This window comes from Halichoerus grypus, chromosome 5 (assembly GCF_964656455.1).
Source record: "Halichoerus grypus chromosome 5, mHalGry1.hap1.1, whole genome shotgun sequence".
Classification (NCBI taxonomy): Eukaryota; Metazoa; Chordata; class Mammalia; order Carnivora; family Phocidae; genus Halichoerus; species Halichoerus grypus.
In genome coordinates, this window is record NC_135716.1 from 75,472,696 (window position 1) to 75,616,874 (window position 144,179).

General features: G+C 38.3%; 1 long non-coding RNA gene across 1 annotated transcript; it reads left to right on the forward strand.

Moving 5' to 3' along the window:
- Positions 1–33,396: 33,396 nt before the first annotated feature.
- On the forward strand, positions 33,397–114,096 carry LOC118544495 (uncharacterized). The gene is made up of 4 exons (XR_004921623.2): positions 33,397–33,507; positions 63,226–63,310; positions 112,580–112,666; positions 113,951–114,096. It is a non-coding gene; the product is annotated as an uncharacterized LOC118544495 (long non-coding RNA).
- Positions 114,097–144,179: the final 30,083 nt, after the last annotated feature.

Genomic DNA, 144,179 nt, shown 5'->3' on the forward strand with positions numbered 1-144,179 from the left:
TAGTGCTTATATTTAGGTTGTTGATCCATTTTGAGTTAATTTTTGTATATGGTGTGAGTTAGGGTATGACTTCATTCTTCTGTATGTAGATATCTAGTTGCCACAACACTACTTACTGAAGTGACTATTCTTTACACATTGGATGGCCTGGACACTCTTACCTAAAATCAATTGTCTATAGATGTGTGGGCTTATTTCTGAACTCTTAATTCTATTCCATTAGTCTATATATCTATCCTTATGCCCAAACTACATTGTTCTGTAAATTACTGTAGCTTAGAAGTAAATTTTGAAATTGGAAAGTGTGAGCTCTCCAACTTAGTTCTTTTTCAATATTATTTTGGCTATTTGGGGCTATTTGCAATTCCCTATGCATTTGAGGATCAACTTTTCCATTTCTGCAAAAAAAGTTTATTGGAATTTTGATAGGCTATTTTGGAATTTTTGAATCTGAATATCACTTGGGGGAATACTGGCATCTTATCAATATTAAGTCTTCCAATCCTTGAACATGGGATGTCTTTCCATTTATTGAGTTCGTCTAATTTCACAACTTTTTCTTTTCTGTTTTCACTATACAAATCTTTGACCTCTTTGGTATTTTTTCAGATATCTTATTCTTTTGGATACTGTTATAAATGGAATAATTTCCTAATTTCCTTTTGGATTATTCATTGATGGTATATATAAACTCAACTGATTTTTGAATGTTGATCTTGTATCCTGCATCTTTGTTGAATTTATTTATTAGCTCTAGGGTTGTGTGTATGTGTGTCTGCATGTGTATTCTTTGGGATTTTCTGTATATGAGATCATGCCATCTGTGAAAAGAGACAGTTTTATTTCTTCCTTTCCAACCAATACCTTTATTTTTTTTTATTGCATAATTACTCTGGCTAGAACTTCCAGTAAAGGGGGGCCTGGGTGGCTCAGTCGGTTAAGCATCTGCCTTCGGCTCAGGTCATGATCCCAGGGTCCTGGGATCAAGCCCCGCATCGGGCTCTCTGCTCCGCAGGAGGCCTGCTTCTCCCTCTCCCACTCCCCCTGCTTGTGTTCCCCCTCTCTCTGTGTCTCTCTCTGTCAAATAAATAAATCTTAAAAAAAAAGAACTTCCAGTAAAATATAGTATAGATAGAGTGAAAGCAAGCATCCTTGTCTTGTGGGGGGAAGCTGTCAGTTTTTCACCATTGAATACAATGTTAGCTGTGGGTTTTCATAAATGCCCTTAATCATGTTGAGGAATTTTCCTCCTATTCCTAGTTTTCTGAGTGATTTTTATCATGAAATGATAAACAATTTTCTCAAATGTTTTCAATATCAGTTGAGATGATCATGTCATTAGTTTTCTTTTGTTCTAATTGGTGTATTATATTGATTAATATTCTCAAGTTGAACCACCTTTGCATTCCTGGGATAAAGCCTATTTGGTCACTGTGTATAATCCTTTTAATATACTGTTTAATTCAGTTTGCTAGTATTCTGTTGAGTTTTTCTTCATATTCATAAGAGACATTGGTTGGTAGTTTGTTTTTCTTATGATGTCTTTTCTGGCTTTGGTATCAGGGTTATCCTGGCCTCATAGAATCAGTTAGGAAGTGTTCTTTCCTCTTCTATTTTTAAGTAGTATTTGACAAGGACTGGAATTTATTCTTTAAATGTAGAATTCCCAAGTGAACCATCTAGTCCTAGATTTTTCTTTGTTGTAAGGTTTTTGATGACTGATTTAATCTCTTGTTATAAAGTTTTCAGAATTTCTATTTTTTGTGTGTGTCAGTTTAGGTAATTTGTGTATTTTTTATTTTTTTAAAGATTTTATTTATTCTTTGAGAGAGAGAGAAACAGTGAGACAGTGAGAGAGGGAACACAAACAGCAGGAATGGGAGAGGGAGCAGCAGGCTTCCCACAGAGCAGGAAGCCCAATGCGGGGCCAGATCCCAGGATGCCAGGATCATGACCTGAGCCAAAGGCAAATGCTTAACGACTGAGCCACCCAGGTGCCTTGTGTATTTTTTAAAAAGAATTTGTCCATATCATCTAGATTATCTAATTTGTTGGCTACAATTGTTAATTGTAGTCTCATAATCCTTTATATTTCTGTGGGTTCGTAGTAATGTCCTCATTTTAATTTCTGATTTGAATTATTTTCATTTTGTCCCTATATTCTTAGTCTAACTTAAGGTTTGTCAGTTTTGTTGATATTTTCAAAGAAATGACCATTTGGTATTGTTAACTGTTTTTGTTTATTTTTCTTTTATTCAGTTTTTCATTTATCTCCCTGAATAAACCATTAATGATGGGATAAGCCATATTAGCAAGGAATCATTATTTAAAGGCACAGAAAATTTTCTTGGTAAATTATTTCAAGCAGGTAGGGGAGAAATAATTCCCATTCTCTAAAAACTTTCATAATGTAGATAAAGACAAGAAATGGCTCTTTTATTCTACAAAAATACACAATGTTAATACACAAATAAACACAAGAAATGCCAACATAAGTTATTAGCAATTGCGACTCCAGTGCATATTAAAATCCAAAAGCAAAGCCTTTTATAAAATGGTTAACACAAGACTATAATGTTGATTCAATATAAACAAAACATAGAATCATGTTTATAAATGTTGAGACATGAACTGCAAAAACTTAACATCCGTCTTGAAAAGAAAACAGAAAGTATAGCTTCTTTAACAAAGTCCAGATTAAATGCAAAGCTGAGTCAGTAGAGACCATTAAAATTAGGGTCAAATTAAGGATGCAACCATCCTTAATAACAGCTATCCTCACTGTTATGTAAACATTAGCTTGGAAGTTCTGTTTTCTATAGAAAGACATGGAACAAAAATCAGTATATAAGTATTGGCAAGGAAGAAAACTGATTACTTTGTAGTAAAAAAAAACCCCAGTCAATTGAAAATTAAAAAAAAAAATGAAATGTGAACAAAGTGATTAACACATAAACATCAAATACATTACCATGTGTCAGCAATGACTAATTAGAAAATAAAACAAAAATTGAAATGATACACTTCCAGTGTAGCTACAGTAAAGTACATTGGCATAATCTTAACCACCTCCTAGATTCCTTGGATGTTGTTCTGGTCAGGGTATTTATTCCAGGGGGTCTTTAGGGAAGTAGCAGTGCAACATGGAATCATTGTAAAGTAATACAACTCTTTTAGGAAACAGTGTTGCGGTTTATGTTGAGAGTCATTGACATATTCATGCCCATTTATTATACTAATTTTACCTCTAGAAATTTGCCCTGAGGTAATAACACAAAATCTAGGAGATTTTTTAAATTTTATTTTATTATGTTATGTTAGTCACCATACATCATTAGTTTTTGATGTCGTGATCCACGATTCATTGTTTTTGTATAACACCAATGCTCCATGCAGTATGTGCCCTTCTTAATACCCATCACCAGGCTAACCCACCTCCCCACCCCCCTCCCCTCTAAAACCCTCAGTTTGTTTCTCAGAGTCCATAGTCTTTCATGGTTCATCTCTCCCTCTGATTTCCCCCCCTTCATTTTTCCCTTCCTTCTCCTAATGTTCTCCATGCTATTCCTTATGTTCCACAAATAAGTGAGATCATATGATAATTGACTTTCTCTGCTTGACTTATTTCACTTAGCATAATCTCCTCCAGTCCTATCAGTGTTGATGTAAAAGTTGGGTATTCATCTTTTCTAATGGCTGAGTAATATTCCACGGACCCTCAACTCTATGGTCAAATAATCTTCAACAGAAGAGGAAAAAATATGCAATGGAAAAAAGACAGTCTCTTCAATAAATGGTGCTGGGAAAATTGGACAACCACATGCAGAAGAATGAAACTCGACCATTCTCTAACACCATACACAAAGATAAACTCAAAATGGATGAAAGACCTGAATGTGAGACAGGAATTCATCAAAATCCTAGAGAACATAGGCAGTAACCTCTTTGACATCGGCCACAGCAACTTCTTTCAAGATACATCTCCAAAAGCTAGTGAAACAAAAGCAAAAATGAACTTCTGGGACTTCATCAAGATAAAAAGCTTCTGCACAGCAAAGGAAACACTCAACAAAACAAAGAGGCAACCCACAGAATGGCAGAAGATATTTGCAAATGACACTACAGATAAAGGGCTGGTATCCAAGATCTATAAAGAACTTCTCAAACTCAACACCCAAAAAACCAATAATCAAGTCACAAAATAGGCAGAAGACATGAACAGACACTTCTCTGAAGAAGACATACAAATGGCTAACAGACACATGAAAAAATGTTCATCATCATTAGCCATCAGGGAAATCCAAATCAAAACCATATTGAGATACCACCTTATACCAGTTAGAATGGCAAAAATTGACAAGGCAAGAAAAGTGGAGAAAGGGAAACCCTCTTACACTGTTGCTGGGAATGCAAGTTGGTATAGCCACTTTGGAAAACAGTGTGGAGGTTCCTCAAAAAATTAAAAATAGAGCTACCCTATGACCCAGCAATTGCACTCATGGGTATTTACCCCAAAGACACAGATGTAGTGAAAAGAAGGACCATATGCACCCCAATGTTCATAGCAGCAATCTCCGCAATAGCCAAACTGTGGAAAGAGCCAGGATGCCCTTCAACAGATGAATGGATAAAGAAGATGTGGTCCATATATACAATGGAATATTACTCAGCCATCAGAAAGGATGAATACCCAACTTTTCCATCAACATGGATGGGACTGGAGGAGATTATGCTAAGTGAAATAAGTCAAGCAGAGAAAGTCAATTGTCATATGGCTTCACTTATTTGCAGAACATAAGGAATAGCATGGAGGACATTAGGAGAAGGAAGGGAAAAATGAAAGGGGGAAATAGGAGGGAGAGATGAACCATGAGAGACTATGGACTCTGAGAAACAAACTGAGGGTTTTTTAGAGGGGAGGGGGTTGGGGGGATGGGTGAGCCTGGTGATGGTTATTAAGGAGGGCACGTACTGCATGGAGCACTGGGTGTTATACGAAAACAATGAATCGTGGATCACTACATCAAAAACTAATGATGTATTGTATGGTGACTAAAATAACATAATAAAATAAAGTTAAAAAAACAAAAAAAAATTAATTCCTTGAAAGACATTTTCATGAAAAAGATACTCTGGGTTCACAAAAATATTTCAAAATTGATCCTTCAATACCCTCAATTACTATCTTATTTAGATTATAAAATGTGGAACAGAACATATCACATAGGCTTACACATTTAAAGTGAGCACATAGTTTAGATAAGAGGAAAAAGGATAACTACGGCTCAGCTATCTGTTAAAATTTATGTGTTTTCCTATTTACATAAAACAGAAATGGAAGCACAGGTAATCAAAGCACAATAAACTCGTCTTGAAGGGAGCTTTGCTGGACTACAGGCCAGTGTGCACTAATTATTCATAGTCCTAACTTTTAGGTTAAGCCCTGGGCAGATAATAATGAATCTACTTTGGAAATTCTATCATGAAATGTTTTTCAGTTGAATTTATGCCTTTGAAATAAAAGTTTGGGCATTACAGAAGGGAAAATAAACAGTATACAAGGCATGGGTTTTTTTCCCTAGAGATCATATTTGAACATGTTAGCAATATATAAAAAGTAATACATTCAAAAATCATCTAGCAGCAGAGTATTGAGTTCACGTGCCAGAAATATATCTACCTACTATTAATGAATTATTGAGTCCTATTCAGTCTATAGTCAGAGTAGGAAGCTGTCTATATTATAGCATATTTTGCAGGGCATTTACAACCGTTGTCTAATGATGTTCTTCTTCCAACTGGCTTGAAACATTTCCTATTAGAATTATACTTGAGGTCCAAAAGGTCATAATCAGACCACTTGTCACCTAGAAAAAGGCAGGACAATCTTGGTTGGGGATGGGACTGCAGGACAAAGTTCCTTCCTTCTCTTAGTGTGTAGCACTGATTAGTGCAATGTATTATATGGTTGTCTCCTTTGCCACTTTGCAAGGCATCGAAGATTTTAAGTGACAAAAGAATATACATTTCATTAGTCACTCGATGGGAATGTTCATTTAGAACAAGCCTGGTAGCAGGAGAGAACTGAGATACTGTTGTGTCAGATATACTCACCATGTACAAGAGGCACTCTGTGAATCTTCTTGTTATAGAAGGGCCACCACCATATTTTTCCTTGCCTATTTTCGTATTTCCTCTCATTGTTCCTGGTACCTAGTCCATGCAAAATACTTCTCATCGAAATTTCAAAGTGCTTTACAAATTGCTGCTCTGCTTTGATCTTAATTGCTGAGTGATGATAGTTAAATAAAGACTTGGGAAGAAAGAGAACATTTACTTTTCTCTGAAAAGAAAATACATAAAAATGAAGTTTTACTACAAATGACGGAGGAACTGGATAGATGAACTAACTGCCTGAAAGTGCTATGATTATTTTGTTGAAGTGTGCAGTGTAGTTATTTCCTCTACCTTCTTTTTGCCCTCATCTCTGTCCTTTTTTTCACTTCCTCTTTATCATCACAGAAATCATTCCTTGTGTAAAGATATCTATTTTAGATACAGAAACGATCATATGTTCCTGTATATGAGAAACTTGCTTTTCAAGAATACATCAAGCAAGAATCAGAAAAAGTAACAATAAAACAAAAACAGGGACCTTATGGTAGGATTCTAGTTTTGTCTAACAAACCCGGAGGCACAACTGTGTTCTTGTGGTGGTTGGAAAGAGCCAGGTGATGCCATCACTCCCTGGAACACCTCCATGGTGATGGCAAGAATCCTAGACCCAACAGAAGCATATAGTGGGTCCCTACTCTGTGCCAGGCATTTGGGTGCTTTGCCTACAAGAACTTATTTTAATTCTCAGTAACTGTATGAATTAAGTATTATTGAAAGTCTTATTACTTCTGTTATTCAGGTGAAAAAACTGAGCCTTAAAGAGGGAAAGTAACTACAGAGCCAATAAGGAGTGTAGTTTTGAGGCAAACCCAGATCTGTCTGCCTCCAAAGCCTGAAATGTTACCTTCAGGGAACATGGTTATCTTCCTGGGGCTTTTAAGATCAGTGTTTCTTTGTTTTTGCTTTGGTTCTGGCTATTTCTATGTGGCCTTTCGACTACACAATCTTCAAGTTTCCAGGTAATTTTAATTCCTCTACAGTGCTTTAACGTATATGGCAAAAAAAGCATGTGCCTGGCTTGAGCATGGTATAACTGGAGGTAGCCGCTGGCTTTCATTAACTCTGCTCTCATTTCCATCTGCTGACCTCAGGGGGCTTTCTGTTTTTGGTAGTTTGAGATCCTTGTAGCTGTTGTAGTAGACAGCTGTTTTTTGTTTCCCCAGCATCAATTCTTGTTTCCCTTTTTCGTGACAACCTCAATTTTCCAGCCCAACTACAATTCCAAGACTTGGCTGTGATTGGTGGAAGTCTGCTGGCCATCCAATCTCGCTGGCCACAGGGATTGGTTCATAGATGAGCGCATAATCCAACCAGAATCAAAGAGATATAATATAACATTGGCCTCCGGGAAAGGGGAACTTTCTCATCTTTCAGAGCAGCCGCTGGTAGAGTCTCTCTTGTTCTTGATGGTGCGGCGTGAGGGTGTGAGACTCAAAGCTGCTGTAGCCACTCACAACCAGCAGGAGAGTCGCGGAGCTGCCTGAGGACAAACCAGACATGGGAAGGTATGGCAGAGAGATGGAGAAGTCCAGGGCCATTAGTGATATCGTTTCAGCTGCTGCTGATGTGTAACCTGAAGCAACACATTTGTTTCCAGACTTTTAAAGTATATGAACCAATAAATTATCTGTAAACTAGTATGAATTGGGAGTTTCCGTCACTTGCACCTGATAAAACTGTCTTCTAGATTCTTCTAGAAAGGCATCATCAAAGACACTTTTGTGATTATAGTTACTCATTTGAAAGGACTTCATCATTGTTATTAGTGGAAATGGTAATTAACTGGAATAGTATTTCTGGTTAATTGAAATTTATGACTTTCTTAAGATCAGTTAAAAACCAGTTTTTCTTTCAACAGTTGCTATTGAAAAACATTTTTCCTCTAAGGGATGGCAGACGTGGCATGGGTTTGCAATTATTTAAAGGTTTCAGATTCTGGTTAATTGAGGTTTATTATAAATTGTGATTTCAAATATTCTATTGTTAAGAGCTTCCTGAGGCCACATAATTCAATACTACTTCTTTTGTCTAGATATTCCTTTCTTATCTAGCAGCTGTATTTACTGATACTGATGGTGAATTGCTTAACCTTTTGAAACCATTTTCTGTAATTCTAGGGTGATATTTGCACATGTACTTGGCTTTCTTTATAAATAAACTATACAAAGCTTATTTCAGAATGTTAGTAAATGTGGAAAAGAGAGGAGCTAAAGGCATACTGACATTTTTACTAATTTGGGGGCCATTTAAAAATGGCTTATTCTGCAAACAGACTTCAAACCATTTGCTTATAAACACTGTAACCTAAAAAAAAAAGTGAGCTAAACATTGTTATAATATCTTATTTACTGCCATATAAGGAGTGGTTTTTAGAGATCAATTTTTGCTGACTTTTTTTGAGTTAGACTAGAAGCATTGAAACCCATTGGGGAAAATAGCTTCTATTAAGAGCAACAAGGAAAATACAATGAAGCACAATGTGGTGTAGAAATAATTCAGAGATTCACAGCCAATTAAGATCATTATGGGTTACTTCAAAGATTCAATGGGGTGCCTGAAGAAGAAAAAGCTTTTAAATTTTTATTAGGAATCCTGGGCAGGTCTACTGGGAAGTTTATGATGTTTCCTAGCCTTTTTGGTGGTGGGGGGGAATGGGAGAAAGAATATATCATTTATACTTTTATGGAAGTATTGACAGTGAAATCTGGAGCACCCTAATTCAAAATATCACCTTGAACAATTTGTTTCATTTTTCACCGTGGAGTTTCTTCTCCAGAAAGTAATTGGAAATCATGCAAGTTTTGCTTGTTAGAAAAGAAAAAGATAGATAAGCTGAGAGTCTACGCTATAAGCAACCTCTGCAAAGCCAGTGCCACGTTTGAGCAGACGGAGCACTGAGGAAATCAGCCCTGTTGGCAACAGGGAGAGCTGCCCAGGCAGCTGGTGGTAGAGGAATTAATTCACGGAAGGCTCATCTGCTGCCATGGTACAGATGGGATTATTTGGCTGACTTTCTCCAAGAGGAGGAGAGTGATACCCTTGTAGCATATGTTTGTTTGGTTACCGTGGAAAAGGCAAGACTCTCCTGAAGTAGTTCTTAACAACTGGTAACTACATATCTAGCATCATAAAGGCCACGTTGAAATGAGAAGAAAATGCTATTCAGAACATCTGGAAACTTGACAGTGAGGGACATAAAAGTGATACAGGCCTTGGAAGGAAAGATATGACCCAAAGACCCCAGCTCTGTTACTGAGCTATGTAGCTGGGGGCTAGTTATTTATGAGTCCACCATGATAATTGTGTTGATGAAAGCCTGACATCTGATCTGGTTTAGCCCCTTCATCAGAAATGGGGGTAAGAGTATGGCAAGCAGAGATGAGTGTGTGAAGGCTTAGGAGATTACTCTTTTGTGGACCTCCAGAGGCAGCGCATGGAGGACACAGAAGGGTCCCTGCTGGAAAGGGGAACTTAGGAGTGGGTGGGACCCTGTGGGTTAGGGCCTGATGAGAATTTGGAGAAGTAGGAATATTAACCAGAGGTCAGTGGTGAGTTTCAAATGAACAAATGGCATGCACAAATGTCTTTTTTTTTTTTTTTTAAATAAACTTAATTTTTTTTAGAGTAGATTTACAGAAAGATTGCAAAAAATAGTACAGGGAGTATCCATATAGCCTGCATTTGGTTTCTCCTGTTATTAATATCTTACATTACAATGGTACATTTGTCTTATCCTAATGAACCAATACAATGTTATTAACTGATGAAAGTCCATAGATTATTCAGATTTTGGTGCCATTGCTGCTGGGCTCTCTCAACTGACAGCAAAGAAATGTATGTGTGTATATTACTCTGTATATATACACATATTTACTAATATTTTTGTATATAACCACCTGTACCTATTAAGCTAAACATGAGTTTATATTTGCTATAGACTGAATGATTGTGTCCTGCCCAAATTAATATTTTGAAATCTAATCCCCAATGTGATGGTATGTGGAGGTGGGGCCTTTCAGAGATTATTAGGTCATGAGGATGGGGTCCTCATGGATAAGATTTTTGAACTTATGAAAGAGACCCAGAGAGCTCTCTTGCCCTTTCTGCCATGTGAACACACAGCAAGAAGACAGCCATCTAGGAATCAGGAAGTAGGCTCTCATCAGACTGAATCTGCCAGGGCCTTGATCTTGGAATCCTCAACCTCCAGGACTATGAAAAATAAATCTCTGTTGTTTATAAGTCACTCAGTTTATGGTATTTTGTTATAGTAGCCAGAGTGGACTAAGACAGTACTGATGATTCCACCTCTCATTCATTACCACATGGATCATTCTAGCATCTTCCCATGCTTATCTGTAGCTCCCACTCCAACAGTGAAAAACCTGGTTCACACCATCTACCATTGGCCATTGATTCAACTGGTCCATTCCAGTGGACACGTATAGCAGGATCAGATTTGTCAACCTATATTCCCATGGGATACAACTTTATCAACTAGAGTATGGAGAAAATGGGTGATTTCTTCTGCCTTAAAGTTTACAAACTAATTTCTAAGCCATGGACAATTTTTGTGTTGAAAATAGCTCTCTGCTATGTGGAGAAGAAATTAAGGAGAGTAGAAAAAATCAGTGGAGCAGCTAAGTCCAAGAAGTAATCATGGTTTGGCTTAGGATAAATAAGAACAAATATTTATTAAGTTCTTATTAGCAAGCTCTATATAAAAGTTAGTTATTATCTTTGTGTACCATAAGCTGTTCTAAGTCCTTTATGAACCTTAACTCATTGCATCTTCACAACCACTAGTGAGCTGTACTATACTGACCCATTTCATAGATAAGGAAGCTGAAGCACAAGTTTATAACTTGCTCACTATCACATTGCCAACAAGTGTTGGAGCTAGGATTCACATTCTCACAGTCAGGTTGCAGGTCCTGAGCTCTTAACCAGTTTCAATTATTCCTGTCAGTCAAAATATCCAGACTCTTGACTTTAGGAACGCAGTCAGTCTCTTGTTTACTTTTTGTAAAGTAGTAGTATACTGTTATGTACTATAGAATCATCCTAAATAGGTTAAATCAACATCCTTGACTGAAAAAAAATTACATCAAAACCACAACAGCAAGAAAGAAAGAAGGAAAGGAGGAAAGAAGAAAAGCAAGGAAGGAAGGGAGGGAGGGAGGGAGGAGGGAGGGAGGGAGGGAGGGAGGGAAGGAAGGAAGGAAGGAAGGAAGGAAGGAAGGAAGGAAGGAAGGAAGGAAGGAAGGAACCACTTAAGCCCACAGTGATGGAGAACCACACGCTTCATCGAATGGGAATGCCATGTTGCTGAGCCTTGAGCCTTCTGCCATGTGTGGACTGTAGAGGTAGATGGACATAATCCAACAGCTGTGAGCTCTAATGGCTCCTGCTGGGCTGACAGGGGGGCGGCGTGCAGCTGTAAACTACATTTTGAATTCACGAGAGCCTTTCAGGCACCTGGTTAAGTGGTTCCTAACCAAGAAAAAAATTTTCATGCACATTGTAAATCCTAGCTTTTTAAAATAAGCCATTGATAAAAGATGAAATACAGTTCTAATAAAAATCTACTCAAATGATATGAAAAACAGTCTTTTGTAGGAAGCCTGTGCCTATTTATATTTGTGAATCAGTTATCACATGTCCCTCAAGAAATCAGAACAATCGTTCTGCATGCTGAATTTTACCACCAGGGGCCAAGTTTGCTTTCAGATACTGGTGTGTGCAGTTGAGGGCATATTTTGCCATCCTCACAATCAAATAAAGCGCATCGATTTCCAGGGTCTCCTGGTGCTAATGTCCTCTTATGGTCACATGTGATTTCAAGGAGGATCTGGAACCCTAAGTCTCCCCTGATTTAGAGCAGGGATGGGCCATACTTAACACAAAGCAAGTGGGCGGGGTCACTCCCAACAACGCTGCTTTAAGCAAAGATAACCTGATTTTGATCCTGAGACATAAAGCCAGTGGCCTATGTTTTTAGTAGATTCATCTTTTGTGGTAGATATTGAGTTCACTACCCAGACCCTGAGTTCAGAGGCATCTGAATGTGAAGCCCCAGGGCAGAAATATGTCTTATTTCAGTGTTTTGTACCCTTAGGGCTCAGTATGGCTCTGTTTCATGTTGGGCGTTCAATGAAATGCAGATATCTGTTCAACAACGGACTCACTGACTGACAGAATGAATGGATAGAATAGAAAACTGTTTCCATCTCTAACCATGTACCTCTCTTTCTTTCGTGGCCCATAGGAGAGGAGCTCAGAAAACTAATAATTCTCATGTAGAGCCTCCAAAGAAGTTAACCATCATAGAATCTTAGGCTTGTAGAGAGAGGAAAGCCTTATTTTCCACACTGATTGATGCAACAGAATTCATTTCCCCCAAATCCCTCACTTTATGCAAAAGACATGGGGATTTAGGTGTTTTTCCCTAAGTTACTTCTTGTTTGGGGAGCAATGGTCAAACTGCCCCCTGGGGAAGAGAGCTGAGGTACCACATTGAGCTGGAGCTAGAATCAGTACTGTGGTTGCTCAGGTTAGAGGGCACAGACTGGGTTCTTCAGGGAAGGGGTTATGGCTTATCCATTTCGTGTCCTGAGTCAGTCCTAGTCTAGTGTTCTTTCCACATTGTCAAAGTGAATTTATTTTTATTTTATTTTTTTATTGTTTTTGTGACTCTTGTCTTTTTTTTTTTTTTTAAAGATTTATTTATTTGGGGTAGGGGAGAGGTAAGGGGAGAGAATCTTCAAGCAGACTCCTTGCTGAGCACATGGGGCTTCATCCCAGGACACTGAGATCATGACCTGAGCTGAAATCAAGTCAGATACTTAACCAATTGAGCACTGAGGTGCCCCTTGTGACTCTTGTTTGAAACAAAGTGAATTTAATATAGGTCTGTTCTGTTTTTACTACACTCAGCTGATTAGGTAGGGAAAAGTGTGCTCCCCTTCTCTCCTGTAAAATTACTTACAAACTGTTGCCTTTTGTGTGGCCTCAAGATAGCGCTGAGAAACACAATGCACCTCTATTATTTTCTTATGCTCTATACCCTCTTTGCTTCTCAATATAAGGAAATTAATTTGCACTTGGTGATCTAAGAATTGTGTCATTGGCTTTGGATAAACCTTTCCTAGCTCGTCATTGTGTTATTTTAAAGTGCTGTAATTACTTGGAGTCAGTTGTGGGTAGGCTGTACTGTTTTTTATTTTTTTAAATGTTTTCTTAAGCCTTGGCAGCTGCAGTTGATAAATGGTAAAAACAAACAAAGCCAAAAACTCCCAAACACTGCCTTTCTACCTTTATCTTCAATTTCCAACATCAGTTAACATCTCTCTGATAGCTAAATTCTACAGAGAGCTTAATTTATGTGGGAAAAGGTAGCAGGAACAATTACTTTGCAGATTGTCTTGCCCCCTGACAAATGCAGCTCCAGGCCCATCTGCCCAGGTGGAGGGGTGTTGTGACTAGTTATTATTAGTTTCATTTAGCATCTACTGGATGGTCACTCAATGTGGTCAAGGAGGATAATAAAAAGGTAAGATATTCAATAAGAGGTAAGATATTGAATATTCATCAATGGAATTCCTTCCCCATGTTTTCAACCATACCTCTTCAGATCCTCTTTCTTTTTGGGTGATTTGTTGAGCTGCTTTTTCTGGACCAGAAATGTTAGGACTTCCTGAAGTTCACATTATCTTTCCCTTTCCACCCACTGCCCCATCATAAACATGTTCTGAGTCCAGACCTCTTAGGGGTTTGGGATCCTGTCCATAATCTTGTACCACCCATTGTTCCTTTCTTTTCCTATGCTTTCGGTCACAAGGAACCAAAAACTCCATCCTAAAGAGACTCGAACAACAAGCAGATTGATGATCTACATATTGAGAAATCCCAACGTAGAGTGAATGTAGGCAAGGTTGATTCAGTGACCGTGTAATATCATTGAGGACTGGGGTCCCTTCCATCTTTCCATCCTTCCATCTTCAGGGTCCTCATCTTGTCCTATAAAACGTGTCATTTTCATAGTCCTGTCTACAGGGGGTGTAGTGTAGAGGCTAAGCTTGGCCTTGGGTTCAAATCCTAACTCTGCCACCTAGAGGTTGTACCTTAGTCTCTTCATATGCAAAGTAGAGGAAAATCAAGGAACTAAGCCCACTTGTTTGCTATGAGGAATAAATGCTCTATGAGTTATCATCTTTATAATTAGAGTTTAACTACATAATTCCAGACTTCACACCCCAACCTAGCAATGTACAATGGAGGAAAAAAGGACCACTCTTCCCAGTGTCTTTGTCTAAGGCCATTGTCAGTCTATAGGATACCTTCGGACTAATTAGCAAACGTGTCTTCCCCCTGGAGTAGCTTTGAGAGCTGAGAGTGATTTGTATGCATTAGACAACAGTGCTTCCCACCCACGTGGTGCAGCCCAGTGCCCCACATCTGGGTGATTTGATGCTACTTTTGTGTAAAGACAAAATGTTCTTTCTCTGGGTAGGTGGCATCCTGCATTGTTCATGGCTTGGTGATCAGAACCCATCTGGGCCCAGTCCCAGTTCTCTTGAGAATACCAGGGCAGAACAATGTGAAAGAGATTTGAAGGGCCATGCAGTAATCTTCAAAACCCTCTGAATATGCATTTCTAAATGCTGCTTTCACAAAACAGTAGCTATAATTTATGAATGTCTACTATGCATTAGGCATTGCTCTAGATCTAAATCACATCTAATTTTCACAGTAACCTTGCAAGATATATGTTATTATACCCACTTTGCATATAAGGAAGAGAGCTATCAGTGTGGGCCTGGGGAGGGTGCAGAGATTTGAAGCTTAGGAGACTGAAAGCTGAGGCTAGGATACAGTTATTGAGAAAGGCCAGCTGGCATGATAGAAGTCAGCTCTATTTGTGAACAGAAGGCAGAGTTAACGTAGCCATTAAGTCATAAGCCAAGATGTTTTGTAAGCTTCAGAAACCTCTGTAAAATATTCATAGAATGTTAAGTTGTTATTTTATTAAGGAAACTTTTAGTCTATTGAAATAAGATTTGCTTTATGGTCTGAATAACTAAATTTGTTCCTAATATGTTTTAAAAGAATGTGTGTTTTGCAGTTTTTGAGTGCAGGGTTTTATATAAGCCCATGATACAGTGTGTTTATTTTGGAAAACAAAAACTTCCATGTCCTTATGAATTTTTGTCTGCTTATTCTATTACTGAGAGTGGTGTATTAAATCCACTATGATTTTCTGGCTTATATTTTAACACAGATTCCCAGATTGCAATATCATCACACGTTCTTTGAAAACATGGTAACTTGTGGGTACTGTATTTCTCTGTGTGTATATGCCATGATTTATTAATTACTATTTGGATATTTGGATGATTTCAGTTTTCCCCAAAGTTTTCACATATACTACTGATAATCTAATTTTGTGTATAATCCACATGATTTCTGTTTCAATTATAAGGCTTTAATTTATTCTTGATAAATTTTGTTTTGTTCAAATATCTCGAGTTTGTCCCACATTTAAAATGTGGGGAGAGGGAGAGGGAAAAGATGGTGGAGGAGTAAGGGACCCTATTCCAACTGGTCCCCAGAATTGAGCTGGATATCTACCAGACCACTCTGAACACCCATAAAATCAGCCTGAGATGTAAGAAGATCTGGATCTCTACAAACAGAATATCGCAGGCGGTTGGTTTTGAGGTATGAAGTGGGGAGCCGTGATTTCATGGACACATATCAGAGGATAAACAGCAGCAGGAGGGAGCCTGGCCATGGGGATCCTACACTGCCAGTGAGTGACAGGGGACAGGGCACAGACTCACAGACTGGTAGAGGTGGGAAAAGGACTTTAGGGCAGCCCCCTGGACGGAAACCCAAGGGGCGGGGCTGCACATGTGAACTGGGGGCGGCTGGTGGTTTTAGAAGCACAAAGGGCAGAGACATGCCCTGACCTGGAGGCAAGGACTGGGAGCGCTGCTGAGGGGCGCACAACCCAGGAGTGCCGCTTATAGCAGCACAGACAGAAACAGAGATAGTGTGGCCTGGAGAGCTCACTGAAGCACAGAAGGCGAACTCTCTGCTCTGAGGCAGAGGGTTGGAAATGGTCTCTTTTGCTCTGATTCTCGGAAGAGACGTGGAAAGCCGCCAGGGAAAGCCACCAGAGAACAAAAGCCCCAAAAAACCGGTTCCCACTGAGCCCACCCCCGCCACAGTGGGGCAGGACAACTCTGCCCAAACAGGGTTGCTTGAGTAACAGCGTGGCAGGCCCCTCCCCCAGAAGACAGGCTGGGAAAACAAGAGGCCAGCAAGCCTAAAGTCCCTAGAAAACAGGTGCATCTTGCTTGGGTTGCGGTCAATAATTTGGACTCTATTCATTCCCTCAACCGCCCATCAACAGAGTGACTAGGAGGAGGAACACCCAAAATAGGAAAGACTCAGAGATTATGATTTATGCCGCAGATTTACAAATGGATTCAGATATAACCAAAATGTCAGAGAAGGAATCCAGGCTAGCGATTATAAAGACAATAGCTAGAATGGAGAAATCAATTAATGGCAACATAGAGTCTCTAAGGGCAGAAATGAAAGCTGAATTGGCAGAACTTAAAAATGCTATCAATGAGATGCAATCTAATCTAGATAATCTAACAGCTAGGGTAAGTGAGGCAGAAGAATGAATTAGTGACCTGGAAGACCATTTAATAGATAAAAAGGGAAAAAAGGAGGCCAGGAAAAAAACAATTCAGAATCTGTGAAAATAGAATCAGAGAAATAAGTAACACCATGAAACGTTCCAATGTCAGAATTATTGGAATCCCAGAGGGGGTGGAGAGAGAGAGAGGACTAGAAGATATATTTGAGCAAATCATAGCTGAGAACTTCCCTAATCTGGGGGATGAAACAAACATTCGAGTCCTAGAGGCAGAGAAGACCCCTCCCAAGATCAAGGAAAACAGGCCAACACCCTGGCATGTAATAGTAAAACTCACAAATCTTAGAGCCAAGGAAACCATCTTAAGGGCAGTTAGGGGGAAGAGATTCCTTACGTACAGAGGGAGGAACATCAGAATAACGTCAGACCTATCCACAGAGACCTGGCAAGCCAGAAAGGCCTGGCAAGACATAATCAGGGTACTAAACAAGAAGAACATGCAGCCAAGAGTACTTTATCCAGCAAGGCAGTCATTTAGAATGGATGGAGAGATGCAGAGCTTCCAAGACTGGCAGAAACTGAAAGAATATGTGACCACTAAGCCGGCCCTGCAAGAAATATTAAGGGGGGTTTGATAAAAGGAGAAAGACCCCAAGAGTGATCTACAACAGAAATTTACAGGCACTATCTATAAAAACAAGGTCTTCACAGGCAACACAATGACAATAAATTCATATCTTTCAATAATCACTCTCAAAGTGAACAGCCTAAATGCTCCCATAAAACGGCACAGTGTTGCAGATGGGATAAAAAGACAGGACCCATCCATATGCTGTCTACAGGAGACTCATTTTGAACCTAAAGATACATTCAGACTGAAAGTGAAGGGATGGAGATCCATCTTCCATGCCAGCGGACCTCAAAAGAAAGCTGGGTTAGCAATTTTTATACCAGAAAAATTAGATTTTAAACTAAAGTCTGTAGTTAGAGACACAGAAGGACACTATATCATTCTTAAAGGGTCTATCCAACAAGAGGATCTAACAATTGTAAATATCTATGCCCCCAACATGGGAGCAGCCATCTACATAAGCCAACTGTTAACCAAAATAAAGAGTCATATTGATAACAATACGTTAATTGTAGGAGACCTCAATACTCCACTCTCAGCAATGGACAGATCATCTAAGCAGAAAATCAACAAGGAAACAAGAGCTTTGAATGACACACTGGACCAGATGGACCTCATAGATATATACAGAACATTCCACCCTAAAACAACAGAATACTCATTCTTCTCCAGCGCACATGGAACTTTCTCCAGAATAGACCACATACTGGGTCACAAATCAGGTCTCAACCGATACCAAAAGATTAAGATTATTCCTTGCATATTCTCAGACCATAATGCTTTAAAACTGGAACTCAATCACAAGAAAAAATTTGGCAGAAATTCGAACACTTGGCAGCTAAAGACCACTCTGCTCAAGAATGTTTGGGTCAACCAGGAAATCAAAGAAGAACTTAAACAATTCATGGAAACCAATGAGAAAGAAAACATACTGGTCCAAAACCTATGGGATACTGCAAAGGTGGTCCTAAGGGGGAAATACATAGCCATCCAAGCCTCACTCAAAAAAAAATAGAAAAATCCCAAATTCACCAACTAACTCTACACCTTAAAGAACTAGAGAAAAAGCAACAAACGATGCCTAAGCCATGCATTAGAAGAGAAATAACTAAGATTAGAGCAGAGATCAATGAATTAGAAACCAGAAACACAGTAGATCTGATCAACAAAACTAGAAGCTGGCTCTTTTAAAGAATTAATAAGATCAATAAATCACTGGCCAGACTTATTCAAAAGAAGAGAGAAAGGACCCAAATTAATAAAATTATGAATGAAAGGGGAGAGATCACGACTAACACCAAGGAAATAGAAACAATTATTAGAAATTATTATCAACAACTATATGCCAATAAACTGAGCAATCTGGATGAAATGGACGCCTTCCTGGAAACCTATAAGCTGCCAAGACTGAAACAGGAAGAAATTGACAACCTGAATAGGCCAATCACCAGTAACGAGATGGAAGCAGTGATCAAAAACCTCCCAAAAAACAAGAGTCCAGGGCCTGATGGATTCCCTGGGGAATTCTACCAAACATTCAAAGAAGAAATAATACCTATTCTACTGAAGCTGTTTCAAAAAATAGAAACAGAAGGAAAACTTCCAGACTCATTCTATGAGGCCAGCATTACCTTAATCCCCAAACCAGGCAAAGACTCCATCAAAAAGGAGAATTTCAGACCAATATCCCTGATGAATATGGATTCCAAAATCCTCAACAAAATCCTAGCTAATAGGATCCAACAATATATTAAAAGGATCATCCACCACGACCAAGTGGGATTTATCCCCGGGATGCAAGGGTGGTTCAACATTCGCAAATCAATCAATGTGCTAGAACACATTAATAAGAAGAGAGAGAAGAACCATATGGTCCTCTCAATTGATGCAGAAAAAGCATTTGACAAAATACAGCATCCTTTCCTGATTGAAACTCTTCAGAGTATAGGGATAGAGGGAACATTCCTCAAGCTCATAAAATCCATCTATGAAAAACCCACAGTGAATATCATCCTCAATGGGGAAAAGCTGAGAGCCTTTCCCTTAAGATCAGGAACACATCAAGGATGCCAACTCTCTCCACTATTGTTCAGCATAATACTAGAAGTCCTAGCAACAGCAATCAGACAACAAAAGGAAATAAAATATTCAAATTGGCAAAGAAGAAGTCAAACTCTGTTTTTGCAAATGACATGATACTTTATGTGGAAAATCCAAAAGACTCCACCCCCAAAGTACTAGGACTCATACAGCAATTCAGTAATGTGGCAGGATACAAAATCAATGCACAGAAATCCGTTGCTTTCTTATACAATAACAATGCAACTGTAGAAAGAGAAATTAGAGAAATGATTCCATTTACAATAGCACCAGAAACCATAAGATACCTCGGAATAAACCTAACCGAAGAGGTAAAAGATCTATACTCTAGGAACTATAGACCACTCATGAAAGAAATTAAAGAAGATACAAAAAAAAAAAAAGAAAAGGAAAAACATTCCATGCTCATGGATCAGAAGAATAAGCATTGTTAAAATGTCTATGCTACCCAGAGCAATCTATACCTTCAATGCCATCCCAATCAAAATTCCAATGACATTTTTCAAAGTGCTGGAACAAACAATCCTAAAATTTGTATGGAATCAGGAAAGACCCCAAATTGCCAAGGAAAAGTTGAAAAAGAAAAAGCTGGGGGCATCAGGTTGCCCGATTTCAAGCTATATTACAAAGCAGTGATCACCAAGACAGCATGGTACTGGCACAAAAACAGACATATAGACCAATGGAACAGAATAGAGAGCCCAGATATGGACCCTCAACTCTATGGTCAAATAATCTTCGACAGAGCAGGAAAAAATATGCAATGGAAAAAAGACAGTCTTTTCAATAAATGGTGCTGGGAAAATTGGACAGCCACATGCAGAAGAATGAAACTCGACCATTCTCTAACACCATACACAAAGATAAACTCAAAATGGATGAAAGACCTGAATGTGAGACAGGAATCCATCAAAATCCTAGAGAACATAGGCAGTAACCTCTTTGACATCGGCCACAGCAACTTCTTTCAAGATACATCTCCAAAAGCTAGTGAAACAAAAGCAAAAATGAACTTTTGGGACTTCATCAAGATAAAAAGCTTCTGCACAGCAAAGGAAACAGTCAACAAAACAAAGAGGCATCCCACAGAATGGCAGAAGATATTTGCAAATGACACTACAGATAAAGGGCTGGTATCCAAGATCTATAAAGAACTTCTCAAACTCAACACCCAAAAAACCAATAATCAAGTCACAAAATGGGCAGAAGACATGAACAGACACTTCTCCAAAGAAGACATACAAATGGCTAACAGACACATGAAAAAATGTTCATTATCATTAGCCATCAGGGAAATTCAAATCAAAACCACATTTGAGATACCACCTTACATCAGTTAGAATGGCAAAAATTGACAGGGAAGAAACAACAAATGTTGGAGAGGTTGTGGAGAAAGGGGAACCTTCTCACACTGTTGGTGGGAATGCAAATTGGTACAGCCACTTTGGAAAACCGTGGGGAGGTGCCTCACAAAATGAAAAATAGAGCTACCCTATGACCCAGCAATTGCACTCGTGGGTATTTACCCCAAAGACACAGATGTAGTGAAAAGAAGGGCCATATGCACCCCAATGTTCATAGCAGCAATCTCCGCAATAGCCAAACTGTGGAAAGAGCCAGGATGCCCTTCAACAGATGAATGGATAAAGAAGATGTGGTCCATATATGCAATGGAATATTACTCAGCCATCAGAAAGGATGAATACCCAACTTTTCCATCAACATGGATGGGACTGGAGGAGATTATGCTAAGTGAAATAAGTCAAGCAGAGAAAGTCAATTGTCATATGGTTTCACTTATTTGCGGAACATAAAGAATAGCATGGAGGACATTAGGAGAAGGAAGGGAAAAATGGTGGGGGGCGGCATTGGAGGGAGAGATGAACCATGAGAGACTATGGACTCTGAGAAACAAACAGGGTTTTAGAGGGGAGCGGGGAGGGGGGATTGGTTAGCCCGGTGATGGGTATTAAGGAGGGCACATACTGCATGGAGCACTGGGTGTTATACGAAAACAATGGATTGTGGATCACCACACCAAAAACTAATGATGTATTGTATGGTGACTAACATAACATAATAAAAAAAAATAAGGACACTTATTAAAAATAAAAAAAAATAAAAAAATAAAATGTGGGGACAGAAGAAAGGAATATTATATCCATCTCTTTGCAACTCTTTCAAGGGAGAGTGGTTTGGGGACATATTCCAGAATTTAAGGCCTCTTTTGGGGCCATGCTGCTTTCCTCCTAAACTTCATAACCCTGCCTAATGACAAACCTTCCTGAAAGTAACACAGACACACACACACACACACACACACACACACACACACACACACACAGAGCCAACCCATCTTGAGAGTAGCAGAAACAAATTTATAAAATATATGTCTCTATATTATAAGTACATTTATAATATATACAAAGTATTTATAAGTATAAACAAATTTATAAAATATATGTCTATATATTATAAGTACATTTATAACATATGAAAAGTATTTATTAGAAGTATTATACAAAATATATAAGTATCTTTAGGGTAAAATGACATTCAAGTAGGTGGTTCCAAGGACAGAAAGCATATAACAGTTTGTAAATCTAACCAAGTTTCGGTCCAAGCTATTTCCCAGCCTGATATTCCAAGAATGCCCCATTAGTTTTTTAGTTCAAATGGAAACTATTCTCAATCAAAACTGACCAAGAAATTTACATCTTCTGATCTTCAGGATCTCCACCTCTACTAAAACTGCTGACCTTTTTTCTAAAGTCATTCTCCACTCTACCTAGAGCCTCTGGTCTTATTTTTCTCTTCAACTCATGACCGTGTTGCTTTTCTTCTGGAGAAAGCAGAGTCATGTCTTGCTTTCTCCTAAAGAGCAAACTGCTCACACACCTCAACAGAGGGAGTGAACAGGTTGCCAGGACAATGCCATATAGTTTATATGCCACAACAAAAAAAGAATGATCTAGATCGGCAATAAGAAGATGTGCATGATAAATGTTGGGGCAGGAAATATGTGGGTACAAGATAATATGAAATTCTTAGGAACGAAGATAAATTGTTTTGTAATGTTCCATTTTAGACTCCCTTGGAATGAGGGACTCAGCAGCAGCAGCGCCCCCTCTTGGGCAGAGATGGAAGAGTCACAGAGGAGCCCAGACTCCCCAGGGCAGGTGCAAGGATGGTTAGCCTCTCCACAGGCGCATTCTCTACCAGGACTACCACATTTTATTTTTGTGAGGGTTAAAGAAGATAAAATATAAAATGACTATCATTGTGTCTAGTACATATAAAGCACTGGAAAATAAAGTAAGATGGTTCGTGGCATGTAGGAAATTCTCCTGAGAAACTACATTATTTTATTTTTGTAAAAATTATGGAACTGGTTTGGTTTTCCCTGGCTGTCCTGCAAGAGCCACGACATGTTAAAAAAAAAAAAAGGTACAGGAAGATTGACAGGGTTGGAGAAAGCAACTGTGTCTTTAATAGCTCTTTACATTTGAGAGAAAAGGAAAGAGCTAGGTGCACAGCTTGCAGAGTGAAGAAGCATGCTTTTTGTCACCAGTGGGTCTTAGGCTTCCAAGGCCCTGCGCATTTGTCCCAGAGCCCTCGGCTGGTTCTGTACCAGCTGCTCCCCCCAGGCCATGTCTTTCCCTCCTTCACACAGAAGGCGCCCTTGGGGGACTTTTGGGCAGATTTTTCTTCCTCCTGTGGCTTCCTCAGGGCCACATTTTTATCTTTGAAAATTACTTTAATTTATGCATGGCACCAAAGGACAGGGATTGTCTCCAAGCAGGCACTTCAAAATGCAAAACACATCCTCATCCATCTCTAGAGGCCCAAAGCCCTTGACAGGAGGTGGCCATGATCAGGTTGTGGTTGCTGTCTGCAGAGCCTGGTCATGAAGACGGACGGGCTGGGCTCTGTTGAAACATTCTATACCTGCCGCTATCCTTAAAGACTTACTTCCCATGTGCCCAGTGGGAACTGGAGGGTCTTGCCATTATCTGAAAGGATGACAAAGGATTTAGCTTAAAAAATGCATATTTTATTTTTCAGTGCTTCATAAGCACTTGACACAATAATAGCAGTAATTTATATTTTGGGGTGCCTGGGTGGCTCAGTAGATTAAGGACCACTTGACACAATAATAGCAATAATTTATATTTTGGGGTGCCTGGGTGGCTCAGTAGATTAAGGACCAGACTCTTGATTTTGGCTGAAGTCATGATCTCAGGGTCATGAGATGGAGCCCGCTGCCGGCTCCATGCTCAGCATAGAGTCTGCTTGGGTTTCTCTCCCTTCCCCTTTGCCTGTCCCCTTGCTTGTGATCTCTCTCTCTCTCTCTCAAATAAATAAATAAATAAACAAAAAACAAATAAAATCTTAAAAAAATATTTTATATTTTATCTGCTTTAATTTTCACCAAAAATCCTATGTGAAAGTGCCCGTATTCTGAAATCAGAAAGGGCATCTGTGGCGGGGCTAACCGCCCTCTCCCCTGCTCTGGGAGCGTGGACTCCCCGTGGTTATTCCATCTCTGCCCAAAAGGAGGCGCTGCTGAGAAAGGAGGTCTCACTGCCCATGGTCACACAGTGTACATGGAGGAAGTGGCTGACGTCCTAGGAGATGAGGAGGCCGGCCTGGCCAGCCTGTTCTTTTTCCCTCCCGGCGTCTTCCCTCCTCCCCTTCCTTCCCTCCTCCCTCCTTCTTTCCCTTGTCTACTCAAAAATATATTTGATTAGCTTGGCATTCTAAGTTTTACTAACTAAAAGCAGCCCTCATTAGAACTAGCTGAGTTCTTCTCCTACATCTTGTGTTCCTGGACTGCATCCTTTACTGTTCCACATCTTCATTATCTCTGGGAAATTCCCTTTAAAAACAATGTCCAACAGGCAAATGTTGTGGCATCTAATGTCGTACAATTCTTATTTCTTTTCTTTTCATTTTCTCCCTTCTCTCTTCTTTCTTGCGTTCTCTTTTCCAAAGTTCCATCACCTTATTTAGATGTCCCTTCCAGTTTTACCTGGTGGGTGTGCTCTAGTTGTTTTTCCAGAGGGAGGGTGACAGATGGCGGGAGGGAGGTGTGTAACTGAGTCTGTGTGGGTGTGCTGACCTGAGGAATGCGCTGTGAGGTATGAATGGGTGTAGATCCATGCGGAGAAGCCCCCCCACGAAGTGGCCTGATTTCCTTCAGATGAAGCATATTCGGTCACCAGGGCAGTCCTTAGAATTCCAAAGAGCAAGATTGGTCACATTCTTAGATCTCCAGATTGTTCGGTGTAACTCTTTGGCCTTCTTTGGCTGCTCTCTCTAATCCTGCATTGCTTGCCCTTCAACTGCCAAGAGTAAGAGATAGGAAACCAGGGGAATTTGGGAAGCTGAAAAGTTTTTTTTTTTTTTTTTAATCTTCTAATTTGGTCAGGGTTGAAGAATGAGTGGGAAAATCTTTTGAGCATTTGTTTGCTTCACAAACAATCCTCCTCTCAATTGTTGGGACTCAGGAGGGTGGCTATCCCGGTTTCATTCTGGAGTTCCGGTGGCACTGTTTCAAAGGCTGGGGATTTGTCTGGTTTTTAAAAATATAAATACATATATTTATTTTATATGTTTTTATATTTTATATATTGTATATAGTACATATATGTACATTAAATATATATATTTACTTATAAATATATACACTATATATGTATCTATAATATATATGCTAAATATATATATTTAATGTACATACATATGTGCTATATATAGTTACACTGTATATTATATATTAATGTTATGAATTATTTTAAAAAGTGTTCTATTGGTGGGGAGGATACTATAAAACATATCTCAGCAGTCTTTTTATGACACTTAAACCATCTGATGAAAATAAAAAGTTTACTAATGTTTCTTGATTGATAAAATATCAACATTACAAATGGAGATTAGTTGCGTGGCTATTATAAACAAATTAGGAGCCATAAATTAACTGGATACTTTCCTCACACTATTAAATCTTCCACTGAATCTTTCTACAATCTCTTCATATTTAGCAAATGTCATTACCTGATACAAACCTTTGCTGAGATTGTTATTGTTGTTGTTGTTAGCTTTACAGTAATAATATGGATGAGCTATATGATACATTTCAGCAGGAAAAAACAAGTTAATCAGGTTCTTAGTGATGACCTCAAAGCAGAAAATTGTTTCAGTGAAGAATCCTAATGGAATTTTTTTCCTGTAGAATGTACTGGAAGAAATCACCTGGAAATGACCACCAGAGTGATGCTCAGTTTGGGCTTCCATCTGATTCAAATCTAATTGATAACTAGACATCAATTTCACTACCTGAAGGAAGTATAGAACATATAGTCTTTAAAAAATTTAAATTCTACATGTCTTATGCCCATTTCTTGATGGGATTTTTTTTGTTTTTTGGGTGTCAAGTTTGATAAGTTCTTTATAGATTTTGAATACTAGCCTTTTATCTTATAAGACATTTGCAAATACCTTCTCCCATTCCATAGGTTGCCTTTCAGTTTTGTTGACTGTTTCTTTTGTTGTGCAAAGGTTTTTATCTAGATGAAGTCCCAATAGTTCATTTTTGCTTTTATTTCCCTTGCCTTTGGAGATGTGTCTAGCAAGAAGTTGCTGGAGCCGAGGTCACAGAGATTGCTGTCTGTGTTCTCCTCTAGGATTTTGATGGATTCCTGTCTCACATTTTGAGTTTATTTTTGTATATGGTGTAAGGAAATGGTCCAGTTTCATTCTTCTGCATGTGGCTGTCTGGTTTTCCCAACACCATTTGTTGAAGAGACTGTCTTTTTTTCCATTGGATATTCATTCTTTCCTGCTTTGTCGAAGATTAGTTGACCATAGAGTTGAGGGTCCATTTCTGGAGTCTCTATTCTATTCCATTGATCTATGTTTGGTTTTGTGCCAGTACCATACTGACATTTCTCCAAAGAAGACATACAAATGGCTAACAGACACATGAAAAAATGCTCAACATCACTGGGCATCAGGAAAATACAAATCAAAACCACAATGAGATACCCCCTCACACCAGTCAGATTAACAACTCAGAAAACAACAAATGTTGGCAGGATGCAGAGAAAGGGGAATCTTCTTACACTGTTTGTGGGAATGTAAACTGATGCAGCCACTCTGAAAAACAGTTTGGAGCTTCCTCAAAAAGTTAAAAATAGAGCTCCCATGTGACCCAGCAATTGCACCACTAGGTATTTACCCAAAGAATAAAAACATTGTGAATTGAAGGGACACATGCACCCCAATGTTTATGGCAACAATGTCCACAATAGCCAAACTATGGAAAGAGCTGAGATGTCCATCAACAGATGAATGGATAAAGAAAATGTGTTATATATATATGCCATGGAATATTATGCAGCCATCAAAAAGAATGAAATCTTGCCATTTGCAATGACATGGATGGGACTAGAGGGTATTATGCTAAGTGATATAAGACAGAGAAAGACAAATAACATATGATTTCACTCATATGTGGAATTTAAGAAACAAGACATGAACATAGGGGAAGGGAAGGAAAAATAAAACAAAATGAAAATTGAGAGGGAGGCAAACCATAAGAGACACCGAACTCTAGGAAACAAACTGGGGGTTGCTGGAGGGGAGGTGGGTCGGGGGAAGGGATAATTGGGTGATGGACATTGAGGAGGACACTTGATGGAATAAGCACTGGGTGTTATATGCAACTGATGAATCACTGAATTCTATATCTGAAACTAATAAAAAATTTAAATTGTAAAATATATCATAATAAAAAAGAGCATGTAAACTAAAATAAAGCAAATATCCAAGGGCCCACGACCCAGGGTAGAAAGAGCACAGTCCTTAAACATTTCCTCTGGGCTCCTCTTCATTGTTTTCCCATCTCATCCCCCAGCAAGTTGACTCCTATGTCTGGCTTTAACCACTCCCTTACTTAAAAAAAATGGTTTTAACACCAATTCATGTATCTCCAAGCAATATCTTATCACTTTGAAAAAAATTGAGTAATAATTACTTACCTAGCATTGTAATCGAGAGGCAATTTGGCCAGGAGCAGATGACAGTTGGGAGGAAAAAATTACTATGGCCAGCATGTGGGACCCAGAGGACCTTTTCTCCAAGAATGACTAAGAGTTTCTGTCCAGGAAGCCTGCAGGTGAGGTGGTCAGTCCTGGAAGTCCTCGCATCTTGCAGGTGGAGCATCATGCTGGTTTTGGCGTGGGCTGGGAACTGAACACAGGGCAGAACTGGGGTAGGAGGAGTGCTGCTTTTCAAGGTTCTGCTTCTAAGCTCCCTGTGGCCTCTCTCTACCTCTCTGGTGCTATCAGATCAGAGCCTTTGGTGAGGTAAAAGGAGCATATGCTGTAATGTGTACTCTGGTGTGCTATCCCTCGACAGGTGTGTCTCTCCGGTAAGCCCCATGGACTCTCCATCTGACATAAGCTCTCATTCTCGGACATTCTCCTCCATCCTCCAAGGGATTGACTTGACCTTCTCCTGTAGTGGGTGTCCTGTTTCCTTTATCCCGTGTCTTTCTTTCCCTTGGATTTCACTCCCATTTTGCTGAAGCACATTCTGTAGTGGTTTTTTAAGAAAAGGTCCAAAGGTGAAATATTTTTTGAGGTCTTGCAGGTTTGAAAAATGTCTCTATTCAATCTTTAAACTTATTGATAGTTTGGATATGGACTTATAGGTTAGAAATCATTTTCCTTCAGTGTCTCGATGGGTTGCTCCTTGTTTTCGGGTTTGTTGATGAGAAATCCAAAGTCTTTTAACTCCTCATTCTTTCTATATAAATTGTTCTTCCAACCACTGCTGGAAGATTATAGAATTTTCTCCTTGGTTCCAATATTCTGAGATTTCATAATGGCATTTCCTGTTATTTGTTTACTTTATCTATTTTGCTGGATATTTGATGAACCCTTTCAGTAATAGGAACCTTTCTTGAATTATTTTAGTGATGATTTCTTTTCATGTATAGTCTCTGTTCTCTCTTTCTGAAATGCCTGTTGTTTGGATATTGGACCTCCTGATATGGTCCTCTGGTTTTTCACTTGGTTTTTCTTTCAATTTCCCATCTCTTTGTCCTCCTTTTTGGGAGAATACTTTGACTTTGTCCTCTAGCTCTTCTGCTGTGTTGTTATTTTGTGCTCTTACTTGTCAAGTGCTTTCCATATGATTCTTATTGTTCTCTGAATATTTCTTTTTATAATATTCTGTTTTTGTTTCATGATTGCAGTATCTTATTTTGTATCTCTGATGAATTAATAATTTTTTATTGATATTTTCTTTCCTTTGCAGAATCTCTATTATATCCATTTGCTTTTCTTTGCTTGTTTTTAGTTCTACTTTCTATGTAATGAGTTCTTCTCATGAACCTGTTAGCTTTTGCTTGTCTGTTCATGATTAAAAGGGAATTAAAAAGCCTATCAAAGCTTAGACCCTATGGCGATGACTTATTGATTTTGAATTTATTACAGGGTAATCTGTGTGGGCCATTTGTTACATCTTTCCTGGTAAGAATCTGTAGAAAGGATTCTTTAACTCTCGTGTCTCGAAGCTAAAGAACTGGCTTCTAGCATCATAGGAACTGAAAAGGGAACAGGACTAGGCATTTTAAATTTGGCTTTCAATACATATATGATAATTTAATCTCCTTGTTTTCCTTATAGGACTAGTCCCTTTTACTTGTGAGGCATTTCAGATATTCCTGGTTTAACTCTTTCCAGGAAATATAGCTCTAAACTTTTGTTGGTAGGGTTAGGTTTGTTATTCAAAGGGGCACTAAATAGGAAATGTGATCCAGGGGCTAATGGCTTATCCAAGAGCTCTTACCCACTTTCCTTATTTTATGCACCTCTCCCCCACCTTGTCCCTAGTTTTGCTTCCTGTCTTTCTGTATCTTTTAAAGATTCTGATGTATAAATTGGATTAGATCTTAGCTTTCTCTTCTGGAGGCTTTGTGTTCAGTGCTCTTTGGCTGCCAAGCCAATTATCATGCATCCATCTGTTGCTGTTCGCTCTTCCTGTGTTCTTTTAACCTTCAGTGAGCATATCTTAATTTGTGTGTGTATGCAGTTTTACAGAGTTTTCAGGAGAAGCAAAATTGTGTGCATATGTTCAATTAACTATCTTTTTTTAAAAGATTTTATTTATTTATTTGTCAGAGAGAGAGAGAGAGGCCCAAGCAGGGGAGCTGCAAGCAGAGGGAGAGGGAGAAGCAGGCTCTGTGCTGAGCAGGGAGCCCAATGTAGGGCTTGGTCCCAGGACCCTGGGATCATGACCTGAGCCAAAGGCAGACGCCTAACTGACTGAGCCACTCAGGCACCCCTCAATTAACTATCTTAACACAGAAACTGGCCTGCAGTTTTTACAGTACAATTCATTTTATTTATATTCTATAAAAACCATAGAGTTTAGAGTAGAAAAAATTTTTTAACTTTATATACTCTAATGCCCTCATTTTATGTATGAAAACATTGTCTTCAACAAGTAAATAGCTTGTCTAAAACCACATGGATAGTTTGTGTTAGGGCTCAGATGTAGAGAAAAAAAATCAAGCTCCAATTTCTAGATTGTCCCAATGTCTGAAGCTGCTAAAGTATCAAAATTTAGCTTCTTCTATAGATTTCCTAAGCATAGTATGTAAAAGGTGATATGCAGATCATGAGTTGTAGAGACTGAAACTTTGTCCTATAGGAAATTATGGTATTTGCCAGACCACAGTGATGTAAGCAGATAATGGGACCTCTCCAAAATTAAACAATTATTGGGTATAATCCAGGAACAGATAATTAATTTGGATTATGAAAACACAGAAGTAAGTCTACATCTAAGCCAATGACTAAAGAATCAACGTGCAGGAAAAATAAGTCCTATGTTTTTAAAATGTTGGCAAACCATGGTATGTGCAGAGAGTATCTCCATCTGTTCTTTTGTTGTTCCTCTGAATTTTCGGACCTCCCTTCCCTATCCTCCAGGGCCTCAACGTCCCTTTGTTTTCCAAAGCTCTTGGAGTCCTAATTTGCTGGGTTTCCTTTACCTGCTGTGTGTTCTCCCACCCACCTACCTTTCATTTCATTAACAAAGCAAAACAAAACAAAACAAAACACTTTAATTGTGCTGACATATGTCTCAAAACAGCCTTTCTGCATGATCGACTAACTCTTCTTTGAAAATCTTTTGTTATAATTCTCAGTGACTGAAGGATGGGGCATTGTAATAAGCATGAGGGGAATAGGAGTCTTGTTGCTGTCTGTCATGAGTTATGTGACTTGGCTGAGCCATGACAGGTCTCTCCCTTTCCTGATTTGCAAAGTGATCCTTGCAGCAGGATTCCTCAATTATTTTAAAGAAATAATTATTGGTTATGTAGAATTCATGATCAATGGATGGATTTCTAAGTTGACATTTCACTCTGTTGTGGAAGGATGTTGGGATTTAGGGCCACAGGAGGGGAACTACAAAACCCCACCATGTAGGTAATTATCTTTTCTCCAAAAATGGAGACCATCCAAAAATTTGAGGTGCAAGGGAACCGGTGTGATTTTGTGGCTGTGAAAACCCATGAGATACAATTTTAATCTTCATATATTGGTGACAGATGTTTATTTCGCAGTTGTACAACTGATGATCTAAAATTTAGGCCTTCACTTGTTTTCTCTTGAATTAAGGATCTAAAAATATAAATGGAAAATAAATGTAATTGAACTCTGTCTTCCAAAGGGAAATGACATTTATACTGTTATAACCTTGATAAATATATATATTACTTCCCAACCAATGGATGATAAATCAATGATTTAACTGTCTTTTATGGTGACTGCTTTGGACTTTATAGCCATTTGGTTTTGAGTTAGCCTAGTAGTACATCATCCTGAGAAGGAATCACATAATTTAAAAAGAGGAACTAAAAAATTTACCATATTGGTCGGGTTTGATATCTGCATTATGAATGTTATGCTTTTATGCTTGTTTGTCTTTTTTTGATGTGGGAGGGGTGGCTGGGAGTTTTATTGATGCCTTGCTTTTTTTAACTTTTAAAATATTAGTTTTGAGTTATTATTGAATTGTTATTAAAAATAATTTATCATAAACATCAAAGTGAGTGAAAAGAGACTTTAGAAGTCATTAAAAAATAAGCTTATGTCCTGAGCCGCTTCAAGTAATTATTCTTCCTTGCTCATTCAGCTGTCTTCTGTTTCTGCTTCCCACAGCCTGAGCCCACCACCTCCAGGTGAGCTCTTAAATGTGGCCCTTGATTTTGCAAGGCTGAGGCTCAGGCAACAGTCCTGGGGGGCTTCAAAAGCACAGAGCTCTCAACCCCATAAAGAAATACTCAGATGGTGGCTTTCAACAGGGTGAAAAGAAGGAAATGAGATGTGTTCCCCTATATATCTGCTAAATTGGAAGCCCAGTATGTTTTTTTAATGGAAGCATAGTTGATATCAAATATTACATTAGTTTCAGATGTACAACATAGTGAGTCCACTATTACGTGCATTGGGAAAAGTTCACCACAATGAGTAGTTACCATCTGTCACTGTACAGTTATTACAATTAATTGACTATGTTCCCTATGCTGTACTTTTCATCCCCCTTATTTATTTTATAACTGGAAGTCTGTAGCGCTTCTTCCCCTTCATGTATTTCACCTGTCCCCCGCCCCCTTTCCTGTATTTGTTTTGAAGACTTTTGTGAATTGTTGGTTTTTGAGTTAATGGTGTCCAGATGACACTGGGCTAGGTTCCTGCCCCTGGAAATAGCCTTATTCACTCCACGTGTGGTTCACACCAGGAACGTCTTCATCGTTCTCACAGGTAGTAGTGATGCCGTTCACTGTTATTTTCTTGCCATGCTCATCGTCTTTGCTAATGAAACCAGAAGAAGGCAGACAGGATATTCAAAGACCAAGGAAAACAGTGACCTTCTTCCCACCCACAAACAAAATTTGAGGAAATGAGGATGACTTTAACAGAGACCCTTTACCTTGCTGTGTCTCCTGATGCAGATAAATGATTAAATTTCAAGAAGACAAAATGTGAAATGGAGAAATAAATTTGACTAAATTGGCATTTTATTTATTTATTTATTTTGTAAATGACAATGAGTTTGATACTAAACCATGGTTTTATTACACGGTTCTCATACAGAAGTTCTTTATATTCTGTCAGGCTTGGATAATTTCCAATAAAATAGGTCTTCCCCATTTGTTATTTAACTTCACTTTGTTTCTTAAATTGGCTTCAAAAATGCCAATTCCCAAGGACAACAGCATTTGCCAGTTTCTCTTTGGTGCTTTAGTTTTACAGTTATCAGCCATAGCTTCCAGATATTTTTCTCCTGTGAATATCAGTGATACTTGTTTAATCAGATTTACATTGTTTCTCTTTTATTATTGGCATTTCTATATAATTGGATGATTGTGGGCTTAACAGTAGGAAAGAAAAGAAAACTTCTTTAGTGTTAACATCAATCCCTGCAGAGTAGGAGCATTATTCTACTGAAAACATGTATGGATGCCCTTAGCAAGGGATTTGCGCTTTAGAAGATGTGACAAGTAAAGCAATACCCTTACTCATATGGTTTCAGATTGATGAGACAAACACACATACCTTACAATGAGAAAAGTACAAAGTGTACAAGAGATGTGGCAAAAATCGATCTGCAGGTCCACAGTGTGATGACATTTTCTACAGGAATTTACGCCCACAGAATATGGGCCACTTCTATGGCCGTTGTATAAATCTCCCGTGACTGCTGCCTATGGTTTCTCTTTCTGCTTTCTGGTTGCAGATTACAATGAAGCCCCAGGAGACAGACCTTCCTAAGGTGGAAGGAGCCCAGGTCCCTGCATGGAAGAGAGCCACCTCGTCCAGGACTAAAGTCCTGCCAGGAATGTTTGGTGAGCAAGAAGCACACTTACTGTTCCGTGAGACTTTGAAGTTATGAGGTCTATATTGTTCACACAGTTTAAGCTAACTGTAATAAGCCGAGTCCATGAAGCTGACAGGAGAGAAGTAGAAGAACAACAGCAAACATCTACATGGCTGTTGTTTAAGTGCTTTTGTTTAGCTATCATTATCGCTACTAGTAGCCATCATTTTAATAATGAGTGAGGTGAAGCTTACAGATTAAAAAGAGACATTCCATGCAATATAGTTATTTGGGAGGACTGCCCAACTGAAAATTCTGCCTATCAAATGATCTGTAAGGAAGAGCCATGCATGTCCTTAAATCTAGAGTGACACAATTGAGAGTAAGATGGATTCAAGTATATGAAAACAATGAATCATGGATCACTACATCAAAAACTAATGATGTATTGTACGGTGACTAACATAACATAATAAAATAAAATTTAAAAAAGATGGATTCAAAGCTCGGAGAAGTATACATTTTAAAAAATTCAATGCAAATATAGTCAGATGAAATTAAATAAACTTTACTACACTCAGTGAAAAACTTGTCCAGAGAACTTAAGTAGGCAGAATTTAAGATGCTTTAAGTGCCACATTCTTGCCTTTTTTTTTTTTTTTTAAATCCTGTATCCCAACCTCCAGGAAGTCCTGAACATTAGATACTAAAATTAAAAAAAAATGCAGATTACCACAGATCTCTTCAAGGGCAAGTTACAAATAGTAAGGGGAAATAAGGGCAAGTTCAACAGCTTGAGGGTCCACTGAGGCATTACTATAAATATATGTTACCATATATCTTCAGGAAACTCTTAAAGATGTAGTGTTGCAGATCAGCTAATCTAGGGCTTGGCAAACTTTTTCGACAAAGGTCCAGATAACAAATACTTTAGGGTTTGTCAGTCATGGGGCAAAATGAAAGATACTATGTAATTTGCCATCCTTTAATAATGTAAACACCATTCTTTCTTTGTGAGCAGTACAAAAGTAGGTAGTGGGTTTGTCCCACAAACCTCTGAGCTAACAATTCTGGAGAAATATATGCATATTGAGTGTGGAGGGGTGTGTGCACACACACGTGCCCATGAGACTTATGAGTCATTTACAAAGGGTACCAATACCTTGGTTTAAAACTCCAGCCAGATGAAAAGCACTTCATTGGTTAATATGGAACCACAGAAGAAGATGATGCAGCCGGAGCTCATACAGCACCAACAGAACTAGATGAAGGAATCATGCCTGGTTATTGATGGGTACACTTTTCCTGGAGGGTGTAGGAATGTTTATGTTGTGCTAATAAAATAATTTTCTTAACTGACTTCTCATTTTAGTGACCCATAGGTATAGTTCGTAGGTTGAAAATGACTAAAACATAGTTGAATTGAATTAGCAAACATCTACAAGCACCTCCCTGCACAGCTTGCGCAGCCTCGGATTCCCCACGTGGGCCTGGATTCCTAAGACCTCCCAACATGGCAGGAGAGAGTTGGATGCAATCGAGCTCTCATCTTGGAAAAATGGCTGCTGTGGACAGGAAAATGAGGCTGCAAATTGGGAAAGCCAAGTGCTCGGGGGGTCCCCATGTCATTGTTTTTCAAAATATTTCATAGAACAAGTAATATTCACATTATAGAAAATTTTTTATAGAAAAAATCCTTTCCAATTCAACTCTCATAATCACGATTAGTATTTTGATGTGCTTCCTTCCTTAATATGTTCTTATACATATTTTTAAGCGTCTGTAATCTCATAATACGTACAAATCCGAATCTTGCTTTTTCTCACCTGATTATATAAACAATAATTTTACATGTTAGTACAAAATCTTCAAATGTTTTCAGTATAAAAAATAATATATATTGATTAAATAAAATTGGGTAAGAAAAAAGTAAGAGAATGATCTCTCTTGTGTCCATCACTCAAACATAATCAGAATATTCTACTTCATGCACTCGGTATGACATTATAACAATTCTTCTATGCTGTTATCTAAGCTTTAAACACTAACTTTGATTGGTAATTATGAAACAAACACAAATCTCTGCACATTACTGAAGAATACAGAAAAGCACAAGGACAAAACAAAATGCCTTATAATCCTACCAATGTGAGATAAATAGTGGTAAACCGATACATTTGCAGTATATTTGTCTACTAATATATCTAAGTATGTGTACATAGATAATTGTTTTTATAATGGGAGCATATCATACACATCCTTTTATGGACTGATTTTTTTTTTTAACTTCGTGCTATATCTGTGTTGGTTAATTTTATATGTTAATTTGGGTAGGGTATGACGGCCAGTTGTTAGGTCAAACACTCAATATTGTTGTGAAGATATTTTGTAGAAGTGATTAAATTTACCATTGGTTGACTAAGTAGCTTACACTTGATAATGTTGGGGGATCTCATCCAGTTAGTTGAAGGCATTAAGAACAAAAACTGAAGTTTCTGGCCGGCCAGCCAGTCTTACAAACTTCAGTCTTAAGACTGCAACATTAACTTTTACCTGAGCTTCCAGACTGTTGTCCTGTTCTATAAATTTTGGACTTGCCAGGTCTCACAGTTGCATAAGTCGATCCTTAAAAGAAATCTCTCTCTCTCTCTATGTATGTATATATGTCCTACTAGTTCTATTGCTCTGGAAACCCTGACTGATACAATATCACTGATATTTTCCCATGTCAATATTCTCCTACAAGATTTTAATTGTTTTCTAATATTTAATTAAATGGTAATCATCATATTAGTAAGTAGAAACATAATGTTCAGTTGAATGAATGTTACCTAATTTTTGTATCCATTTATCCACTGTTAGAAACTTGGATTGCTAACCATTTTTTTCTTGTGGTAAAATACATCGAACATAAAATTTACCATTTTGACCCTTTGAAAGTAAATGATTCAGTGGCATCGTTTACACTCATAATGTTGAGCAACCATCGCCACTATCTATATCCAAAACGTTTTTTATCATCCCAAAGAGAAACTCTGTAACCATTAAGCAATATTTCTCCATTGCTCTACCCTTCCCACTGGTAACCTTTAATTTACTTTCTGTCTCTATTAATTTGTTTATTCTAGGTTTTATTTTTTTCTCTAGATATTTTATACTAGTAGAATCATACAATATTTATCCTATTGATTGGCTTATTTCACTCAGCATAATGTCCTCAGAGTTCATCCAGGTCATAGCATATATCAGAACTCCATTCCTTTTTATGGATGAATAGTATTGCATTGGATGTATAGACCACGTTTTGTTTATCCATCTACTGATGGACACTTGGATTGTTTCCTCTTTTTGGCTATTGTGAGTAATACTGTAATGAACATTGGTGTACACATATGTTTTGAGTCCTTCTTTCCATTTCTTTTAGATATATGCCTAGTAGTGGAATTTCTGGGTAGATAGTAATTCTATGTTAAGCTTTTTGAGGAACTGCCAAACTGTTTTCTACAGTGCTGCATAATTTTACATTTCTACCAGCAATGTACAAGTGTTGCAATTTCTCCAAATTCACATCCTGCCAATACTCGTTATTTTCATTTCCTTCTTCTCCCTTTCCTTCTTCTTTTTGATTATGGCCAACCTAGTGGATCTTCCATATAATTCTTTTATAATACTTTTTACTTCTGTAAAGTCAATAGTTATATCTCCAATTTCATTTCTGATTGCAGTTATTTTCATTTTCTTCTTTTTATCAGTCTAGGTAAAGGTTTGTCAATTTTGTTGATTTTTTTCAAAGAACCAACTTTTGGTTTTATTGATTCTATTGTGCTCTATTCTTTATTTGTTTTTAGCCCTATTGTTTATTTCCTTCTGTTAGCTTTGTGTTCAGTTTGATCTTCTTTTTCTAGTCCCTTGTGGTGTAAAGTGAGGTTATTGAGTTGGGATATTTATTCTTTTTTAACATAGGCATTGCAGTTAGAAATCTCCCTCTGATCACTGCCTTACTGCATCCTATGAGTTTAGGTAAGTTGTGTTTTCATTCTCATTCATCTCTAAGTACTTTCTCATTTCTTTTTGACTTACTGTCTGTTCAGCAGTGTTTGTTTAATTTTGACATATTTATAAATATTTCTCTTTTCCTTCTGTTATTGATTTATTCTAGTGTGGTTAGAAAAGATACTTTTTACAATTTTAATCTTTTAAATGTATTGAGAATTGTTTTGTGACCTAACATTGTCTACCCTAGAAAATGTTCTATGTGCACTTGAGAAGAATGTGTATTCTTCTATTGTTCAGTGAAGTGTTCTATGTATCTGTTAGGTCTAGTTGGTTTATAACACTGTCCAAGTTCTCTACTTTATTATTGATTTTCTGTCTAGATGTTCTATCCATTATTGAAAGTGATGTATTGACTTCTTCAAATACTATTGCAGAATTGTTTCTTTCTCTCTTCAATTCTGGCAACACTTGCTTCATATAATTTGGGACTCTTGTTTGGTGCATGTATGTTTATAATTGTTATATCTTCTTGAATGGAAACTTTTATCAGTATATAATATCCTTTTTTGTCTCTTGTAACAGTTTTTTAAAAATATTTTATTTATTTATTTGACAGAGAGAGACACAGTGAGAGAGGGAACACAAGGAGGGGGAGTGGGAGAGGGAGAAGCGGGCTTCCCACAGAGCAGGGAGTCTGATGTGGGGCTCAATCTCAGGATCCTGGGATCCTGACCTGAGCCAAAGGCAGACGCTTAATGACTGAGCCACCCAGGCATCCCTCTTGTAACAGTTTTTGATTGATAGTCTCTTTTGTCTGATACTAGTATAGCCTAGCCATGTTTTGAACATGTTGAGTATTTATTTGTTATTAAGGGGGGCTGTTCTGAAAAAAAGATACTTGTCCAGTCATACTTTAATCTAGAGACAAAACACATCTCAGAACAAATCAATTCAAAATTTGCATTGGTTGTGCCCTAGAAAAGGTCACTTAGTTGGTTCATGTTTTGTTTTATGTTGGACATAAAAACATTGTTTTTGCATCTTGCCAAATTCACTGAAATTATGTAGTAAACTCAATCTAATGCTTTCATGGCTTTATTTTGGAAAATCCTAATTTACTCACCCCTCAAAACCTCAGATCAATTTCTGCCTCTTTCCTCTCCCTCGTTTTTAAAAATCTAAGTGTTGTATGTTCCTTGTAGTGTCTTATGCGTCCATCTCTTTCTTTCTAGGGTCATTGCCACAGGAACAATTTAATTTTTATAAAGAGAGGGGTGCCTGGGTGGTGCAGTTGGCTAAGTGCCTGACTCTTGATTTTGGCTCAGGTTGTGATCTCAGGGTCCTGAGATTGAGCCCTGTGTTGGGCTCTGTGCTTCGTGTGGAGTCTGCTTGATATTCTCCCTCTTCCTGCCCCTCCCCCTTGTGCTCTCTCTCTCTAAAATAAATAAATAAATCTAAAAATTTTCATAAAGAGAGCTTATATAATTAAAAAGATTTACCTAACTAGTATTTCTAATTTCATTAATAAAAGTCCTTGTACCGGATTATCTCATTTTTGTTTATCTGAAAATTCCTTTATTAACTTTTATTATTAAAACATAGCATTTTATGGGTACCCATACCTTGGGTACACATTTCTAGAGTGACAGGGTTTAGACACCCCACCCCCACTTCATATACAGATTACTCACTGGTTTCAGACTACTATTGTTGCTCCACAGATTCTAAGTTGAGTTGTGTTTGAATTGCTGTTAATCCACTCACTGATTTTTAAATTTTCATCATCTTTAACTTCTACAAGTTCTATTTAGATGTTTTCCAAATCTGCCTGTTTATTTTTGATAGTCTATTGTACCTCTCTGGTTTTGTGATATTTTTGAAACCTTTCATTCATAGTTGTTTTACAAACTTGTATCAGATGATTCCATGACTAAAGCTTCTGGAAACTACATTTGTTCTTTGTTATTTCTTTGGACTGATAGGGTGGATGAGCTTCTCTGTGCCTGGCGATCTTTTTTCTTGATCTCATAACTGACTAATTTTCATTGTGCAAACACTGGGGCTTAAAGCTGAGAATGTTTTCTTCTAGAAAGGAGTCACACCTACTTCTATCAGACTGGCCATGCCCAGCTCCCTTCCAGTTTCCTCAACTATTTATGAATTTCCATGACTTCCAATTGTAGTCCATGAGTTCCATGACTAATCATATTTAGTTCTTTCATCTTGCTCGGGCTCTGTCGTCCTACCTTAATATCTATATGAATATCTGCTTTTAAGGGGATCCTACCTGTCATATAGACTCCTGCCTTCACTTTCAGTTCAAGATTTTCCTATGATAGAAACAAATGTTATGTACACCTCAGATCCTCTTGACAGCCTTCTCTTTCCCAAGGTGCTGTCCAGCCCTCTGGTTGAGCTGTGATCATGTTCTGCCTATGCTGGTTGCAGAACCAGTCTGAAGCCTAGGACCACAAGACAGCTGTCCCATGAGGTGTGGAATTTAGCATCTAGAGGAGCCACTGGAGGGGACAGATGACTCAACCCAAAGGGACAATTAGTTCTTCATTTGATAAATGTTGAGCATGGAAAAACTGGAGATGAAAGGGAGCAAGGAAGAGAAACTTGCCCTCTTTCCTCTTTCCTCTTGCCTGAGGATCATTCCAAGGTACATTTTTTCTTTCCAGCCTTCCCAAGGAAGTCTTATGTGCTGAATGGATGCACTAAGCATCTCAGTGTGTCCCCTCACAGATGGTGAGGAGTGGTAATTGGTGGGCAGTGCATCAGACTGCATCACTTCACATTTCTCCTTACTCTGGTAGATTATTTGAAAAGATGGTTTTAATGTCTCTTCTCCTCTTTGTGCCCATGTATTTTTGCAATGTAACCTTGATAATCTTCCCATGAAGAGGGGAAGTCCCTGCCTTTTGAGTCTGCAGTGGCCATGTGACCTGTGTTGACCAACAGAAAGTGATGTTGTGCTTAACCTGGAGAACTTGTGGCTTTTGCTCTTTTGAAAAAATGCCCTCTAAAGATGACCATGTAAAAAAATCTGTAATGAACAGGAATCTGTGACAAGAGAAGCCTGGCCATCCCCGCAGTTCTAGACAAACACAATGAGAGCCCAAACATGTAAACGATACTCTGATAGGTCATCTAGGCTAAGCCAGGCCATTTGCTGGCTGCAGTCTCACAAGCAGGTGAGGCCAACTGAGGAACTGCCAGCCAGCCAACAAATCCATGGGAAATGATACACCGTAATTGTTTTAAGTTGTTAAGTTTGGAAGTGTTTGTTACATAGTCATATATTTATAAAACACATAAATTGGTACCATGACTTGGGTGCTATGAAGAAAAATTAAAAACAAGTATCATTGGTCTTGAGACTAGGTAGTGGGCAATGCTGGAAAAGTGGTGAAGAGGCTGTTAGAACCATTGGTGGAGGCTGAAACATGTGTGAGAAAATTCTTTTGTTGAGACTGGGAAAAGGGTGACTTGTGTTAGGTAGTAATGGACTAACTGGCAAATATGTCACCTGTACTAACTAGGAAGACAAGAAATGTCCCTAATGAGCTTGTGTCTCTGGTTAAGGAGATCTCTTGATAGAATGTTGAAAATGCCAGTTGGGTACTATCTTTGTATGATAACATGTAAAATGCTAGAGAAATGCTATAAATAGAATTTTTCAATTTCCAAGCAAAATTTTGAGAAAATATAGAAGATGCAGTACTTTCTGGGTTGGAAGATAAAGCTGTTTCTCATTTACCATTTCTCCAGTCTCTCCAACTGTCACAAGGATTTTAGAAATAAGAAGTAACCTCAGGGTAAAGGCTAAGTCAAGGTTGTGGTTATAAGATCCTTTGTACCTTGGAAAGATTTAAGGTCATGCCAAAACCTCTTAAAAGACAAAAGCTTCTAAAAATCTTTTTTTAAAAAAATATTTTATTTATTTATTTGACAGAGAGAGATAGTGAGAGCAGGAACACAAGCAGGGGGAGTGGGAGAGGGAGAAGAAGGCTTCCTGCTGAGAAGGGAGCCCAATGTGGGGCTCGATCCCAGGACCCTGGGATCACGACCTGAGCTAAAGGCAGATGCTTAATGACTGAGCCACCCAGGTGCCCCAGGGCTTTTAAAAATCTTAAGGGTATTATCCTACAGCAATCTCACAGACCCCAAACTGAAAGAGATCTGTCTCAAAAAGAATTATGTTTATGAAATTTAGGGCATAGAGTGAACCCCACGGTTTTAAGAGTCATATGAGTAATGGCCCGATTGAACTAAAGAGGTGAAAGTTCAAAATGAAAAGAGGTTTTTGGAATCCCAAATTTTTTGGCAAGGGAGAACACTAGAAAGCAACTTGGCTGCAAACATGGTCCATTTCCTATTAAAAAAGAAAGATACCGCAGATAGTAGAGCTAAGAGCAGAGAATAAGAGAGGATTAGAGATGAGAAAACCACCCTCATGGAGCAGAAACAGACTCAACTCTTCCTCCTCCTTTGCCAGGATTGGGGGACTCGACAACATGTCTGACTGGATTTGGAATTGCTACAGAGAAGTTATTGCATTGTATTCTAATTTTCCTTTTGCATAGGGTGTCTGTTTGGGTTTTCCTGCCCCATCTCACCATTTTTTTTTTAAATTTTATTATATTATGTTAGTCACTGTACATTACATCATTAGTTTTTGATGTAGTGTTCCATGATTCATTGTTTGTGAATAACACCCAGTGCTCCATTGAATACATGCCCTCCTTAATACCCATCACCGGGCTAACCCATCCCCCCACCCCTCTCCCCTCTAAACCCCTCAGTTTGTTTCTCAGAGTCCATAGTCTGTCATGGTTCATCTCCCCCTCCGATTCCCCCCTCTTCATTTTTCCCTCCCCACTATCTTCTTTTTTTTTTTTTTTTTTAAACATACAATGTAGTATTTGTTTCAGAGGTACAGGTCTGTGATTCCACAGTCTTGCACAATTCACAGCGCTCACCATAGACATACCCTCCCCGATGTTTATCACCCAACCACCCCATCTCTCCGACCCCCCACCACTCCTGCAACCCTCAGTTTGTTTCCTGAGATTAAGAATTCCTCATATCCGTGAGATCATATGATACTAGTCTTTCTCTGACTGACTTATTTCATTCAGCATAATACCCTCTAGTTCCATTCATGTCGTTGCAAATGGCAAGATTTCGTGTTTTTTGATGGCTGCATAACATTCCATTGTATATATACACCACATCTTCTTTATCCATTCATCTGTCAATGAACATCTTGGCTCTTTCCAAAGTTTGGCTATTGTGGACATTGTTGCTATAAACTTTGGGGTGCACATACCCCTTAGGATCACTACGTTTGTATCTTTCAGGTAAAAACCCAGTAGTGCAATTGCTGGGTCATAGGGTAGTGCTTTTTTCAACTTTTTGAGGAACCTCCATACTGTTTTCCAGAGTGGCTGCACCACCTTGCATTCCAACCAACAATGTAGGAGGGTTCCGCTTTCTCCACATCTTCACAACATCTGTTGTTTCCTGAATTGTTAATTTTAACCATTCTGACTGGTGTGAGGTGGTATCACATTGAGGTTTTGATTTGGATTTCCCTGATGCTGAGCGATGTTGAGCACTTTTTCATGTGTCTGTTGGCCATTTGGATGTCTTCTTTGCAGAAATGTCTGTTCATGTCTTCTGCCCATTTCTTGATTGGATTCTTGGTTCTTTGGGTGTTGAGTTTGATAAGTTCTTTATAGATTTTGGATACTAGCCCTTTATCTGAAATGTCATTTGCAAATATCTTCTCCTATTCGGTCGGTTGTCTTTTGGTTTTGTTGTGCAAAAAGCTTTTTATCTTGATGAAGTCCCAATAGTTCATTTTTGTCCTTGCTTCCCTTGCCTCTGGCGATGTTTCTAGGAAGAAGTTGCCACGGCTGAGGTCGAAGAGGTTGCTGCCTGTGTTCTCCTCTAGGATTTTGATGGATTCCTGTCTCACATTTAGGTCTTTCATCCATTTTGAGTCTATTTTTGTGTGTGGTGTAAGGAAATGGTCCAGTTTCATTCTTCTGCATGTGGCTGTCCAATTTTCCCAACACCATTTGTTGAAGAGACTGTCTTTTTTCCACTAGACATTCTTTCCTACTTTGTCAAAGATTAGTTGACCATAGAATTGAGGGTCCATTTCTGGGCTCTTTATTCTGTTATATTGGTCTATGTGTCTGTTTTTGTGCCAGTACCATACTGTCTTGATGATTACAGCTTTGTAACAGAGCTTGAAGTCTGGAATTGTGATGCCACCAGCTTTGCTTTTCTTTTTCATTATTCTTCTGGATATTCGGGGTCTTTTCTGGTTCCACACAAATTTTAGGATTATTTGTTCCATTCCTTTGAAAAAAGTGGATGGTATTTTGATAGGGACTGCATTGAATGTGTAGATTGCTCTAGGTAGCATGGACATCTTCACAATATTTGTTCTTCCAATCCATGAGCATGGAACGTTTTTCCATTTCTTTGTGTCTTCCTCAATTTCTTTAATGAGTATTTTATAGTTTTCTGAGTACAGATTCTTTGCCTCTTTGGTTAGATTTATTCCTAGGTATCTTATGGTTTGGGGTGCAATTGTAAATGGGATCCACTCCTTAATTTCTCTTTCTTCTGTCTTGTTGGTGTACAGAAATGCCACTGATTTCTGTGCATTGATTTTATATCCTGCCACTTTACTGAATTCCAGTATGAGTTCTATCAGTTTTGGGGTGGAGTCTTTTGGTTTTCCACATAAAGTATCATATCATCTGCAAAGAGTGAGAGTTTGACTTCTTCTTTGCCAATTCGGATGTCTTTTATTTCATTTTGTTGTCTGAAGGCTGACACTAGGACTTCTAATACTATGTTAAACAGCAGTGGTGATAGTGGACATCCCTGCCGTGACCTTAGGGGAAAAGCTCAGTTTTCCCCCGTTGAGAATGATATTTGCTGTGGGTGTTTCATAGATGGCTTTTATGATATTGAGGTATGTACCCTCTATCCCTACACTCTGATGAGTTTTAATCAAGAAAGGATGCTGTACTTTGTCAAAAGCTTTTTCTGCATCTATTGAGAGGCTCATATGGTTCTTGTTCTTTCTTTTATTAATGTAATGTATTGATTGATTTGCAGATGTTGAACAAAACTTGCAGCCCAGGGACAAATCCCACTTGGTCGTGGTGAATAATCCTTTCAATGTACTGTTGGATCCTATTGGCTAGTATTTTGGTGAGAATTTTTGCATCCATGTTCATCAGGGATATTGGTCTGTAATTCTCCTTTTTGATGGGGTCTCTGTCTGGTTTCGGGATCAAGGTAATGGTGGCCTCATAAAACAGCTTAAAAATTTTCCTTCCATTTCTACTCTTTGGGACAGTTTCAGAAGAATAGGTATTAATTCTTCATGAAGTGTTTGGTAGAATTCCCCTGGGAAGCCATCTGGCCCTGGGCTCTTGTCTGTTGGGAGATTTTTAATTACTGCTTCAATTTCCTTAGTGGTTATGGGTCTGTTCAGGTTTTCTATTTCCTCCTGGTTCAGTTTTTGGTAGTTGATACATCTCTAGGAATGCATCCATTTCTTCCAGATTATCTAATTTGCTGGCATAGAGTTGCTCATAATATGTTGTATAATTGTTTGTATTTCTTTGGTGTTGGTTGTGATCTCTCCTCTTTCATTCATGACTTTATTTATTTGGGTCCTTTCTCTTTTCTTTTTGATAAGTCTGGCCAGGGGTTTATCAATCTTATTAATTCTTCTAAAGAACCAGCTCTTAGTTCTACTGTTCTTTTGGTTTCTACTTCATTGATTTCTGCTCTGATCTTTATTATTTCTCTTCTCCTGCTGGGTTTAGGCTTTATTTGCTGTTCTTTCTCCAGCTCCTTTAGGTGTAGGGTTAGGTTGTGTATTTGAGACCTTTCTTGTTTCTTGAGAAAGGCTTGTATTGCTATATACTTTCTTCTTAGGACCACTTTTGCTGCATCCCAAAGATTTTGAACAGTTGTGTTTTCATTTTCATTTGTTTCCATGAATTTTTTAAATTCTTCTTTAATTTCCTGGTTGACCCATTCATTCTTTAGCAGGATGTTCTTTAGCCTCCATGTATTTGAGTTCTTTCTGACTTTCCTCCTGTGATTGAGTTCTGGTTTCAAAGCATTGTGGTCTGAAAATATGCAGGGAATGATCCCAATCTTTTGGTACTGGTTGAGACCTGATCTGTGACCTAAGATGTGATCTGTTCTGGAGGATGTTTCATGGGCACTAGAGAAGAATGTGTACTCTGTTGTTTTGGGATCGAATGTTCTGAATATATCTGTGAAGTCCATCTGGTCCAGTGTGTCATTTAAAGTCTTTATTCTCCTGTTGATCTTTTGCTTAGATGATCTGTCCATTTCAGTGAGGGGGGGGTGTTAAAATCCCCTACTATTTTTGTATTGTTGTCGATGTGTTTCTTTGATTTTGTTATTAATTGGCTTATATAATTGGTTGCTCCCATGTTATGGGCATAGATATTTACAGTTGTTAGATCTTCTTGTAGGATAGACCCTTTAACTATGATATAGTGTCCTTCCTCATGTCTTATTATAGTCTTTGGTTTAAAATCTAATTTGTCTGATATAAGGATTGCCACCCCAGCTTTCTTTTGATGTCCTTAGGATTGGGATAAGTGGTTTTCCACACCCTCACTTTCAATCTGGAGGTGTCTTTGGGTCTAAAATGAGTCTCTTGCATGAAGCATATGGATAGGTCTTGTTTTTTTAATCCAGTCTGATAGCCTGTGTCTTTTTATTGGGGCATTTAGCCCATTTACATTCAGGGTAACCATTGAAAGATAGGAATTTAGTGCCATTGTATTGCCTGTAAGGTGACTGTTCCTGTGTATTGTCTGTGTTCCTTTCTGGTCTATGTTACTTTTAGGCTCCCTCTTTGCTTAGAAGACCCCTTTCAATATTTCTCATAGGGCTGGTTTTGTGTTTGCAAGTTCTTTTAGTTTTTGTTTGTCCTGGAAGGTTTTTACCTCTCCTTCTATTTTCAATGACAGCCTACCTGGATATAGAATTCTTGGTTGCATATTTTTCTCATTTAGTGCTCTGAATATATCATGCCAGTCCTTTCTGGCCTGCCAGGTCTCTGTGGATAGGTCTGTTGCCAATCTAATGTTTCTACCATTGTAGGTTACAGACCTCTTGTCCTGAGCTGCTTTCAGGATTTTCTCTTTGTCTCTGAGACTTGTAAGTTTTACTATTAGATGTTGGGGTGTTGACCTATTTTTGTTGATTTTTGACGTGGGTTCTCTGTGCCTCCTGGATTTTGATGCCTGTTTCCTTCCCCAAGTTCGGGAAGTTCTCTGCTATAAGTTGCTCTAATATACTTTCTGCCCCTCTCTCTCTTTCTTCTTCTCCTGGGATCCCAATTTTCTAATATTGTTTCACCTTATGGTATCACTTATCTCTTGAATTCTGCCCTCATGATCCAATAGTAGTTTATCTCTCTTTTTCTCAGCTTCTTTATTTTCCATCATTTGGTCTTCTGTATCACTAATTCTCTCTTCTGCCTCATTTATCCTAGCAGTTAGAGCCTCCATTTTTGAGTGCACCTCATTAATAGCCTTTTTTTATTTCGACTTGGTTAGATTTTAGTTCCTTTATTTCTCCAGAAAGGGTTTCTCTAGTATCTTCCATGCTTTTTTCAAGCCCAGCTAGTATCTTTAAAATCGTCATTCTGAACTCTAGTCCCAACATCTTACTAATATCGTATTTGTTAGGTCCCTGGCAGTCTGTACTGCCTCTTGTTCTTTTTTTTGAGGTGATTTTTTCCATCTTGTCATTTTGTCCAGAGGAGAATAGATGAATGAGAGAACAAAATGCTAACAGGTAACAATGGCCCTAGAAAAATATACATGAAACAAATCAGAAGAGACCTGTAACCGGGGGGAAAAGAAAGGGAAAGAAAGAAAAAAAATATGAGCAAATATGATCAGGCTGGTGAATAGATCAGTGCTACACACTAGATTTTGGGAGTATTTTGGTCTGTTAGAAGAAATTGCCTCCCAAAATTTTAAAGAAAGAAAAACTTATATATGTACAAAAATATAGGTAAATACAATGAAGGGATGGAATATGAATGTAAAGATGAAAATTATAAACGATTTTATAAAAGGAATTGATAAGATAAGAAGTTGGTTGGAAACAGAAGAGAAATTAAAAAAAATAAAAGGGAGAGAATGTGATCAAGCAGGAGACTAGAACAAAGCCATACATTAGAGATTTAGGGTATATTTTGGTCTATTAGAAGAAACTGTATCCCAAAATTTTAAAGGGAGAATAACTTATATATATACAAAAAATAAGGTTAACTACAATGAAGGGATAGAATATGACTCTAAAAATGAAAAATAAAAAAGATTTTAAAAAAAGGGATTGATAAGATATTGGTTGAAAAAGGGAAAAAGAAAAATTAAAAAAAAGAAAAAGAAAAAAAGGAAAAATTAAATATTACCTTTGAAAGACTAAAGAATCATGGGAAAAAAAAGCCATGAATTCTATGTGATGTATTCCCCTAGTGCTGGAGTTCTGCAGTTCTCATTGATCGGTAAACTTGGTCTTGGCTGGCTGTTCTTGCTTATCTTCTGGGGGAGGGGCCTGTTGCCATGGTTCTCAAATGTCTTTGCTGGAGGCGGAATTGCCCCGCCCTTGCTGGGGCTGGTCTAAGTAATCTGTTCGGGTTTGTTCTCAAGAGCTTTTGTTCCCTGCAAGCTTTCGGTACAGCTTTGGAGGATGAGAAAGAAAATGGTGGCCTCCCAGTCTCTGCCCCAGAGAAGCCAAGAACTCAGGGCCGCACTCCTCACTGAGCCCCCAGAGAAAAGCAGTCAATCACTCCTGTCTCCCCAGTCTTCAGCAGCCCTCTGTGCTCAACTGGCCTGTGACCAAGCATTTCTATCTCTGGCACCTGACCCCATTTGGAGTCTCCAAACCCAGCAGATTCCTGCGGTGCACTCTCATGCCACTCCTCCCAGAAGAGGATGAGGAGCTTCCCTGGATCTGTCGCTTGTTGGGTCCCTGCTGGAAGAGTAGTGGCCCAACTGTGCCATGGATCATGGTTTATGGCAACCCCGAGCTGAGAGCCCACTCCTCGGCTCCATCTTTGTAGCCGGCTTCCCTGCTCCTATACCTGGGAGCTCTGCGGCACTCAGGCACCCCCGGTCCTTCTGTGACCCTGCGGGTCCTGAGACCACACTGTCTCAGTGAGGGTTCCACCCCCACTTAGCCACTGGAGTAACATCCCTCAGTGGAACTGGCTTCTAAAATTCTGATTTTGTGCTCCGCTGTTCTATCACTTGCCGGTAGTTGGTGATGGAGGCTCCCTCCCCCCACAGTCTGTCTTCCCGTATATTGCCTCGGATTCACTTCTCCACATGTCCTACTTTCCAGAAAGTGGTCGCTTTGAGTTGCTGCTAATCTTTTCTTCGATCTCCTGTTGAGTTTGTAGGTGTTCAGAATAGTTTGATCCCTATCTAGCTGAATTCCTGGGACCAAACAAAATTTAGTTCTCCTACTCCTCTGCCATCTTGCTCCTCCCCCCTCCCCATCTCACCATTTTAGGTTTTGCTTGTGGATGGCAGGAAACTTTTCTTTTTTTTTTTTAAATTTATTTGTCAAAGAGAGAGAGAGAGAGCACAAGCTGGGGGAGCAGCAAGCAGAGGGAGAAGCAGGCTCCCCGCTGAGCAAGGAGCCCGATGCGGGACTCGATCCCAGGACTCTGAGATCATGACCTGGGCTGAAGGCAGATGCTTAACCCACTGAGCCATCCAGGTGTCCTGGCAAGAAACTTTTCTTAAATCCTCAGTCTCTTGGATTACAGTGGGCCACATCTAAGGAGCTACTCCAGGGCTCCAGGGATCCTCTCATCTGCCTTTGTCCATGATGCAGGACAGGGATTGTGGATGGTCTGTGGTCATGATCATCAGATGAGACTTTAAGGGTCTTGGGAAGGGGTGTTTACTCATCAGGAGAAGAATGAATTACTGTGGCCCGAGGGCAGGCTAGGGCAGATAGTCTGTGACGGTGGTCACCATAACTCTCTCATCCCTATTGGTGCCTCTCTGCAACATGACTTCACCATACCTTACATCAGTAGGTAGAGTCTAGTTCTTGGAGAAGGCACTGTGACCTGTCATGACCCTAGATTATGGCAGCAGTGACATGGCACAAGTTCCAGGGCCTAAGCCTCAGGAGACCTTACAGCTTCTCTCTCACTCTCTTGAAATGCTGCCTCAGATCACCTTATAAAGATTCCCAGCAGGAAGGAGCATGTGGAATGTGTGGCCAGTCCTCCAGAAACGTATGTGACTGAGACTCAGACAAAACATCCAGACCCCATCACACTTGTGGAAAGACAGGAGAAACAATGCCAACCAAACAAGAGTGCAGAGAAATACTCACTGGTTTTAAGCAACAAAGTTTTGATGTTGTGAAGCCATAGGTAATCAATACAGTCATTGGTTTTTCAGGTTCTCCATAACTTTATTGTAAATTATATCAAAGTTAGATAAAGTATAAAGGTAAGTAGAAAGCTGATGAATTTTGTTTCTTCATATGGTAGTTAATAATCTCAAAGCCTTGAAATTTGCTATCTTTTACATCTTATTAGGAGAATTAGAAATCTTGAAGGAAAATCTTCTTGGGAAAGAGGCAAGGTTCATGCAGAGGTGTCTGGTATTGGTAATAGTGCAAAATCAGATCTGTCCACGGTGGAATCATATCAGACCCAGGACACATTCTCAGGCAAAGTCATATGCCCCCCACCTTGGGCAAGCAGAGATGACTAGAGGACTCTCATATTTTTGAAATAAAAAGATGAGCAACATCTAATTTAACTAGAAAAAGGAACACAGTTTCTGCACATTTTGTTTCACGAAGTTTTCACAAAAGACAGTAATCTTTGTCTATAATACTGAATTCTCAAGGATTAGTACATGGTACTTAGTGAAAATTCATTAGTGAAGTTTTAGCTAGTCGTGGCCTTGGTCAGATGGAACCAAATCCATGATACTCTGGATCAGAAACTCAGATACTATGGGCAAATCCAAAATGACCGCTTTCAAAGATTCATTTTGATTTTTTCCATGTGGTGCTGATGAAAAATTATCACAAAAGATAAAGCAGTTATATTCAACTAATGAATCATTGAACATTTTATGAAAAAATAATACCTTAGCTAATTGAATTTATTTATTTTTTATTTTTTAAAATATTTTATTTATTTATTTGACAGAGAGAGACACAGTGAGAGAGGGAACACAAGCAGGGAGAGTGGGAGAGGGAGAAGCAGGCTTCCCGCTGAGCAGGGAGCCCGATGCGGGGCTCGACCCCAGGACCCTGTGATCATGACCTGAGCCGAAGGCAGACGCTTAACGACTGAGCCACCCAGGTGCCCTGACTAATTGAATTTAAATAAAAAAAAGATAAAGCAGGTTGGAGGGGCTGGTGAATAACCAGAAACATAATGTGAAGTTTTCTCATACTTTTACTTGGTCCAACCAAACATCCACTATAAACACAAACAGGGAATCCTTCTTCTTATCTTCTGGTTGTTTCAGGTTTTCAAAAGTTGTCACAGATGTATTAGAAGGCTCTCCAAAAATCAAGTAATATTTCCATAGGCCCAGTAGCACTAGAGCTTTCCATAAGTGGAAATCCAAAGGCATTGACATAAAACACTGGATCTTCAAACCACCCTTCTGCTAAGATAAAGCCTCTATATAAAATATAATATATTATAATTTCCCACATGTCATAGCAAGATGGCCTCGGCAGCTCCAGACCCTACATCTGTTCAGGTGAAAGCCTCTGTATAAAACCACTATGAACTGAGGTTTATGGAGACTGAGCTGTACTGTTCCATAGGGTCTTCAGGAAAAAAAAAAATTCCCTCTTTTACCTGGGTTGTCATTCCAAAAACTATTGCCCTTCCAACTTTGATTGTACTAACGAATAAGGTTGTTCTTATTTTAGCTGGGATTTGCTTCTGCTTTCATTGGGATAAGAACGTAACCCCTGGAGGAATCAGGAATTCAGGGCTGTGGATTCTCTGTTGCAAAATGGTGTGTGGTATACAGTTGGTGCTTCCTAATAAAATACCTGTGTTTTAGTTGTTGTTTCAGCGTCTGTTTTGGGGGCCAAATCTACAAAATTCATTGACTTCCCTAGCATTCTTTTTTTTTTTTTTTTACTTCCTATTTGCCCAGCAATGCAATACAACATTTGTTTTACACAGGATGTAGTTGCTTGTAGGGGAAAAACTTCCTCCCTAGAGTGTGAAAACAAGCACGCTCTGCCCTCTTTAGTCTGGACTTTCTCTCTGCCATTGTATCTTGCCAATATGTAATACGTAATATGCCAATGTCAGATTAATATTTCCAGGGATTTACTTAATGTTCATCTATCCACTCTGTGTTCCTAGAAGGCACCATGGAAGCATGTTGTCATTCACTCATTGTCATTATTGGGTACCTTGGATGTGCACTCCCAGGATGGGGATGGACACAGGGGCTTACAGTCCCACAGGGGACACATGATTACCTGCAGTGATAAGTGACGGGTGCCTCCATTTGAAGTCTTTTTTCTGTTTCTGCATGCAGGAAAGCCCATATGGCCTTAAAGCTCAATAATGTTCCCTGATCCTCTCAGACCAAATTGATTTCCCAGAACTTAGGTGCACTTACTCTTGTACCACTCATCATATGCCACCTTAAGTTTCTATTTATTTTTCTTCCATCTTGTGAATAAATACATTAACTCCTTGAGGATTGAGAGCATATCTAGCAGTTTCCTTATACTTATCAGAAACTGAGAAATAAATATTAGTAAATCTAGAAATTTCCTTTTAACTATATTGATTTATATAGGAGTAAGCTTGTAGGGTAATACAACTGTGAGGTAGTCTTGTTTTAAGCACAGATTAATTTGAGTGTTCAGATTATGTCACCAGTGTTTAGATTCTGTGTCTTCGTTTTTGGGCTCAGCTTCCTCTGGTTTGACTCCATTTCTCTATTTTCACATGTCATAGCAAAATGGCCTTGGCAGCTCCAGACTCTACATCTGTTCAGGTAAAAGCCAGCATGATAAAATATTTTTACTACCTGACACAGAGCTGAAAAACATCCTAGGAGTTCCTGGACCAGCAGCAGAACCAAATCTGTTTGGCTCATATAAATAAAGGAGAGAAATTGTGTTTCATCAGAACTAGGATGACCAAGCGTCCTGGTTTGTAGGGGACCATCCTGGTGTTAGCACTGCACAGATCTGTGTTCTAGGAAATCCCCAGTCTTAAACAAACTCACACAGTTGGTCACCCAACCAGAAGCAAAATAAAGATGTTGTTCCCTGAGGCAGGGTGAATGGAAGCTGGGTGGCCGATGAACAACAGATGTCCCCCATGTTGAAGAGGGTAGAACAGCTTTTTAATAAGTTCCAACATCTGTCTTAGTCTGATTTATATTCATTTCACTAGGGTTGGAATTGTAAGAGTTCTACTCTGGATGTGCTAGCCTCATTTATTCTTTCATAAGCATTTATGGGCACCTGCTTATGGTTGAGATCAGTTCAGTTCTTGCAATATGCTGGAATTAGGCTTCAATGACCATAATATATTATGCTCAGAACTTGGAGCTTCACACTGAGGGGAAAAATCAGTGGAAGATCTCCCAGGGTCCCGTGGGAGTGATTTGTATTGTGTGACTGGCAGCCCATCTTGGAATATCATCTGGGAGAGAGAGGCTGGTGGTTATTCCTAGTGCCTGGAACTGACCTCTTTTATATATTCACCAATGCAATATTTATTTGGCATACAATAGGTTCAAAATAGTGTTAATAACTAATAGCATCTCTGTTTTGTCATGTGCCAGGCCTGCTTGAGCAGTATGCACTTGGTATGCACTGTGCATTCCCAATGGCTAGAAATCATATCAGGAATAGAGCAAACACAAAATAATTATGGCAAATGAATCTGTGAATTTGGGATTTCTCAACTTTTCTCCAGAAGTCCTAGGAATGTATCTATAATTTGATCATGGTCTAACTTTTCAACAGCTAGGCTTTCTTCTCCAAGTTTCTCAATATTAAAAATTAAGTGTTTTAAAAGAAAATCAGCAAATATATGTAAGATCATTTGAACATCTTAAACAAAGTTGAATTTTCACTGAACTGTGTCCAATTTTCTAAGAAGGGGCTGATGTATTATAGATACCAACTTTCCATCCCTCACCAGCTAGTACCAGTGGCTACCGCAAGAGTCATCAGTACTCAATGTGGTGACTACACATGGGCCAGGCTCAGCAGGTAGTTGTCGAATGAATGCCTGAACCAACTGACTGATGGATAGGCTCACAAACAAGAGTCAGGCTGCATCTGTGGACTAATAATACATCTCTGTTTCTTACTCATTACTTTAGAGATAGGTCTCAGATAGCCCAAGGGTTAGGCTTGCAGAGGAAGAATTAGCCTGAAAATTGAAGTTCAATTCACCCGGTCTCCCAGTAAATACTAAGACATGTTCAAGTTATTTGTACATAATGGACTGTCAGAGTCTCTAGAGCAGTCGGGCTGGGGAAGGGAATAAGGGGAGGTGGATGGGTATATAATCCTGCCCCCACAAGAAGGGCAAAGGTAAGTGGGGAGCTCTTCACCTTCCATGGGAACCCCAGACTACAAGCGTATGACCATCCATAGCTTTATTTCTCAAGGGAATTCTGAGGTTCCTGGGGATGTGACTTTCCATGGCTTGCATGACTCGCTGCCTCCTGCTCTGTTTAACTTTCCGAGTCTTCACATTTATATCCTCTCACTTTGTTGATGCCTTTCAATCATTCATATCACAGACCCATTGTGACTACATGTAGGGAAAATGTGCTTTCAGAAACATTTCCTCACTTGATTTGAACGTAAATGCAAATCTGTGGAGTAGGAAAAGAATTTCCAGGAAAATAAGGAATGAGGTTAGTCAGTTTGTAAGTTAAAGTCAGAAACAGGACCCAATGTTGCTCAGCTTCCAAATTGTTTGGCAAATTGCCACGATAGCGGGACTGCCCCTTCTCGTTGATTCTTCAGGATATCACGAGGAAGTTGGATTGGACCTCCCCTGCCCCCGGATGCTCTCTGGGGTGGGCAATCTCTCCTTGTCCATTTTGCAAGACTATATTGTTCTTTAGTTTCCTACAAGGGCTGAAAGCCCTTCTAAAAAGCTCTTTGACACCTTCCTTACTTTACAGATTACGTCTGAGGGAATTATTGAACTGCCGTCAGTATTAGCCTTCATGGGAGAGGCTGCAACATGGGACATGTTAAAGGCTCTCTGGTGGTGGGAGAGAGGACCTCCACTGTCACACTCACAGCCCCTGGCACAGGTCCTGGCATGCACAGGGAGGGGCCCACTGGACGCTTGCTTACAGACTTCACACATCAGTCTTGTGCACAGTGTGTTTAGGGGTAAACTTCTTCCCCTCTGTCTTCACATTTCCACCTAGAAGGAAGTTTTCATTCCTGTCCTGGGTGTGAGTGTCAGAGTGCAGTGGGTGGTTTTGGAGTAAATGCATTTAGTTGCTCTCCCACATTACCCACTTACTCGTCCCTTCAGGAAGAGGAGTAGACAATTTGACATTGCAAAGGACCTGCTGTTGGTTAGGCCAGGGTGTGTGTGTGTGTGTGTGTGTGTGTGTGTGTAGGTGGTATATGGAAAAGGCATGGTCTCTTTCGCTGGCTTCTTCTTGAGTGTGTGTGTGTGCCTTTGCGTGTGGTGAAGCTGGCCTCTCCTGCAAGTTCCTGGTCCTCCACTGAGTTGTCCTCACCAAGCCATGGCCTCCCCAGAGGACTGAGCCTGCTCTTTGCAGGTGCTGGGCTGCTCCTCAGTGGCTGCACCTCTGCCCTGAAGCCTAGGGTGCACAGGACTTGAAGCAGAAGAGACTGGAAGCTTCAGGCCTCTGTTCTGCCATTCAAACAAGCTTTATCGGGAAATTCTGCCATTTCAACCATTGTTGACTAAGTTAAGACTATAAATTCCTATGTGGCTTCTGTCTACTCCATACTAGGTAGAAAGTGGGAGTCTGGAAATCACAGGAGGGTTAGGGTTAGCATTAAGGGTGAGGGATTGGCAATCCAATCTTACACCAGTTTGCATTTCTGTGAACTTGCCTTCTCCATTTTTCACGCCCAGCCTGGAACCCTTGGTTACAGGCAGTCTCTCTAGTACAGAGAATTCGTTTCTTCACTAGTAAGAGATACTGTTTTTTATTCTTCAAACTCCTGCCTCATCAGGTTCCACCAGCCTTCCCGTTGGAGTACAACGAACCCGCATCTCCAACTCACATATGTCACCACGTAGGACATCAGGGATCTTGGGGAGGCCATAGCTGCACAGGGCTGTCGCCTGCCTTCCTGGGTGGTAGCAGCCATGGGTAGTCACTGTCCCTTGGGGAGAGCAGCTGCCGAGCATCTCTGCTGAGCCATGACCTACAGTGGTAAGCAAAGCCAGCTGAGCAGTTTTATTGGGAGTGAGGAGGCTCCTTCACTCAGGGAAATTGCAGGCACCTGGTATTTTCACTCGTCAATTGATTAATTATACATCAACTATTGGGTGCCCTCTGTGTGTTGGATAATAACATGAATACCAATTTGAGTTTATTCTGTAATAAACATTTTGCAAATATTATTTCATTTCACCTGCACAACAAACCTGTGAGGGATACATTTTGGTCACCATCTTGCAGAGGAGGAGGAGGAGCACTGGATGATTGAATAACTTTTCCAGTGTCACAAAGTAAGTGTCAGAACAGAAATTTGAATCCAGGCAGTCTATCCAGGCTCAGACCTCTTAATGCCTTTGCTCTGCTGTTTCCAGATGATGAGGGTGGGCGGGGGAGGAATAGAGAACAGTTCGAAGACGACTGACACAGGATCCCTGAGCTCCAGGAGCTCAGAGACTAGGGCAGAAGATAAATTGCAGGACAACAAGCACAACTTGAGTATAAGTTCATACAAAGGGTTATGAAATAACAGAAAGGCAAAAGTGTTATCTGGAAAATTGTTTGTTCTTGAACAGACATGAGTCTTCCAATGGACACAACCAAGTCCTTGCCTTCTACAAATTTGTGCTTACAGGTAACCAAAAGTACTTCCCGAGCATCTATTTTATGCTCTCAATTAGCCAGGTATTGAATCTGCTCACAAAAGACAGAGATTTAGCTCTAACTTCCAGCTCAGCACTCTCTAGTGGGGAGACTAATGAAGGTCATTCCAGCTTAGAAAGTTCCTGACAGGGGCGCTTGGGTGGCTCAGTCGTTAGGCATCTGCCTTCAGCTCAGGTCATGATCCCAGGGTCCTGGTATTGAGCCCTGCATCGGGCTCCCTGCTCAGCGGGAAGCCTGCTTCTCCTTCTCCCACTCCCCCTGCTTGTGTTCCCTCCCTCGCTGTGTCTCTCTCTCTGTCAAATAAATAAAAAGAAAAAAAAGGAAGAAAGAAAGTTCAGAAGTTTTAGAAATTGCAGCTGCAGTGCTGGCCAGCTTCTCCCTGGGTCTTCCCAGGGTGCCCAGGGTCATGCAACAGGGGATTGGGGATAAGGCAGGAGCTCTGAGAGTCATCTTTCCTGGGCACAGTGGGCTTCCCCTTCCCCCCCAAACAGCACCCTCAGAAAGTGGGAAGCAGTGCTTATTTGAGGCACGACAGGCTTTCAAGGACTGCAGTCTGAGAGCAGGGCAGGAGAGCTAAGAGAATTCTTTCCAAAACACCCTGGGATCAGGAAGACTATTAACAGTTTAAAGCAGGAATAATGATAATATATATTGTGTATTTTACAGCACATATAAAAAAGATATGGGATAATAAAAGCACTATAGGCAAGAGGGGGATAAATGAAATTATACACTTGTAAATTTTTTACATTCCTCATAAAATAATATAATGTTATTTAAAAAATGAACTATGGTAACTTAAAGATATATATTCTTATCTTTAAAGCTATGCTGCCTCCTACACTAGGCACTAGCCACAGGTAGCTATTTATATTTTAATTAATTAAGATGAAATTAAATAGAAATTTCAATTTCTTAACTAGCCATACAAAAACGAATCATAATAACACTGGTCTAGCTATCTTCATATCACACAAAGTAGATTTCAAGACGGAAGCTTTGGGGCGCCTGGGTGGCTCAGTCGTTAAGCGTCTGCCTTCGGCTCAGGTCATGATCCCAGGGTCCTGGGATCGAGCCCCGCATCGGGCTCCCTGCTCAGCAGGAAGCCTGCTTCTCCCTCTCCCACTCCCCCTGCTTGTGATCCTGCTCTCACTGTGTCTCTCTCTGTCAAATAAATAAATAAAATCTTTAAAAAAAAAAAAAAAGATGGAAGCTTTACTAGAAATAAAAATAGGACATGGCATAATGTCACAAAGATGGATTTATTAAGAAGACGGAAACATCCTGAATGTGCATGCATCTAATAATAGATCTTCTATATATATGAAGCAAAATTTGGAAGAACTAGAAAAAGAAAATGACAGACCTATAATCATAACTATAAATTTTAATGCCCCTCTGTCAGTAATTTAGAGAAGTTCACAAAAGATTAGTAAGCACACAGAATATTTAAGTAATTTGAATAACATTATTAACCAACCTGACCTAACTGGCATTGATAGAACCATAAAACCAACACTGTGAGATGTTCTCTCTCTTCAAGGGCACATAAAATCCTGGCAAAACTGGATGATGGATTATAGGCTATGCCATAACCCAGGTCTTGATAAAGAGAAATATCAAAAGATTGACATTATACAGCACTGCAATGGTATTTAGAAATCAGTAGCAAAGACCTATCTGGAGAATTCTTAAATATTTGGGAACTTAACAATGTATTGCTAAATGATCCTTATATCAAAGAGGAAATCACACAGGAAATTAGGAAATATTTTCAAAGAAATGATAATGGAAACCTAAATCCCCAGGTACTGGGGATTAAGGAGTGCACCTGTCAGTGATGAGCACAGGTGATGTATGGAAGTGTTGAATCACTATATTTGTACACCTGAAACTAATATCACACTGTATGTTAACTATACTGGAATTAAAACAAAATAAAAACTTGGAAAATGCAAAACAAAAGCCCTAATATATCAAAATTTGTGGGATACAACTGAAAAACTACTTAGAGGAAATATAAAGCTTTCATTGTTCATTTTAGAAAAGAAGGTATGTATAAAATTAATTTCCTAAGCTTCCATATTCCAAAGATAGTGCTAGAACAAGAAATTATACCTTAAATATGTAGAAAACAGGAAACGAACACAAAAGCTGAAACCGGTGAAATTAAAAATAAACAATAAAAAAAGAGCAAATGCAAGTTTGTTAAAAGATTAATGGAAGTGGTAAACTAGCGAGACTAATCAAGACAAAAAGACTGGGAACACAAGTTACCAACATCAATAATGAAAAAGTGTATCATTAAAAAATGTAATTAATAACTTTATGCCGATAATTTCATCGACTTTGATAAAATGGATACATTCCTTGAAAAACATAACTTACCCAGAGACTTCTGAAGAAATAGAAAATATAAATAGCTCAAATTTATGGAAGAAATTAAATTTGTATTGAAACCCTATCCACAAAGAAAATTCCAGGCTCAGGTAACTTCACTGGTGTGTTCTATCAAGAAAGAATGATATTTGCACATTTAAACTTCTGACTCTTAAAAGTTAATTGGGAATAAGCTCTTAAATGTTGCAGTCAGAGAATTTTAGAACTGAAGAGGACTTTGAAGAATAAACTGAGCAATTAAAAAAAAAAGAAATAACACGAATCCTATATACACTCTTTCAGAAAATAAAGGAGAAGGAAAAAACCTGCAAATTTGTTTTATGAGGCATGTCCTGGATATGCCAACCTGACAAATGTTCAATGAAAATTTACATAACAATTTCCTTCATGAACGTAGATATAATATTAGTGAATCAAATCCGGCAATACACAGAAAAGATAATATATTATGACAAGTGGGATTTATCTCAGGAATGTAAGATTGATTTAATACATGAACATTAAGTGTAATTCACCACTTACCATCCATGTGAATATTTCAGTAGAGTCAGAAAAAGTAGCTGAAGAAATTTAACATCTCTTCAGGAGAAAAACTCTCAGCAAACCAGAAATGGAAAGGAATGTCTTCAATCTTATATGAGGCAGCTGTGAAAAACTCACACCTAACTTCCTACTTAATAGTGAAATATTAAATTACTTCTCCGCAAGATTGGAACCATGGCAAAGATGTCTGCTCTTGTTGTTTTTATTCAACTGAGAGTCCTAGTCAATGTAACAAGGAAGAGAAATGTCACAAAAGTTTGAAAAAGTCAACATCATTTTGTATGTAGAAAACACTATAAAGTGAATTTAGAAACTTCACAGAGTAAAAGGTCACAAAGATAAAAACAGTTGCATTTTATAGACTAGCAATGAATTTTTATAGACTAGCAGATTGAACTTAACATTCATTTTACAAAAGAATAAAAAATCAAATATTAGGAATACATCTAATGAAAGAAGTGTGAGACCTTTATTCTTAAAATTGTAAAACATTGCCAAAAGAAAGTAAAGGTTTAAACAAGTAAGAAGATATACAACTGTATTTATGATTGGAAGGTTCAATATTATTAATATGTCCATGCTTCCCAATTGACATAAATTCAAACCAATCACAATAAAATCACAGCAGACATTTATGAGGAAATCGGCAAGCACATGCTTACATTTTTTATGGAAATACAAAGGGTCTAAAGCAGCCAAAATAATTCTAAAAAAGAAGAAACTTGAAGGACTTTTACTACATGATTTCAAAATTTACCTTGAAGCTACAATAATTAGGAGTGTGTGGTATTGGCATAGGGATGCACATACAGTTCAACAGAACAGAGTAGAAAGCCTACAAGCAGACCCAATGTATAGTCCTTGATTTTTAGTCAATCCATTTGAATTCAATTCAAATGATGCTGGAAAAACTGGAAATCCTTATAGAAAAAATATGAACCTTGGCCTCTATCCATATGGAAATATTAATTTGAGATATATCATAGACCCAAATACACAACCCAAACAAATCTAAAACCTGGATATAAAGCCAGATAAGGTTGCTAGAATAGAACATAGGTAGATGATTGATTTCTCAAGCAGGACACCTAAAACAGTAACTATAAGCAAGGTAGATTGATTTCTCAAGCAGGACACCTAAAACGCTAACCATAAGCAAAAATTGATAGACTGGGCCAACAAAATTTTTTTCTAATAAAAATACACTATTAAGAAAATAAATATGTAATTTTCAAAAGATATATCTGAGAAGAAACTCACATCCAGCATATATAAAGATTTCTATACTCTAAAAGAAAAAAGATGAACAACTCAATTTAAAAAAATAGGCAAAAGATTGGAACAGATACTTCACAAAAGAAAATATATGAATGTCCAACAAAGGCATGGAAAAGTGCTCAGCATAATTAGTTATCAGGGAATTGTAAATTAAAACCATGATGAGATACAATTCCATACCAGCTAGACTGGCTAAATTCAAAAAGATTGATGCCACCTAGTTGTTGACTCAGTGGAGTAGTGGGTATTCTCAGACATTGCTGGTGGAATGTAAAACGGCTCAAAGACTTTAGAAAACTGTTGTGACATTTTTGTATGAAATTAAACATAATCTATGGTATGACCCAGCAATTTTACTAATAAGTATTTGCTCATTCATGTGTACAAAATACTTGTTGAGGTAATGCTCACAGCAGCCGTATTTATAATATTCTCAAGATGGAAACAAACCAAATATCTATTAGTAGAATAATAGGCAAATTGAGGTGTAGTTATATAATGGAACAGTACTCATCAATAAAGCCTGAAAGCTACTGACACAAGCATAACATTTTGGTACAGATAATACTTACTGATGGCAGGATATGAGGACAAAGGTTCCCTTGTACTATTCTTAGGCAAAATGTGAATTGTTACAACAATTTTTTTTGTTTTTTATTTTTATTTTATTATTATTTAAAAGAATTTTATTCAAATTCCAGTTAGTTAACATACAGTGTTATATTAGTTTCAAGGGCAAAATATAGTGATTCAACACTTCCATACATCACCCAGTGCTCATCACGAATGCATTCTTTAATCCCTATCACCTATTTCACCCATCCCCCCCTACACATCTCCCCTCTGGTGACCATCAGTTCGTTCTCTACAGTTAAGAGTCTGTTTCTTGGTTTGTCTGTCTTTCTTTTCCCCCCCTTTGCTTGTTTTGTTTCTTAAATACCACAAAAGAGTGAAATCATATAGTATTTGTCTTTCTTTGGCTTATTTTGCTTAACATTATACTCTCTAGCTCCATCCATTTCAATGCAAATGGCAAGATTCCATTCTTTTATATGGCTGAATAATATTCCATTGTATATATACATCATATCTTCTTTATCCATTCTTCAGTTGATGGATACTTGGGCTCTCTCCATAATTTGGCTATTGTAGTTAATACTATTATAAAGGTATCAACATATATTAATAAACATATACATACTTCAGAAATTCAATTCTAATGAATATATCCAATCAAAATAAAGACATCAGCATATAAGAATACATAGTCAAGATATTTGTTGCATTTTGTTTATAGTAGCAAAAGAACATAAAGAAACCATGTCCATCAATAGGAGAAAGGTTGTATGAAACAGAATCTCTTCAATTCATGGAATTTTGCGTTTTCTTTGAAAATAATGACTTCAAACTTGATAATCTGATTTGGATAAAATTGAAGACAGGGTTGATGTGGCTAAATGGGAAATGCAATATGCAGAGAAGGATGAATAATGTGATTTCACTTTTATGAAAAAGAACACAACCTTTATGTGTCTGAATATAACTATATAATCAAAGAGAAAATTTGGAAAGATGCATTTTGGGTTAATAATAGGAGCTGTACTGGGGATGGTGGTGATGCAGTCAGTGGTGAAGGAAAGAAGAGGGAGAAAAGAAAAAAGAGTGATCTAACCAAACAAAATGTAAGATCCCATGTGCGCCTTCAGGTAAGTTCTTCCCCCACTCTCCTCACTTCATTCCAGCTGGGGGGCCTCTTAGCTGATTTCCTGATAGACCAAATATGCTCCTGCCTCCCAGTCCTTGCACTTGCCACTCACACTTTCTGGAACCCACTCCCTTCAGGATTCTGTGCATGTCTTACCCTCCCTTCTCGCCCCTCTCTGCTCAATGCTACCTGTCCTGGAGGCCTTCTTTGGCTACTGTCTATATAGTGCAATGCATGTCACCCCAACACTCAAGGATTCTCTTTACCCTGCTTTGTTATTCTCCATTGAACTGATTACCATCTGACATATTCTGTTCTTATGCATTTGTTTGTGTTCTCGCTGTCTCTTTTGGCAAGAATGTCAGCTTTGCGGAGTAGGAGCCATTTTCTCCTTTTATGTAACTCTGGGAACAAAAATAGTGCCCAGTGAAGATCAGTCACTTACTGCACACTTGCTGAATTAATGAATTATGTCTGTGAGTGAGTGACATATACATATGTGAGAAAATCGAGCAGTCTGTCTACATATAAATGAGAATTCTCCTCTTAATGCTTAACTTGGAAAATCAGTTACTGCTTCTCTCAAGGGAGAAAGCAAGTTCCTCACATGAATTAAAATGTATTTTTACAGTTGAAGTTGACTTGATTTTTACATTTGACCAAGAAGGAGCATCAGAACAGTGAATTGGGATCCCTCTTCTGCTGGGACTTAGCAGGTAATCCATTTTGGTCTTTATCTGTGGCTAATCTATGAACATTGTTGTAAAGTGTTGCCAAAATCTATTTGTGAAAGTACTTTGTGTTATCGAGGTGCCTTTCCTCCAGATTTCAAGTTATTCAGGCTAATAAATGCCACTACCTTTATTTTAAAAAAAATTCTGGGTGCACACTTGGTGTCTGCCACGTACACTGAAAGCCAACTGTCATTTACAAATTGAGCAGATACCTTTCTTTAACATCCGAGCCTGTTTTTACAAGATGATTGGTGGAAAAGCTGTTCACACAGTTGGATGACATGGGATTAGGTCATTGTGCTTCAGTTTTGGCTTTCAACCAGCTTTGTAATGCTTTCCGCATGGTTCTGTGCACATGTGGATGCTTTGCAAAGTGCTTCTAGGTGTTTTTGACCTAGATTTGTTGGTTTCTGTTGTTTGTATAATAGCTTGGAAATGAACAGGCATTATGTGGTCTGTGGCCTTTTAAGACCTAGACATTTTGGACTCTGCCACTAAACAGGAAGTGAAAACCTGTAGTTAATTATCTCATTACTTAATCAGATTAAAAATACATATTTAAAACTTGCTGTGATGACTAGAACTGTTCATATATATATCACATTTATATCATAGATATATCACATTTTTTAAATTCATTCATCCATTGATGGACACTTAGGTTGTTTCAATGTCTTGGCTATTGTAAATAATGCTGCAATAAACATGGAGATGCAATCTTTTCATGATAGTGATTTCATTTCCTTCAGATAAATAAATATACAGAAGTGGAATGGCTGGACCATATGGTAGCTCTATTTTTAATTTTGTGAGCCTCCATAGTGTTTTCCATAGTGGCTGCACCAATTTACATTCCCACCACAGTGTACAAGGGTTCCATTTTCCCCATATCTTCGCCAACATTTATTTTTGGTGTTTTTGATACTACCCATTCTAACAGTTGTGAGGTGATATCCCATTGTTAACACATCTTTAGAACATAGACATGGCCTCTGTGATGGAGTTTATGGTTAAGGGGCAAAGGCGTCTGGGTCTTACTGGGCAACCTCTTTCCCCTTAGAGTAAGGAGAGTCACTAAGAAGCAGTTTTGTTTTTTTTTTTAATTTTTTTATTGTTATGTTAATCACCATACATTACATCATTAGTTTTAGATGTAGTGTTCCATGATTCATTGTTTGTGCATAACACCCAGTGCTCCATGCAGAACGTGCCCTCTTTAATACCCATCACCAGGCTAACCCATCCTCCCACCCCCCTCCCCTCTAGAACCCTCAGTTTGTTTTTCAGAGTCCATCATCTCTCATAGTTCGTCTCCCCCTCGGATTTCCCCCCCTTCATTCTTCCCCTCCTGCTATCTTCTTCTTCTTTTTTTTTTCTTAACATATATTGCATTATTTGTTTCAGAGGTACAGATCTGAGATTCAACAGTCTTGCACAATCCACAGCGCTTACCAGAGCACATACCCTCCCCAGTGTCTATCACCCAGTCACCCCATCCCTCCCACCCCACCCCCTACTCCAGCAACCCTCAGTTTGTTTCCTGAGATTAAGAATCCTCATATCAGTGAGGTCATATGATACATGTCTTTCTCTTTTTGACTTATTTCGCTCAGCATAATACCCTCCAGTTCTATCCACATCGTTGCAAATGGCAAGAACTAAGAAGCAGTTTTATAAATAAAGGACCATATTTGCTTATTTGTCAAAGACTTGAGCCTCAAAAATCTTAAATTGCAGTTTTAAAAGTGCAAACTTCCATTTTAGTGTATCTCATGTGTATTTTGTTGTTAAACCTTCTTACTGATGCCTCAGAAGAAAGAATGGCAGTGGTCAGTACATATACATGGATTTCCATTCAACTTCAAAATCTTTGTCCTATCAATAATGTTAGTCCTGTGAAAGCAAGTAGGATGCTTGATTAGTTTTAGGAAGGAAAGGGAGTGGTGGGCAGGTCAACAGCACTGATTACTATTTTAATTATTCCTGCAAACAGCATTTATTCCTAGTGAGTCCATGCACAAATTGCTGCATCTGTCAGGCAGAGATAATAATTATTTAAAATATATTAATCTGCAAGATACAGTTCCAAAATTTCCTAGAAACTCTAAAGGATGTCTCAGATGCCGTTTTTTCAGCCAGTAAAATGATGGGGCATCTGTGGCTAAAATGTTGTCTCCATGTACCATTTTATCTTTTGCCATTATTTTCAAGTGTAAAATTGCATCTTGTGTTGACTGTGAAATTGGAATGCCCTCCTTTTGAAGGCCAAGCCTGATAATTGAAAGGAATGATTGCAGAAGTTAATAGGGCCATTTATAAAGGAACGGTGATTACAATTTTTTAAAATGTGCATAACTGAATTAAATGGAAGATAGGAAGTAAGATAGACCAAGGTTGCCAGATCGGCCTGGCTGAATAGCATTGCTCATGGAGATTTGGCATTCTTAGCTGAAGTCAAGGACTTTGATCTCAGGGTCAATTAGTTTTCAGCTTTTCAGCGGTGACAAGTTACAATCTGACCCAGGTCAGCTGTCTGGAAAATTCATGTCCCTTAATTATAAAAGGGCTTAGTAGAATGAATATATTAGCACAAATTTTTCTTTGTCCCTGGAAGCACAACTTAGAGCACTAGCAGCCTGGTGGTAGTAGTGCTGTGTGTGCACCCAGAGGCCAGTGTTCACACACACACACACACACACAGCACACACACACACACACACACACACACACAGTCCCACATCAAAGAACAATTAACAGACCGTTAAAGGGCCTATTTACTCTCCCATTGCTAATGTTATTCATATTTAATAAATGTGAGCAATACACATCATGGTACAAAGCTAGGGGCTGACATGGAATCTCTGATATAAAATACCTTGAATCTTGAAGCGTAACTGTGGACATTCAAGCACATTCTTACATACAATCAGTACTAGCAGTAGACAAGCAAGCTGCCTCTGTAAAAACTGTTTTATTTATTTTTATTTATTTGTTTTTAATTTTTTTATTGGAGTATAGTTGACACAAAATGTTACATTAGTTTCAGGTGTACAACAGAGTGATTCAACAACTCTATACGTCATGCTGTTCTGACCGCAAATGTAGTTACCATCTGTCATCGTACAACGCTATTACCAATACCATTGACTATATTCCTTGTGCTGTATCTATTATTCCCAGGACTTATCCATTCCATAAGTGGAAGCCTGTATCTCCCACTCCTCTTCATTCATTTTGCCCAGCCTCCCATTCTCTTCCCTCTGGCAACCATCAGTTTGTTCTCTGTATTTATAGGTCTGATTCTGCTTGTAAAAAATTTTAAATGGGAGTTTTCAGCCACAGTTAATTCTTATTTTTTCCCTATGCTGTGAGTATGAACTCACTCTGATTATTAAGGGGTTATGAGGGGGCATCAACCATTTCCATACAGAAAATAATAAAGTTAGGCTATCTCTATGCCCATGAAAAAGTGTCCTACAGGAAGCCCTTGCTGTCCATCTAGGTCACTGTGGGTGTGCCCTTGATTTGTCTGAAGCACAGTCATGCTGGCAATGCTGCGGTCTACATCAATGGCAAAGATGATCTCAGGGATAATCCAACCTTCGGGCAAATTATTCATTGGTTGCAATAGATAAGCTTCAGAGTTGTGAGGGTATAAAAGTCTCATGATTCTTGTACCAAAGAATATACTCTGTGTACTGAACAGCAATTATTTTGATGCATAAGATGAAAAACGATAAGCATCCTGAGAGAGGTGTATACAGTGCTATGGGCATTCAGAAAACGGTGTGGTTATTAACAACACTTGTAAGTGGTGCTATGCTATTAATACACAGGACTTGATCTAATACTTTATACTTTTCAAAGCGTGTTCGAATACATTATCAACTGTTTTCCTAAACCCACATGTTGGCAGACTAAGGCACCCACAGCAATCATCGTGTAGTCAGTGAGAAAGGTGAGTACAGGACTAACATTCGCGTGATGGAGCCATCTTCCACAGCTAGTTCGAGACGGAGCTAAAGCAAGTAGCAAGAAGACAGTCCTATTTCTAACCCTCTGATATTTCTAACATACCAAAGTCAGGAGTGAAAAGGACAAAAAGCTTTTCATTCTCCTTTTCTTAACCAAGTGTTTGAAACAACTTAGCTCCAGATAATGCATTTAGAGAACAGAGCATGGTGTCTGGAAGAGAGTCCTGGCTTGAGTGCCAGAATATCTGAAATTTGCCATATCGATTCACATTATGACACAAGGTCAAGCATTTAATTATTTTTGTGCTTCATTTTTTTAACCTGGAAAATGAGCATAATTATGTTTTCTTCCTTTCAATGATAGAGATAACATGAGGCTGAATGAGTAACTCTATTATCTCTTCATAACATTGATATAGAAGAGGAAGAACGTAATTTGCCTCTAGTCTAGAAGCTGATTAAGCCACATCTTATCTTTACTGTTTGCAGTTAATAGAGGAGACACCTGATTTGATCTGTGCTATATTAGAATCATATCCTTGTGAGGTGCTTCAGAAGGAAGGGTGTTAGGGCCCGTGTTGTAAATGTGCCCTCTTATTTTTTGGGGGGAGGACAAGAGTAAGGGAAGATTATGTCATGACCATACTCTAAATTTAAGTCAGTTTTATTTCCTGCCATATATTTGGATACCTTATAACTTGTAAAATGCTTCTTTGAATTTTCACATGTAAAACTAAGAGGGATAAAATATAATGACCTGGTAATAAACTGGTCCTTTCACTTTCTATTGAAGCCCAATAGCATTTTAGCAAATGTTGCTATCAACTCTTTCTGGGGGGCTTCCTACACTGAGTATATTTAGGTACTCTTTATGTTTCAGATAGAGGTTCATTCACTAAGTGATATGACCTGGTCCAACAGAACTTTAAAAAGGTACGTGTAGTTTTATCTTTTCTGTGGATTGTTTCTGCAAATACCAATCAATTAGGCAACTTTAATCTGCCTCACTTAGCAACGTTGCCATTGAATGGAAAATTAGAACGGAGCTTTCAGCAATCAATTTATCAATATCCTATGAATAGCCATAGAGTATTATCCATTTGACACACACTTGCTCATTGTTACAAAATCTACAACTGGTGTATGTTGGCAGGATTGGTTTAATCCCTTGAACCCACAGATGGAAATTTTGGTTCCAAGATTCTTTCCTGTTTCACCAAGAAGTAAACAAAATTTCCAAAGATACTTTAATGCAGAAAATAGTTTAATTCTGATGAAAAAAAAAAGTTTAGTTTTTTTTTCCTAGGCACTATTTTTGATCACAAAACCATATAAAATGAAGATAAAAACATATAAAAAGCAAATAATCATGCATATAAAATATTTATTCTTAGTATTATTTAAATGTGTCTTGTAATCTTTTTCCTTTTGCAACTTTCCTATCTAGTCAGAGTGTCATACTTTTATTGTATAATTATACTGCAACTTGATGTGTCTTCTGTGGACATTTAATGCTATCCAGATTTAATACTTCATAATTCTTCTTGACAGGACTTTAAGCACGATTATCATTATCTTTATTTCTATAATGCTATCTCACATCCCCAAACACTGTCCTAGTTTCACCATGGTTCTTTCTAATATCAATGAGTCCTTTCAGATTTGAGTCTCACTTCCCAAATACCTGTAATGAGTGGTTCGGTCACTGTGATAAATGCTTCATGTGCATTGAACCCTTACACAAACTCTGTGATGTTGGTAATATTATCTCATTTTGATAGGTGGAAAAACAGGATATGAAGAATTTATGTCATTCTCCCATACTCATATGTATAGTAAGCAGCAAGATTTAGACAAATTAAAATAGACTTAAAGTACAATTTTTTAAAAAAATTTAATGGAACAATAAAAAGTCTGACAACCCAATTAAAAGCTGGGAAAAAATTTAAATAGACATTTCCCCTCCAAAAAAGATATACAAATGGCCAATAAGCACATGAAAAGATGCTCAGCATCATTAGTCATTAGGGAGATGCAGATAAAAATCATGAGATACTACTGTCTACTCAGTAGAATGACTGGAAATAAACAGCCACTAATAAGTCTGTAATCAACCAGTGTTGGTGAGGATGTAGAGAAATAGGAACCCTTATATATTGCTGGTGGGAATGTAAAATGGTACAGCCCCTGTGGAAATGAGTTTGATAATTTTCCAAAAGTTAAATATAGAATTACCGTATGACCCAGCAGTTCCACTCCTGAATACATACCCAAGAGAATTGAATGCTTATGTCCACACAAGAACTTATACATGAATGGTAGCACTGTTCATAATAACCAAAAAGGGGGAAACAATCCAAATGTTCCTCAGTTGATGAGTGGATAAACAAAATGTGCTATATCCAAGCAATGGAATGTTGCTATTATTATATTGACTATTATTATTAAGTAATAAAAAGAAACAAAATACTAATACATACTACAACATGGGTGGACCTTGAAACCGTTATGCTCAGTAGAAAAAGGACCACATACTGTATAATTACATTTAAATAAAATGTTCAGAATAGGGAAATGATTCACAGAGATAGTAGATTAGTGGTTGTGGGGGACAAGGGTGTTAGAGAGGAAACAGCATGAATTTTTGGGGTGATGAAATGTTTTAGAATTGATTGTGGTGATGGTTGCACAATTTTGTGCATACACTAAAAGCCATTGAATTGTATAATTTAAAGGGATGAGTTTGATGGTATGTGACTCATATCTTAATAAAAATATTTTAAAAATGAATAGGAGACCCTCAATCATATCATATGAGCAAAACTTGAAGTGTTTGGAGTACCTTTAGCCTAGGATAGTGAAGATTAAATATCTTCCATTATTTGAAGATTATTTTTGGCTTAGTGTCACTCTGTGAATTTGGCAGTATTGCAGCTTCTCCTTTTGTACTAGTAGGGTGACCATAAACTAGCTGTTCCAGAGAGTTCCAATTCCAAGTGGGAAAAGTTAGGGTTCTTAAGAACTTTGGAGTACCAGGCAATCCTGGGCTGCAGGTCTTTGTGCCAACTGCTGAACCCTTGCCTGGAATTACCCACATAAGGTCCTTGACCTAGCATTCTAGAACAGGAGGGGAGATCTGGAGTCTCCAATGAAGTGGATTTGAATCCAGGATCCACCTCTATAAGATCTATGATTTTAGGCAAGTTATGTGACTTTCCTGACCCATCATGTTTTTATTTATTAAAAAAAAAAGAGAGAGTAATAATATCCACTTAGTTTTTGGGGATTTTTATGAGACAGTAGTTGTGAAAATGACTAATGCAGTATCTTATTTAATTATATAATTAAATAATACACTTACTCCATAAGTGTTATACACTTATTCCATAATTCTATTATATAATATATAACACTATATTATATAATATTATTATATAATTATACAATAACATTGTATAATTGTATATAGTCATAGATAAAAGATTATATAATAATGATATATTATGTATATTTGATACTTATTAGATATGATAGCTTCTTTCTTCCTCAATTCTGTCCCTTCTTTTATGTAGCAGATTTTTTCTCCCTCAACTTAATATTTTGAATAATTTTCAAACTTAAAAAGTTAAAATACCAGCAATGAACACCTGCATACCCTTCATTTAGAAATGCAAGTTGTTACAATTTGCCATATTTATTTTATCTATTTCAGTATGTCTGTACATATGTACTTTTATCTCCTGAACTATCTGAAATAAACTACAGATAACATGCTGCTTCATCTCATGCTTTAGCAAAAACATTCTCATGACACCAATTTCACACTTAGGCAATTTACCATTGATTCTATAATATTATTTAATATGCCAACCATACTAGCATTCTCTAAATTGTTCCAAGATGTCATTTCATGGTTTTTTTTTTTTTTTTTTTTTTTTGTCAGTATTCTTATTTAATAACAGGATCCAAGTAAAGTAAATGCACTACATTTTGGCACCATGTCTCTTTGGTCTCCTTTCCTCTTCTTAGTTGACATTCTTCTGGAAAAAAAAAACTCCTCTCCCCTCCCTTTGTCATGATCATTTTGAACCTATGAATTCTCGCCCTTTCTCCCTCTCTTTTTATTTATTTATTTATTTATTTATTTATTTATTTATTTAAGATTTTGTTTATTTATTTGACAGAGAGAGAAGGCAAGCACAAGCAGGGGGAGGGGCAGAGGTAGAGGGAGAAGCAGACTCCCCAATGAGCAGGGAGCCCGATGAGAGGTGGGACTCAATCCCAGGACCCTGAGATCATGACCTGAGCCACACAGGCGTCCCCTCTCCCTCTCTCTTTAAATAATCATTTTATTTTGGATAATTTTACATTTACAGAAAAGTTGTAAAAACAATACAGAAAGTTCCCATATATCTCACCCAATTGCCCCATTGCTAACATCCTACATTATCAATGTCCATTTGTCAAAGAACTTGCCAGGGGTATGTTACTGTTAACTAAATCTATGGATTTTTAAAAATTTCAATGTGTGATAATCCCCTACCCTCCTTTTTCTTTTTGATGCTCAAATTGCCCAAAATTTGGCCAATTAGGGTTCATGTAGGTCAGCTCCTATGTCATTTTTACATGTCACCACTGGTCTTTGAACACTTGTTAGCTTTCTGTTGCAATGAAATATTCCAGACTCACTGTGTCCTTTCTCTGCCCAGATCTGGAATCAGTCATTTCTTTATAAATGTATGCAGTCAAACCTACAAATCATCTGTTTTTAAATTTGTTTCTGGATTTTGGGTCAAAATTGGAAAAATTTCCCCATAATTGGCTTATGAAGGAACGTCTCCATGTTTTCTTCTGATATTAATGTGGTTCATGTTTATTGTGACCATTTGAAATTTATTCTGCTGTGAGCTGTGGACCCAATGTTATCTTTTGAAAGACAATCCAGGTGTACTGGTACTACTTGTTGAAAGGGCCACTTTTTCATAAGTGAATTGAGATTCTACTTTTTATCGTGTTTACATGTCCTTGTGACTATTTCTGCATTTTCTATTCTATTCATTGGCCGTTTTGTTCCTTCATGTGCCAACACCACACTTTTAATTATAGGAGATATATATTTTATTATTTGCTCTTCATTACATTCCTTTATGGGGGTTTCCTAGCTATTCTTGCATGTTTATTTTCAGTGAAGTTGGGGTTTAACTTGACCGGCTCCAGAACAACTTTGTTGGTATTTGTACTGATATTATGTTGAATTTAAATATTAACTCAGGGTAATTTGGCAGCTTTATGAAGTTGATGCAGCCAATCCAAGAACAGGGATATCATTGCATTTGCTCAAGCCTATTCTTGGTCTTTCAAGAGTGTTTTAAAAATTCACTTCTATGGATTTTGCAAATTTCTTGTTAAGTTTATTCCTAAATATTTTATCTTTTTATAGCTATTGTGGGTGGGAGTTTTCTTAACCATTATATACTTCAGGAGGCTTTGATTTGTATCTATGAAAGTTATTATTTTAAAATAATTTGTATGTTTATATTTTATGTTAATTGAAAGTCTTATACCAAACTAAATTCTTTTAATATCTGTGTTATTTTTAACATTGATGCTCTTGAAATTTTCAGATATACTCTCCTATTGTCTGACAATATAGTTTTGCCTCCTTTTCCCCAATTTTTATGCCTTTAATTTTTCTTTTTCTGATTGCATTGACTAATGCCTTTAAATAATGATAAATAATAGAGGATACAGTGGGTGTCCTTGCTATATTCCTGAGCGTAGTGGGGAAAGTGTATCTCCATTAAATAAGAAACTTGGTTCTTGGTATATATTTTTGTCACGTGAAGCAGGTGTCCATTCATATTTTACTGATTTTAAAAGGAACAGACGTTCAATTCTGCTGAAGGTCTTTCCTGTATCTTTGAAGGTTACCATATGATATGATCTTTTTTTCTCTATTAATATGGTAAGTAATAATAAGGGTATTTTTAATATTGAGTTATCCTTGCAATCTTATAAATCTCATTTAGATGATGATATTAAATGAATTGTGGTCCCCAAAGATGTTCAGACTCCTATTTCCTGAACCTGTGAATAGGTTACCTTCCATGGCAACAGAGACTTTTCAGACATGATTAGGTTAAAGGTCTTGCGATGGGGAGAGATTATCCTGGATTATCCACGTGAGCCCAGTGTAATGCCAGGATGTTTATAAGAGAGAGGCTAGAAGATCAGAAGCAGAGAGAAAGGATGTAAGTGTGGAAGCTGAGGTCAGATGAGAGAAGATGCTCAGCTATGGCTGTGAAGATGGAGGAAGGACCCTGAGCTAAGGAATATGGGCAGCCTCTGGAAGCTGGAAAAGCAAGGACCCAGATTGTTCCCTTGAGCCTCAAGAAGGAACACAGCCTGCTGACACTATGATTCTGGCCCAGGGATACCCATTTCACACTATGACCTCCAGAAGTGTGAGATAATAAATTTTTGTTGTTCTAAGCTACTGAATTGTAGCAATTTGTTAGAGCAGGAATAGGAAATGCATACAAGTCATGATGTATTTTTTTTTTGTAATATGCTATGGAATGCTATTTGCTGATATTTCATTTGGAATCTTTATATTCTTCAGTGAAATTGGTTTGTAGTTTGTTTTATTTGGCCTAGGTGACAAGTTAGGTGTTGAAGTTATATTTACTTTTAGAAAAATAACTTGAAAGTTTTTCCTTGTTTTATATAGTACAATTTTAGTAGCAGTGGAACTAGCTGGTCCTTGAAGATTTGGTTGATATCCCCTGAAACAGTGTGGGCTTTATGCCTTTTTGTATTATTTGTATTCTGCAGGTTTTTAACCTCTCTGCTGGGCTCTCTCAATTACCACTTGAATGATTCAGTCCTGCCTCTTACAGTGAAAACAATGTTTTCCCTAGTGCAGGGGGCTCCACAGAAAACACAATGGTAGATTTTGTTGGTTCACCATTCAGAATGGTCTGATCTAGGTAGCCATCTTCCAGTAAATGTTTTTTTCTATTGTTCTCTGGTTCTTTGAATTCCTTTCCTGGACTCCAACACCCCAGTAAAAGGAATTTCCACTCCCTGCTCCTATTTTTCAAGACTGCTTACTTCTTTCTTATGAAGCCCTTCAATTGACTTAATGCCCCTACAAACGTCATTTTATGCCTGATTTCTAATTGCTTGCATTGGATTCCTCTTTAATCTCTGCTGCTCTATTGTTTGCTGCTTGGATCTTCACCTTGCCCCTGAACGCCCTTTGTTTGGAGAAGTGTCTTTGGTCTTAGAGTCAGGTGTTTTACCTCATTAATCGATCTGATTTCAGGCATGAAATTGGAATTTGTACTCATATTCCCATGTGTGTACCTCGAGGATAACTCATTTTAACTTCATGTCCATTTCTAGCCTCTGAGCAACACTGAGAACTTGCTTTATCCTGAGATTCCAAAGATTCCAAGACATCTGATGCCACAGAAGTGTTAATCCTGACAGAACCCTTTGTAGTTCAATGGCTGTGTACTTTGCTTTGCACACTGTAATTAATTTTATAAATTTTATTTCTGATTGATTACTTTCTTCAAAAAGTTTAATCTGAATATAACATGCTATTCTAATATGCTGAAATAACTACAATTTTATTTGAAGTCTTGTATCTCTTTGTAGTCATAGATTTCTGTCCATCGATCTGTTAATTATACTCTCTTGCATAACTATTATCAATCTATTTCATTATTATGTTGGATCAGTTCAATGGCCACTTCTTCATAAGTAATTGGAAGTTATTAATATCTATATATGTGAATTGTGTGGTGGTTGACCATATTTTTTTAAAAATTTTAATTCCAGTGTAGTTAACCTAACAATGTTATATTAGTTTCAGGTGTACAATATAGTGATTCAACAATTTCATATATTATTCAGTACTCATCAAGATAAGTGTACTCTTAATCCCCTTCACCTATTTCACCAATCCTTCCCACTACCCTTTCCTTTGGTAGCCATCTGTTCGTTCTCTACAGTTAAGAGTCTGTTTTATGGTTTGTGTCCCCCTTTTTCCCTTTGTTCAATTGGGTTTTTTTTCTTAAATTCCACATATGAGTGAGATCATATGGTATTTGTCTCTCTCTGACTGACTTATTTCACTTAACATTATACACTCTAGCTCCATCCATGTTGTTGCAAATGGCAAGATTTCATTCTTCTATATTGCTGAATAATATATATACCACCTCTTCTTTATTCATCCATCTATCAATAGACACTTGGGCTGCTTCCTAATTTGGCTATTATAGATAATGCTGCAATAAACATAGGGTTCAGTTGATTCAAAACTACTTTGAACAATTCTCAATTTTACTAATAAGTACTAAATTTGGGGGGTTATATGAGTAAAATTTTTCAGAAAATGCATTTGATTAAATGTCTTTCAATTTCCAGCTTATGGAGGTGAAAACATAACATTTTTGCCATAATGTTCGATCAAAGTTATAGAATAATTTATTCATTCTATATCAAATACTTATTGAGTGCCTACCACACACCCAAATTCTGTTCTATGTGGTTGGGTCATACCAGTGAACAAACTATTTTTCCTCTCATGGAGCTAACATTCCACTAGCAGAGAGAAAGGTAAAAAATGGCAAGTGTAATACACTAAATAAATTATATGTGTCCCTTTAGAAAGTGATAAGAATTATGGAATAAAACAAAAAATACAGGGGTATGGAGACTGGGGGTGCTGTGGATAGAACGAGACCAGGCTGCAGTTTTGGGAAGAGTGGACCCTGGGGGCCTCACTGAGGAGGTAAACTATGAAGACTTGAGAGAGATAAGGAGGCTGGGTATTCAGATATCTGGAGGAATAATACTCAAGAGTTAAGAGCCAGTGAAAATGCCCTAAGGCTGGATTTGTCTGACTTGTTCTAGGAGTAGCAAGGAGGCAGTGTGGTTGAATTGAAATGATTCAGAGGACAGTAATAGTTGAGGTCAGAGAGGTGATGGTAGACTTGACACTGTAGGGCTTTGTAGATAATCATGAAAACTCTATCTTGTATTCTAATGGAAATTGGGAGATTTTGAGCAGAGGAGCAATGTGATATGACATACTGTAAAGGGATTTTTCTGGGTGCTGTTTAGGGGAGATGGTGTAAAAGTAGATAGTAGTAATGGTATCATTCTATATGCGTACACAAAAAAACTACTGAATTGTGCACTTTAAGTGGGGGAATTTTATGCAACATGTATTATAAAACGGTTCAAAAACAATCTTAGGATAGAATAGAGAAGGCCATGTATGTTTGACTGTGAAAATTTCGAGGAAGATAGGAGACTATGTGATTTGCTTAGTTCAGCTGCCAACACATTATAGGTCATTAATCTGTGATTTCCAACTCTATTCTTTTAATTCTTCTGGGCAAATGGATTGCCATAAATAAATATCAGCAACAGCTGCCTTTCACTGAGCACCCTTTATGTGCCAGGTACTCTACTGCACACTTCACTTACTAAATTATCACAAGAGTTCCAATGACACAGACATTATTAATTCATTCTTGTAACCAATATTTGTAAAGCACTGTGTATGCAACTTTCCTGGGGCTTCAAAATACAGTTATAAATAGGACAGACCAGTCCCAGGCTCTAGTATTATTTGTTTAGGATCACATAGCTAATGCAGATTAGAAACTGGACTCCACTGTTCATTCTTCCCTTCACACAGGCTCTGGAGCTGGCCGTTTAGATAAGATGTAGTGATCCATTCTGTTTTAAAGATGAAATGGAGGCCAAAGAAAAGAGAGAGTAAAAATAGAATGGAAAGAGGGAGAGATTTATAAAGTTTCTTATTGGATATTAAAACACTGATTATCATTTAATTTGGTGTCCCCAAATCTACAATGTAGGTAGGACAGTTCAAGCTATAAGTTTCAGTGGGGGCTTGTGTTATTTAATGTGACTATTTCGACTGATATATGGTGTCCAATGGTAGCCATTTTAATACTATTAAATACTATTAATACTTTTAAATGCTCTATGGACATGGCTTTTTTAGATCTAAGGCCTTCCAGATCTCTGCACAAAGTAATAATTTAATAATAATTTAATAATTTCACTCAGAAAATATAATGAAATAATTTTTACATTACATAAGTGAAACATGAGCTTGGCATTTTAATCAATACGTTTTCTTATTGTGTAGATGTTGGCATGACATGGCTAATTTTTCAAATTGAATTATTTGCCTTTTCTTCTTGTACTTATTCTAATTATTAATGGTGTTTGAAAAGTTTATTCTATGTGATATAGACATAGACTGGGTTTTAACTTCTAATGTGCGGTTAAACAACTTAATAGGGTAGGCAAACATGCCAACCAAATTGAGCATCAAAGGATGCTGGAAAGGTACATATAGTAATGTATCCATAGAACTTTAAAGCAATGGGAAAATGATAGAATTTATTAAAAAGAAGAGGGCACAGTTTCCTTTGTTTTAAACACCCAGTGATTTTTTTTAAACTTACTTTTTGACCCAGAATCATAAGATCAAAATAGACTATGAAATGATGTTAGTGTCACTGTTACTATAGCTTCTTTTTTTTTTTTTTTAAGATTCCACTTATTTATTTGAGAGAGAGAGAGACAGCATGAGCCAGAGAGAGAGAGAGAGCACAAGTAGGGGGAGACAGAGGGGCAGAGGGAGAGGGAGAGGCAGATACCCCACCAAGAAAGGAGCCCAATGCGGAATCATGACCGAGCTGAAGGCAGACGCCTAAATGACTGAGCCACCCAGGTGCCCCTGCTACTATAGCTTTTTTTCCTTAATGGGGAAATATAATACACTCTCCAGGGTATGAAATGAATCCACAGCATATTAGAATTTTAATTTAGAGATTTTTTGTCTTTACTGTACTATATATTCCAATATATCATATACCATATATCAATATATCATATACCAATATATATAGTCATCCAGTGAGATTTGGGGCCAGTATTTATTGGTAGTCAAGGTGAATTGAACAGTTCATATACATTTTTCTCACTGACTCTTCCAAACTTCCCCAGGAAGTTTATTACAGTCTTTCTCTAGATGAGGGACTACAACTCAGAGAGGTTGGGAAGGTTGTCCAAAGTCACACAGCCAGGAAGCAGCAGATAGAGCCAAGATTTGGGCATGACCTGTCTAATTCCCAGCCTACATTGTCCCAGGACGCTGTGTTTCTGCTCATTGTGTTGACCACTTGCCCTTCCTTTTCATTTGAACAGTCCCCTTTTCTTCACCAAACATGGAGCTTGGCACATTGATTGTGCCATTTTCTTGCTATTTTTGCACAAATATGTGTCATAATTTGTGAAAAGGGTAGATTAACAAAATATTAAAGTGAATAATTAGAGAAACTTGAGAATGACATTTAAACAATTTTTCCCTTCTTGTACTATGCAGAAATCTTTTCTAAAATAGTTTTTATAAAGGAATTACCTTCAACTTCCAGCTACAAGGCCATATTGAAGGCATTATCTGTCTCCTCTCCCCCACCAGCTACACTGCAGAGGAAGTACCTGGAGGGAGGAGGTGAGATCTGTGAGGAGATTGGATGAGGATCAGTGAAAGAGCTCACTATGCTTCTGGAAGAAGCAAAGTAGGTGTGAGAGGTAACAGCTGAATCAGGATGCAGGGAACCAGTCTGGAGCACTGGTCAGGCGTGGAGAGAGTGAATGGATATGGTGATGAGGTGGAGGTTGCCGGCAGGGGCATTCACTGGAAATCTGCTCCAATTATCTTGTCTTTTCTCTACTCTCACGTGCAGATTATGGATAGCCAAGCATTTATCTCTCAGGCAAAATAGCTGAAGGCTTTTATTTAGGAAATTGAAAGGCTTCAGGGAAAATGCCAAACCCTTGCATTAGAAACTCTCCAGCAAAATGATAGCCATTTTCTCAAATATGCAAAAGCAGATCCTGCTCGACAACAAGCCCCACTTGTGTGCATGGAGCTCACAAATTACACTTTTTAGGGCCTTCCACTTGAACATGAATAGGTACCCTAGAATGACCAGATGTGTGAAGCAAATCTCCTGCACAAAATCCTTTCTAGCATTTACATAGCTCTGACTGATAGTTACTGTTAGAGTCCTTTTCATACATTCACCCATTCAGCTCTTACAACAACCCCATGAAGTGAGGGCCATTATTCCATCTTTAAATATGGGGAAACTCCTCTGTAACTGGTCTATGAATAATTTGGAATGCAAATGCAAATAATTTTCTTAAAGGTAGAACAAGAATACAAAAATAGAGAGTATCTCAGAGAAAAAAGGGCTAGAGACATAATCCAGAAGATTTTATATCTCATAAGAGAGGGAGGAGAAGAAATGAGAGTATAAAAAGTCAACACAATGAATTAGTAAATAACTGATACATACATACATAATAAGACATACATAATCTCACTACTTTATAATTTCACAGCACCTATAGTTAAAAAAAATCTACTCCAAATTCCAGAGACCAAAATACATACATATACACTCATGGACATACACATACCCCAACAAGCCAGCATGGTGAGCAATAGCACTCTTGAAGAAATGGAGGTAAGAGAGACATCAGCTTTCTGAGCAGCACTGTTGGATGCTAAGCACACTGTGGGGCAAAGTTCCGAAGGGAAATTATCATTGATCTAGAATTCTTTTCTGGCTAGTTCTAGCTAAATTGTCTATAAAATTTGAATATAGAATAAGATATTTTCAGAAATGCAAGGATTCAGACCTTTTACTTTTTTTCTTATTTCTTAGGCATCTACTTCAGGATGTATGTGCCATAAACCAAAAGGCGAACTGAGATAGAATAAGGCCGTGGGTCTAGAAACCATGCACCAACACTGGAAATAAGCAGACTCAGAAACATTAAGAGATATGGAGATATCATATGAGAAGGAAAAAAGTTAAAAGTATTAAAAATGATTGCCTTTGAAGAATATATGTGACTCATGTGTTTGTCACTTGTAACCATGTTCATACATGTCTCTGACAAATTTGTTTTTGTGTTATTATTAGCAAAATTGCCATCTCTAAATTCAAAAGTCCACAATAGGCTTTCTTCAGCAGGTTACCAAAATTAGGAACCATGAAGATTTTGTAAGTTTGTTCTTTAAAGATTTTACCAGCATTCTGAAAATGGAACAAATTTAAAAGATAGGTATCAAGCCAAGAATAATCATCTGACATATATGTATATGACTGACATAAAGTTAATATTTTTATTATTTATTTATTTATTTTTTAAGATTTTATTTATTTGATAGAGAGAGACACAGTGAGAGAGGAAACACAAGCAGGGGGAGTGGGAAAGGGAGAAGCAGGCCTCCCACAAAGCAGGAAGCCCGATGCGGGGCTCTATCCCAGGACCCTGGGATCATGACCTGAGCCGAAGGCAGACGCTTAATGATTGGGCCACCCAGGTGCCCCAATATTTTTATTATTTAAAGGCTTCTTTTAAATCAATCTAACAAAATTAAACTTCCCACAGAAAAAGGAGTTAAGGACAAAAAAGAGGCCATTACAGAAGTTGTACTGTTCAATCTTCTGGAGAAGAAAATATTGGCTTACCCAAACTGGCACAGATTAGAAAAGAATGCATTGAAAATATGAGAAAACGGTCACTGTCGTACTCCTGATGGAGGTACAAATTGTACAACCTTTCTGGGTTGCCATATGGATGGAAGCCCCTTAACATCCTTTGATGCATCAGTTCTGTTCTCTAGATTTATTCTAAGAAAATAATTGGACAAGTTCAAAAGGCTGTGTGTACAAGTGTGTTCACTGCAGATTTTTTCTAATATTGAAAAATTTAAAATAATTATGCAATAAAATGCAATTGGTGAGAGAGACCCTGCTATACCCGTGCCATTCATTTTTTAAATTAATTAATTTTTAAAATTTCAATTCAATTTAATTAACATATAGTGTGTATTGTTAGTTTCAGAGGTAGAATTTAGTGATTCATCAGTTGCATATAACACCCAGTGCTCATTCCATCAAGTGCCCTCCTTAATGCCCATCACCCAGTTACCCCATCCCTCACCCCCCTCCCCTCCAGCAACCCTCAGTTTGTTTCCTATGATTAAGAGTCTCTTATGGTTTGTCTCCCTCTCTGATTTCATCTTATTTTATTTTTCCTTCCCTTCCCCTATGTTCATCTGTTTTGTTTCTTAAATTCCACATGAGTGAAATCATGATATTTGTCTTTCTCTGATTAACTTATTTTGCTTAGCATAATACCCTCTAGTTCTATCCACATCATTGCAAATGGCAAAGATTTCATTCTTTTGATGGCTGAATAATACTCCATTGTATATATATCCCACATCTTCTTTATCCATTCATCAGTCATTGGACCCATGCCATTCAATCTGTGGTCATGGAAGTGCTGAGGAGGATCCATATTAATGAACATGGACTGGGCGCTCCCTGAGCCTTAAGTGAAAGCGTGGTTAGAGGGGTCCCCACCCACAAACGCCTGTCTATTCTACCTCTGGTCTCAGGGTCTCTTGGGCCCCCACACCAGGCCACCATATAGTAGAACTGGGTTGCCACCTTATAGAACTACTTTCTCCATGTTTGTCCTCCTAAGATTTAGGCCCTAGAAATCACCACACAGCAGTCAGAATCAGTTTTTAAAACACACACGTGACACTATCACTCCCTTGCCTAAACATTTCAGTTCTTCTTTTTAGTGTTGGTAGGCTCAAGTCTAAAATCCTCCACGTGACTAGAAGGCTCCTACATGACCCGGACCTGTTCTCTAGGTTCATCACTGACCCTTCTTACCTTTGTCCTTTTTGCTCCAGCCAAACCAGCATCCTTTTGGATCACCAAATATTTCCTGAAGGAATTGAGGTCTTTAAATATTTTCTTGTACCATTTACCACATTTGTGACTTAGTATTTCACAATGGATTGTTTACTGCATATCTCTCCATGAAAAGAGAGGTAACGTTTATTTTCCTTCCCACTGTACACAGAAGACTAGCACAATGCCTGGCTGCAGAAGCACACACAATAAGTATTTGTTGAATGAACACATGGATGGATTGATGAACCAGTGAATAAATGAGCATACATGGATAAAGGGATGCATAAATTGCTCTACATATGTACATCTGTGTGTATGCTTGAGCATGTGTATGCACTTACATTTCAATGGAAAAAGTTCTAGATGAATCCACTTCAACACATTGATTATCATCTCTGAGTGGTATCATTTGGGTATTTTTTATTTACTTAAATTTAAATTTTCTTAACATTTTTTGGATAAATTAATAAGGTCCCTAATAATAACATTATTTTGCCATTGCTTTCAGTGCAGCTAGTTCCTCAAGAAAAAAAAATCAACAAAATTATACAGCCAGAATAAAATATGGGGAAATACAGCCAAATGGATAAGTGTAAGCATAGACATTAACCTGCTAGGCATATAATTGAGGCAAATTAGTTAACCATGCTGAACTGCAGTTACTTTTACTGTGAAATGGGGGTAATAATGCTGGCTTTGAAGAATTGTTATAAGGTGCAAATAATGTATGTTCAATGCCTGGCTCATAGCAGGTGCTCAGTGAGTTTATTATTATTGAAACAATCTACATAAAGAATTTTAGAAAAACCCAAGTAAGTGATTATATTACCTTCAAATGCTTTTATTGGAGGAAGAATGAAAATATCCATAAAATTTAATAATATTCACTTTGAATACTAGAGACCCTTAAGTTTAAAATAATAAGTTTAGAAAAAAACATGGTAAATTTAAACTACTTGTAAATCATCAAAAAGTCTTTAGAATTAGCAACAATTCTTCACCCTGTTTTCTTCTCCAGAGAAAAAAATAATCTCAAACTCTCAATTTTTAAGCATTTGACTGCCTAGCTCAAGCATAAGTTTTGCATCTTTAGTCTTGCTCTGCTTTTTGCTTGCTTTAATACACATCCTTGTAAAAGAGGAAAAGGGGAGAGGCAAGTTATAATCTATTTGTGTTAAATGTTAATGAAATTTCTATGAATACCACATGCTCATTAGGGAAGATTGTTTAAAATCTTTATATATTCATGAGCTGTTCTTTTTCTTTTCCATTTACATCGTTTTTTTAAATTTTTTATTGTTACGTTAATCACCATACATTACATCATTAGTTTTTGATGTAGTGTTCCATGATTCATTGTTTGTGCATAACACCCAGTGCTCCATGCAGAATGTGCCCTCTTTAATACCCTTCACCAGGCTAACCCATCCCCCCCCCCTAGATAACCCTCAGTTTGTTTTTCAGAGTCCATCGTCTCTCATGGTTCGTCTCCCCCTCGGATTTGCCCCCCATCATTCTTCCCCTCCTGCTATCTTCTTCTTTTTTTTTTCTTAACATATCTTGCATTATTTGTTTCAGAGGTACAGACCTGTGATTCAACAGTCTTGCACAATTCACAGCGCTCACCATAGCACATACCCTCCCCAGTGTCTATCACCCAGCCACCCCATCCCTCCCACCCCACCCCCACTCCAGCAACCCTTAGTTTGATTCCTGAGATTAAGAATTCCTCATATCAGTGAGGTCATATGATACGTCTTTCTCTGATTGACTTATTTCGCTCAGTATAACACCCTCCAGTTCCATCCACGTCGTTGCAAATGGCAAGATCTCATTCCTTTTGATGGCTGCATAATATTCCATTGTGTATGTGTGTGTGTGTATATATATATATATATACCACATCTTCTTTATCCATTCATCTGTCGATGGACATCTTGGCTCTTTCCACAGTTTGGCTATTGTGGACATTGCTGTTTAAACATTGGGGTGCACGTACCCCTTCGGATCCCTACATTTGTATCTTTGGGGTAAATACCCAGTAGTGCAATTGCTGGATCGTATGGTAGCTCTATTTTCAACTTTTTGAGAAACCTCCATACTGTTTTCCAGAGTGGCTGCACCAGCTTGCATTCCCACCAACAGAGTAGGAGGGTTCCCCTTTCTCTGCATCCCTGCCAACATCTGTCGTTTCCTGACTTGTTAATTTTAGCCATTCTGACTGGTGTGAGGTGGTATCTCATTGAGGTTTTGATTTGGATTTCCCTGATGCCAAGGGATGTTGAGCACTTTTTCATGTGTCTGTTGGCCATTTGGATGTCTTCTTTGGAAAAATGTCTGTTCATGTTTTCTGCCCATTTCTTGATTGGATTCTTGGTTCTTTGGGTGTTGAGTTTGATAAGTTCTTTATAGATTTTGGATACTAGCCCTTTATCTGATATGTCATTTGCAAATATCTTCTCCTATTCTGTCGGTTGTCTTTTGGTTTTGTTGACTGTTTCTTTTGCTGGGCAAAAGCTTTTTATCTTGATGAAGTCCCAATAGTTCATTTTTGCCCTTGCTTCCCTTGCCTTTGGCGATGTTTCTAGGAAGAAGTTGCTGCGGCTGAGGTCGAAGAGGTGGCTGCCTGTGTTCTTCTTTAGGATTTTGATGGACTCCTGTCTCATATTTAGGTCTTTCAACCATTTGGAGTCTATTTTTGTGTGTGGTGTAAGGAAATGGTCCAGTTTCATTCTTCTGCATGTGGCTGTCCAATTTTCCCAACACCATTTGTTGAAGAGACTGTCTTCTTTCCATTGGACATTCTTTCCTGCTTTGTCCAAGATTAGTTAACCATAGAGTTGAGGGTCCATTTCTGGGCACTCTATTCTGTTCCATTGATTGATGTGTCTGTTTTTGCGCCAGTGCCATACTATCTTGATGATGACAGCTTTGTAATAGAGCTTGAAGTCCAGAATTGTGATGCTGCCAGCTTTGCTTTTCTTTTTCAACATTCCTCTGGCTATTCAGGGTCTTTTCTGGTTCCATACAAATTTTAGGATTATTTGTTCCATTTCTTTGAAAAAAGTGGATGGTATTTTGATAGGGACTGCATTGAATGTGTAGATTGCTCTAGGTAGCATTGACATCTTCACAATATTTGTTCTTCCAATCCATGAATATGGAACGATTTTTCCATTTCTTTGTGTCTTCCTCAATTTCTTTCATGAGTATTTTATAGTTTTCTGAGTACAGACTCTTTGCCTCTTTGGTTAGATTTATTCCTAGGTATCTTATGGTTTTGGGTGCAGTTGTAAATGGGATTGACTCCTTAGTTTCTCTTTCTTCTGTCTTGTTTGTGTATAGGAATGCCACTGATTTCTGTGCATTGATTTTATATCCTGCCACTTTACTGAATTCCTGTATGAGTTCTAGCAGTTTTGGGGTGGAGTCCTTTGGGTTTTCCACATAAAGTATCATATCATCTGCAAAGAGTGAGAGTTTGACTTCTACTTTGCCGATTTGGATGCCTTTTATTTCTTTTTGTTGTCTGATTGCTGTGGCTAGGACTTTTAATACTATGTTGAAAACAGTGGTGATAGTGGACATCCCTGCCACGTTCCTGACCTTAAGGGGAAAGCTCTCAGTTTTTCCCCATTGAGAATGATATTTGTTGTAGGTTTTTCATAGATGGCTTTTATAATATTGAGGTATGTACCCTCTATCCCTATACTCTGAAGAGTTTTGATTAAGAAAGGATGCTGTACTTTGTCAAATGCTTTTTCTGCATCTATTGAGAGGATCATATGATTCTTGTTCTTTCTTTTGTTAATGTATTGTATTAAATTGATTGATTTGCGGATGTTGAACCAACCTTGCAGCCCAGGGATAAATCCCACTTGGTCATGGTGAATAATCCTTTTAATGTACTGTTGGATCCTATTGGCTAGTATTTTGGTGAGAATTTTTGCATCCATGTTCATCAGGGATATTGGTCTGTAGTTCTCCTTTTTGATGGGGTCTTTGTCTGGGTTTGGGATCAGGGTAATGGTGGCCTCATAAAACGAGTTTGGAAGTTTTCCTTCCATTTCTATTTTTTGGAACAGTTTCAGAAAAATAGGTATTAATTCCTCTTTAAATGTTTGGTAGAATTCCCCTGGGAAGCCATCTGGCCCTGGGCTTTTGTTTGTTGGGAGATTTTTGATGACTGCTTCAATTTCCTTAGGGGTTATAGGTCTGTTCAGGTTTTCTATTTCTTCCTGGTTCAGTTTTGTTAGTTGATACATCTCTAGGAATACATCCATTTCTTCCAGGTTATCTAATTTGCTGGCATAGAGTTGCTCATAATATGTTCTTATAATTGTTTGTATTTCTTTGCTGTTGGTTGTGATCTCTCCTCTTTCATTCATGATTTTGTTGATTTGGGTCATTTCTCTTTTCTTTTGGATAAGTCTGGCCAGGGGTTTATCAATCTTGTTAATTCTTTCAAAGAACCAGCTCCTAGTTTCATTGATCTGTTCTACTGTTCTTTTGGTTTCTATTTCATTGATTTCTGCTCTGATCTTTATTATTTCTCTTCTCCTGCTGGGTTTAGGCTTTATTTGCTGTTTTTTTCTCTAGCTCCTTTAGGTGTAGGGTTAGGTTGTGTATTTGAGACCTTTCTTGTTTCTTGAGAAAGGCTTGTATTGCTATATACTTTCCTCTTAGGACTGCCTTTGCTGCATCCCAAAGATTATGAACAGTTGTGTTTTCATTTCATTGGTTTCCATGATTTTTAAAAATTCTTCTTTAATTTCCTGGTTGACCCATTCATTCTTTAGTAGGATGCTCTTTAGCCTCCATGTATTTGAGTTCTTTCCAACTTTCCTCTTGTAACTGAGTTCTAGTTTCAAAGCATTGTGGTCTGAAAATATGCAGGGAATGATCCCAATCTTTTGGTACTGGTTGAGACCTGATTTGTGACCTAGAATGTGATCTATTCTGGAGAATGTTCCATGGGCACTAGAGAAGAATGTGTATTCCGTTGCTTTGGGATGGAATGTTCTGAATATGTCTGTGAAGTCCATTTGGTCCAGTGTGTCATTTAAAGTCTTTATTTCCTTGTTGACCTTTTGCTTAGATGATCTGTCCATTTCAGTGAGGGAGGTGTTAAAGTCCCCCACTATTATTGTATTGTTGTCAATGTGTTTCTTTGCTTTTGTTATTAATTGCCTTATATAATTGGCTGCTCCCATGTTAGGAGCATAGGTATTTACAATTGTTAGATCTTCTTGTTGGATAGACCCTTTAAGTAGGATATAGTGTCCTTCCTCATTTCTTATTACAGTCTTTGGTTTAAAATCTAATTTGTCTGAATTAAGGATTGCCAGCTCAGCTTTCTTTTGGTTTCCATTAGCATGGTAAATGGTTTTCCACCCCCTCACCTTCAATCTGGGGGTGTCTTTGGGTCTAAAATGAGTCTCTTGCAGACAGCATATCGATGGGTCTTGTTTTTTAATCCATTCTGATAGCCTGTGTCTTTTGATTGGGACATTTAGCCCATTTACATTCAGGGTAACTATTCAAAGATAGGAATTTAGTGCCACTGTATTGCCTGTAAGGTGACTGTTACTGTATATTGTCTGTGTTCCTTTCTGGTCTATGTTGCTTTTAGGCTCTCTCTTTGCTTAGAGGACCCCTTTCAATATTTCTTGTAGGGCTGGTTTCGTGTTTGCAAATTCCTTTAGTTTTTGTTTGTCCTGGAAGCTTGTTATCTCTCCTTCTGTGTTCAATGACAGCCTAGCTGGATATAGTATTCTTGGTTGCATATTTTTCTCATTTAGTGCTCTGAATATATCATGCCAGTCCTTTCTGGCCTGCCAGGTCTTGGTGGATAGGTCTGTTGCCAATCTAATGTTTCTACCATTGTAGGTTACAGATCTCTTGTCCCGAGCTGCTTTCAGGATTTTCTCTTTGTCTCTGAGACTCGTAAGTTTTACTATTAAATGTTAGGGTGTTGACCTATTTTTATTGATTTTGAGACGGTTCTCTGTGCCTCCTGGATTTTGATGCCTGTTTCCTTCCCCAAATTAGGAAAGTTCTCTGCTATAATTTGCTCCAATATACCTTCTGCCCCTCTCTCTCTTTCTTCTTCTTCTGGGATCCCAATTATTCTAATGTTGTTTCATCTTACGGTATCGCTTCACTTATCTCTCGAATTCTGCCCTCGTGATCCAGTAGTTGTTTATCTCTCTTTTTCTCAGCTTCTTTATTTTCCATCATTTGGTCTTCTATCTCACTGCTTTTCTCTTCTGCCTCATTTATCCTAGCAGTTAGAGCCCCCATTTTTGATTGCACCTCATTAATAGCCTTTCTGGTTTTGACTTGGTTAGATTTTATTTCTTTTATTTCTCCAGAAAGGGTTTCTCTAATAACTTCCATTTTTTTTTCAAGCCCAGCTAGTATCTTTAAAGTGATGATTCTGAACTCTAGATCCAAAATCGTACTAATGTCTGTATTGAGTAGGTCCCTGGCAGTCGGTGCTACCTCTTGTTCTTTTTTTTGAGGTGATTTTTTCCATCTTGTCATTTTGTCCAGAGGAGAATAGATTAATGAGAGAACAAAATGCTAAGAGGGTAACAACGTCCACAGAAAATATTCTCTAAACAAATCAGAAAAGACCTGAAGCCAGGGGGAAAGAAAGGGAAAGAAAGAAAAAAGAAAAAGATAAAAACAAACAAAAACAGGACAAAACAAAAGAAACCAGAATATGATCAAATATGATCAGGCTGGTGCATAGATCAGTGCCACACACTAGATTTTGGGTGTATTTTGGTCTGTTAGAAGAAAGTGCCTCCCAAAATTTTAAAGAAAGAAAAACTTATATATGTACAAAAAGAAGGGTTGATATGATGAAGAGATGGAATATGACTCTAAAGATGAAAAATTATAAAAAATTTTATAAAAGGAATTGATAAGAAGTTGTTTGAAAAAAGAAGGAAGAGGATTTAAAAAAAAAAAGGGAGAGAAAGTGATCAGGCAGGAGACTAGAACAATGCCATACACTAGAGATTTAGGGTATATTTTGATCTGTTAGAAGAAACTGTATCTCAAAATTTTAAAGAGAGAACAACTTATATATATATATGCCAAAAATAAGGGTAACTACTATGAAGGGATAGAATATGACTCTAAAAATGAAAAATATTAAAAAAGGGATTGATAAGATGTTGGTTGAAAAAGGGAAAAAGAAAAATTAAAAAAAAAAAGACAGTTAAAAAAAATTAACTTTGAAAGACTAAAGAATCATGGTAAAAAAGCCATGGATTCTATGTGCAGTATTCCCCTAGCACTGGAGTTCTGCCATTCTCATTGATTGGTAAACTTGGTCTTGGCTGGCTGCTCTTACTGATCTTCTGGGGGAGGGGCCTGTTGCCATGGTTCTCAAATGTCTTTGCCGGAGGCGGAATTGCCCCACCCTTGCCAGGCCCCCGCTAAGTAATCTGCTCGGGTTTGCTCTCAGGAGCTTTTGTTCCCTGCAAGCTTTCCGTACAGCTTTGGAGGACGACAGTGAAAATGGCAGCCTCCCAATCTCCAGCCCGGAGGAGCCGAGAACTCGGGGCCCCACTCCTCAGTGAGCCACCAGAGAAAAGCAGTCAGTCACTCCTGTCTCCCCGGTCTCCAGCCGCACCCCATGCTCACCCGGCCTGTGACCAAGCGTTTCTCTCTGGCACCCGACTCGGTGTGGAGTCTCCAAGCCCAGCAGATCCCTGTGGTGCACTCCCGTGCTGCCTTTCCCATGGGAGGAAGGTGAGTCTCCCCGGATCTGCCGCTTGTTGGGTCCCTGCTGGAGGAGCAGTGGCCCGACTGTGCCCCAGATCACGGTTTATGGCAACCCCGAGCTGAGAGCCCGCGCCTCGGCTCCGCCTCTGCAGCCGGCTTCCCTGCTCCGATACCTGGGAGCTCTGCTGCACTCAGGCACCCCTGGTCTTTCCGTGACCCCAAGGGTCCTGAGACCACACTGTCCCACGAGGGTTGCACCCTTGCTTAGCCACTGGATCGATGTCCCTCATCGGAGCTGACTTCTAAAAGTTCCAATTTTGTGCTCCGCTGCTCTATCACTTGCCAGAAGCAGCTGACGGAGGCCCCCTCCCCCGCCGTCTATCCTCCCGAATATCGCCTCGGATTCACTTCTCTGCACGTCGTACCTTCCAGAAAGTGGTCACTTTTCTGTTCAGAGAGTTGTTGCTATTCTTTTCTTTGATCTCCTGTTGAGTTTGTAGGTGTTCAGAATGCTTTGATCCCTATCCAGCTGAATTCCTGAGACCAGATGAAATCCAGGTCTCCTACTCCTCCACCATCTTGCCAGAATTCAGCTGTTCTATGTTTTAAGCCAATGAGCAGAAACAATAATTTCCTCTTAATGATATTATTGCTTGACTATTTCAGCCCTTGCATTCCTGGGGTCTTTATTGTTCCCCGAATTAACTCACCTTCCATTTCTAGAAGACTTTGCATCATGAATTGGACTTGTTACTAAAGTGGAATGCCTAATACACACACACACACACACACACACACACACACACACACAGGGAATATGGGGTTGAGTTCAGTTGATCTACACTCAGAAAAACTGCTAGAAGAAAAGAATGAATAAATTTCTAAGTGAAAAGACAAATAAATGCTTTTTGACTTTGCCTTTGACACAGTATCTGGGAAAACTATTTATGGTATAGATTTTACAAAGCCTCTAGGTTTGAGAAGAGATATATAGTGGGCACAGTTTCAATGGTCAGATAACCATAACTCCCTGTGTGCCAGTGATGGCCCTGTCGGGTTTTACATTTGTTCAGAATTCTTCAGTTCAGTTGAAATTCTTCTCTCAGTTCTTCCCATATTGCTGATATAGGGGAAATATCCAGGGCTGCTCAGTTTTCAGGTGCATTCATATCACCTGGGATCTTGCAAAGATGCAGATGCTGGTTCAGTAGGTCTGGGTGGGACCTGAGATTCTGCATTTCTAGCCAACACCCAGGTGATGCCATTGCTTTTGTTTCCATCGACCACACTTTGAACCACTGGGAAATCATCGATGTTGCTTCTCTGCCAGCTACATGAGGTACCTGCCTGACAGGTACCAACACCACCTGGCCACCATTTGGTGGGGTCAGTGGAAAATGTGGGAAATTATAAGGTAATTGTATATGAAATGTGGCTGGAATATAGAGACTGAGCAGCCCCTAAATACTCTGAATAATGCTATATATATTTACCATGTGATGTAAATCTACAATTTCTTTAATGTTTAGTAGTGCTTTTTAAAATTATTTTTGAGGTGCCTTGGTGGCACAGTCAGTTAAGCATCCAACTCTTGGTTTTGGCTTCAGGTGGCGATCTCAGGGTTATGAGATCAAGCCCCACTTCCAGCTCCACGCTCAGTGTGGAGTCTGCTTGAGATTCTCTCTCCCTCGACCCCTGGCCACCCCCCCACACGCCCTCTCTCTCTCTCCCTCTCTCTTTCTCTCTCTCTCAAATAAATAAATAAATCTTTAAAAAATATTTTTAAGTAAGCCCTTTTGATAGTAATGAGCTAAAAAATGAAAATCCATGTTCAAAGAAAAATGGAACAAATGAATATGGAAGGTAGTGAAAAAGTGTGACATTCAGATCGTATGACTCATTTAACTTTCCCTACAGTCAGAGGTTGTCACTGACCACATGGTAACCAGAAGATACATAACACTGGAGAGGTTTCTGTCCCTAAGCCTAGGGGTCATTTAAGAAGGAGGCTAACATGCGCAGCTGCAGAAGATGTGTTGACACAGCACTCTGTAAAGTAACACTCTATTTAGATCCAATGAATGTTCTAAGTAAATTTCATTTTTTAAAAAAGATTTTATTTATTTATTTGACAGAGAGAGAGAGAGAGCACAAGGAGGGGGAGTGACAGGCAGAGGGAGAGGGAGAAGCAGGCTCCCTGCTGAGCAAGGAGCCCGATGTGGGACTCGATCCCAGGACCCTGGGATCATGAGCTGAGCCAGAGGCAGATGCCTAACCAAAATAAATTTCATTTATCATCAACTTCAAGCATTTTTAATGAATGTATGAATGTGAAACAAAACCATTAGCAGGAGAAGAACTTTGCAAGAATTAAGTGAAGCTAGTTTTGTATCAGCATTATAAGATGCTTCACAAAGAAAATCAGTTGATTCTGGTTAACGTTTGACTCATCTTATCTAATTCATAAAATCAGAGTTGAGGACTTGGAAGTTCATTCTGTCGAAGGTAAAAACATGACTTCTGTGAAAACTATTATAAATTCAGTTTAGTAGTTCAATGCTGAAGACAAAATCATTTGTTTTTGTCATGATAAGATAAATGCAGATTCTGGTGAAACACAACATTATGGTATAAACAACATTCCCACCAGATGAAGAAAACTGTGGAGCAGAAAATAGAATTGGTATCGATGAACATATAATGTATCATTATACTCCGAAAATGTGAGACACTCTACTTATTCTAAAAGATATTGTACTCATCCAAGTTTATAAGCATTTTGTATGAGTAGTGGTAAGTGATCTAACTACACAACTGTGATGACAACTGAAGTCGGATACAGCTAATGCTTCGGTTAGTGGTGTGGGTTTTCCCTCTTTGCTGCTCTTAATCAAGCATAGTTTCAGAAAATTTGAGCCACTGAAAAACTACTTTGTGAATTTATAAATGTGTGTCCTGCAAACTGTCCTGCAAAGAAAGTGAACTTACTGTGAATGAGTCTTCTCAATTATAGTTACAATATTTTTCAAAGTGGTAGGAAATTTTTAATCAACATATTCATCTCATGGAGCACCAAAAACTTAGCTTTTGAGGCTTTTAGCTATTCGCAATTATTGAAAACAAAACTTGCAAATAGGAAGAGGTTGAAAATTTTCTGTATACATGCAATGGAAGAAGTAAATTAAATAGTGAGTGCTCAAATGTCTACAAGATTAATTTGGAGATCTATAATTTGTGCTGATGTCTTAACATGTGGCAAGAAAGGAATTTTTGATTGAACTTCTATTTCTAATTGGATGAGCTTATGCACTCTACAGGAGAAATGACATAGAGAAGCCCTATAATTTTGTAACATCTAAAATTGTCAGAATTTTCAAAAAATCATAAACAGAAAACTACTTAAAATGTTTTGTGTTACAAATTTTCTTTTTGTCAAAGAAGATATCTTAATGGAAGCAAAAAGACAATATCTGTGAAAATAATTGGGCTGAAAGATTTTTACATTTCAACAAGAAATAAATGAAATTAGGAACATATTTTTTAGCTTTTAGCAGAATCTGCTCTGAGCCTACCATGTACCTCTGCCCCTTTATGAAGAATATTCTCCCACTTAAAAATATTCTAATCTGCATACAGAGGAGAAACAGTTGATGGTGTCAATGATGACAAATTCATTAATCATGAAACATAACCTGGAGAACTCACAGGTAATTTTCAGAAAAAATTTAAAATATTAACAGCATGCTGAAAAATACCAGTGACACAGAAACATCACACAAGAATAATTATTTTGCTCATATCAATTTTTGATATTTAGCTAATCAATATAAAGCATTTGAAAATGTCCTTTATTGCATACAGATGTTATATTTTCTAGAATTTTATTTTTGAAAATAGTTTGTGAATAGAATCATTTATAGTTCTACTAATAAATGAGCTTATTTATTGATCTGTGTGTACATATATAATATATATTTGCATTTGTATGTATCTTTGTATTATATAGATATACACACACATACAAACATAGACACAATTTTAACGATTTTTGTGCCTCCTTCCATGCTTTAAAGAGGCCTGGTTTGGATGATAAATTATACTTTTACTTTGTACATTTATCTTTTATATAAGAATATGAAGAGAAGTTCCTTCTGTTATTTGGCTTAAATTTGAATTGTTTCTTTACTTATTTTTAATCTATATAAATGAAACCAGGTCCCAGCTGGGAAGGACTTTGTTTCTCTGGGTTCACTTAGCCCACGTCTGCGCTCTCTATTCATTTCCCTCTTTCTCCTTCCCAAGAGAGGTAATGATTTTCTGCCATTCTCTCCCCTGTCCCCCACTCACCCCCGGGGTGAACCTGATTGGTCTCATAGAATCCCATCTCTTCAGCAGGGATGAAGGCCAGAATGGGTATGGACCCAATTCTGGTTAAGAGGAAATAAGGCAGCCTTCACTGAAGCTCCAGGAAAATGCCTTTCTGCCTTCCTGAAATTTCAGACAGGACCTTACCAACTTGTCTTACTGTGGTCACATGACACATTTACTTAGTTAAATTGTGTCTATTGTAATAGAAAGGACAGGGCATTTATTATAGCAAAGAAACTGTCAGACCTTCTACACTTAAGACATAGGATCAAGCAAAGACTTGAAAACCCTTCATGAACATTTTACTTTCATAAGCCACCTTTGCAATAATTACCTGTGTATTCAAACAAAGAATTTGTGTCTAAATGGTTTGATTAGATAACAGTTCCACATCAGCTACTGTGCATGAATATTACCTTAACATGCAGATTTTTCCTTGTCATCTCAGTGGGGATTGTGCTGAAAGTCTCCTAACTAACTGACCTTTCTGTGACCACTTTCTTCTCACTTTAACCTATTCTCTTCTCTGTGGCCAAAATGATTATTTTCCATACATAAATATGACCATGCCTCCCATTGCTTATAACAACCCCGAATGTTTAGAATGGTTCAGACAAGCAAGTGTTACTTAGAAGCTACCAGTGCCTTCACTGAGCTGGGCAGTAAGAATACAAGTGATTATGCCCAACTCTTGCCTTTAAGTAGCATTTGGAATAGTAGGGGAGACAAATTTATAAAAAGTTAACTCCACATCCAATGAAAGTGGCATATGTAAGGTACAAGAAGTTGTGTACAAGGCTGGATGATTATGTGCATCAGGAATGATGGTGATAGTGGAGGAAGGGAGGTGAAATACTCATGGGAAAGAGAACATCCTGGCAGGGTTTTGATGGAAAAATATAGCCTGGACTCAATCTTGTAGGTAATGAGAGGCTCCTGAAGGGTTTGAAGCAAAGAAATGTCATGTTCAGGTTTTCATTTTGGAGAACATTCTTTGGCTTTGTGGTGGATGGATTTGAGGTGCCAGAAGAGTCAGGTTGACAGGGGGAGTGTAGAGGAGGAAACACAGGGAAAATGAGAGATGGATGGTCCTCTGGCCCCACAGGGAGCTGACAGGGAGTCCTTGGTTACTGACCCAGATGTCAGTGCAGGTCTCATCCCTGGGTGGCTCAGCTTTACCTTCTGACCTTTCCCTAAGAAACTGCCCTTTTGTTTGAGTGGGCTCCATATAACCTAAAAACAAAAACCAAACCAAACAAACAACCTCTTCAGGAAGAATGCATGCAAGAAATGCCTTGGGGAGCACAGAACATCCAGGCAGCATGAACACTTACTGAGCTGTGTAGCTCAGAGCACTCCAAATCTGTTTGATGGCTGCCATTATGACCCTGGCATTTAGATGAATGAACCGAGGCACAGAGATTACCTGTAAGTTAGTGATGGTGTTAGGACTCGAATCCCAGTCAGCCTGGCAGCAGAGCTGTGCTCACAACCATCCTCCTCCCTGCTTCTTATCACATCCCTTTGTCTTCCTGGTGCAGATAAATTCCTGCTACCCAGCTTCACTCATGTTCAGAACCTGCCATCCCTGCTCTGTCCCCCTGCAATTCTTCTGAATTTCTACCTGCAAAGTGCTCTCATCCTTTCAGATGCAGCCTGAATATGAGCCCCTCCGCCATGGCCCCTCTGCCCCTGGCCCCCCTCCTAGCTAGCAGAATGGATTTCTCCTCTTAAGGCCTGGGGAGCCTGACATATGCCTGCACTTTGGTGCACTGTCTTCGTTAGTTAGCATGTTTCTTTCCCCATTCCATTTTGATCTTTTGCCAGAACGCAGTTTAGCATCTGGCACACAGTAGGTGGGTGCTTGGGATCAATAATCTTGCAAATAAATAATGAAGAATGTGAATCCTTAATGCTGGTGAATATTGGAAGTGTCAGCATGGACTAATGCTTTCCCGAAGCAGGGGGGAGTGTTTTTCAGATACTCAGTGGACCGTCAGATCTCAGGAAGGAAGGAACTTCAGAAATTTAAGCAATGATTTGAAGACATTTCTTTTATCTCATACCCCTTATTTTCCAAGACACTTTTATTCCACTGCAGTGGCTGAGCTAAGACAATCTACTGATGATTTCTTACAAATCAGAGATGGCTTTCTGCTCTTCCAATTTGCTTTAAAAGACTCACGGGAGACAGATTTTTCCTGCCACCCTGTCGGGTTGCTCAGTTGCTCTGCGGTTTGTGTTTGCGTCCAAAGCGCTCCAGCGTCTCCTCTGTGCACAGGAGTGCTCATCTCCATGCCTCTCCTGCCAGGAGCGGCAGCCTGACGTCTGTGCCCAGCTCTTGTCTCCTATATCTCGTTGCCTTGACACCGTGAGCCGTTCAATACGTTATTGTTAAAGGGGGCCGCCGTGGGGCACTGGTCACTCCCCAGACTTGTCCGCCTTTGAACCCGGACTTCTGCTAGACTGAGAAACTGGCTGTGAGGCACAGAAACATATATACAATGTTTCCAACCACAATGCTGTGAATAAGTCGGTATTCTTGCATATCTGTGTGTGCACGTGTATTGAGAGCTCTGAATATGCTTTTTGCTTTGCATCCTTAAATTACATTTCTTCTTTCCTGGTAATTAATGAACAATGAGATAGACCTGGTTACCAAGAGAGTCATGGCAATGCCTTCTGTTCTGTTTCTTTATGCAATGAGTAGTGTCATTAAAATAAAATGAATCTGATTTTCAGTTTGTTTTAAGCTGTCATTTTAGCATCTTGCCATCATTCTTGCCAAGTGCCTTTCATGGTCCAATCCTTGTTTGCTCTCTTGCATTACAATAAAGACTTGAGGGGGTGCCTGGGTGGCTCAGTCAGTTAAGCACCTACCTTCAGCTCAGGTCATGATCCCAGGGTTCCTGGGATTGAGCTCCACATTGGGCTCCTTGCTCAGCAGAGAGTCTGCTTCTCCCTCTGCCCCTCCCCCTGCTTGTGCTCTCTCTCCTCCCTCTCTCTCTCTCAAATAAATAAATAAATAAATAAATAAATATATAAAAATAAAACCTTAAAAAAAAAGACTTGAGATCTACTCACCAATATGTCGGTGAGTCCAGGCCAGGCCAGACACTCAGAGGATTAAGAGAGATTTCAAGAGACTTGTAGTGCTTGTACACAGTGGTGGTTGATAAATGTCTGAAAAACAAAACAGGCTTGAAGAGAACAATTGAGGGAATTTTAGGGGAATCCTGAAAGAGGCAAGATTTCTGTGTGATAGATGAGAGGATATATTGACTTTCTAATAAAATCCAAGGTCATGTCCTTGTAGCTACATTCTCCTAAGGGACAAAGTGAGGCCCAACTTAGTGCCCTGGGATCATTAACTGGCAGAACACTGGGTCAGCAGGAAGGGGGGAAGTAGATGGGACAATCTCACATCCTTTTATGTGTTTTGCACATTAAATTATGTTAGTTAATTTACATGAACATGGAAACATGTACAAAACGCCCTGTCTCTTTAAAATATTTCATATTGTAACATGGCCTGTAGCTACGTCTGTATAAACTGTTGGAATAAGCTGGCACATGAGTGGTGTGGAGACATCTGTGTATGTCAAGTAAGAAATGGCCGTACTCTTGGAAAAATGTTCTCCCCACCTTAGAAAGTAGCAGAGGGATTTTTTTTTAATGCATCAGTTTTGCTTAATTGGGAGATTCCAGTAGCGGTCACAAACAGGCCCATAAGACAAAGGAAGACATGATCTCTTTCATGGGAACCATGCTACAGTAGTGAGGAAAAACAGTTTGTAAGGTGTCCTAAATAATCAGACTTCATGGTCTAGAAGAAAGTTGAAGATCATAGTTGCCTTAATTCTACAAGCTGTTGTCTGGTTGCTTTTAAGTGTCAAGGCTTTGTGTTGGCTGCATTTTAGGAATTCTTAATGCATTTAAAACACAAACACTTCACAGAGGCTTGGATAAAATACTTATTTCTCCTAAACACTAAAATTGGCAAAGGTTTATTTAAAACACTGTGTCCATTTACTAGGGAGCATGTGAACATATGAGAACTTGAGTAGGTGGAGGGCAGGAATCCAAGTTGGGACAGTTGCAGATAGAAGAGATCTGCTGAGAAGAGGTCAATGGAACACTGAGATGATGTTCTTTCTTTTGATAGAGTAATAGAGCTACTTAAGCAAACAAATAATCTCTTGCTTACACTTTCCAGAAAATGACATTTTGCTTGTCATTATGTGGGATTATATCCAAACACTAAGCAAACTCTAAAAGGAACCGTTCTTGAATGATCTGGCCCAAATGATCCTGGTCCAGCTTCAGGTTGGTGTTTTCTAAGGTGGCTGGCAAAAGGGTGAGGATTACCGCTATACTGAGCAACACTGACCTTTCCGTGAACACTTGCCATGTTCACAACTCTCTCTTTGATCATGTTATTTTGAGCTCCCCTTTTTTGGTCTGCAGGCTTCTTTCAAAGTCTATCTCAAATATCACTTAGTCTCTGGAGCCTTGCTTGACTACCCTGGTAGATTGGATCACCCTCTTTTGTGTACTTGTTATCTTTGGTTCACACCCTCAAAAACAGACCAAAATACACCCAGGACTTAGTGTATTACCTGGTTCTGTCCACCTGTTTGATTATATAATGAAGAGTCTTATGGTTTGTCTCCCTTTCTTCACAGGCGACGTGATGCTCTATATAGAAAACCCTAAAGACCACCAAAAAATTGCTAGAACTTAATACAGGAATTCAGCAAACTCATAGGATATAAAATCAGCGCACGGAGTCTGTTGCATTTCTATACATCAATTTGAAGACATGAACAAGCATTTCTCCAAAGTGTTCTCTTTAATCCCTGTCCCCTATTTTCCCCCATCCCCCCACCTACCTCTCCTCTGGTAACCATCAGTTTGTTCTCTACAAATTAAGAGTCTCTGTCTCTCTTTTTCCCCCTTTGCTTGTTTGTTTTGTTTCTTAAATTCCACATATGAGTGAGATCATATGGTGTTTGTCTTTCTCTGCCTGACTTATTTCGCTTAGCATAGTACTCTCTAGTTCTATCCATGTTGTGGCAAGTGGCAAGATTTCATTCTTTTTTATGGCTGAACAATATTCCATTGTATATATATACCACATCTTCTTTATCCATTCATCAATTGATGGGATGGACACATGAGCTGCTTCCATAATTTGGCTATTGTAAATAATGTTGCAATGAACATAAGCATGCACATTTGCCTTTGAATTAGTGTTTTTGTATTTTGGGGGTAAATACCCAGTAGTTCAATTACTGGATTGTAGGATAGTCCTATTTTTAATTTTTTGAGGAACCTCCATAGTGTTTTCCACAGTGGCTGTACCAGTTTGCATTCCCACCAACAATGCATGAAGGTTCCTTTTTCTCCACATCTTTGCCAACACTTGTTGCTTCTGTTTTTGATTTTAGCCATTCTGACAGGTATGAGTTGCTATCTCACTGTAGTTTTGATTTGTATTTCCCTGATGATGAATGATGTTGAACATCTTTTCATGTGTCTATTGGCCATCTGTGTGTCTTCTTTGGAGAAATGTCTTTTCATGTCTTCTGCCCATTTTTTAATTGGATTATTTGTTTTTTGAGTGTTGAATTTTATAAGTTCTTCATATATTTTGGATAGTAACCCTTTATTGGATATGTCATTTGCAAATATCCCATTCAGTAGGTTGCCTTTTAGTTTTGTTCATTGTTTCCTTTGCTGTGCAGAAATTTTTTTTACATGCTTTTGACAACCAGTTTGCTTTGACAATCAGGATAAGATCATGCCGACTCTGACCTGGATGGTTTGAATCAATGTAGCACAAATGGCCAAGAGAGAAGGATGGTTTGTCTTGAGAGCCTTGAGAATTTTACTGCTCTACTTCTTATCTAAGTCACCTACTTCCATTTATTTTACTCAAAAGATATATTCTTTTTTTTTTTTTTTTTTTTTAGATTTTATTTATTTATTTGACAGAGAGAGACACAGCGAGAGAGCGAACACAAGCAGGGGGTGTGGGAGTGGGAGAGGGAGAAGCAGGCTCCCCGCTGAGCAGGAAGCCTGATGCGGGGCTCGATCCCAGGACCCTGGGATCATGCCCTGAGCCGAAGGCAGCTGCTTAATGACTGAGCCACCCAGGTGCCCCAAGATATATTCTTTATGATAAATCATGATTAGAAAAAAGTCTAGCTAGAACTTGCAGATTATATCATTTTGGTACATTATATTGTGTCTTCTTCAAAAATATTACAAATCACACTCATTCTTTGATCATACACATCAGTGTAAACATGGACTGGAAGCACATTATCTATAGAGTCTAGAAATGAAGGAAAGCTACCTGAGTTTATATTGTATTTGCATTCCAAATAGCAATTATTTATTTATGTATTTATTTACATATGAATGTATGTATTTATTTATTTAAAGTATAGTTGATATACAATGTTACATTAGTTTCAGTTGTACAACATGGCGATTCAACTATGCTCACCACACATGTAGCTACCATCTGTCACCATACAACGTTATTATAATACCATTGACTATATTTCCTATGCTGTGTCTTTATCCCTGTGACTTATTCACTCCATAACTGGAAGCCTGTACCTCCCACTTTGTTTCACCCATTTGCTCTCACTTCCTCCCCTCTGGCAACTATCAGCTGGTTTTCTGTATCAAACAGCATTTAGTATGGCTTTTCCACCATACAAACTGTATGACTATTATACTGTGAATTACCTGGAAGGACAGGAGAAAGAAGGGTGGCTATTATCCATTTAACTTGATCAATGTGTAGAGTCAAGAGAGTCATTCTAGCGCCATTAGTGGAGTTTTATTTTGTAATTAAAATAGAGTGAAGTCAGTCTTCCGAGTATTAAAAAGTAAGATCAGACAATTCATGTCTAAAAATATCACATTGGGAATTGATTCGATAAGTGATTACTTACTTAAATTAAAAATAAAATCTATATTCAAGCAGGGCCATTGAGTTATGGTGTTCTATAAAATGGAGATATGAAAGTCAAAGCAAATCACAAAATGTTTACTTTTTATCATTATTATGCTCCATACGTCCCTATTAATCCCCATTGTAGCCAAAGCTGTTATTTTCATCTCTTTGAAGCTAACTTGGAATTAAAAATATTAAACTCTTAGTCTTTTGAGAAGACCCATCTTCTCCCTGTCTGGGGCCTCTCATTTTCCTATCAATACACGTGCACACATCTATACACACACACAGACGCATGCTGCACTTTGGCCAACTGGCACAGGACTTGGGTATAATTTTTCAGTTTTATTTCAGGGTAGATTATTTTGAAACATCTCAGAGAAGTTCACACATCCACGCATCACAGCTCTCTTTTATTCTGGTGCCACAGCTTACACAAATTAGGGTAAAGTTGGTAGTTCATTTTATATTCATGGGCTTTTCAGTCTTAGCCAAAAAAGCAAGAGGACCTGAGTGGATGTGACGGGTCCCAGCTCAGGGTGCCTTTCCCATCCCCTCCAGCTGGGGTCACAGCTACCCTTTTCTTCCCCCCACCCCTTTTTCCGAGTAGGGCAGATATACCAATTGATTTTATTTGGTCATACTGGAAATTAGTTAATTAAAAATGCACTTGCTGCTTCTGGTCCTGGTTATTTTGTTCCAGATGGACATACTTTTTAGTTATTAAAAGCAAATTGTACTTGGAACTGCTGTTTCTATGTCATGTCACATGTCATTACATTTTTTCATTGGCTCATTTCCATCAAATTCATTTCTAAAAGTAGAAGTAAACCATTGAGACACTGTCTTTGCATTCATGTGGCACAGTGCCATTTGACATAATTCTACAGGCTTTATGTATTTTATGGCTTTTGGTGCCTCAGCTCTAGAAAGTCATTTGGTCTTCATTACCTTGAGACTGTTTCAAGTTTAACAAAATGTTCTTTGTAGGGGCTATGAAAGTCAATTTGATAAGCAATTGAACCACTGAGGTAAAAAAATTATAAATAATAGCTAGATTACACTGAGTCCTATAGGATGTTTATGGATGTGGGAGAAGTGTTTAGAATTGAGACTCTTTGAAAGTAGTGATAAAAAAATGGAAGCTCCCTTTTTGCTCCAACTTTACCTCTATTGGCTACCTCTTATATAAATGAACAGTGCTATAAAAGAAAAGGACTTAGAGATTTAATCAATTTGGGCAAAAATAAGAAACAGTAAAAATAAAACTGATAAAGAGAACACACTGGAAACTTGGCTGGGGAATGTCTACTTGTTAAAAACAAAAAGAAAACTGAAAAAACTCATGTGGGAGAAAAAAGTTTAGAAAAAATTTCATGTTCAACAGATCATAAGAAAGTAACTGTGTGTGTGTGTGTGTGTATCTGTGTCTGTGTGTGTGTGTCTGTGTACTGAGGTACATTTTAATGCCTTTCTATGAACTAAAGATCTCCCCCATCTTTTTATATACTGCTCAGTTCACACTGTGTGAACCAACCATAGGTTATTCAACCACTCTGTGTGTGAACATCTAAGTTATTTCCAAGATTTTTGCAATTGCCAGCAATGCTGCAATTAATGCCCTTGTGCATACACATTTTCATATTGTTGCAGGTTTAACTTTAGGGTAAACTCCTAAAAAGTAGGATTTACTGAGAAATAAAATGAATACATACGTAGTTTTCTTTGACATTGCCAGATTCTCCGCAAGGATTGTCAATTTGCATTCCCATCAGTAATGTGGGAGTGTCCTGTTTCCCAGTCTCACCAACTTAATGTGTTGTTACGCTTTTTAATTTTCGCCAAATTGTTAGGCAAGGAATGGCATCTCAGGGTACTTTTAATTTGCATTTTGTTAATAAGGAGTGAGTGTGAACATATTATCATGTGTTTAGAACCTAAAAATTATGTTTTAATGACTGATTTATCTTTTGCCTATTTTCTTATTAAGTTTTGGCCTTTTTCGCACTCTAGTTTCAGAGTTTATTATATATTAGGGACATTATCCCTTTATTTGTGATATATGTTGCAAATATTTCCTTCAGTTTTTGAAGTTGTCTTTTGACTTTTTATGTTTTTGTAATTTGAAAATTAAAAAAAAAATTTAGGTAATCAAGTTTATCTGTATTTTCTTTTATTACAATTGGGTTTTGAATCATTGCTAGAAAGTCTTTCGTCAAACCAGGTTATAAAATCTTTATGGTTACTTCTAGTACTTGTGTGGTTTCATTTTTCATATTTAGATCTCTGACCCATCCAGAGTTTATTCTTGTGCATGTTGTATGTTATGGATATATTTTTCTTGACATTTTACATTGATCCACTTTGCATTCTTGGATAAATACCACTTAGTCATTGTTATTTTCCTGTTATAATGTGAGATTCTGTTTGCTAATACTTATATTTGTAAATGATATTTGTAATTTCCTTTTGTAGTGTATGCAATCTCTTTACCAGATTGGTAAAGGTGCGTGATCAAAGCCCTGATTGACACACCTTGGCGGCCAATCCACAGGGGTCCCGCACTCAGGATGCTCAAGATGGTTCTGCAAAAGAGTTTATAAAAATCCCTGGATGTGGGACACCTGGGTGGCTCAGTTGGTTAAGTGTCTGCCTTTAGCTCAGGTCATGATCCCAGGGTCCTGGAATCGAGTCCCACATCAGGCTCCTTGCTCAGCGGGGAGTCTGCTTCTCCCTCAGCCCCTCCACCTGCTTGTGCACTTGCTCGTGCTCTCTCTCTCTCTCTGACAAATAAATAAATAAATAAAATCTTTAAAAAGAAAAAAAAACAAAAACAAAACCCTGGATGTGAATGCCAAAAGGGCAACCCTCTCAGGTCCCCTTCCTCTTCAGGAGCTTTGTACTATCGCTCAATAAACTTTGCCTTGCTGCCCACCACTCTTCCTCCTGTCTACCTTTTCATTCTTTGAAGTGGTGTGACCAAGAACCTCGGGCACTAAAGGAATAGAAATCCTGTAACACTTCCTTTTATTTATTTATTTTTTAAAAGGCTTTCAAAATCCTTTCATGTTCTGTAACTATCTTACATACAGTATTTACTGGGATCTTGATTTGTGAACCAAATAAAAAAATTTTTGTCTTCAGGCAGGTAAGTTAAGTCTTATTAACATCCACATTCACATGTTGATATTAAGCCTTATTAACATAACATATGATACATGTTTGGTCCTAGCTTTGTCATATATTTTATATTGTAATGTTAATGAGTATTATTAAACTTGCCATATTTCTTTAAATGCATTAGGGGTTTTCTTTGCTCCTTATTGAAAAATTTCTTTTGGTATTTATTTTATTTTATTATTTTTTAAAATTTTTTAAAATTTTATTTTATTATGTTATGTCACCATACATTACATCATTAGTTTTTTACGTAGTGTTCCATGATTCATTGTTTGCAGATAACACCCAGTGCTCCATTCAATACTTGCCCCCCTTAATACCCATCCCTGGGCTAACCCATCCCCCAAACCCCCTCCCCTCTAAAACCCTCAGTTTGTTTCTCAGAGTCCATAGTCTCTCATGGTTCGTCTCCCCCTCCGATTTCCCCCCCTTCATTTTTCCCTTCCTAATATCTTCTATTTTTTTTTTTTTAACAAACAATGTATTATTTGTTTCAGAGGTACAGGTTTGTGTTTCATCAGTCTTACACAATTCACAGCACTCGCCATAGCACATACCCTCCCCAGTGTCTATCACCCAGCCACCCAATCCCTCCCACACCCCCACCACTCCAGCAACCCTCAGTTTGTTTCCTGAGATTTAGAATTCCTTGTATCAGTGAGATCATAGATACTTGTCTTTCTCTGATTGACTTATTTCATTTAGCATAATACCCTCTAGTTTCATCCATGTCGTTGCAAATGGCAAGATTTCCTGTTTTTTTGATGGCTGCATAATATTCCATTGTGTGTGTGTGTGTGTGTGTGTGTGTGTGTGTGTGTGTGTGTATACCACATCTTCTTTATCCATTCATCTGTTGATGGACATCTTGGCTCTTTCCATAGTTTGGCTATTGTGGACATTGCTGCTATAAACATTGGGGCACACGTACCCCTTGGGATCACTACGTTTGTATCTTTGGGGTAAATACCCAGTAGTGCAATTGCTGGGTCATATGGTAGCTCTATTTTCAACTTTTTGAGGAACATCCATACTGTTTTCCAGAGTGGCTACATCAGCTGCATTCCCACCAACACTGTAGGAGGGTTCCCCTTCCTCCGCATCCTTGCCAACATCTGTCCTTTCCTGAATTGTTAATTTTAGCCATTCTGACTGGTGTGAGGTAGTATCTCACTGAGGTTTTGATTTGTATTTCCCTGATGCCAAGAGATGTTGAGCACTTTTTCATGTGTCTGTTGGCCATTTGGATGTCTTCTTTGCAGAAATGTCTGTTCATGTCTTCTGCCCATTTCTTGATTGGATTCTTTGTTCTTTGGGTGTTGAGTTTCATAAGTCTTTTTAGATTTTGGATACTAGCCCTTTATCTGAAATGTCATTTGCAAATATCTTCTCCTATTCGGTCGATTGTCTTTTGGTTTTGTTGTGCAAAAAGCTTTTTATCTTGATGAAGTCCCAATAGTTCATTTTTTGCCCTTGCTTCCCTTGCCTTTGGCGATGTTTCTAGGAAGAAGTGGCCACGGCTGAGGTCGAAGAGGTTGCTACCTGTGTTCTCCTCTAGGATTTTGATGGATTCCTGTCTCACATTTAGGTCTTTCATCCATTTTGAGTCTATTTTTGTGTGTGGTGTAAGGAAATGGTCCAGTTTCATTCTTCTGCATGTGGCTGTCCAATTTTCCCAACACCATTTGTTGAAGAGACTGTCTTTTTTCCATTGGACATTCTTTCCTGCTTTGTCAAAGATTAGTTGACCATAGAGTTGAGGGTCCATTTCTGGGCTCTCTATTCTCTTCCACTGATCTATGAGTCTGTTTTTGTGCCAGTCCCATACTGTCTTGATGATGACAGCTTTGTAATAGAGCTTGAAGTCCGGAATTGTGATGCCACCAGCATTGCTTTTCTTTTTCAACATTCCTCTGGCTATTCGGGGTCTTTTCTGGTTCCATACAAATTTTAGGATTATTTGTTCCATTTCTTTGAAAAAAGTGGATGGTATTTTGATAGGGATTGCATTAAATGTGTAGATAGCTCTAGGTAGCATGGACATCTTCACAATATTTGTTCTTCCAATCCATGAGCATGGAAGGTTTTTCCATTTCTTTGTGTCTTCCTCAATTTCTTTCATGAGTATTTTATAGTTTTCTGAGTATAGATTCTTGCCTCTTTGGCTAGATTTATTTCTAGGTATCTTATGGTTTTGGGTGCAATTGTAAATGTAAAACTCCTTAATTTCTCTTTCTTCTGTCTTGTTGTTGGTGTATAGGAATGCCACTGATTTCTGTGCATTGATTCTATATCCTGCCACTTTACTGAATTCCTGTATGAGTTCTAGCAGTTTTGGGGTGGAGTCTTTTGGGTTTTCCACATAAAGTATCATATCGTCTGCAAAGAATGAGAGTTTGACTTCTTTGCCAATTCAGATGCCTTTGATTTCTTTTTGTTGTCTGATTGCTGTGGCTAGGACTTCTAATACTATGTTGAATAGCAGTGGTGATAGTGGACATCCCTGCCATATTCCTGACCTTAGGGGGAAAGCTCTGTTTCTCCCCATTGAGAATGATATTCACTGTTGGTTTTTCATGGATGTCTTTTATGATATTGAGGTATGTACCCTCTCTCCCTACACTCTGAAGAGTTTTAATCAAAAAAGGATGCTGTACTTTGTCAAATGCTTTTTCTGCATCTGTTGAGAGGAACATATGGTTCTTGTTCTTTCTTTTATTAATGTATTGTATCACATTGATTGATTTGCAGATGCTGAACCAACCTTGCAGCGCAGGAATAAATCCCACTTGGTTGTGGTGAATAATCCTTTTAATGTACTGTTGGATCCTATTGGCTAGTATTTTGGTGAGAATATTTGCATCCATGTTCATCAAGGATATTGGTCTGTAATTCTTCTGTAATGCTGGCCTCATAAATGAGATTGGAAGTTGTCCTTCCATTTCTATTTTTTGGAACAGTTTCGGAAGAATAGGTATTAATTCTTCTTTAAATGTTTGGTAGAATTCTCCTGGGAAGCCATCTGGCCCTGGGCTTTTGTTTGTTGGGAGATTTTTGATGACTGCTTCTATTTCCTTAGTGGTTATAGGTCTGTTCAGGTTTTCTATTTCTTCCTGGTTCAGTTTTGGTAGTTGATACATCTCTAGGAATGCATCCATTTCTTCCAGGTTATCTAATTTGCTGGCATAGAGTTGCTCATAATATGTTCTTATAATTGTTTGTATTTCTTTGCTGTTGGTTGTGATCTTTCCTCTTTCATTCATGATTTTGTTGATTTGGGTCATTTCTTTTACTATTTTACTATTAGATGTCAGGGTGTTGATCTATTTTTATTGATTTTGACAGGGGTTGTCTGTGCCTCCTCGATTTTGATGCCTGTTTCTTTCCCCAAATTAAGGAAGTTCTCTGCTATAATTTGCTCCAATATACCTTCTGCCCCTCTCTCTCTTTCTTCTTCTCCTGGGATCCCAATTATTCTAATATTGTTTCATCTTATGGTATCACTTATCTCTCAAATTCTGCCCTCATTATCCAGTAGTTGTTTATCTCTTTTTTTCTCAGTCTTTAGTCTCCATCATTTTGTCTTCTCTATCACTAATTCTCTCTTCTGCCTCATTTATCCTAGCAGTTAGAACCTCCATTTTTGATTGCACCTCAATAATAACCTTTTTGATTTCGACTTGGTTAGATATTAGTTCTTTCATTTCTCCAGAAAGGGCTTCTCTAGTATCTTCCATGCTTTTTTCAAGCCCAGATAGTATCTTTGTAATCGTCATTTTGAATTCTAGTTCTGACATCTTACTAATGTCCGTATTCATTAGGTTCCTGGCAGTCAGTACTGCCTCTTGTTCTTTTTTTTTTTTTTTTGAGGTGAGTTTTTCCATCTTGTCATTTTGTCCAGAGGAGAATAGATGAGTGAGACAACAAAATGCTAACAGGGTAACAATGACCCTAGAAAAATATATACTAAACAAATCAGAAGAGACCCAAAACTGGGGGGAAAAGAAAGGGAAAGAAAGAAAAAAAAAAGTATGATCAAATATGATCAGGTTGGTGAATAGATCAGTGCCACACACTAGATTTTGGGCATATTTTTGTCTGTTAGAAGAAACTGCCTCCCAAAATTTTAAAGAAAGAAAAACTTATATATGTACAAAAATAAGGGTAAATATGATGAAGGGATGGAATATGAGTGTAAAGATGAAAATGATAAAAGACTTTATAAAAGGAATTGATAAGAAGTTGTTTGAAAAAAGAAAGAAGAGAAATTTTTTTAAAAAAAGGGAGAGAATGTGATCAGGCAGGAGACTAGAACAAAGCCATACACTAGAGATTTAGGGTATCTTTTGGTCTGTTAGAAGAAACTGCATCCCAAAATTTTAAAGAGAGAAAAACTTATATTTTTTTAAAAAATAAGGTTAACTACAGTGAAGGTATATAATATGACTCTAAAATTGAAAAATAAAGATTTTTTAAAAAAGGGATTGATAAGATGTTGGTTGAAAAAGGGAGAAAGAAAAATTTAAAAAAATAGAAAAATAAAAAAAGAAAATTAAAAAAATTAACTTTGAAAGACTAAAAAATCATGGGAAAAAAACCATGAATTCTATGTGCTGTATTCCCCTAGTGCTGGAGTTCTGCCGTTCTCATTGATCGGTAACCTTGGTCTTGGCTGGCTGTTCTTGCTGATCTTCTGGGTGAGGGGCCTCTTGCAGTGACTCTCAGATGTCTTTGCTGGAGGTGGAATTGCACTGCCCTTGCCAGGAGCCGGGCTAAGTAATCTGCTTGGGTTTGCTCTCGGGAGCTTTTGTTCCCTGCAAGCTTTCCATTCAGCTTTGGAGGACAAGTATGAAAATGGTGGCCTCCCAATCTCTGGTCCCATAGGAGCCGAGAACTCGGGGCCCCACTCCTCAGTGAGCCCTCAGAGAAAAGCAGTCAATCACTCCCGTCTCCCCGGTCTCTGGCCACACTCCGTGCTCACCCTGGCTGTGACTGAGCGTTTCTATCTCTGGCACCCCACTCGGTGTGGAGTCTCCAAACCCAGCAGATTCCTGTGGTGCATACTTACGCCACTTCTCCGGGGGGAGGAATGGGAGTCTCCCCAGATCTGTCGCTTGTTGGGTCCCTGCTGGAAGAGCAGTGGCCTGACCATGCAGCTGATCACAGTTATTGCAGCTCCAAGCTGAGAACCTGCTCCTTGTCTCTGTCTTTGCAGCCGGCTTTCCTGCTCCGATACCTGGGAGCTCTGCCACATTCAGGCACCCCTGGTCTTTTTGTGACCCTGAGGGTCCTGAGACCACACTGTCCCACGAGGGTTCCACCCCCTGCTTAGCCACTGGAGCGATGTCGCTCAGCGGAGCAGACTTCTAAAAGTTCCGATTTTGTGCTCTGAGGCTCTATCACTTGCCAGAAGCGGCCAATGGAGGCCCCCTCCCCCACAGTCTATCTTCCCAAACATCGCCTCGGATTCACTTCTTTGCATGTCCTACCTTCCAGAAAGTGGTCGCTTTTCTGTTCAGAGAGTTGCTGCTATTCTTTTATTGGATCTCCTGTTGAGTTCGTAGGTGTTCAGAATGGTTTGATCCCTATCTAGCTAAATTCCTGGGACCAGACGAAATCCAGGTCTCCTACTCCTCTGCCATCTTGCTCCTCCTCCGGAGAATGTGATTCTTTACAGTGCATACATCATCTCTCCCAGATTTCTGTAGTGCCTGGTTGAGAAAGGAAGGTCAAGGGTCACGTTGTTCCTTATTTGTTATCTATCCTTTTCTCACCCTCAAACGTATATTGCCTTCTTGTTTGTCTCAATTTGTTTCCAAGAACTTGGCTTGGCTTTCTGTCGGCCTTGGGCACTCAGGTTGTCGTTCTTGGTAACGCAGGCAGCAACTGTCTGCTGGGGCACAAAAATATGGCCGGACAGACCTCTTTTGGTATTTAGAAGCATTTTAATTTTTGTTCTATCGAGTCTCTTGTCTATATTCTTTTTGATGTATTTAGTTCCCTGTTTTCTTATTTAACCTTTAATTATCTGGCTTGTTGATTTGTAATTATATATGTTAACTCCTAACTGTTGCCTCTGCAACAAGCAATGAGCTTATTCTTTCTTTTTTCACCTCTTGATTTTAGTTGAATTATTGCTACTCTGTAAGAGTGTATTAACATATAAAGCATAACCCATACTTCACAACTCATAGCATATTCTTCTATCCTTATCCCCACTTTGGTTCAGTTTTACATCTGCAATTAAATAATTAACTGCTCACCTCCAGTCTTTTGTTGAGGTTTGTCCAGCAATCCCTTGGTTGGGTGAAACATCCTCTATTACATTGCTCAAAAAGGGCTCTTGGGAACAGAATCCCCTATGTCATGTCCATTTAAAACTCTCTTTCTATAGCCTTGTTACTAGAAAGAGAGCTTGAATGTCAATTTTGAAAAGTCTGATACCAGTCTAATCCTCCTGCCCTTGTAACTTATTTCAGCTTTTTGTCTGAAGGCCCTGAGGGATTTTTCTTTTTAAGTTTGAGCATATTTCTAAGGTATGTCTTAGTGTTGACTGCTGCAAGTCCATTTTTCCTGCTACATAGTCAGCCCTTTCAATATGTGAAATGTTTTCTTCTATTTCTAGAAAGTTTTGGGGGTTATACTTTTATATGTTATATTTTAAAACATAATTTCTGTTCCGTTGTCTTGTTCATCTTCTGCAGGGACTCTAATTATGCATAAATTATGTCTTCAGTTTAAGCATTTTCTCTCAGACACATTTTACTTCTTATTTTTTCTCATTTTCATTTTTTTGGAATATGTTCCTGCTTATTTTTAGTGCCCTATATTAAGTTTTCACCTAGAATTAATCATTTTTGGCCACCTCATCTGGCCCTCATAATTGATAGGATTTTACCATTTCCTTCTTTTTATGTTCTGCATTCAATTAACTCTCATTGCTTTTCTTTTTCCATTTTTTTCCATTTTGATGCTTGCTTTTTTGAATTTCATATTCAAGATGTTTTCACATGCCCCAATTCTCATATGGGATTAATTAATTCAGTTTGGAGTGGTTAGTTATAGTTTTTTTCTGATACTGTTTGGAGAATGGACAGGTAATTTCCGCTGGATGAATTATTTTAAAATATGTTTCTCTGTTTTATTTTTAAAATCAGTTTGAATATATATGATGCTTACTTTCATCTCTACATTTCTGGTAAGGGGACTGGGTTGCTTAATGGTGGTTTATAAGATTTTTAATTTAAAATTGTTCTCTTTTTGTCAGTGTAGCAAAGTATGGTTTCTTTATTTGATGGCTTTTGGGAAGATATGGTGGTGGAAGGAATTGTGTGCCTTTTACTAAAGATGTTTTTCCTTGAGGGATCCTACATTTCCTCTGGTGTTTAAATGTCTCATTACCACACTGTGTCCATAGGTGCTTCACCCTTCCTTTTTACATTCTTTCTAAACTTTTTCTCCCCCAAAGTGTTCCTTTTTCAAGAATTCTTTTTTTTTAAGATTTTATTTATTTATTTAATTGACAGAGAGAGCGAAACAGCGAGAGAGAGAACACAAACAGGGGGAGTGGGAGAGGGAGAAGCAGGTTTCCGCCAAGCAGGGAGCCTGATGCAGGGCTCTATCCCAGGACCCTGGGATCATGACCTGAGCCGAAGGCAGTCGCTTAACCAAATAGCCACCCAGACGCCCCAAGAATTCTTTATCAAGTCCTGTGTGCATGTTTTTTTTTAAAGATTTATTATATATATATATATATATATATATATATATATAGTCTATCTATCTATCTATCTATCTATCTATCTATCATCTATCTATCATCTATCATCTATCTATCTATAGAAAGAGTGCAAGCTGGGGTGGGGGGGGCAGAGGGAAAAGGAGAGAGAGAATCTCAAGCGGACTCCTTGCTGAGTATGGAGTCCAACGCAGGGCTGGATCTCAAGACTCTGAGACCATGACCTGAGCCAAAATCAAGAGTCGGCCACTTAACCGACTCTGCCACCCAGGTGTCCCCTGTGTGCACAATCCCTTTTCCATGGTGGGTTCTAACCTATTTCTTTTTCAGCACTTTCACAATGAGGGTTACCTCTGTCTGTCTGGTGGGGATTTGGGATCAGTCTTAGGCTTGTCACTACATTTCAGTCTTGTCTTTTTCTCACAGACGTTCCCAGAATACCCTTGCTCTCTGAGTGTGGTAGGAGCAGTAGAGATAAACTACTGGATTTAATGTTGATTTCTCCGCTTTCAGGTAATTTGAAATTTGGATGTTCTTCTAGTTCAACTGAGGATGTAGGTTGTAGTTTTACTGGTGTTTCTTGTTGTCATTGTCATTGTTGTTCTTCTGGCTATATTGGGATATTTTAATTTAAGAAGTGCCATTTCTTTGGCTACTATTTATTACCTTTCCTTTTTAAATTAAAAAGTATTCATCAGCTCCTAGCTTATAGCATTCAGATATATAGGAATATAGCACCATTTTTTCTTTTCCCTATAAGAGTTTACATAGAGCCTAGAGCCAGGGTTGGCAAGCTTTTTCTATAAAGAACCATATAATAAATAGTCTTCACTTCACAGGTCATATGGCCTTCATAACAATTATTCAAACCCCACAGTGTGGTGTGAAAGCAGCCATAGGGTAACATCCTCAGCTGACCTGCAGACGTGTAATGGTAGATGGTTTCCACCAACCTGCAGGTGCATGATGTGTTATACTAAACAATTTTTGTATTAAGTTACTTAGTTTGGGGGTGATTTGTTTATAGCAATAGATGACTGATATAGCCCATTAGAATAGATATATTCATAATATATTTATATTTACACAGTAGACCCTTGAGCAACATGGGTTTGAACTGTGTGGGTCCACTTATATATGGATTTTTTAAAATAAATACAACACTGTAAATGTATTTTCTTTTCCTTATGATTTTCTTAATAACATCTTCTTTTCTCTAGTTATTGTAAGAATGCAGTGTATATTACATATAACATACAAACCGTGTTAATTGACTGTTTATATTATCAGTAAGGCTTCCAATCAACACTAGGCTATTAATAGCTAAGTTTTGGGAGAGTCAAAAGTTATACACAAATTTTCAACTATGCCGGGAGTTGGTGCCCCTAACTCCTGCTTTGTTTAAGGGTAAACTGTATACAACACACCAGGGTTGGTGCTAGGAGAGGGAATGTCATTTACTCATTTTTTTATTGATTAATTCATTCATTTCTTGTTAGAGCTTTTTGTATATTGAGGATTGGCTTTGCATTTTTTTACTAATAGTAAACAATCTCAAAAGATACAGATTTCATATGTCAAAAAAGTTTCCATTTATTTTTAAGTTGAATAATGTATTATTCCAAAAAAATATTTACACAAAATTTAGTTATTTCCATGGTCATACTCATTTTGCATGACTTTCTGAAATGATCACAGAAATTTCAGTATTGGAAGGGAACTGGAGGGATGTTCTAGGTCAGTAATGATGAATGTTTTCTTAGTTCTTTTGACAATTTAATGAATTTCTCTTTCCAGAAAGAAAATACAGAAATTATTTTGCACACATCTAAGTGGGAGGAGGGGTTTGTGGAGCCCCTGAAGCTCATGTGTGCACCATGGGTTCAAACACTTTGGTGCAATGACTAGCAACACAGAGCCCCTTTTTACAGATGGAACCAACATTTGTGGTAAGTAAGAGGAGTACATGGCTGTCCAAACAAGCAAAAAACCCATAATAGGTGATGGATTTGAACTAAGTAGATTATTGGTTTTTGATCATTTGGGCTAACCTCTTTTTTTTTCTTTTATACATATATATATTTATTATTATTATGTTATGTTTAACCTCTTCTTTTAGTCTGAACTAAACATAATTTCTTCAACTCTCTGCTGTACTTCGGTGGCATAAAGTTAGAGAGCTACTTTAAGGTTCATTTAATTCCCTCGGCAAAGAGCCAGCTCATAAAGTCGAGTGATTCTTCACTCTCTTCAGAACACTTTCTCTGGCTTACATTTTTCTTTCTGACAATTTCCTGGGCAGTAACTTCATGAACACATAGAGCACTACAAACGTGAATGTGGGTGAGAATCTATGCATGAAAATCCCAAATGACCCAAAACATTGTTTGTAGTCAGAGGAACAAATTCAAGAGGACTTGGCACCAGCCAGACATATTTTATCAGATTTTGTTTTCATAGTCAAACCTGACATAATAAAATATCAAAGATTTGTTATTTGAATAAAACATTTTACTTCATGATCTTTGTTAATATTGCCTTGAATAACTTTTATGTTTTATTTCATATTTTTGATATATTATGGAAAGGGGAATAACATGTAAAAATAGAAATTTTCTTCTTGGAGGAAAAAAAGGAAATCTGTGGATAATCATTTCCCAGGGCCACAGCAGTGTTTCACAGATTTAATGCAATTGTTCTCAACATTAGACTCACCTGGGAATGTTTAGCAATATGTTCATACTCAGCCCCACACAGACTCAGCTCTTACTAGGTATGAGACATTATGCTAAACTCAAAGATAGAGGAACAAGACCTAGACACTCTTTTCAGAACATCGTTCTAGGTCAGAGGCGATAAAATTGGCACCACTTTGCCCTGAAGATGTCCATTATGTTAGCCCGTACAGAGTTAGACTCCCAAATTTTAAATTAGTGGCAAATTCATTTCATATTAAGCTATAGTTTTCAGCTTTAAAAAATCAGAATATGTAGCAAAATCAAGCCCATGTTACATATGACAACTATCAACTGGATAGTGCTGCTCTTTTAGAAGGTATGAACCCTCACCTAATTCTGCCTGATCCACACATTCATGCTGCTTGTGGGACCTTGAAAACACTTGAATCTGAGACATGTGGCCAAATCGAAATAGAAAAAAGTGTAGACCCATTGATAATTACATTGTATGAGAAAGGCTGTAATAGATGCATTTATATGAAGCCATGGATATGGTGTGTGTGTGGGGGGGGTGTTTTGGAAGAGTATTTCTGGAAATATTATATTGACATCTTATGTTAAGTTGCATTTGTTTGTGAGATTGATTTCCTGGTTGTCTAACAATGTCTTAAGAAGAAAACCTCACAGCAAACTGTGAACTCCACCAAACATAATTTAGGCACCTGCTCCTTTATGTTGCCAATCTATAATTCCATTCATTGTCTCCTGAGTACGTACGATGCACCATCCACTCATTTACGCACTAGATTTTGAGGTCATCCTGGGGATTGGCCTCAGTGCCATTCTCCTCTCTGCCCAAGTACCTCTCCAGTTCTCACATCCATGGTCTTACTCGGGTAGGATCACTTTTTAAGTGGTGGTAATGATTTTACCTCTTGTTACCAACTCAGAGGTCTATGAATTTTTACTAGGGGGCACTTCAGGTCTGAAATACCTATACAACTGAAAAGATTAGAGTCCTAACAGTAAAATGCTCTTCATTATGACAAGCCAATATTTGGAAGCAGGTGTCCATCGAATTATGTCATATAGACTTGGATGTTCATCTTACTTTTGAGATAAGCCTTGACTGAGTACTTGGAAAGCATGATAGATGAACTGAGGGAGAGAGAAAGGAAAGCAAAAGGATAACTAGACTATACAGTGGTCTAGGATGCTCTGGGCTACCCTGGGACAAGGGGACAGCAAGACGCATGTGACTGTGCAGCTGTGATCACGAGGAAAGGACATGTGGGAAGAAGGAATTCACAATTCAGAATGGAACTTCACCTGTGTCTGACCTTGTTCTGCTGTACTTGGCATTTAACAAAAGTGATCATCTGCACATTTGAGAAATACAGTGGCAAATAAGATGTTTGCTTGCCAATGAGCTCCATGTATGTTTGTGTCCTCAAAAAAACTCAAGTAGTTAACTCTGAGGTTTCAATCCAGAAGAACCATTTAAATGATATGATATTCATGACTACAGAATGGGATATTGATGCTTAATATGAAATATAAAAGGCCCCAGGAAAATAAAAGCCAAAGCATTTTCTTATTTTCCTTTGATACCAACCAGATTAACGTAAGCAAAATAAGTGAATAATGGAAATAATGAATTATATTGTTTAAATTTATTTCCATTAAAGAAAAATGCATTGCCTCAGAAACCTGAGTGCTCTAGATAGATTGTCCATATTGGTAAAAATCATTACATTATTGATTGATCTTTCATTTCCTCATACCTGGTTGAAAAAAGGCATGTCACAAACAGCCACATATTTAGTCCTGCTTCCCTTTTCTTTGTGATTTATTATTTCTCTGCAATTAGTCTATTTTATACCACCATTAAAAGAAAAAAAATTACAAAGAAAGGACAGTACTTAATTTCCTGCATAAGCAGGTGGTGTTGACTGCCAAAGATGAAGGGCCCCACAAGAATCAGCTTTAGACTTGAAATTTAATATCTCTATCAACTTATTAGTTACCTTGAAAAAGTAGTATATTGCCTCCTAATTTCAAAATTGCAATTACAAAGGATAATCGATTAGCAACGGAACAACTGAGCTGAGAGCAGTTAAAATGCAAAAAGGGCAAGAATTTGTAGGTATATCCAGAGGGAAAGAAAGTCTATACAGCACAAAAGGTGAAAATTAATTCTAGATCTCCCCTGCTTAGAAAATTAAAGAAAAAATATGAATTTACAACTTTATTCATTGTAATGTCTCCAAATAATGATAAATAAATGTAATTTTTCAATAAGACAGGGGAGACAAAACATCCTGAGATGCATTTCTTTCCACTGTCCCTAATCTACCTGATGATTAATTGGGATGTTTCCATCTTAAAAAGTAATTACTCTCAGGGTGTCTGGCTGACACAGTCAGTAGAACATGCGGCTCTTGATCCCAGGGTTGTGAGTTTGAACCCCATGTGGGGCATAGAGCTTACTTAAAAAAAGAAAAAAGAATAGAGGATCCTTTAAAAAAAAAAAAAAAAGAGGTAATTACACTCTCTTTTGTTATGACAATTCCTGTGCCAGAGATATGTAATTAAAAGCTTAAGAAGATATGGCTGAAAAGTAAATGATCATCAAACCCCCCAAAACACACCCACACACACTCGGGATGGGGGGAGAAGAGAGGAAGAGAGAGAGAGAATTCATGGCAACTGCCTTAGCTTGGGTTACCTCCCCAAAACAAAGCCTAGGACAAGGGCTTGTATCTTTGGAAACTTGGAAACAGTGCCTGAGGTGTAGATTTGTGCTGAGCGGGTTTTCCAAATCAACATGTACGAGGAAGTGGGAGAAGTGGGTTTGGACAAATGGAAAAGTTGGACTGTGATGTCCTGCCTACAGAGGCCTCAGCCAATCCCACAGAGGGCTCTGAATCTGAGATGGCCTTGCAGAGTTGTTCCAAACCAGGCAAGGGGTCTAGGCTTTTGTACTCCAATACTGCCCAGGCCTTGGATGTTAACTCACCCCAGGAAAGTAGGATAGTCTTGAGTAATGCAGCTCTTTCAGTGAAAAGCAATTCTCAGAGAGTTACCAACAAACAATACTTCCAAGACCTGTGACTTCAGTGCCTTTGACCTCACAGGAGGGCTGGGCGGAGCACCAGAGCAGCCCGTGCAGCTTGCCTAAAGGTAGACTGTTTTGGAAAGTGATCACGAGGAGGAAGATGGGGGGCTGTGAAGAATAAAATGGAGAGGAGGCATTAGTTCATTATTGAGCTAGCTGGTCACAGTTGTGGACAACTGGGGCTCCTGCTAAGAACACTCCAAAGAACTTCAGGGAATGCACAGAAACATCCATCTGAGACATAGAAAATGGGAACTTTTATTGATTGGCTTCATTCCCCAGTGGGCAAGGGTTGCTCCAGGGCTGTTAACTGTTTCACGCTTCTAGGTTTGTGCTTGTGCCAGAATAGCAGAGCAGTCTCCTACAGGAATCCCACATAATGCTAGCTAAAACATTATGGCAGAAGGCAAGAACCATGTGGTGTAATCAAGGTAAGGTGCCCTCAGGCTACACCTGGGGGTGGCTGGTTGCCAGGGCAGGGGCCAGAGCAAAAGGGTGGGCTGAGATGGTATCCAATAGAGAGTAAATCATAGTAGCTTTGCCTTTTCCATTCTTAATAGCTACCTGACATAGGATCTTCAGTTTTTCTTGCTTATTTGGCAAACTCATAACTGGGAATCAATATTTATTGGCTTTATGTCCAGTTGCATTTTGCCACATATATTACCACCAGGAATAATCTGCCATATTTGGACAAGCATGATGAAAATCTTTAGACTATGCTGAACTACAATCTAAGAGCTTTAACCTTTTTTTCTCTTTAGATCAAGGCAAAAAATATTAAGCTTTTTATATTGCTTTTTATAATAATTAGTTTGGTAGTACGGGTTTCCTTATTCATTCAGCAGCCTCAAGGAAGTGTGCAATATCCATACATGAATTTTTCAAGTAATTTCTAGAATCCTAGAAAGGGATATCATATTAGAGAAAATCCAATGAAATTCACCTTGTTTACAGTAGAGTGAACTAATGCCAAAACAGAACAAGTCACCTTGATGATGGCACACTATTCATTAGAGAATGGACTGAGTAGAACCCAAGTTCATGACTGAGTCCAGTACCTCTTCCATCCAATACTTCATTTCCTCTCAACTACATGTTTCCCACATTTTTACTCCTAACCATGACTAAGCACATTACTTGATACCTACACTTTTTAAGCAGAATACTCTGAACATTATCTATTATGTAAAATGTTAATTTCATTGCAAAATGGTGAATTAAGTATAAGTTCCTCTTTTCTCTCTAAACCAAATCAGAGAAAGGATGTTTGTTTTGTAGAAAGTAAATACAAAGCTTTGCTCAGAAACAGGAGTTTTTATCTGAAAGACAGGAGACTTTCATCTCTAAAAGACCAGCTTGGGTAGGGTTGGGCCGCAGAAGGAGACAGGGGCCAAGGATGTGTAAGAGAGCAGAGTATAGCCACAAGTGTGGGAATGCCATCAGGGGAGGGTCAGATCCGGGGAGCCATAGAACAGAGAGTGGAGGAGGGCCAACGACACTCTGAAGCAGGTGATTAGTTGGAGCCAGAGCAGGTGGATTATGCCCACTGCCCACTCACTCAGCCCAGCTTCCCAATTGGCTGCAACAGAACTGTTGCCTCCAGGAAGCAGAGCTCAGGGCAGAGGGACACGGCAGTGCCTTGGGCCAGAATAAACCTGCCAGCAGGCAAAAAGAGCTGACAGAATAACTTGCCTGTTTTGCCCATAGGTCTAGATTGAAAAATACTTTTTTCTCTGGAGAATTTGTAAACCTGAAAATGCCCTTATATATTTTTGGAATTTAAATTATGTTACCTTTGTGGTTCAGACAATTCTAAGCTAAGGATTAAATTAAAACATGCTTAGAATGATAGTATCCTGGATACTTGTAGAAGAAAACAATTGCATAGTGTAAGTATTCTCCATTCAGCCTCCTTCAGGATTCCCCTCAGTTAAGTTCTGTTGGGTCCCCACAGTAAAAATTACAGGACACTGCAGCAGAGACAACAGTGGTAAAGGAAGACTCTAAGAAGCACAGACATTGGGATTATTAGCTAGAGAGCACTAAAAAAAAGGTGCACTAAAATTGCTTAATGAAATGAAGGAGGAAATACAAATATCAACAAGAAAAGATATCATCAAATAAGAAAAGGCAGGGGCACCTGGGTGGCACAGTTGAGCGTCCATCTCTTGGTTTCGGCTCAGGTCATGATCTCATGGCCTTGAGATTGAGTCCTGCATTGGTCTCTGAGCTCAGCAGGGAGTCTGCTTGAGATTCTCTCCCCCTTTACCTCTGCCCTTCCCACTCATGCTCTCTCTCTCTAAAATAAATAAATAAAATCTTAAAAAAATAAGAAAGGGCAGATTTGAAAAGTGATTGAATAAAAACATTACAACTGAAAAATAATCCTTGAAATTAAATAGTCTCCTGTTCAAACAGCAGATTAGATATAATTTAGAGGGAATTAGCAAACTATGAAAGTGGTTTGAAAGTACTTATAGGAAGAAAGTACTTATAATAAGAGATGAAGAAAATATGTCTGAGAAGTTATGATATAGAACAGGAAAAGATGTCCTAATAGACCCTCAACTTTCCAGGAGGAAAAAAATAGAGAAAGTGAAGAAGGAACATTTATGGCTGAGAAGTTTAAAAAATTGGGCGCCTGGGTGGCTCAGTTGGTTAAGCGACTGCCTTCGGCTCAGGTCATGATCCTGGAGTCCCGGGATCGAGTCCCGCATCGGGCTCCCCGTTCAGCGGGAGGCCTGCTTCTCCCTCTCCCGCTCCCCCCTCTTGTGTGCGCTCTCTCTCTCTCATTCTCTCTCAAATAAATAAATAAAATCTTTAAAAAAAAAATTGATGGAAGGACCACAGACTTATAATCAAGTGGAACATGGAATATTTTCAGCAAGGTAAATTGTTTTTTTCTCAAATAAAAGCCTCAGATAGTTGTTACAGAGCTGGAAGAGGAAAGACAAAGATCTTACAAGTTGGTGAAGAGGAAAGACCGATTTCAAGAGAGGAATGATGTTTAGACCAAGATGATGGAGCCAGGAACAAGAGTAATCATATCTACAAGGGGCTCAGGGAAGATAACTATCACTCTACAATTATGTGGTCAGCCTAACTTTTGTTGCAGAATTAGCACAAAATAAAGACATTTTCAAACAAACAAAAATTGAAGGCATTCACAACCACCAGCCTCAGTGGAAGAACTTTTGAAGGAATTTGAGGAAGAAAAACAATGGTCCACAATATAAGGTCTGGGGTACGAAAAGATTCCTTCCACTGTAGAGAATATAGTCAATAATTCTGTATGGTGACAGATGGTAACTAGACTTAGCAAGGGGGTTATTTCATAATGTATAAAATATCAAATCACTGTGATATACACCCAAAACTAATAGGATATTTTATGCCAGTTATACTTCAATTAAAAACAAGATCCTTTGAAACCAATAAATGGTTAAAAAGAAAGTAATGATGTTTATTTGGGGCAATTAGAATACAACTAAAATGCTGACAGTAATATTACATAAGTTACAGTGGAGTCGTATTGAATGTGCTCTAGTTTGTTTCCATATCTTATCTGAGAGAAAGAGGTCGATTTACTATAGAATTTAAATATGCATGTGTGCTAGACACCCCCCATTTACCACTCAGCCCTCTCTCCATCATCCTGCTCTGTGCCTGGGAAGGGGACCCTTGTGGACTATTTCATGGGCCCCCTTGCCCTTTAGATTTCAGTTGGTTTGGAGGTGACAGAAGAGTGAAGTGGAGATATTTGTTTGCCTGGCTCCCTCCCAACTGGGTCACAGGTGGGCTGCATCCCTTTTCCAAAGACAGAGTCTGTTGGACAGGCCTCTTTTAAAGCTCTTACAGCTGCATCTACTCTTCCTCCCCTACCCTTTGAAGCTTCCATGTGTTAATGATCACTTATTGTTCCTCACAAAACCCTGCTATACCCTACTATACTTCAGGAAAAATCCATTTATTAAAATATTCTCATTTAAGTGTTTAGTTCCCTAAAAGCACCCTGACTTACATAGCATGCTAACGTTATATGGACAACTGCTGAGTAAATAAGAAAACTGTATAACTTGTGAAAGAGTAGAGGTTGAAAAATAAAATTTTTAGTAACCAAGTCAATCTAAAATAAGAAACAAAACAGAAGAAAATATTTTAAAATCTGGAAATATAGAAAGACAAAATGATAACACTAAATTCAAATATATCAATAATCACAAAAATATAAATGGACTAACTTCAACAATGAGAACATACAGAATGTCATATTGGGTAGAAAAACAAAATACAACTTGATATATTCTTACAGGGCATACACCTATAACTTCACAAAAAATGATAAAGCTGGCATTGTTATATTAATAAAAGACAAACTAGGCTTTTGGTCAAAAAATATCATTAAGGATACAAAGGATTCAATAAGCAATGATAAGTAAAGGATCAAATACATGGAACATAAAAAACAATTCTGAACTTGAATGAATATTACCTCAAAAGACCTAAACTGAAAATGAATAGAGGGGCACCTGGGTGGCTCAGTTGGTTAAGCATCTGCCTTCAGCTCAGGTCATGATCTCAGGGTCCTGAGATCAAGCCCTGAGTCAGGCTCCCTGCTCAGTGGGGAGCCTGCTTCTCCCTCTCCCCCCCACCACTGCTTGTGCTCTCTCTCTCTCTCTCAAATAAATGAGTAAAATCTTAAAAAAAAAAAGAAAGAAAATGAATTGAAGCTAAGGAGAAACTGACAAATTGAACATGCCTCTTTCAGTAATTGATAGATAAGGTAAGCAAAAATAATTAGTAATAGTATCGATGATGTGAACAACACAGTGAGTTTAATATAATGGGTGCATGTAGAATCCTATATTCACTTGTTAGGAATACATATTTTATAGAACACCTGGGTTATTCATATAAAATGGACTGTGTACTAAACCTTAAAAAAACTGTCAGCAAATTTCAAAGTCTTGATATTAGAGAGACCACATTCTGAAATCAAAGTTGATTAAGTTGGAAATCAATTATAAACATATAACTAGGTTGCTAGCCATAAAAAAGTAGGTAAAATCAGATTTACATCCTGTCCTAAACAACTATAACACCTGGAAAAATATATATATATATTTAAAGATTTTATTTATTTATGTGAGAGAGAGAAACATGAGAGGGGGAGGGTCAGAGGGAGAAGCAGACTCCCTGCTGAGCAGGGAGCCCAATGTGGGACTCGATCCTGGGACTCGAGGATCATGACCTGAGCTGAAGGCAGTCTCTTAACCGTCTGAGCCACCCAGGCACCCAGGAAAAATATATTTTAAAAACAACCACTTTCAGGCACTGGAAAGCAACCAATTCAGGCTTGTAATGCTGGAAACACAGAGTTACACAGGATGAACCATAATTCACCCAGGCTTGCATCCTGGGGACATACTTCCAGGCCATGATTCATGGAAAATGAGCCCAAGAAAGAAGCAGTGGTTTTGCTGGTGGAAGGAACAAAGAGTTCAAAGTACTAAGGTGACTGAGATTTGGGGGACAGATTGACAGAGGGTGGGCCACAGAGAAGGAGCTGCAAAATATGAGTGGAAACTCATCTTAGGTCCTTGGATGATTATAGCTATGTGAGAAGATAGGAGAAAGCATCCGCTGGGAGGCCAAGAACTAAGTGAAAGTTCTGAAGAGCATACATTTCTGGGAAGACATTAGAATTCAAGCTTTGAGTGGAGAGATTTGGAAGGAAGTATATCCCAGACCTTCAGAAAACCCAAAAAGACCACATCTTGTGAGAAAGGATAACACACTAGGAGTAAGGGCTATGCCTTAGGAATAAACACGGAACTACATTTAAATTCTTCTTTTAAATTTGAGTATAGTTGATACAATGTTACATTAGCTTCAGTCACTTAATGATTTGACAAGTTTATACGTTATGCTATGTTCACCACCAGTGTAGGTACCATCTGTCCCATTACATTGCTATTATGATATCACTGACTGTATTCCTTATCCTGTGCCTTTTATTCCCATGACTTCTATGACTGTAGGCCTGTATCTCCCATGTCCCTTCACCCTTTTTGACCATTGCCTCACCCCTCCCCTCTGGCAAGCATCAGTTTGTGTTCTGTATTTATAGTTCTCATTCTGCTTTTTCTTTGTTTATTCTTTTTTTTTTTAAGATTCCATTTATAAGTGGAATCATATGGGATTTGTCTTCTCAGTCTGACCTATTTCACTTAAGTATAATGCCCTGATCATAAAGCACTGGGCTGGAGAAAAGAGTGGAAAAACTCAGTGAGACCTTCAACACAAAACAGTATTTGAAGTGTCTTAGACTGACAGGATATAGATAATCTACCAGCAATTTATCTACCTGTCAGAACAAAACCCAGACTCCTTAGAAGGGGATAGCATAATCCCCAGCTTTTATAATGTTCATCTACAATGTCCAGCATTCAATTACTAGATACTTAGATACTTAAATAAGCAGGAGAAGGAATCAATAATCAAAAGATAATTTTTTCAGTAAGGACACCAAAATGATGTAGATTTTTGAAATAATAGATGAGGCTCCAATATAAATATTATTACTATGTTAAAGAAAAAAGATAAAAAAACTGGTTGGACCAAAAATGGTTGAAAAAGGAGTATTTCAACAAAGAATTGGAATTTATAAATAAATCAAATGAGCATTACAGAACTAAAAATATAATATCCTAATTAGAACTCATTCAATAGGCTTAACAGCAGACTGGATGCAGCAGAAGATAGCATCAGTAAACAGGAAGGCAGGCTTATTGAATATATCCAAAAGTAAGCAAAAAGAGAAAGCAAACAAACAAACAAAAAAAAACAGGACAGAGTACGCAAAAGATACAGTGAGGTATGATCTAAAGATGTAACATATGTGTAATTGGAGTCCTAGAAGGAGAGGCAGGAAAAATGGAGGAGAAGAAAATTTGAAGAAATAGTGGTTGGAAAATTTCTAAAATCTCATAAAAAGTCCAGAGAACACAGAAAGTCCTGAAAATAGGACAGGAAGAAGAGTGTAAGCAGCAAGTTTCTAGTGTAGTTTTTCATGTGACAAATGCTCAATGTCCTTCAATTAGTGCTCTGAAATGCACCCATACAAAGGAGCTCAGACATGGAATATCTGTCCCAAAATGTTCTCCATGAATCCCCCAACCAAAAGGATTTTATGTTGAATTTTTCCTATAAGCCAATCCAGCTCCTGCCAGAGTGACACAAGCTCTATCTATGCTTTCTCTTTTATCTAATCCTATGGCTCTGCATTACCATTTAAATGTCAATGACTTCTAGGTGTATCTCTCTAATTGTACTCCCTTCAGTGATTAATAGAATTGTTTCCAACTGAACAAAATACTTTCATTTGGATGCTGAAGAATGATCCATAATTAGCATGTCCAAAGCATCATTAATGACAGTTCAACTCTGAAACTCCCCCTTTGTAAACTGGCACAGATACTCAAAACAAAAATCTAGAAACTACCCTTAATTTCTTTCTTTACTTCATCCCCTACATTCATTCCATTAGCATTTTTTGTTAAGTTCTACATAATCTTCAAATTCATTCATTTCTGTCTATTTCCACCACTAGCCCATAGTCCATACCACTATCCTCTCTGCCTGGACTACTAAAATATCTTCTTAGTTTGTCTTCCTGCTTTAACTCTTGTTTCCCCATCGCCATAATATTTTGCCAATACCACAGTATGAGTAATGTTTTTGGAATTAAAAAAAAATCAGATCATGACACTCTTTGGTTTAAATTTTCTACAGACAGTTTAAGGTTTAAATTTTCATTATACTTGGGATAAGTTTCCTTAGCGAGGCCTCTGAGACCCTGTGTCATCAGGCACCTGCTTTTTCTTCAGCCTCATTGCTCATCCTTCTCTCCTTTGTCATTATAATGACTCCAGCTACTGCTTTCTTTCTATTCCTCCGAGCAATTGGGCTGTCAGGCTGTCTCTAATGGCTGGCTCCTGGTTGTCTTTCAGACCCCAGTTCGAGTATGGAGACCTCACAGATGCCTTTGCTGAACAGTCTCTCTCTTTCACAACCCTGTTTTATGTTTATTTATGCGTTTACTTGTTTATTGCCTGCCTTCCGCATCAGTAAGTAAGTTTCATGAGGCAGGAAATGTTTTTCTTCCCAGAGACTAGAATTGTGCCTTCATGTAGTATGTGCTCAATTATCCGTGGAACAAATGAAGAGACATACAGAAGTGTCGATGTCCAAAGCAGTCTTGTTTTCAGAGTTCCATGCTCGGGACATCAAGCACACATGTTCTGGTTTGCTCTCAGGTACATTCCACACTTGACCTTTCCTCTGTATTGCAAGGAATACATTTCCACGCTTTGTCAAGTTCTGGCTTCCCAGCAGTTTAACCAACAGGGGGTCCAGGAGAAGTTTGGGTTTGAGAGGAGTAAAGTGGCCAGAATGTTCCTTCCCCATTCTCCCTGTTTTGAGTGGCATCTCTAGCAGTAGCTACACTACCCTGTGGCTCTAGCTGTGGAGTCTGGACCAAGAGGGTCTGAGCTCCCTCTGGGCAGTCCCTCCTCTTGTTTTATCTCTTGCCACCAATATACCCCCAGATCCTGTCTGGGCTCAATGAACACCATTTCCCCATTTCCCCAAGTCCTTCAGTCCTTCAATCTTGAGCTGGTACAACTTCTTGCTCTTCACTGGTCCCCTGTCTCCTATTTGTTTCTTCAGCTATGTAACCAGTTCCTAGGATTAAATATTACCTGCAGTGGTTTCTATTTTTTTGCATGGACTTATACTGGATCTAAGCACATATTTCCAAAATGCTGTCATTGCTAAGAACACTTTGGTGCTCCTCTTATATAATGATTATCATATCATGTTTTATGAACGAACCATCCAAAAAAACAGTCTGATTAATTTGATTCACTGTACAGGCCTAGAAGTCACTTTGACTATTACCAAATACCTGAATGATATTTAAATTTTTAAAAACTTACTATTTCCACATGTACTTAAGTTTCTGGATGGAATTATAAAAGGGACATTTACTTTTTTTGAGAAATGACTATATTGTTGGCATAACCATATCCTTCTAAACATATCTATGTATTCTGTGTCCCTCTCTTTCATTCGTTCTCTCTCTCTCCTTGCCCCTAAACGGTGCTACTTTTGAGGAGGCAATCTCTGAATGTCAATATGAAATATTTTTTTCAAGTTCTGTCATATGGGGGAGCTTTACAAAATCTTGTTTTGTAGTACATATATCAATGAAATTTAATGTTTAAATTGCATAATAACATTTATTTATTTATTTGTATTTTATATCAATTGACCAATATAACAAGAGTTTTGAGTACATCAGAATCTCTTTTCTGGGGGTGCCTGGGTGGCTCAGATGGTTAAGCGTCTGCCTTCAGCTCAGATCGTGATCTCAGGGTCCTGGGTTCAAGCCCCACATTGGGCTCCCAGCTCAGTGGGGAGTCTACTTCTTCTTCCTCTGCCTCTCCCCCTGCTTGTGCTCTCTCTCTCAAATGAATATATAAAATCTTAAAAAAAAGAAAAGAACCTCTTTTCTGGTCTTTCTTACTTCTGAAACTTCCATAAGTCTAGTCATAGTCAACACCACTGATAAAATGCTGGAAAAGAGAAAAAGAGAGAGAAAAGTGGATTTAATCTTGAGGATTAATTATATTTTAAATATATTGAATTTGTGATACTGTGTAGCTAAATAGCATGTCTAAGATACCTAACCCTGCTTGATTCTGGCTCCAAGGAGAGTGGCTGGGGACTTAAATACTCCCTCCTATGCAAGTAATGTGACCACATGACTACTTAGACATTTTATCTTTTGAGTAGGCCATAGAGTATGTCCAGTATAAGAAGGAGGGAACTAGATATTAATATCAGACAACATAACATACAGAACAGAAAGAACCACATTAATGTTAATAAGTTAAACTTACAAGGAAAACATAACTTTTTAAAAAAATTTTATTATGTTATGTTAGTCACCATACAATACATCATTAGTTTTTGATGTGGTGATCCACGATCCATTGTTTTCGTCTAACACCCAGTGCTCCATGCAGTATGTGCCCTCCTTAAAACCCATCACCGGGCTAACCAATCCCCCCTCCCCTCTAAAACCCTGTTTGTTTCTCCGAGTCCATAGTCTCTCATGGTTCATCTCTCCCTCCGATTTCCACCCCATTCATTTTTCCCTTCCTTCTCCTAATGTCCTCCATGCTATTTCTTATGTTCCACAAATAAGCGAAACCATATGATAATTGACTTTCTCTGCTTGACTTATTTCACTTAGCATAATCTCCTCCAGTCCCATCCATGTTGATGGAAAAGTTGGGTATTCATCCTTTCTGATGGCTGAGTAATATTCCATTGTATATATGTACCACATCTTTATCCATTCATCTGTTGAAGGGCATCTCGGCTCTTTCCACAGTTTGGCTATTGTGGACATTGCTGCTATGAACATTGGGGTGCATATGGCCCTTCTTTTCATTACATCTGTGTCTTTGGGGTAAATACCCATGAGTGCAATTGCTGGGTCATAGGGTAGCTCTATTTTTCATTTTGTGAGGCACCTCCACACTGTTTTCCAAGTGGCTGTACCAACTTGCATTCCCACCAACAGTGTAAGAGGGTTCCCCTTTCTCCACAACCTCTCCAACATTTGTTGTTTCTTTCCCTGTCCATTTTTGCCATTCTAACTGGTGGAAGGTGGTATCTCAAATGTGCTTTTGATTTGAATTTCCCTGATGGCTAATGATGATGAACATTTTTTCATGTGTCTGTTAGCCATTTGTATGTCTTCTTTGGAGAAGTGTCTTTTCATATCTTCTGCCCATTTTTTGACTTGATTATTTGTTTTTTGGGTGTTGAGTTTGAGAAGGTCTTTATAGATCTTGGATACCAGCCCTTTATCTGTACTGTCATTTGCAAATATCTTCTGCCATTCTGTGGGTTGCCTCTTTGTTTTGTTGACTGTTTCCTTTGCTGTGCAGAAGCTTTTTATCTTGATGAAGTCCCAGAAGTTCATTTTTGCTTTTGTTTCACTAGCTTTTGGAGATGTATCTGGAAAGAAGTTGCTGTGGCCGATGTCAAAGAGGTTACTGCCTATGTTCTCCTCTAGGATTTTGATGGATTCCTGTCTCACATTCAGGTCTTTCATCCATTTTGAGTTTATCTTCGTGTATGATGGTAGAGAATGGTCGAATTTCATTCTTCTGCATGTGGCTGTCCAATTTTCCCAGCACCATTTATTGAAGAGACTTTTTTCCATTGCATGTTTTTTTCCTGCTTTGATGAAGATTATTTGACCATAGAGTTGAGGGTCCATATCTGGGTTCTCTATTCTGTTCCATCAGTCTATATGTCTGTTTTTGTGCCAGTACCATGCTGTCTTGGTGATCACAGCTTTGTAATATAGCTTGAAATCGGGCAACGTGATGTCCCCAGCTTTGTTTTTCTTTTTCAACATCTCCTTGGCGATCCGGGGTCTTTTCTGATTCCATACGAATTTTGGGATTGTTTGTTCCAGCACTTTGAAAAATGTCATTGGAATTTTGATCGGGATGGCATTGAAGGTATAGATTGCTCTGGGTAGCATAGACATTTTAACAATGTTTATTCTTCCGATCCATGTGCATGGAATATTTTCCCATCTTTTTGTGTCTTCTTCAAATTCTTTCATGAGTGTTCTGTAGTTCCTAGAGTATAGATCCTTTACCTCTTTGGTTAGGTTTATTCCGAGGTATCTTATGGTTTTTGGTGCTATTGTAAATGAATCGTTTCCCTAATTTCTCTTTCTACAGTTACGTTGTTAGTGTATAAGAAAGCAACTGATTTCTGTGCACTGATTTTTTATCCTGCCACATTACTGAATTGCTGGATGAGTTCTAGTAATTTGGGGGTGGAGTCTTTTGGGTTTTCCACATAAAGTATCATGTCATCTGCGAAAAGAGAGAGTTTGACTCCTTCTTTGCCAATTTGAAAGATTTTATTTCTTTTTGTTGTCTGATTGCTGTTGCTAGGACTTCTAGTATTATGTTGAACAATAGTGGCAAGAGTGGGCATCCTTGACGTGTTCCTGATCTTAAGGGAAAGGCTCTCAGCTTTTCCCCATTGAGGATGATATTTGCTGTGGGTTTTTCATAGACGGATTTTATGAAATTGAGGATTGTTCCCTCTATCCCTATACTCTGAAGAGTTTTAATCAGGAATGGATGCTGTATTTTGTAAAATGCTTTTTGTGCATCAACTGAGAGGACCATATGGTTCTTCTCCCTCCTCTTATTAATGTGTTCTATCACATTGATTGATTTGCGAATGTTGAACCACGCTTGCATCCCAGGGATAAATCCCACTTGGTCGTGGTGGATGATCCTTTTAATGTATTGTTGGATCCTATTATCTAGGATTTTCTTGAGGGTTTTGGAATCCATATTCATCAGAGATATCGGTCTGAAATTCTCCTTTCTGATGGAGTCTTTGCCTGGTTTGGGGATTAAGGTAATGCTGGCCTCATTGAATGAGTCCAGAAGCTTTCCTTCTGTTTCTATTTTTTGAAACAGCTTGAGAAGAATAGGTATTATTTCTTCTTTGAATGTTTGGTAGAATTCCCCAGGGAATCCATCAGGCCCTGGACTCTTGTTTTTTGGGAGGTTTTTGATCACTGCTTCCATCTCGTTACTGGTTATTGGTCTATTCAGGTTGTCAATTTCTTCCTGTTTCAGTCTTGGCAGCTTATTGGTTTCCAGGAAGGCATGCATTTCATCCACATTAGTCAGTTTATTGGCCTATAGTTGTTGATAATAATTTCTAATAATTGTTTCTATTTCCTTGGTGTTAGTTGTGATCTCTCCCCTTTCTTTCATAATTTTATTAATTTGGGTCCTTACTCTTTTCTTTTGGATAAGTCTGGCCAGTGATTTATTTTTTTTTTTATTTTTATTTTTTTTAAAGATTTTATTTGTTTATTTGACAGAGAGAGACACAGTGAGAGAGGGAACACAAGCAGGGGGAGTGGGAGAGGGAGAAGCAGGCCTCCCCGCGGAGCAGGGAGCCCGATGTGGGGCTCGATCCCAGGACCCTGGGATCATGACCTGAGCTGAAGGCAGACGCTTAACGACTGAGCCACCCAGACGCCCCTGGCCAGTGATTTATTGATCTTATTAATTCTTTAAAGAACCAACTTCTAGTTTTGTTGATCTGATCTACTGTGTTTCTGGTTTCTAATTCATTGATCTCTGCTCTAATCTTAATTATTTCTCTTCTAATGCGTGGCTTAGGCGTCATTTGTTGCTTTTTCTCTAGTTCTTTAAGGTGTAGAGTTAGTTGTTGAATTCGGGATTTTTCTATTTTTTTGAGTGAGGCTTGGATGACTATGTATTTCCCCCTTAGGACCACCTTTGCAGTATCCCATAGGTTTTGGACTGATGTGTTTTCATTCTCATTGATTTCCATGAATTGTTTAAGTTCTTCTTTGATTTCCGGGTTGACCCAAACATTATTGAGCAGAGTGGTCTTTAGCTTCCAAGTGTTTGAATTTCTGCCAAATTTTTTCTTGTGATTGAGTTCCAGTTTTAAAGCACTGTGGTCTGAGAATATGCAGGAAATAATCTCAGTCTTTTGGTATCAATTGAGACCTGATTTGTGACCCAGTATATGGTCTATTCTGGAGAAAGTTCCATGTGCACTTGAGAAGAATGAGTATTCTGTTGTTTTAGGGTGGAATGTTCTGTATATATCTATGAGGTCCATCTGGTTCAGTGTGCCATTCAAAGCTCTTGTTTCCTTGTTGATTTTCTGCTTAGATGATCTGTCCATTGCTGAGAGTGGAGTATTGAGGTCTCCTACAATTAACGTTTTGTTATCAATGACTCTTTATTTTGGTTAACAGTTGGCTTATGTAGACGGCTGCTCCCATGTTGGGGGCATAGATATTTACAATTGTTAGATCTTCTTGTTGGATACACCCTTTAAGAATGATATAGTGTCTTTCTGTGTCTCTAACTACAGTCTTTAGTTTAAAATCTAATTTGTCTGATATAAGAATTGCTACCCCAGCTTTCTTTTGAGGTCCGCTGGCATGGAAGATGGATCTCCATCCCTTCACTTTCAGTCTGGATGTATCTTTACGTTCAAAATGAGTCTCTTGTAGACAGCATATGGATGGGTCCTGTCTTTTTATCCAGTCTGCAACCCTGTGCCATTTTATGGGAGCACTTAGGCCATTCACGTTGAGAGTCATTATTGAAAGATATAAATTAATTGTCATCATGTTGCCTGTGAAGACGTTGTTTTTATAGATTGTCCCTGTAAATTTCTGTTGTATATCACTTGGGGTCTTTCTCCTTTTATCGAACCCCCCTTAATATTTCTTGCAGGGCCGGCTTAATGGTCACATATTCTTTCAGTTTCTGCCAGTCTTGGAAGCTCTGCATCTCTCCATCTATTCTAAATGACAGCCTTGCTGGATAAAGTACTCTTGGCTGCATGTTCTTCTCGTTTATACCCTGAATATGTCTTGCCAGGCCTTTCTGGCTTGCCAGGTCTCTGTGGATAGGTCTGACGTTATTCTGATGTTCCTCCCTCTGTACATAAGGAATCTCTTCACCCTAACTGCCCTTAAGATGGTTTCCTTGGTTCTAAGATTTGCAAGTTTTTACTATTACATGCCAGGGCGTTGGCCTGTTTTCCTTGATCTTGGGAGGGTTCCTCTCTGCCTCTAGGACATGAATGTTTGTTTCATTCCCTAGATTAGGGAAATTCTCAGCTACAATTTGCTCAAATACATCTTCTAGTCCTCTCTCTCTCTCCACTCCCTCCAGGATCCCAATAATTCTGACATTGAAATGCTTCATGGTGTCACTTATTTCTCTGATTTTATTTTCATGGATTCTGAGTTGTTTTTCCCTGGCCTCCTCTTTTCCCTTTTTATCTATTAAATTGTCTTCCAGGTTGCTTATTTGTTCTTCTGCCTCACTTACCCTAGCTGTTAGATTATCCAGATTGGATTGGATCTCATTGATAGTACTTTTAAGTTCTGCCAATTCACCTTTCATTTCTGCCCTTAGAGACTCTATGTTGCCGTTAATTGATTTCTCCATTCTAGCTATTGTCTTCACAATTGCTAGCCTGAATTCCATCTCTGACATCTTGGTTATATCTGCATCCATTTGTAAATCTGCGGCATAAGTCATAATCTCTGAGTCTTTTCTATTTTGGGGGTTCCTCCTCCTAGTCATTCTGTTGATGGGTGTTTGAGGGAATGTATAGAGTCCAAATTATTGACCAGAACCCAAGCAAGATGCACCTGTTTTCTAGGGACCTTAGGGTTGCTGGCCTCTTGTTTTCCCAGCCTGTCTTCTGGGGGAGGGGCCTGCCGCGCTGTTACTCAGGCAACCCTGTTTGGGCAGAGTGGCCCTGCCCTCCTGTGGTGGGGAATGGGCTCAGTGGGAACCAGTTTTTGGGGGCTTTTGTTCTCTGGAGGCTTTCCCTGGTGGCTTTCTGGCTTTCCATGTCTCTTCCGAGAGTCAGAGCAGAAGAGACCATTTCCAACCCTCTGCCTCAGAACAGAGGGATTGCAGTCTGTTCTTCAGTGAGCTCTCCAGGCCACACTGTCTCCATTTCTGTCTGTGCGGCTATAAACTGCAGTGCCCTGGGTTGTGCGCCCCTCTGCAGTGCTCCCAGTCCTCTCTCCAGGTTGGGGCACGTCTGCCCTTTGTGCTTCTAAAACCACCAGCCACTCCCAGTTCGCACACGCGACCCCGCCTCTCAGGGTTTCTGTCCCAGGGGCTGCCCTAAAGTCCTTTCCCTCCACTACCGGTCTGTGCCCTGTCCCCAGCGCGGGAGGCTGTTGCTCACTGGCAGTGTCGGATCCCCACAGCCAGGCTCCCTCCCGCTGCCGTTTATCCTCCAATATCTGCCCGTGGAATTGGAAAACATAACTTATAAATAACAATGAATAGCAATGCATCAAAATATAGAAGTAATATCCATGAAACAGAAAGTACGGAAGCACAAGGAACAGAAAGAAACATACTTCTGGTAAGGGAATTTAATTCACCTCTCACATAATACATCAAGTTGACTGTAAATAAATAAGAATATAAAAAGACTAAAACGACATGATTAGTAAGATATGTCTGATCTCCTTTTACTAAAGTCTGTATTTTTACATTGGAGAAAAATTTTTTTTTCAAAAACTCGAGGAACATTCACATTTACCCTCTATTAAGTCACAGAAACAAATTTCAATATGTACCAAAAAGGACAAAAAGGAAGAAAGAAGAAAAAGTTCAGACAACACTTAATCTACTTTTTACATTTTAATCATGATGGTATTAATAAATAATTATTTAGTTAAGTAGTAAATTTTCTTCAAATTCCAATTTGATATGTTTCACTCAAAATTAAAGGAAGCTTCTGGAGCAAAATTGTTTTACATAATACTTGTACATTCCTTAAATGTTATTCATAATATAACTATGCAAGTCCATTTAAATTAGGCAAAGAGTAGGAGACAAAAAATGGATCCTACAATATATGTTTTATGAGACTATTTTGGCAATCCTCTGGATGCAAGTAAGCTCTATTTTAATTTTAATTTTTTTTAAAGATTTTAAAGATTTATTTATTTTAGAGAGAGAGCACACAAGAGTGGAGGGAGGGGTAAAGGGACAGAGAGAATCCTTGAGCAGACTCCCAGCTAAGCAGTGGAGCCACACTGGGCTTGATCCCAGGACCCTGAAATCATGACCAGAACCAAAATTAAGAGTCAGCTGCGTAACTGATTGAGCTACCCTCAATTTAATTATTTTTTTATTAAGGTACAATTGACAAATAAAATTTTAAGGTATTTAAAATACAATATGAGAATTTGATATACATATACATTGTGCAAGGACACCACCACATCAATTCAACACCTCCATCATCTCTTTTACCTTTTTTTTCTGTGTGAAAACATTTGAGTTCTACTTTCTTAGCAAGTTCAATTATAAATTACAGTGTTATCAATATGGTCATCATGTTGTACCTTACATCTTCAGATATTATTCATCTTATAATTGAAAATTTGTATCTTTTACTGAAACTCCCTATTTCCCCACCTCCCAGGCCTCTGCTTGCAAGAGTTCAACTTTTTTTTTCTTTTAAGTTCCATTGTAAGTGTAACTATACAGTATTCGTCTTTTATGTCTGACTCATTTCACTGGCACAACACCTTCCATGTTATCACAGATGGCAGGGTTTCCTTATTTCTTAAAGCTGAATAATATTCCACATTTTCTGTATTCATTTATCCATTAATGGACACTTAAAGTTATTTCCCTTCCTTGGCTATTGCAAATAATGCTGCACTGAACATATGAGTACATCTATCTCTTCAAGTTAATGGTTTTATCTCCTTTGGATATATACCCAGAACTGGGATTTCTGGATCATATGGAAATCCTATTTTTAATTTCTTGAGGAACCTCCATACTGTTTACCATAAACCAATTACTGTAGTAGTCATTTTTTGTTTGTTTTAGAGAAAGAGCACAAGCAGGGAGAGAAGCAGAGGGAGAGGGAAAAGCAGACTCCCTGCTGAGCAGGGAGCCCAACATGGGCGCCGACCCCAGGACCCTGAGATCATGACCCAAGCTGAAGGCAGCCTCCTAACCAACTGAGCCACCCAGGTGCCCCAGTTGTAGTTATTTTTAATAGTTTTTTCTTTTAACCTTCACACTACAGTTAAAACCATTTACCCATCACCATTACAATATTAGAGTATTCTGAATTTAACTATATATTTACCTATCTCAGTGTGATTTCTACTTTCATAATATGTTTTTCTGTTACTAGATAGTGTCCTATCATTTCAGTGTGAAGAACTGCCTTTAACATTTTTTTGTAAAAACAGTCTACTGCTGTTGAATTCTTTCAACTTTTTTTTTGACTAGAAAACTATCTGTCCTTCAATTCTAAAGGACAACTTTGCTAGGTTGAGCATTCTTGTTTGGCAGGTTTTGTTTTTTTTTTTCCTTTCAGCACTTTGAATATGTCACCCCACTTTCTTCTGGTCTGCAAAGTTTCTACTAAAAAATCTTTTTATAGTCTATGGATATTCCCTTGTTTGTAAAAATTGTTTTTCTCTTGCTGCTTTTAAGATTCCTTGCCTTTAATTTTTGACAATTTAATTATAATGTGTTTTGGTGTGGGTGTCTCAATTCATTTTGTTTACAACTTTCTGAGATTTCTTTATCTGGATGTCTATTTCTTTTCCCAGGTTAGAAAAATTTCCTGTCATTATTTCTTTGAATAAGCTTTCTGCTCTTTTTCTCTCTCTTCACCTTCTGGAACCCCTATAATGCGTATATTGGACCATTTAATAGTATCCCTTTATCTTTATTCTTTTCTAATCTTTTTTCTTTTTGCTCCTTTAGTTGGATGAATTCTACTACCCTGTCTTCAAGTTGGCTGATCCTTTCTTCACTTGATCTAGTTTGGTATTTAACCTCTATGTTGCATTTTTCAGTTTAATTATTGTATTTGTTAGCTCTGTAATTTCTGTTTGGTATTTTTTAATATTTTCTATCTCTGTTGAAATTCTCACTTTGTTCATGCATTTTTCACACTCTGGGGTGTCTGCATGGCCTCTCCTGGAATAGCCAAGGGTAAGGCAGAAAGCATTTGTTCAGAGGTCAAAGAGTACCCCTGTTCCTAGGAAACTAGTTATCTTCCAAACTAGCAGTTCATCAGTTCCTCAATGGACAGTGCCTTTGTAAACCTACCCTAATGTCCTTGCTTGCTAACTTATGCATGATTAGTTATGTTTATTCCTGAATTAAAAGCTCCTGAGCTTCTTGCTCTCCTTGAAACTCATGTTTTTATACATAAAGTGAATCCATAAAACAATAAGATTTTTATTGAGTTTATGCGAATAATTATATTGACATGAAATGTAAGGAGACGCAATAAAATAAATGAATTCTGTGGAAGGTGAGAATCAGATATCAATTAAAAGTATTTAATTTCAGTTTACCAAAGTAAAGTCTACAAAATTGTTACGGATCACAATTAGATTAAAGTCATCAATGAGTGGTATGCAAGTGAATGTTTAACAACCAACTCTCTGGTAAACATGAACAAAACACTGATTTGTAACATTTGCCAGTTTCTGAAGTATAAATATTCCTATCATTGCTGATTTCAGCTACAAATATGATCCTACTGAACATGAAGTTCGGAAGAGATGGGCAGTAATAGCCCATTATATAGTTTCCCCTGTACTGATACCATAGCCATACCTTCCAAGGCATGGATTATAGTAAAACATAAAAAAAAAGGAAGTGATTCATTTTTAAGTATCTATTACCTTCATTTATAACATAATTTATTTAACTGTACATTTATGTAATGTAACTTTTAGTAATGTCAGTTTTTAACAGCTGATCAAATATTCCTAAAATGTTAACAGCTGATTTCAGTACACCACTCTATCTACCTTGTCATCAAATTATCCAACCTCTGGGAACTTATCCTACCTGTATACATGTACAATGACATGTAAACACACTTGCAGTATTGTTTCTGATAGAAGGAGATGAAAACAATCTAAGTTTCTATTTGTGAAGGACTTGTTACATAAACCCTGGTATATCCATAAAATGTAATGCTCTGAAGAAATTAAAACAATTTTTAAAAGAATAAGAAAACTGTATTGATATAGAAATATCTCCAGTGTGTACGCTACATGAAAAACACATGGTTCAGGACAATGAATATTTTTTGTGTAAAAATGTAGAGAAAGCACTTTAATTATATTTGCATAAAGGGATACAAAAAAGAGAGAACACAGAGGAAACTCAAAAAGTAGTTTACTTGTAACTGAGCGTTGCTGGAGTGGTGGGGGGTGGGAGGGATGGGGTGGCTGGGTGATAGACATTGGGGAGGGTATCTGCTCTGGTGAGCACTGTGAATTGTGTAAGACTGTTGAATCACAGACCTGTACCTCTGAAACAAATAATACATTATATGTTAAAAAAAAAAAAAAGAAGAAGATAGCAGGAGGGGAAGAATGAAAGGGGGGAAATCAGAGGGAGAGATGAACCATGAGAGACGATGGACTCTGAAAAACAAACTGAGGGTTCTAGAGGGGAGGGGGGTGGGAGGATAGGTTAGCCTGGTGATGGGTATTAAAGAGGGCACATTCTGCATGGAGCACTGGGTGTTATGCACAAACAATGAATCATGGAACACTACATCAAAAACTAATGATGTAATGTATGGTGATTAACATAACATAATAATAAAAAAAAAAGAAACTAATGATGTAATGTATGGTGATTAACATAACATAATAAAATAAAATAAAAAGTAGTTTACTTGTATGAGGTAGGGATAGAATAGGGGAGATAAAGATAGGATGGGAAGGAGCAAAACTTCTCAATACCTTTGTAAACAGTTTGGATTTTTGGTTCATATTACTAAAGCAAGTAATAATCTTTTTAAACCAATAAAAAAGAATCTTTTTCTATATTAAACTATAAATGATATTTTGCTAATGTTTACCAACTAAACTTGATAAATTGTACTATATTTTTAATTGTATTACTTTCACATGTGTGATATAATCCTGTTCATATCAATTACTTTTCTTCAAATAAACATATTTGCAGTATGACACTTATTCAGTGTCTTTCTTTGACTTTACTGTGGAACTGACTAGTCTTTCCTTCTACTTACTGTAGTTGTCTAAATATAACCCCTTTTTAGGGGAGTTTAACATACTAACATTGGTGAAATTTTTCATAATAAATCCCATTGTGACCATTAGTCTCTGTTTCATAAAATATATTAACTAGCTCTTGCACAATAGACAATGAAGCCACAATTCATACTTCAAAGTTAGAGCGAATACTTGACATTCTTCTCACTTTTTAATTTTACTCCCATGACTCATCTCTGCCTTCATTCAAACTAAAATTTTTGTGCATCCTGGAGAGGTGAAAAGATCACTGGGGGGGATTCAAAAGAATGATTCTATTTCTGGATCCTCCACTTATGAAATGATCATGGTTATGTGGCTTAAAACCTTGGAGCCTGTGTTTTAATCATAAAATAGAGATAGGGTTATTCTGCCTATAAAGAACATAGAAATTATCATATCCAAATGAAATATTATCATATGAAATACTTTGACAAAATCAAAGGTTTTGATATACGGCAAAGATTTTGAAATCAGTAAAAAACAGTACCTTTGAAGTCAAACTGGGTTTGTTTTCCTGTATTGCTGCAAATTTTTATATGTGAATTCTATTTTTATTTGCTTTTATCTCTTTACCCAAAGTAATATTTTATAGCACCTACTCCCTCTGCTGTTCAAATGTTTTTGCTTTCACTTTCTGTTAAACTGGGGTCGAGAGGAGGGAGAAGAAGACGCCAGGACTAAAAGCAAAGAAAATTCACCTCTGTGTCACCTGATATATTATGGCAATTATCTCTTTCTTAGTGAGGATTATTCAAACATTCCGTACTTTTTTTTCTTTTGTAGTTTGTAGAACTAAGATTTGATCCCCTTTTCAAATATCATCCTTTGAGTGTAGTCCACAGCCTTTAGTTTTAATGGCATATGCTGTAAAAATGCTAGAAATTGGAGCTCTTTTTCTTATAAAACGAAGGAGTCAGTCAGAGATGTTCAGGAGTTACTGTGGCTTCTCCACTCAGGAGATTTTATTTCTAGACTCTCAATGCTAACTGGGTAATTGTGAAATTTATTGCAAAACACGTGACACTTTTGGCAAGCATTGCCTTCAAATACAAAGCTTATTCTGAGTCTAAACTCTTTGGAGTCATGAACTTCGAAATTCTATTAAGCTCAGTGAGTATATTGATCTTAATAAATGTACATAATGCTACCTAAGATTCAAAGGAAACTACCAGCTTATTTTCTTCAGATTTATTATCCCTCGAGTTCTGTCACTTTGTTCATAATTTTGCTTTAAGGAGTACATAAGAAAAAGGGAAAGAAAATGCTATTAAAGTATTTAATATCACCAAGGTGATATTAAATCAAATGTAACCACTGTCTCAAGTTAATGCTAACTTGCAAATACATGCTAAGATTCTGTCAGCACCTTTTCTGGTCTCAAGCCCATCCATCCACTTTTGCTTCTTTATTGTGAAATGTAACTTATAACCCGCCATTATGCCTAATTCATTCAGTCAATATATGTTTTGTAGATGCCAGATACTATATTGGGAATATAGACAGTAATACCATTATGAATACTTATAAAATCAAAATATTTTCCACTCTTGGCATATAGAACAGTGAGTTTGGTGAGGTTGAGTGAGCCAGATGAGTGGGGAGGATGAGGGTTTGTGTTTGCGGCATGTACTGGCTACACTCTGGGGTGTCTGTTCAGCTTATCCTGAGCCATTCAGGGGGAAGACAGAAAGTGGCTATTTCTGGGAGCAAAGAGTCCCTCAGTTCCTGGGAAACCAGTTATCTTTCAAACTAGCTGTCGGTCAATTCCTCGGTTGACAGGCTTTTATAAACCTGCCCTAAATGTCCTTGCTTGCTACGTTGTGCCTCAGTAGTTATGATTATTTCTGAATTAAAAACTCCTGACCTTCTTGCTCTCCCTTGAAACTCATGTTTTTATGCATAAAGTGAAATCATAAGACAACTGTATGAACTATGAGCAATACAAATTATATGCTCATGTTTTTAAAATGGCTCTTCTGATTCAGCTCTCAGTAGTTGAAGATCTGAAGTGCCTCCAGCTGTACTCCAGACCAGTGTTTTCAAGTAAAGAGGGGGCAGTAAAGATGGAAGTGGAGAGGCACCCTCCTCTTCTCTAGACCAATTTGGGGTGGATTGCATCAGAGATGAAGAGATGGTTCAGGAAATATCTATGAAAAGCATCCCCTGGGAGGATTCCCTTCTTACTATGTGTCTTCTAAGCCAAATGAGGGGCATACAAACACTGGGAAGAGAGCATAATTCCCAGAATAGCAGTCCTAGTAACAATTCATGTAAGGTGTTAATGTAAGGTGCTAGGGATCCATTGGTTTGACAGAAAACACACCAAACAAAGAGAAAAAGAGAAAAGAATCTCTTAAAATTCTAACATGTTTCTGCAAAAGGTTTTAGACAAAATTATATGAGATATGATATTACTGGGAGTCACATGAAAATTTTCTAATTTCTACAAATAATTCACATAGTGTCTAATGAGCTGAGACACAATGTGGCTTCGATATGTGTGATCGCATGGCCTGGCAGGGTTAGATCAGTTGGCCATGTCTCTCCACAATAGCCAGTGAGGACACCCCTTGTTCACTACCCAGTCTGGTCATGACCTACAGTATGTGGAGTTGGAGTATGTTTTAACCTCAATGGAAACACACACAATGTTGATGATTAAAAGGGAGAAGAAATCTCTTCTTGGGAGACTTTGCATTGATGTTGTTTTGTGGCACTAATGCATTGTTTCATCCATTCTAGGACAACTCAAAGGTGAGCCAAGAAAGTCAAGGCTGGGCAAGACAGTATCTCTTCAGTTAATTAGGGCATTAGGAAGGCAGATTATCAAACACAAAAGTATAATGTTTTAAAATGAACTGAAAGAAAGTTACAACCAACTTCCTTCTCTGTGACTGTGGGTCAAGCGTGACCAGGGTAACATATGAGTTGCTTCTGCCCAGATCCCTCCTTGCAGCAGGGTGCGTATAATTAGCAAAAATCCTTGTGAATCGGGGAATGTGGGTCCCGAGAGTTACTGTAAACCTGGTAACTGAGAAAATTTATTTTTTTAAATTTTGTTTTAATGCCAGTTAGTTAACATACAGTGTTATATTAGTTTCAGGTGTGCAATAGAGTGATTTAACACTTCCATACATCACCCAGTGCTTATCACAAGTGCCCTCCTAATAAAAGGATATTTATAAGGTGTGGAAAGAGCTGCAGGAAATCAGGAAAGGATGAGTTGAGTACCTCAGTGAGAGAAGCAGGAGGGAGGGAGTTTTTCCATCTTTTGGCATGAAGGGCAAAAGGAAGGAAGAATTCTTGCAACTCTGAGAGGGCAGCTGTGTAGAGGGGGCTGCCATGCAGGAGCTGTGCCTTCACAGGGGAAACAGGCTGACAGAGGACACTGGTGGGAAAACCTTGGGACAAAAATAGGACTTCACTCTCCACCTGCCCTCTGATCTCTTGGCAGGCCGCCTCCCATACCTGGACCCAACCAGTAATTTCTAGACACAGAGCAGGGTGAAGAAGACAAAGAGTGGATATGTAGGGGCAAACAGAGATTATCCACATGGTTCTGGGGAAACAGGAAAGCTGGTCTTCTCCTGCCTCAGAGCTGGGCCCTTGACTCCTGAACATCACATAAGCTGACAGCCTGGGACCTTGTCAATACAGAGAGGACATCTCCCACCCCACAGTGTGCACTGTTTTCTCACCTGGAGACTGGCCCAGTAGGGACCCTGTCTGTGCCCACAGTGAGATCCAAAGTGAGGAATGGCCTTGGGCGGGGCAGAAAGCAGGTATCTTTTCCACTAGCCAGCTGATGTAGTCCTAATCTCCAGAGTAAGAGTTCCTTCAACAGAGAACCCTAATTTCAAGTGGCTCTTCAGACTTTCATTATGTTTTATTGTCTGCTGATTTCTGTTCTAATGCTCAAATAGAAAGCACACCTTTAATTATAAATAATGTCAGGCCCCCAGTGACTTTTTCTTTGTCAAGTATCTTATTTTACATTCTCTGTCATGTGGACACTGTTGATCACCTCTCCTTGAAATTCTCTCTTCTCTAGATTTCCCTGACTCTGTTTCTCTTTCTCCTCCTTCATTTATGCCTATTATCAGTCCTCTTTGTGAGATCCCTATCCCTATGGTGTGGTTTCTCAGCATTGTCTCATCAGCTTGCCTTTCTTACCATCCTCACCCTGGCACCCTTATTCCTGTCCTTAGCTCTAACTGTCCTTCATCTCTCCAATACCAACTATCCCCACATGTGACCTTGTATGTGATCCTGTACCACATACACAAACAAATGCCTCATGGGTGCCTCAAACACAGCTTTGAAAAACCTGGGCTCACTACATTCTCCTCCAAGCTTGCTGTGACTTCTCCTATATTTCTTATTTCAGTTAATGGTGCCGTCCTCCACTTGGTCACCCAAGCATAAGCCTAAAGTAATCCCAGGCTCTTCCTCTTCCCTAACTTCTATATTCATTTTAAAACTACCAGTTTTGCCAATTTAATTTCCTAAATGGTTCTCAAAACTATCATGTTCCCTACTTGCTCAACAATTACCTTGCTTTAGGGTTAAATCATCTCTCACCTAGACCATTACAGTAGTTTTACTACTGTTTGGTCTTCAAATACACCCTCCGCAAACCCATTAACCACCACTGCCACCTTGCAATCTACTCATAACCCCTCAGTCTGTGTACCATTGTCCTTGGGACTCTCCATTTATGTCTTCCTCCAACCTCCACCTGGCTCTCACCTCAGTACCATCAGTGCTGCTAACACTGGGAACATGCCACCATGAGCCATTTATTGCCTTGTGTTGCCATAATTTCTCTCACTCCCCACCCTAGCACCTGACATGGGACTGACACTGAATTTCAAATCTGTGGATTCAGTTCGATCAAGTGGTTCGGTGTTAGCAGTTTCAGGTTTAAGACTCAGCTCCGTGACCATGGGAAAATCCTCATTTTATCCCTCATTTATATAATACGCAGGTATGTGTCACACTAAGGTGCCTTTTAGTGGTAACAGTACAGGATGCCGATTCAGTATGGGACTTGTCACATCTGCTCTTGTCCCTTCCAATACAGTCTACAAATTAAACATAAATGATATTTCAAAAATCCCAAATCTGAGCATATTATTCTCCTGCCTGAGATTCTTCATGTCTCTTCATGTATCTTATGTTGAAATCCAAAATCTTCACCATATTATTTGTTAGGGCTCAGTGTAATTTTTTTTTTTTTTAAGGTTTATTTACTTTAAGAGAGAGATTGAGAGACAGAGATTGAGAGAGAGAGAGAGAGAGAGAGAGAGAGAGAGAGAGAGGGAGAGATTGAGCACAAGCAGGAGGGGCAGAGGGAGAGGGAGAGAGAATTCCAAGCATACTCTGTGCTGAGTGTGGAGCCCACAGGGCTCGATAACAGAACCCCAAGATCACGACCTGAATGGAAAC